This window comes from Gymnogyps californianus, chromosome 5 (genome assembly GCF_018139145.2).
Source record: "Gymnogyps californianus isolate 813 chromosome 5, ASM1813914v2, whole genome shotgun sequence".
Taxonomy (NCBI): domain Eukaryota; kingdom Metazoa; phylum Chordata; class Aves; order Accipitriformes; family Cathartidae; genus Gymnogyps; species Gymnogyps californianus.
Genome location: NC_059475.1, coordinates 41,356,309 through 41,500,487, shown reverse-complemented (window position 1 = coordinate 41,500,487; position 144,179 = coordinate 41,356,309). Strand labels below are relative to the sequence as shown.

At 38.2% G+C, this 144,179-nt stretch overlaps 1 protein-coding gene across 2 annotated transcripts; it reads right to left on the bottom strand.

Moving 5' to 3' along the window:
* Window positions 1–78,206: 78,206 nt before the first annotated feature.
* ARHGAP5 (Rho GTPase activating protein 5) lies at window positions 78,207–127,955 on the bottom strand. Of its 2 annotated transcripts, XM_050897130.1 has the most exons (8): window positions 127,895–127,955; window positions 120,467–120,573; window positions 112,445–116,343; window positions 100,490–100,637; window positions 88,002–88,079; window positions 86,450–86,581; window positions 84,589–84,694; window positions 78,207–79,329 (listed from the first exon to the last, which is right to left on the bottom strand). In XM_050897130.1, exons 3-8 carry the CDS (start codon window positions 116,165–116,167, stop codon window positions 78,999–79,001), a joined length of 4,518 nt encoding a protein of 1,505 aa, XP_050753087.1. In that variant the 5' UTR covers window positions 116,168–116,343; window positions 120,467–120,573; window positions 127,895–127,955; the 3' UTR covers window positions 78,207–78,998. The 2 variants fall into 2 exon arrangements, with proteins under 2 accessions (XP_050753087.1, XP_050753088.1); XM_050897131.1 differs by lacking the exons at window positions 120,467–120,573; window positions 127,895–127,955 and adding an exon at window positions 118,858–118,901.
* Window positions 127,956–144,179: the final 16,224 nt, after the last annotated feature.

The window sequence follows — 144,179 nt, the reverse complement described above, 5'->3', positions numbered from 1 at the left end:
CACTTAGGATAAGTTAAGGATTTTTCAGTTTCCCATGCTCTGCCAGCAAGCAGGTGTGCAAGAAGCTGGGAGGGAGCAGAGCCGGGGCAGCTGACCTGAACTAGCCAAAGGGGTATTCCATACCATAGAATGTCATGCCCAGTATATAAACAGGGGGGAGTTGGCCAGGAGGGGTGGATCGCAGCTCTGGCATCAGTCAGCAGGTGGTGAGCAACTGCATTGTGCATCACTTGTCTTTTCTTGGGTGTTAGTTCTGGTTTTTTTGTTATATTCCTTTTCATTACTATTATTATATTATTATTATTAGTTAGTAGCGTATTTTATTTTACTTTAGTTATTAAACTGTTCTTATCTCAACCCATGAGTTTTACTTTTTTCCCCCTGATCCTCCTCCCCATCCCACTGGGAGGGAGGAGGGGGGAGCAGCTGCCTGGTACTTAGTTGCTGGCTGGCATCAAACCATGACAATGTTTTATTCTGAAAACTTGATACTCCTAGAACCACAGATGATTCTGAATTAATGTGATTAGGGAGATTTTTTTCCTGAAAGATTAGAAAACGTGTGAAAGGGGTTGTAAATACATGGCCAGCGTTACACAGTTTTTGCTCCTTTTAGGTTGTTAATATCTCATCATCCATTAACCTCTGACTTGTCACAATTTTTTAGTCTTTTCAGCGCTGATCAGAAATTTCTCTCATGGAGGTCAGAAAATATCACTTGAATTGCAAATTCTTCTCCCTCATTCTTTAAAATTTATTTGTAAATTTTTAACTGTAAGTCAGCATAGTGGGGAACAAGACTGTTCAAAAAACAACTCCAAAATGTTATATTAGCTTTGTACCTACATTTCGCAGAATAAAGTAGATTAAGTTTTAGAACCATTCAAAATATCTTTTAGAATTGGTTTCTAAAAGGTTTTAAAATTGAGACAAGGAAAAGCTCTACAACAAAATAAATTATTCTTTTTTTTTTCATTTTCCTATTACTTTGATCAACAATTTTTATGATGTTTTACAATGCAATCATTCTTACTGATTTCATATGTATATATGTGAAAGTAAATATCTTTTAAAAAATCATCAAGGCAGGAAATTCAATGGAAATATGTTTCCATCAATTTCATGAAAAACAAAGAAAGAATCATGAATCACTTCCATCTTTTAATTCCAAAAAGAAAAAATGAAATTCTATAAAATGCACTAAGATAATTTAGTTATGGTACATATCTCTTAATGAACAAGCTGCAATAATCTCATCATAGAAGAATTTAAATGATGGGAACCAAACTGGCTTTTTCAGTCTTGTTCCAAGCAATTTTTCTTACCTTGGGAGGCATAAGGAACGTTAAATTCTGGCCCACATAAATGCATTGAAAAAAATTTCCTGGGTCTCCCTCCAGTGTTTGGATAGTTCTGCTAGTGACCTCTGGTACTAGGTCAGTACATGTCCTCTTAGATACTTTTAAAACCATGAGCAGTCTTCAAACTGTTGCAGAAAATGCATTATTTCCCAGAGAAAAGAAAATCACTTGCCTATTAAGCTTGTCTACAAAATTTGCTGAAAAATGTATGCCTAACTTACATGCTCCAGATGTAAAAAAACATGTGAAATTGTGGCTCTCATTTAGTTTCACACACAGAAAATGTCATTTATACCAGAATTTTAATTTAAGTCCTCAACTCTTGTTTTAAAGATGTAGTTTTACTATGCTTGGATTTATTAAGCAGATCATAATTCAGTACTGTGATCTAATAGTCCGGGGAAACAAATTCTTAATAAAGGATGCAAAGTCAGCATTGATTAAATTGAGCTCCATGCCAGAACGATGTAGCTATTATTTTCAGAAAATAACACAACTATTTGTATTAATAGTTTGTTGTTTTGCAGAAGCAAGTAGCCTATTCTTTACATTTAATATTTCAGATATTGCAAAGTCAGTAAAAATACTTCTCCCCCTTCAGCTCTTCGTTTTAAAATCACAGCACATATCTTTAAAAAAGATTTTTCTATCTGGACTGATACTGAAGTAAATACAGGACAGATCTATTGTTTCATGATACAGACAGATACATTGATAATTACTTTTAAGTAAAGACATAAAGGTTTGTTGTTGACTGCAAAACACCTGTCTAAACAAAAAAGAGGACATCTACAAGTGAATTGAGAATCAAGGACTAGGCACCAAATGCAACCAAGCTTTCAACACTATTTGAGCTTGTGAGCCCAATCATTTTAACCATTTCACATCTACCTTTATATTATATTAAATTATAATATAAAGCTGGGTAACACTGGACACAAATATAAATTGGGAGCAGAGTGGCTGGAGAGCAGCCCTGCAGAAAGGGATCTGGGGGTGCTGGTTGACAGCAGGCTCAATATGAGTCAGCAGTGTGCCCTGGCAGCCAGAAGAGCAAACCACACCCTGGGGTGCATCAAACACATTACAAGGAGCTGGTCAAGAGAGGTGATTATCCCACTGTATTTAGCATTGGTGCGGCCTCACCTTGAGTATTGTGTGCAGTTCTGGGCCCCACAATTTAAAAAGGATGTTAAGGTACTTGAATGTGTCCGGAGGACGGCAACAAAGCTGGTGAAAGGGCTGGAAGGCATGTACTATGAGGAGCGGCTAAGGACTTTGGGTTTGTCTAGCTTGGAGAAAAGGAGGCCGAGGGGTGACCTCATTGCTCTCTACAGCTTCCTGAGGAGGGGAAGTGGAGAGGGAGGTGCTGACCTCTTCTCCCTGGGATCCAGTGACAGGATGCATGGGAATGGTTCAAAGCTGTGCCAGGGGAGGTTCAGACTAGACATTAGGAAGCATTTCTTTATTGAGAGGGTGGTCAAACACTGGAACAGGCTTCCTAGAGAGGTGGTCGATGGCCCAAGCCAGTCAGTGTTTAAGAGGCATTTGGACAATGCCCTTAGTAACATGCTCTAACTTTTGGTCAGCCCTGAATTGGTCAGGCAGTTGGACTAGATGATCACTGTAGGTCCCTTCCTACTGAACTATTCTGTTCTATTTTAAATATCAACAGGGAGAAAGGTTGATAAATTATCTTTTGTTATTTTTGATATTTCAGAGAACAGAAAGTGAACTTTTTTGGATCTCTGCAAGTCAATAATGTCTTCTTTTTAGACGAGAACTGTTCATATCTTAAAGACTACAGCTGGTATTTCAGAAAGTTCATTCCTTATTTAGCAGCTCTCTACATCACACCATTTCCTTCTTTTCACCTAGAAAATAGGTTTAGTTTATGGTTTCAATATGGTTCTCTGCTAACCTCTATAACAGGGGGGAACAATATCTTTCTGGGCAGCAATGATACACAAATTAAGTTATTCCTAATTACAGATGGCTCCATCAATTTATTTTGTCAATGACTGGCTTCAAAGATTCCCCAAAATCATTGAGAACTGTGGTGGAACTATTATTGCCTTTTTTGACATATAACTATGTATTAAGGACTTACTCATTAATTGCAAGCTTATTGCCAAGAGGGTAAGTATATAGGCCTAAAAAGCTTTGTAATGGGATATGCAGCATTTCACTGTTAAGCCATTCATCCACATCTGGTCTAGCTTAGCAGTGACCTAAAATCATTACCGTATGAAGGCTCCTTCCTAAGTTATGCAAAATGAACCTATTTAGTCCAGTTTTTAAACTGAGGAAATATCCACATCACAAAAGACCCATTAAAACATCCTGCAGAGTCTCCAAGGATTTAAAAAATGAGCTTGCTTAGCTGAAGTTAAATTTGTTATTATGTTCTTAAATTGCTGCTGATTCATTTTCTGCATGCTGTAACCATACTGGATAATGCCATTAGATATATTTTGTTGCATATTGTACTTTAAACTTCTTAGACTTATTCCCAATACAACTAGAAATAGTGCATCATACCCATTAGACGGCCACAGAGGAGTTTGCAATGTTCATGTTATTTTGACAGGAACTCAATAGGAGCAGGGGCCTGTGGAGTCTTCAAGCAGCAGTTAACTTCTGGCCTGCTTGCATGAGCTGTTACCCCATTCTCCCTCAGCTTGTTACAGCCCACAGCAAACCCATTCAGCCTGTAGCAACCCAATCTCTCCCCTCTTTCGCTTCAAGTAGCTCTTACCAAACTCTTTCCTCCTGCTCTGTGTCCCTTCTCTAATGCTTCCTCCAGACTCTTAACTCCCACCAGTTGGGCTGTTCCTGGCTGCCTCTCTGTATCTCCTTGTGCAGCAGGGCGCCCTGACCACAAGCACACCCTGGGCACATTCTTTTCTTCCTCTCAAGTCCCTTCCCTGCCTGCCCAAGCATCCTAAAGGGATACTGTTGACACTCTCGTTTAGCACTCCCCACATATTTCTAGCAGCAAGAATCACTTCTTGGGAGAAAAAAAAAAAAAAATAAAATCTGGCTTGTCAACAAGTGATGGAGGGAGTACCTAATAGGCCTGTTATAGGTCATGTAGGAGCTCGTGTCACAAATCTGTAATATCCTCTCACATACCTGGTACTTTCCTTTGCAGGCCTGCTCTCAGACTCACACAGTAACACAGAATATGTTTTGGGGTGGGGAGGAGATACTCAGGACTTTTCTGTGCATGACTTCATATGCTAAGTCTCTCTTTCTGCAACCATTAACAATAACCATAACCATAGAAATATAACACTAATACCAAAACAGATCACAGGACTGTGTTCGGCTTATTTGTTTTTTAGGATCTACAAAAACAACTGGCATCTACTGTACCTGCTGTTGATTTCTCCAAAATTGGGTTGAATTACATCAGCAGATGGAGTTGTGGATCTTGACTCTAACGTTCTTACTGCCGGTCTGCTTTGTCACTATTATCCCTGCTTTGCCATTAAATAGGACTTCATTCCCTGGGGCTATCATAAATAATTCCTGTAAATTCATGTTTTAAGTTTGCCTTCATGCTTTAGATCAAAGAAATCACTACATGAAGCTTTTCTTCCTATACAACAAGAATCTTTTATTCTTAGATTCAGTATTGGAAATTTTTCATATTTCAAATAAGAACAAAACAAAACCAACAAAACTCTAAGACAATATCAAACAGTCTAGCCCTCTCCACATAAAAATCAATGAATCTTTTAATCTTATTTTCAGGCCATGGATATCTTACTTGGCCTTTTAGAAAATAAAGCCACACATCTTTAAAGCTTTTGATGCATTCCTGAAAAATTTTGGCTTCTTTACCTTTTTAGAGCTATATTTCAAAAATTGCAGCCAGGATAAAGCACTTCAAATTTGGTAAGGTTTTTTTATCATCTCTCAGGAAGGCAAAATATTCATGTTAGCTTCTTGAAAAGTGAATTTAAAACTCACCTGCATAATATTACTGGTGCTTAGATCTTAATCAGCTTTCCAGCACACAAAAAATACTTTAGCACTCCACAATACTATAACAGCAACCTGAACTTCACAGACAATACCAGTAACATTTTCATTATTTGGCAGGAAACTGAGGAGCAAGATTATTCCCAAATCTTTACAGTTGCACAGCCCTTTTTCAAACCTTTGAATCTCAAATGAGGCACACACATTTCAAATGGTTTTGCTGCTTCCAAGAATTCTGCTTGGCTTCCTTCAATTTACCACATGACACTTTCCTTGGGGAAATCACAGAACCAGAAAAAAAAAAAAAAAACCAAAACAAAAACCACACAACATGGGAAGCTACTGGGCCTGAAGCTTATTAATGACTCCAGTAAGCCTTGGATAAGATCCACAGATTTATATTTCCATTAGAAGTGAAACATGAGAAGTCAGCAGGAGCAGAGTTAGACCTGCACCAAGAACTAAACACCTCCTGAGGCAAGTTTCAGTGGCATGCCTGTAATAGGTGCAGCAGAGAAATGATTGTGAAAGGAAAATGTGCTAAGGTAGCTTCAAGACTAACCTTGTGCTGACATTTCTGGGCAGCTCCAAGACATAATTTACAAGCATGCAATATCACCACAGGTAATAAGTAGACCAAACCCCACTCACTGCTGCTGTGCTGCAGACCCTGCTCCTCTCAGCCTCTGCACTGTTCTCAAGGGAACTCTGACAGTATTCCTCCTTGTCACTGCAGCAGGAATTATCTCACTGCAAAGCCTGGGAGCCATTAAAGTACCATTATGCCTTTTTAGCTCCCTCACTCTTATTTAAAAACAAAAAACTCAACTCTCAGAAGCTCACATTTTGTTTGTGTGTTTTTTTAATCAAGTTTCCCTGCTGTGTTTCAATATGTTCTAGATTTGTTATTTGGAGTCAAAGTTAATGTCCCTGGCACACACACTTGATGAGCTAGTCAAGTGAATGCTTAGGTATCAGTCTCCGTTCCCATCCCTATACATCTACTCCATTAATCTCTTTAATCTTAAAGAACAATATTTTTCCTCCCCTTAAAAAAGGATATTTATTTGTATTGCATTACCGCCCAAAAAGTGTAATACTGTATGATTGATAACAATGAGGAAACATTATTGGACTTTTTTCTACTCTCAGTACCACAGAGTTGCCACTAGATTCATAAATTTTATATCAAATGGCTGGTAATCTGACCTACATGTGCATCTTTACCAACCTTCTAAAGGGTCACTGAACAGAATTTTGTTTGTTATTGAAGTGTTGCCTGTTTCATCCCATTTGAATCTAACTTTGATTCTGTGATGTCTTAGAAGAGATTGTTAGAATGCTGCAAACAAACTGTAGCAAATGATGTCTGGTAGTATAACCAGCTCTGAAGTTTTCTGATTACAAACAATGCAACTATTCATAGAGGTTTAGTTTGCAAAAATAATCATGTTGCAATAGTATATTCCTGAGTATTTTAGTTCTCTGTGTGAAGATCTTTTAGGATTACTTGAAACAGTTTTCAGAAGGAAATTTGAACCATTTCCAATATACACATTCTGCATTCCATTTAATTATTCATTCTCTAATCTTTGTTGAACACAGGCAATTGCACTTCCATTTTAGCAAATAATATAAACTCATTTATGAAGTTAGATTTAAAATATATGTAATTAAAACTGAAATGCTTATTTACAATTTGTCTGATCATAGAACTACATAGATCAACAGAAAAGATCTATTTGGCCTTTATTTGGCCCATGAGTACATTTCTGTGTGAAGTTTAAGTTGTAGATGTAAAGATGTCTGCTTTTGGTTTTAAGAAAAAAGCTAACTTTTGCTTATGGCGCAGCTAGCAGTTATGAACCATCAATAAAATGAGGAGGGGTTAAACAGCGTCTTATGGCACAGATCATATTTTCCTCACTTTCAGTAAAATGCTTTGAAAGGCTGGAATAAAGCACTGTGCATCCTGGCCCAGGAGATAACCACCTCTAAGTATTCAATACATCCAGCATTTTTTCTCATAAAAGGATTTAATCTACCAAAATTATTCTTTTCTCGGCTCCCTGCAGGGAGAAGTGAAACGCTGGACTTCCTTCAACGAGCCTGTCAGGATATGTTATTTTGCTGATCAAGGATCTTCAAGTACCCAACACTAATCAGCCCAAGACAGGCTAATTATAATCCCTGAGGCCTTCTCCAGTCTAGGAAAATATTGCTAAAAAAAAAAAAAATCCTGAGCCCTGCCAAACTGGCGTTTTTCCTGACTCCAAATGCTATCAAATTTCACTTTCAGAATGTATAATTTTCAGGTTGGATGTAGAGGGGGAAAATATCATTTCACAGACTGAAGGTTTGTTGAGGTTCTCTACAACCTCTACCTTTCCTGTGGTTCTCCCATACCAATGAAAGCTCCAGACAAATAAAGAATGTTTCTCAGAACCTTATTTGATCTTCATACATTTGATTAGGTCATTGCTGTCCAGAGTCTGAACTTATTAAGGATTAGTTAAAACCATGAGTCAGTTTATAAGAATAATACAAAAAACTCCGCTAATACTCCATCAATAATTAACACCCAGTAAGAACACAGAGAAACACATAATTGAATTTATAAGCCATTCAAGAAAGTTCAAGAAAATATGCTGCTGGAATTCAAATACGTCTAATGCTAATTTTAGGTGCTGAGTTTAGCATACTAGCTTGTTTTATTTACATATTATATACATCCTTATATTATTTTTTTTTAAACAATTCAAAGGATGAATATGGGAATCAAATCTACATGCCAGTATATCGGTCTAAGGAAGACTAAACTGAAGTGGATTCTAAATTATATTGGGAGTCAGAAGACAATACAGGTTAATTGTGGGGGCTACTTTTACTCTTGATCACTCATAAGGTGCCTTTCTTGCCATGCTCCTCCTCCCTGAGCTATTGGCACATGAATTGGAAATATACATCCTTAGCTCACTTGACACTTACAGCTATTCTGGTTTCTATAAATAAATATTTATTTATTAGACTGGAAAGAGCGATATCTCCAGAACCAAAGGGTCTGCCTAATTCAGAACAGATGTTAGTCCTGGGTATCTTACATCTCATTTTAATGCATATCCATCAGTCATTACCTGTTTTGGGTTGTTTGCTCTCTGAACAAAACCTGAAAAAAAAAAGTTTCATGAAGATCAACAGTAGGTGTTTTAATGAATCAGCAACAACTGAGAAAACAGCATTTTGTAGAATAATTCTTATCAAGTGTGGAAAGGAGCCCTTGAAGATCATGCAAAAGCATGGTGGGCCCTCCTTCTTTCCCAAAAATGAGTAATTACTTTTACAGCAGAATGGCATACACATCCTACCTCAAGCTTTACAGACCAGGTGTTGCTGCCTCTTTGTCTATATGGAAATCACTTAGACTCAGCCAGTAGAGATAGCTGCCTAGTCTTTTCAAACTTAATTGTGGAATTAAGCTTTTATTTTCAATTAAGCAGGCTCAACAGTTTGGCATACGCTACTTATAAATGTAATTTTTGTGTTGCCAAAACCACTAAGTTTTCCATACATTTGGTATGTCTTCTACTGTGCAATCCTTTATCCCAGGACAAAGATCCCAAAAGCTAGTTTCCTTCCTTTAGGTTTTTACATTTTATTTTCAGCACCCACATCTGTCTTTTATTCACCAATGTTCCCTTGCACCATTCTGTCTGGCATCTGCTAATGTCTTGCCTGTATATGTGTGTGTGTAAAGTTAAATTGGTAGTAGTGTCACCTAGCACTTACATAGAGTGCTTTACAAAGGGGTCAGTATCATTATGTCCGTTCCACAGGTGATGAACAAGAGGCACAGGTTCAGAGATGATGTGCAAGGGGCACATTTAGTATCGGAGCCAGCAGTTTCCAGGTCTCCTAGATTCAAGTATCACAGGCTGCTGCTCAAGGCTACCTTTCTTTAGCTCATCACTTCTCTGACCAGCTCTTATTCTATATCATCTTACATTGAAATTTAAACCCAGGAAGTCCTCATACTAGTTTCAGTACATTTTCATGACAAGCACAGGAGGGAGAACACCCAAGATCTTCACCTCAAACAAATATTAATCTAGTACTAGTGTCCTACACAACTCATCATTCAGGCCCTCAACATGCTGACAAACATTTCTCCGTATTGCCCAATGAGAAGAGGAAACAACAGAGATTTGAGGGAGATTTATCCCTTTTGACCAAAGTGACTTTACAAGTTATAACAAAGAAAAGGGATCACATAGGTGGGACCAGCAAATGAAACTGAAGTTCCAATCCAATTCAAAATGACATAATGAAGCTGAACAAAAGGAATAATTAAGATGTTTTCTGCATAATTCACAGAAACACAAAATCAAGCCTCTCTGTTTATTTAAAGGTTTACTTTAAAAAGCTATAAAAGAGGTGCCAAGCACTTGGAGGGTTGAAATTGTTTTCTTCTGAAAGAGCAATCATCATTGTTGCTGATACACTGTCTGTTCCTACATCATGCACAGAGCATATTTGGACTCCACCTTCTCCAGATACAAGAAAACCCAAAATCCCCTAATTATTTTCCAAGGTATCTGTGCATAATGTCATCAAAAACTAGACAGGGGTGTTACTGTTAATGACCTAATAAAATACTAGGATGAAGTTTTGAGAAGGAATAAGACTAGATGACACATTAAGGATCTATAAAATATACTCTGCATATTTTAATAGCTGACCTTTAAAATGGCAACTCACATATCTGCTGTGTCACTGCCTTAGCAACACAGACTAGAAGTGCTGAAATCTCACAGATAGCAGCCTTTTCTAGCTGAAGTTATGGGGTTTGGGTGGGGTTTTTTGTGGCAATCAAAATCTGATTTATTATTCTAACAAAATATGATATGTTTTAGGAGACTAGCAGTGCAGCTTGAAGTACAGGAAGGATACATACTTGCTAGTACAGAAGTGCCTTGGCCAGGGAATTAGCCTCCTCGGCAGGAAAAGCTGCTTCTAAACATGATCTAACGCACCTGAAAATTGTAAGCAGTCTGGAGTAGCTACATGCAACAGCTTTGAAAGATGTCCTTATTTGAAAACATTCTCAATACATCCTAGTTATTCTGTCAATAGCACTCAGCTCTGAAGTGCAGTTTTTCATGACAAAAACTTAAGTGTTGAGAGAAATCTTTCATTAGTTCTGTCATTGCTAACTAGTATTTTATTTGAATTTCTTTAAGGTTTGTCTTGCAACATCAGCTTAAAAACAGTCTTACACAGCCCTCAGACTTGACACTATCTAGATCCTTTCTTTTTGGTTTGTATTCACTGTACGAGTTCTATCAGCCTCTATCAAATAAATACCTGTCAAAAATCTTATGTTTATTGAAAGGGCAAAAATGCAATACAAGTCACCTGTTTAAGATTATTTCTTGGTGGGCTCAGTTACAAGCATCTAAGGTTGTACTTTGTAGTGCAACCCAGGCATTTATCTTTACTTTCTAATTTCCTACCTAATGAGCCTAATATTTCAGTAGGCAGGTATGTTGTTTTCTTAATTTTTTTTAATTTATTTTGCAGAAATATTTTTTATATCGACTCCCTTGGCAGTGAATATTCTGCCACAGCAATCTGTCAAACAAAGGACAAGCACTTATCTAGCCAATAGAGGAAACACTGTTTTAAAACTTTTAAAACAAATGCGCTACTTTTTTTAAAAAACTAAGAAGCGCACAGAACTTTTTCCTTTCTGTTGCCAACTAAGCATATAAAGGTCCAGCTTCCAGCAACTGAGGTATGGATTTTCATTATTTGTTTCATTTTAAACAGTACAGTCAAGGTTTGTCTAAAAAAGGTTAGGAAGCAGATCCTCCTCTTTTGAAAGACTAGAATATTCCCAAGCTCATCACGTTAAGTTGCAGCCTAATTTAGGGTAGGTAAAAATAATTTTTTGCCTTAAATCTCTTGAAATTTCATGGATCTCCACTGTGAGCTCAGCTTTATCCAATACAACCAACAACAACAAAAACCAAGCAACCTCAAAAGACAAACAGGAAAGTATGAAGACAGATAAAAGAATATATTCTTTTTGAAGTACTATACAAGCAATAAGAAAAATAACAACTTCTTCCAGGTCTGCCAAAAGTTTTCCAAGAAACTTGGGCATGTTTCTTATCCCTTATGAGACATATTTAGGAAAAGTGAGGAAAATAGTTTCTCATCTCAATTTAAACTGAAAATTAATGCAATCTAGTCAGGAAAGACTTCACCATTTCTCAAGTATTTGTACAGCCTCTAGCACTGTAAGGGTCCTATCCAAACTTTGGTAGAGATATCTGAATTGTTTTGTTATTTTAAAACATAGTAATAACCCTGAAGTCCCACAAGTTTTCTGTATATAACTTTTCATAAACCACTTTTTAGAGACTGTCCAGAGCAAATACAACTTTTTCCAAGGGATTTAAATATGAAAAGAATGACAGCTTGGTAGAAGAGAGCAATTACAGGCATAACATTCAGGAACGGAAAGCTGGAAGGAGCAAGTAAGACACAGAGGAAGTTAACACATGATAGAATTGAGCAGGAGCTGAAAACAAGGATCTGTGGAGCTTAGGTGGGATGCATTTTAAGGCTGAAGTAGAGACTCGACTACAAGGTTTAGTCCAGAGAAAAAATGCTGTGAAAATGACACGGGGGGGGGGGGGGGGGAGAAGACTACTTGTTTTATATTCAGATACATCTCCTTTATTTTATCCACACACCAAGCTGGTGAAAAATTAATATTATTCTTTGACAGCTCATGAAGCAACTTCATGTCTGCATCCTAATCCTGAAACTATGACAACATTGAGCTTACAAGACAATCAGTACAGGGCAACTCTTGAAAGAAAAAAAACATATGCAAAAGTAATAGATACACCGTTAGACTGAAAACAGAACTAATTATTGCAGTTGGGTGTTTCCTCACCTAAAAGCTAGGACTTCTTTTAGTACAACCTAATGCTAACAAAGGCTGTCTTTTTAAGTGTGTCAGCTCCCACAAGACACTGTACCATGGGGGCTGGGGGAATGTATTTCACAGAGCTATTTCCTCATAGAAATCACTATCACTTGAAAGATCTCTTTGCCAAAGAGAGCGAGCACATTTCAGCTATGTGCTTAGTATACTTGGTGTCTATGAGAAAGCAATTGGACTTGGTGCACCAGCAGTACTTGGGGTCAGGCCTTTCTGTGCCTGCACTCAGGCTCACAGAAGCCTGACTGCTGCATGGAGGGTCCTGTGGTTCCCCTTGCATGGCGTCTTTTTACTGCCTCACCCTGCAAAAAAATCAGTCCTCTGGAGAGCTGACTACTTGCCCTGGGTGCTCTTAACAGTTCCAGAAGTCACTTAGTTGGCAAAGGTAACAAAGTGTCATTACAATTCACAGCGCTCTTCCTCCACCCTTAACTTTGAGGCCAATACTCTCCACAGGACACAACGATTATCCGCCGGGCTGGAGAGCACTTCACTTACATTTACAAGCTATCTCCACTTCCAGATGCCTTAGAAGACATTCTTTCAGCAGTTGAGAGAAAGTCCCTCCTTGCCTGGCACTGGGATTGAATACTGGACAAGAAGCAGGAGGCGACAGCATTTTGGTCAAGGCTGCCAGGGCAAGCCTGTATTTGACGCGTGCCGTGAGAATTGAGAGTTCATGCAGAGCGGAGAGCATTCCTGGCTTTAAACATCTTGTCTGAAAGTGCCAGACATTGTAAACTGCACAGAGCTGAATTTTTTGACCTTGGAGGGATGAAAAGCTGAGTCAGCCTTGCTGGGATTCTAAGTACCCAAGAGTCTAGATATTTGAAACCTGTAGTTCAACCACAAAACAGGAAGGGAAGAGCTATCCGGATTGTTTTTTTCTTTATTCCCCGACCCTTTTCCTCATGAAGCAAAGCTTTTCTGATGGCATTTTAAAAATAAGAAACCTTTTGCTTCAGGAAAGCACATTTTGATACTCTTAAAGAGTGATTTTTGTGATGACCCTTCTGAAATTATCTATATATACACACACATGTGTATATATACGTAGCATGACTATTCATGTAGTTAAAACTACTATGACCATACCAAACCAGTTAAGGGATTTGTATTATACATTTTTAGGTGTGATTTGATGCATGTGAAGTGGGGTTAGGTGCTTTTATTTTTAAATCAATAGAAAATCCGAGATACAAAACTGAATATGAGAAAGAAAGTACTTCATGGGCCTTTGTACAAGAGAACTGGTTAAAGAGCGTACGTGCCTGCTCAGCAAACAAGGGACAGGCAGCCTTTAAGCACTGACAAAATAGAAAATGTCTATAGCAAAAACTTGTTAGGGTTAGGAACGTAGCTGAGGTCTCTCTTCCCCTATACCAAAGCCTGCAGAAGCTGAGAAGCCCAGGATGGCAGCCGCCTTTTCAGGAGAGTTCTGGATCATGACAGTGATGTCAGATATGGTTGCCCATCCGTTGCCACTTCCATCCACTGTACGCCCTGCTCCCTCACTGCACAGAGCAGCAATCTAGACTCCTCCTGACTCTCCATCCAGCTCAGCTTTTCCTTTTGCTCCTTCCCTTCCTGTGGCAGGAAAGACCTGGTCCAGCCCAGGTGACTTGTGATAGGGGTAATGTATACAGTTTTTCTTATTTTCTGCAGCCATAATCTGCTTTAATGAGTGGCTGTTTTCATCAAAAGGGCAAAGCAAAAGGCATCCTTTCCCCCTCCAGTCCACAGAAATGTTAGTATTCAGACATAAATCAGTTGCAAGATGATTCCTTGAAGTCATCTTTGCATTCATTATCATTAATTTTATCCCAGTAATACCAGTATAATGTCTCATTACAGAATGTACAGACACTTCATTATATAGCACAGGCCATACTTATAATACAAAATATAAATACACTATTTCAGCAGACAAACATGGTATCTTTTAATATATACAAATCTTTTTTCTTTTAAAGACAACTCGAACTTCAGACATTCTGGCGACTGTACCTCTCCCTGAAGCTAGCAGCACTCAGCACAGACCGGGGCGGGGGGGGTGGGGGGGGTGGGGGGATGGGGGAAGTCAAGCCCAGAATGTTGTCAATATTTCTTTCATGACACAGCAGTGATTTTTACAGAAGGGTGCAAGTAAATTAAGACATGGCGTAGGATTTTTTTTTCATTATTTTTAATTCCTCGATTATTTTGAAGGAAATATTTCACCAGCATTTTGGAAATGCCACCAGTACTAATCAATGCCTGAGCACTTCTGATGAAGAGGACTCCTTTGACTTGACTTTCCAGGGATGAGTTCCTGGACACAGACCCATTCCAGACCTGCCGAGGGGTGGGAGGGACGGGACACCCACCCACCACTGTTCTACTGCAACATGACCTACAGAAGATAAAGTCTAGAGCACAGAGTTCCCTCAGGTCCTCTTTAGGGAAGAAAGAAGGCTTCCTTCCATTGAGGACATGCTCTGATTCCCTCTAAGTAGGCTTTGTGTTGTCATATGCTGACAAAAAAAATCCATAAAGTGTTAAAATGGTACCAACTGCCATTGCTGGAGTCAGGTTTTGTCATCAACTCCTACAGCTGTTTTGGGAGGAACTAATCTTCTGTTTCTCTCTGCGTTCAGTGCTAAGCTATGTAGGAGCTATTTAACTGATGATATAATAAAATTCTTTAGAGCAAAGTAAAGATTAAACAGTAACATCTTTTCGGTTCACTAGTATACGCCCATTTCCAATGACACATCAGTATGAAAGTGCATATACAGAAGAACTGTAGGCTCCAGATTAAGTGTCCAAATTCAGCTACTTCGCAGAAGAATACATGTATTTACAGAACGTATTGCCTTCAGTAATGATGAGTAAAACCAGCTGTGGAGCAAAACTGAAAGCAACACAATTTTCCTACTATTGAATGCTGTCTCTCTCATAATTGTACCAATTATGAATCTGCCTCAACAGCAAGCAAAATTCTATTACATCTGTAGTGTTTCTACATTCAGTCATGCTCTGACAGAAGCAATCAGGCTTTCTCTTCATAGTAAGACCCTCTTCATCACTCCATACTCTTCCATATCCTCATATACAGGCCTCAGTGAGACACTTGGGCCCATACAAAAATGAACAGGAAGTACTCTACAATCAAGGCATTCAGCTAGAGTCAGAATTAGCTGAGATGTTCACCAAGAAACAAGTAGTGTCATCACAGCTCCATTATTAGTGGGTGTTTCCCAGGGCAAACAATGCCATGAGAAGTGTGTGGGATAGAGAGTAGCAGGAACTTTTCAAAAAATAATGTTTAAAAAACAACATGATTTGCATTCTCATTATTAGAAAAATAGAAAAAACCTGCACTGGGGGCTTCATAGCAGTTCATCTCTCCATTAATACTGTCAAAAGTTGTTCTTTTTCCCCCAATATGTTTCCCCTCATTTTTAACTCGTCTGAGAAATTCTAGTGATACTCAAGTCAGTTGCAAAATCTAACAAAATACATTATTATTAATAAAGGCACAATATTTCAACCAAGCATGTCTACATCTACTCCTTATTAACTGTTCTTTGATAGTCCCTAAAGTTGCAAGTTAAATGCATTGCTCACCAGCTCTTTTCACATCTCTAATTCTGACACTAGCCAGACATCAGCTGTCCCGCCCTCCCTCTCATCCTCTTGCTAACTCATACCTTCCGAGTTTGCCTGATGAGAGCACAGCAAGCGCAGGAGACCACTACTTTCATACTGTAAAATGCATCACAAATAAATAAAGCAACATCATTCTAATGTTCATTTACAGTCATCTGCTTTGTGTTTTGCAGCAGGAAAAAAAAAAAAACAACAAATGTACCCAGACCATGCTGAAAAAAGCATAGATGATGCAGTACAGACTGTCTAATTAAGGTATAGGAGCTCCATTCCAGCTTGTGCCAGACAAGACCATCGCACCCATCCCTATGAAGAGCAGTCAGATCTCGTTATATTTAGTACTCTATACTTTATCAAGTGTAAGGGACTAAAAACCACAATAAATATAGACATCACTACAAGACTAGTGGTTGCTATTTTTTCTTGCTGCACTTTTAAAATACAAACTACACAGGGAGAACAGTCAGAGACCACTCCCTAATTCCTAGTGGACATATTGATCAATTAAAATGACATGTGTCTGGTCTTTTCTTTCCTTCTAATAGCAAGCAGCTGAAAGATTGAATCTTTTAAACATGCAAAATCAAACAATTAATGTTGTTGTATACCATCCAGCAAGATTAACTTGAAGTTAAGCAAAATTAGCCTGGCCTCCAGAAGCAAGACCTTAATACAAAATAAACAAATATTGGACACTGAAAAGAATTGCTAAATATTATAGACATGATTTTAACCAGCTTGCTAAATGTAAAAGATACGTATTTTTTTCCCATGATAGAGGTGGAAGCCCTTATAATTATTCTTATTATTATTTTATTCATAGCAAAACCCCTCAGAATGCCTGAATCTTTGGCTACACCTTTTACTGCAGTTGCAGCAGGGGAAAAAAAAAAAAAAAAAAAAAGCTTGTTTTCCTTCCAGTAAAAGATAGATCTAAAATTCATTAAATTCATATTGCTATTAAAAAAACCAGAAAGTCAAACAGTAGAAAAGATAAAAGCTACTGTACTTTCAAAATATCTGGTTATTGTTTGACAATTATATCAATTTTTTGCTTTTTTAAGAATACCAACAGAAATAGGACAGTACTGAACCATGTTTAAAATCAATACTGTTCCATTTGCTTGTTCAGCACCAGTTCGCAGAGTATTTTCTGTACTATCATGTTATGGAAGGCCAATGAAAGTAAATAGGTGATATTCATGATTTTGAAATAAAATAGGTTAAAAGAAGAGCTACACATAATAGGAATGCTTAAATAAAGGGACAGGGAAAGGAACAAGCTATGTTTATGGCATTAAAATTGAAAACAGCTATTCTTTCCATTTAAGCAAATCAGACTGTAGCAAGTTTAATTGGATTGTGAAATTTAAATATATCCTCTTCAAATCTTCACGGTATTATCACAAATGCAAAGACAAGTCTAAACATTCAGACTGAATGCGTTTTCTGTAGGCCTTTGTCTTAGCCTGTCTGCCTGAAAAACAATATTTAGGCATGCAGCATCTTTCTTCAAAATGATTTTCACACGGCAAAACCCACACATTCTTATATTAGGAAAACCTCATAAAACAGGAAAAAATAATGGTGCAATTAAGAACAGCACAACATTTTGCACTTACCATGTCCTGTTCAAATCATCCTCTTTTGATGTTTACGGCACATCTGTAAGATGCAATACTAGGAGGTGCCTTGTGTGACCTGCTGCATGATGCTGTGACATCAGTTCAGATGATGCAGCTCATTATGGGAAAGACTGCTGTTGCCATGGCAACTGAGATGTGATACGAATCCTTACTGCATTTCCAGGGGAGCCCGAGACAATACGGAAGCCCTTTAAAGAAACAGACAAAATGCAAACAGGCTTTTAAAGTACTGTGCGCCATAGATTTTTAGAGCCCATGTTCAAGTACATGCCTTTTATTAAGGAACATTTTAGACACATTATTCTTGCATGGTGATACAGAATTGAGATGTATGAGCTATAAATGATTTTTATATTTAAAACTTAATAGCGTGTGTGTCAATTTAAGAACAAATTTTATAAGTCAAATTTGGTTATCATGTAAGGGAACCTTACTTAAACAGTCAGTAGTATGATTTTAACACTAGGGCTGTAAAGACAATAGTTATTGAACAGTATTTTAAGAAATATATATTTTCACGCTGCCCCACCCTGCTCCTACATCCAGTGTCATTTACAAGAAAAATCTTGTTGCTAGGGAAAAACACTTGATACTTCAAAATGAGCAGATTTCACACTGTTGAATGAATGACAATGAGTTTAAAAAAAAGGAAAAAAAAAAAAAGAGCTTTTTATTCACAAGAGAGTAAAGAAGTTTCTAGCCAACCAAGTAAAAATCTCCTTATCATTTTTCAACTGTAGGGCAACCTGCACTACCATCTGCATGCTGAGTAGCCTGGCTTTCGTCTGCCCATCAGGCGGATGAGTGAGGACTTTGAAAGCTGTGGGCAAGCTGCATGCCTAGTGGGTCACACTGCTGCTAGCCTCCACTTCCCAGGTAGAGCGGGAAGGCCAGCAAAGGGGAGAGCCCCTCCCCGTAACCTACCTGAGGGGCTGGGATTGGAGGCTGAGCCTGTAGATGTTGCCTTTGGCACCAGGAACCTGCTCGCATCCTCTGTTCACAGTAGCGATGAGAGAAGCAAAGGCTATGTGAACAAGTACTAAAAGGAGCTGTCTGGAAATTAAAATTCACAACCAAAGAAGAACCAGCACGTTTTTGGCCACTCGCCAGTTCTATTTGGATGAGAAAAGTTTCTGGCAAAAACTGCTTTCCCTGGCCATGAAAATCCCTTTCTACATTTTAGGAAAAAAAGTACACAAAAGGCTGGACCCTATATACTTCATATGCTGAAGCCCAGAGTAAAACAAAAGCCCAACTTGAACCAAGAAGCCTCAGTGCCCTGAAGATGTCCAATAAATATGGGTGCCATTCTCTGAAGTCCTTCATTCCATTAAACTTGGATGTGGGTAAAAATTTTGATCTTTGATTTCAGAGGAAACCATAGGAAATAATTATACCCTCTTACCCATCACCCACCTTTGAAAGAAAAGAAAAGAAAGTGACATTCATACCTTTTGATTAATGGATTAAATACAAAGCCTTTCCATAAATCTAGGAAATGTCATAGCCTTTCTAATTAATGCTGTCTTGATGCTGTATGTTCTCATTTTTGACAGTTTCTCTCTTCTAACATTAATCCTATGTCATTCCAAACAACACAATAAAGCTCTCAAACTGACTCAATATCAAATCCAGTCTAGTGACCCATAATAAAGTGTTACTCACAAAAGAGCTATAGCTCTAGATTTTTGAACATTTAAAACTTTCTTAGGTCTCTGAGGATATAATTCACAATTTAGCAGAGGACAACATGATTGAAACATCATTTGGGTTGGACTGACATGAAAGCTAAGGAATGTCATTGCAACTTAGCAAAGTTTACAGTACGCTGAATGCCATACTGTTCAAATTACGTGAGTTTCTGAAAGTTTTCATTAAAGGAACTGTTTCTCTTTTGCTAATTAATATTTGATATAATTTTTACTACCTTTACTGCTATGGGAATGGAGTTGAATGGAGGCAGTGAGCTTTTGTTTTTCTTAGGAAAATGGTGAGATTCAGGCAAGCCAGGAGTCATAATCTAGGGCTCTGCCTCATGCCCCTCAACTTGGCCTTTGTTCCTGAACACTGGGAAAGTGCAACTGGTGGAGCGTGCACATCAGGGAAGCACACCCTGGGCTAGCCCCGCCACAGTGGGGTAGCCATCCCCACCACGCATCCTGCTCCAGGCTCATGCTCCAGACCCTCCAGAACACATCTGGCTGTGTGTGACCTCCATGTAAGCTCCTCTTGCAGCAATGAAGTAGAAGCATGGCTAACATGGACACAGAAGAGTATGGGGAGGGGAGGGAGGTCAGGCAGGAGCAGGGAAAATATCAGGCTATTTTTACAAAGACTTCTGCCTATTTACTGTTAACTACAGAGTGTATGAGTCTGTCTATTCACATATGCAAATTATAAGTAAATGGAGACAAAATTACAGTGATTTTCCTGACTTTTGAGTGTTTGGTATTTTTTAAATATCAGTCTGTTGTTTATTTTTCCCCAAAAATGTTTATCGTGAGCAAGGGCACTGTCAGATTGCATGCAAGACAGCTATACCAGGAATGTCCCAGGCAGAGTATAAACTGAGGATTTGTCACATAGGTGTTATGAATGGTATTATAGTGACTTTATGTGGAGGGCTGCAACCACTAGATGCTAAAAGGAATTTCTACCTTATGAATACAAAAGAAAACACTCACAAGCTTTGCAACCTCCTAATTAAAACTGCAGATCTAGAGGAAGAGAGCTGGGCCTAGCTGCTCCAGATGCCGGTTTTTTTTAAGTGGGGAGAAAAAAAAAATGAAACCTTTGTTTTAAGACAGCTGCAGTTATTCACACAACCCAGGACTGACATATCTTTTAAATCTAAGCTTTAAAATTGTTTTCCATTTGCATTCCTTCCAGTTCACTGGTACAGGAGATGGAGAGAGAGAGAGAACCCAACCCATCCTATCACCACATGAACACTTTGATCATTTTGAAGTATCACCAAGTAGGTTTCCAAGCCAAAAGCACAGGGCTTTGACTATACCTTTTTCCTACCAAAATAGAAATATTTTAGCCTACTTTCAATCATAACAACACAGGTCAATGCTAGGCATAAATTTCTTATTCTAAATTCTTATTTTAATCACATTCTTCCTCTCCAACACAAGCTGTCGTGTCTTTCCCTTTCCCCTCATTGGGATCACCCCAATTGTTCTGAAGGGAACAAGTTTTACTGAAGTTCATCTGAAAGGAAGAAATGTTTCGTCTATCTACTGCCATTGTTTTCCCTTACGATCAGTTTATGTGGATAACTAACACTTGCACAACCCACAGAGGTTTTCAATAAGCAAGCCTTTGCCATATAAGTAGGCACTGCCTTAACTTTAAAAAGTTCTATTTCCTCTCAGTAAGACCAGTAATAAGCCAGGGACTAACCTTGACATGATTTACTTTCCATTTAACTACGTTCAAGAAAATGAGTTAGGAGCAAACTCACAAACACAGCTAAACAAAGTAAAATGCCATTGCAGACCTTTTCTCCACAAAATCCAGATGTTTCCTTTTGTGTTGTTTCCCCCTCCAAATGAAGGAAAGCAGTTGCTTACCAGTTGCCAGCTACCCTACCCAAATAGCCAAGAGAGAAAGGGGGAAGTACACTGAAGGACCACAGGAAATGAGAATTGCATATTCTGAATTATCTGTCAGATAAGCCAGAAGCAGGCTTTAAATTAAAAATAAAATGCATAAAAAGCAAAATCATAATTACTGAATGCTGATGCACAACAGATTGGCAATGTGTAACGACATTCAACAAAGGAAGCCATGATTCTCGTTCAAGATTTTGCAATCCAGTTCAAGAACCCATCTCCCAGATTTTGCACAGAGTGCCTTAACTAAACAGCTATACATCAGGGTTTCCATTCCACCATTGACTCTGTCAGAAGGAAAGCCTGGGTCATACACATTGATAATAACTCTATCCATTTTCTCTAAAAGGAAAGGGATATAAATCAAGGTCTTATCGAATCCATCAACTGAATGTTGCATTGCAAAGGTCAGAGATATACATAGTCTGCCTTGACTAAACTCATTAAACATCTATGTCTACCTACATTGTAGGTAGGGGATATTTTCCACTCTGTCATCAAGGTCATCTGAGCCTCTGTGCCTACATTAAGGGAGACTAGGTGTGGGAACTGCTGTTCTGGTGCAAAGTTGCACCCTTGTATGAAGTCGAAAAAGCAGCAGTGCTCCCACAACTACGCAACTCAAACACACTGGCCAGAACCATACACCAGTTTCTTTTAAGTCTGGAGCCCCTCATTCATACTAAATCATTATGCAGAGAAGTCCCTCTTTACATAATTAACACATTCACACTTGTTACTACAGCCTGAAGGGGAACTGGGTCACTGGTTTCCTGTCTGCATGTGGGTCTTGAGAAAAGCCATGAGATTAAAAGGCTGAAAACTCAATTTACCTAAGTGGGACTGCCTTGCTTCATCTTTGTGAAGATTAAGAAGTTTCTAACTGATAGTGCAAACATCCAATATGCAGTCTATTGAGAAATAGCTTCACAAATTATAAAAAAGTCAAGAACTTATAATAAACAAAGACAGCAGTAACTCTACAACTTGAAAAATTCTAGTCACCTCTTTTCTGTATCCATATGGTAGAATAAAATCTTTCCATTCCAGCATAAATCTTATTTAGTCACAACTCAATGTATTCTGTCAGAAAGGAAGGCAGCATCCTCATTCCCAACACACTGAAAGATTACAGCAGGGACATGAGTAATGGGACACTTTTGCCACCCACTAATGAGCTGAGGTCCTCAGATGGAGGAACACATAAACTCCAAGTGTTTTGGTCTAGCTCTGGACCAAATACTACGTTGTTAGAACACTCCAGGGCATTTAATATTGTTATATTAGTGTATTTGTTTTCCTTTGGTCTCATGCTTTCAACTACTCAAGAAGTATATTATTAACATGTCCTGGTTTCAGCTGGGATAAAGTTAATTTTGTTCTTAGTAGCTGGTACAGTGCTGTGTTTGGATTTAGTGTGAGAATGATGTTGATAACACACTGATGTTTTAGTTGTTGCTAAGTAGCACTTATCTTAAGGATTTTTCAGTTTCCTATGCTCTGCCAGCAAGCAGGTGTGCAAGAAACTGGGAGGAAGCATAGCCAGGACAGCTGACCCAAACTAGCCAAAGGTATATTCCATACCGTACCATGTCATGCTCAGTATATAAACTGGGGGAGTTGGCCAGGGGGGCAGATCACTGCTCGGGCATCGGTCAGCGGGTGGTGAGCAACTGCATTGTGCATGGCTGGGTTTTTTTTCTTTTCTTTCCTCTTCTTTTTTTGTTATATTCCTTTTCATTACTATTATTATATTTCATTAATATTATTGTTAGTATTATATTTTACTTTAGTTATTAAACCGTTCTTATCTCAACCCACAAGTTTTATCTTTTTTCCCCAATTCTCCTCGCCATCCCACTGGGAGCAGGGGAGGGGAGCGAGGGAGCGGCTGCCTGGTGCTTAGCTGCTGGCTGGGGTTAAACCATGACATAACACAATAAGAAAATGCCCTAGAAGGTCTTCAGCTTATTAAAACAACATTTATATGAAAGAAATATGTAAAATTAGCTTGAGATTTTTCTCCTTATGTTATTTAATACAACCTATCTGCAATATAAAGACCAGTTACTTCTAGTAATAAAACTTAAGCTTTCCCAAATCAAGTTGTAAATCTTGCCTCTGAACTTTTCTGCCTACTCCATCATTTACCATAATAGACAGCACCAGAGGTCACAGTCTTGGTTTTGCCTCTGTTACAGCCATCTCTGTTGACTAATATACCTCATGGTGTGCACCTTTCCGTATTTTCTGAACTTGTTTCTCATGTTTCCTCTCCACTTATACTGGTCTGATCCAAGGTTGAGACCTGATCACTTCATGTCTCGAAAACTGCAAAATCCTCCTCTCCAACCACCAAAGATCAATTTCACCCCTTTCCATTCAGGGTATTACCAATAAGTTCATCTTTCTGGCTCATCTTACAGTCAGCTTTAAATCCCTAGGCATTAAATCCTATATAATTAATTCTTTTCTATTTTTGCTTCAAACATTCTGGAAAACCCTGCCTAGTTTCATCTTCCTGCTCCTATAGAATTGACTACACTTTGCTCTGCCAGTAACTTTCCAGCCTATTCCTCCTACAAGTGCTCCCTTTTCCACTCCCTCCTGCCAACAAGAAAAATCCCTATCCAAAAAAAACCAACAAAAAAACCCCACCAACAAACCCAAAAACGGGAATAATCTTCATCTTCATTAAAATCTACTAACATTGTGTTGCACAGCTCTAACCCTATTTGTAAACAAACAGGAAAACAACAAGCTGACTACCATGACTGATTGACTGCTATACTATACTTAGCCAATGTGTTCTAAAACATCCTATTTTCCTTCATCCACCTCAGCCCCTTCCAGTCAATCTGCGATGCTACTCCCCACTTGTTTCGCACGTTCACTATGTATTGCATTTTAGGAACAACAGGCTAATGGCATAAATATAGTACACACAAGAGACTGAAAAATCCATGGGAAAAGCTGAGTAATCATTTTGACTTCATGCTGCTGGATTTACAGCTATTTGCTCTGAAACTGGCTAGTTTAAAGTTACTTCAGGCATTCCACAATTAGGCTAAACTTTTAGTTTAATTTAAAGCTAAGTCACCTACTCTATGTGTACCCACAGAGGCTAAAACACAGCATGGTTCCCCATACTAGTTAAAGCAGAGATCTATTTTTAGAATCTGAAGGCAACAGTCATTTAACAAAAAAAAAAAATAATGATTATTAATCATAATTTTTTAAAATTGTTCTTATTTAATAGGGCCAATGCTTTTAAGACCATCTATTTACAACAAGGCTGCTTTAAACTTTCATATTTTCTATTTTAAAAACATTCAGTGGAGTCTCAGTATTTAAACACAGTAGGATGGCAAAAAAGTCTGGCGGCTAGTGTAATGGAATACAGAGCTATGGGTAAAAAAAAAGAAAAAACACAGCAGGAAGAACACAGCAAGAAATATCAGATAACTTCTGGTGATCATAGGTTGCTGCAAGATGCTAAAACCCACTATATAGCAGAAGTAATTAGCACTGGCAGAAAACAACTCATTATATTTTTAAGAAGTAAATGTTATGTACCAGTTTGATAGCCCTGAATAAAGACAACTTTAGACGATAAAATGCAGAATAGGTCCATTAGCACATTACAAGCCCTACTTGGCATATTACCACCTCATACTAACTGGTTTGTGTAGCAGGCACTTTTATAAGCAGAATAAAAAATTTCACATTCCAGTCATTGACCCATTTGCTGAAATGACCCAGATGCTGAGAGACAGTAAATCTGTTTATTTTTATGCAAGGAGGCAAACCATTACCTTAAAAAAAAAAAAAACAACAAAAATTTTAAAAAAGCTGTGACTGCTTATTTTTTTTCACCTTGGCTGTTGGTATCAAACAACAACCAATGTCATTCACTAACAAGCAAACAGGATGCAAGCTAGATGCCTATGCCTGGAGTAGAGCTGTACATACCATTCTCAGGACACACAGCTACAGCTCTTTGGGAGGTCTGTGCAAGGCCTTACTAGCAGTGTACATACATGCTATAGCAGCAACCTCACCAAACTTCACAAGTTTACTCACTGTGCTATAAACTCACAAGTTATACTCTGTGCTATAAACAATAACTGCTTACATTTACTATCCAAGGACAAATACACTTAGTTACGTTATTATTATGGCTAGTATATCTTGTTACCAACTTGCTTATTCAGAACACCTACCATGTGGGCATGCATGTATATCTTCAAATACTTTATTTCATATATCGAAAATATAGTCACTATTTACTATTTCTCTTACTTTTAAATTAAATCCTATATTACAAACATCCTCACATCAGAATGGGCATTAACTGTCTTTCGGGTCTCGGACAAATACCCTTTGCCCATCAGAGTTGAGGTACTATTAGTATTGCTGACTGCCTCCCTACATCCAAGAGGTGGCTCTGGCTATGCTTATAGTCTATACAAATGTTTGGGGCTTTAGAGATAATAAAAACAGTTGAGCAAGTGTAACGTTACCACCCAGACTGAAGCACAGCATAGATTTAACATCCCAGCAAATCCGGGCCTATTGCAGATAGCACTGCTCTGAAAATGAGTTCTCTAGATGGAAATGACATGCCTCAGCCCCAAGCCTGCCCCTCTTTTGCCTGCCTACATGAACGCAGTGTCCATATCAAAAACAAAACCAAAACAGGACAGAAACAGCTTTTCCCACCAGAAGAAAAACTAAAATTATTGACCACTATGCCCCCTCCCCCTCCCCTCAGTGCACCAAAGACAAAGACCCCTTACTGACTTGTCACCACAAGCACACCATCTCCCAGCTGCCGCATGCTGAAATGGCCGAAACCTGGGCTCGTCGGGCCTATGGATCCCACCTGCAGGGCCCTCCCTGCCCCCTCCTTCCCCTCAGCTTCCACCCGGTGTGTGGGGTCTCCCAGCCCAGCAGGTGCTAAATCTGGTCATCAAGACAGTACTGGAGGAAAAAAAAAAAAAAGCTTTTTGCAGCTCTGGCAGTTTCATCAAGGCCCCAAAATCTAAAGTTTGACCCTGGAGTACAGGTTGAGTAGATTTCCTGCTGCAGTTGCTTGCACAGGATGGGTTTGGGGACCTACAGGCAATGCTCTGGCTGGGCTTTACTTGTGTTTTACCAGAATTTCCTTCAAAGTGGTGAACTTGTTGGGAGTTTGAGAAGAAAAGGCCAAAGCCGTGCCAGGGCACAGGGACTGAACAGCCCACCGATTTTTAAATGCATTTTCTTTACAGAGTTAGGGAGTTAGGCATGCTCACAGGATGATGCAAAACAACTTATGTCAAACCTCAGCCACAGAGTAGATTTATCTATCTGCACTTTCGTATGGCCAGTTGGCCAATGAATATGTTTGCAAAACAAACAGAGGGATTGAAATCTGAGTGAAACAGTGTTGAAATCTGAAAATCTGGGCACGGCCTGCGTGCTGCCACTCAGGGAAGTCCCCTCTCCCCAGGGCCGGGCATGCCGGCAATGTTCAGCAGCAACACTCGATCCTGCCGCGGCACCGTTGTCCCCCGAGACAGCCAGGGCCAAAACACCGAGAGGCAGCATTGTCCCTGTGACACATTGAACGCAATGGTCCCCCCAGACCCAGAAAAGAGGCCAAGACCATGTCAAAAGGCAAACTAGATCCAGATTTGTTGATCCTCTTGTGTGTGCTTAAATTAGCTTTCTGGTTCAAAGCAGGAGCGTATTTTTAAAGCAACTCTCCCAATCATCCGCATTTATTGTACTTGCATTCAAATCACTGAGCAGTCTCCGAGGACATGAACTGCATTCCTTTCTCACAAAGCTAAACCAGAAGATGAACTCCATGAATGCATCCAATGCACTCCAACTGCTAAGAAGTATTTAATCCTGGGAACTAGACATGGTCTAGTCTACAGTGAAACCTCCTGCAATGCTTCTAGTGTAGATGTTAGGCCCCCAGCGCCAGCTGTTTTGCTCCACAGCTCTTCCCTTGCTGAGAGGCAGGGCTCGCTTGGGTGGGCACTGCCACTGAGGCTATGAGACCAGGCTGACCCTGCGGGGTCCCTGCAATGCACCTTCACTGTTGTCGTGGTTTAACCCCAGCCAGCAACTCAGCACCACGCAGCCGCTTCCCCCTTCCCCCTCCCAGTGGGGTGGGGAGGAGGAAAGGAAAAAATAAGTAAAACTCATGGGTTGAGATAAGAACAGTTTAGTAACTAAAGTAAAAATAAAAATACACTACTAACTAAGAATAATAATAATTGTAACGAAAAAGAATACAACAACAACAAAAAAAAGACAAGACAAGTGATGCACAATGCAATTGCTCACCACCCGCTGACCAATGCCAGAGCTGCGATCTGCGCCTCCCAGCCAGCTCTCCCCTGTTTATATACTGGGCATGATGTTCCATGGTATGGAATACCCCTTTGGCTAGTTCAGGTCAGCTGCCCCGGCTCTGCTCCCTCCCAGCTTCTTGCACACCTGCTTGCTGGCAGAGCATGGGAAACTGAAAAGTCCTTGGCTTAAGATAAGCGCTACTTAGCAACAACCAAAATATCAGTGTGTTATCAACATTATTCTCACACTAAATCCAAAACACAGCACTGTACCAGCTACTAAGAAGAGAGTTAACTCTGTCCCAGCCAAAACCAGGACAACTGTTCACAGCTCCAGGAACAGCTGGCTCCGAACCAGCATTATTAGCTCTGTGCTGCATTAAAGAGACTGCATAGCCTCAAAATCTGGCTTCTCCCTGAAGACAGTACAGCTGCATTCACACAGTACGGCATGTGATCTAATAAGTCCTGGTAGACCTGAGCTGGCTCTGCATCGCTCTGCATCATTGCCTCTTCCCCTTCCAGTCTTACAACAAAACCACATCTTCTACCTACCCTCCTCCTCCTCCAGGCTCTCCCTGTGCCACAGCCCATCTCACCACCCCTCTCCTTTGCTTGCATCCTCCCCTAACAAATTACCTGTATCACTCAACTTCCATGTGCTCTCAGTCTTTGAAATCCCTCAAAACCACAATTCACATACATTGGTAGGACTTTTCAGATGTTACTGGCCACAGTCTCTGAAGACTGCATTCTCACTTGGTGTGGTTGAGCCTCCACAGTCCTTGGTACAGCGAGGCTGACACTGCCCCATGCCTTCATAGCCCCTGTAGGTGTCTAGTCTGGCCTTTGCCTGCCACTGGGAAGGAATAGACATCTGTGCTTTGGATGGTAAATGGAAAAGGGATCTTACTGTTGCAAGACTGGATTCCACAATTTTCCATACAAAATTCGTCAAATGTAGCTGAGCTGATCCGGTTGTCCACTTTCCACCCAAAAAAAGATAAATCTTAATCCTTCCTTCCTTGTCCCTGCTTAACTTTCCAGCAGTGCAGTTCCACCTCTTCCCTCACACTAATGAAACTTGTCAGATAATTTCATCAGCCCATTTAATGCACTAGTTCAGCAGAAAATGATCCAATTTTTGCTGGGTTTGTTTCCTGCTAAAGTAGTAAAATAAATGGACTGACTGAGGGTAAACAGTTGAGTCTGTGCCACTCCCACTTTTAGGAGAAGTAAGCTGATAGATGGTTTCACCTCTCTCTCCAAACTGCATATTTCTCTGACATTTTTTTCTGGGCTTGGTGGGGAAGGGTTCATAACTCAGAGAGTGCTTGATGCTGGATCAGGGCTGGCGATGACAGGAGACAGCCTGACACTTACTTCAGTGCGGTTACGTAACGCTTGTACGTATTGGTCCTCTTATGTGCTTGTCCTCCCCCATCACCTGTGCTGCTTATGCCTCCAATTGATCAAACATCATCAGAGCGTATATTTCCCTGTCCTCTATGTCCTTCTTTTCATATTGTGCTTATATTGGGTTTACCTTTTTTGTGGGTTTTGTGGAATACTTGTCCATCCCCCACTATGGTATACGAACAGAGATGTATTTGTTCAACTCAGAGACCATGTTTTTGGTAATATAGAGGATGCCATCTCATTCCCTGTATAAGGTAGGTCAACTTTATTTAGCATGCTGCTCCTCCATCCTGTTTTATTCTCATTCAATGAACAGCCATAGGCTGTCATTCATTGTATGAATTCAAGAGGCAGAATGATTAAATTTCCTTGTGAACTTTTTTATGTTACTCCTCACTGGGGTACCTGAAAGCTTCACAAAACCAAGCTCCTTCATGCTCACAAAATCTCTATATGGGAGAGGTTTTAATCCTGCTTTAAAGAAGATAAACAAAGGCACACAAAGATTAAAAATAAAAGTATGACTAATTTTGTGTGTCTGATCTAAGATTTGACTTTTCAAGAGCACGTGGCTTCCTATAGCCAGTTTTCTATTCAAAGCACAGCTGCTGTTGATTTCAGTTTCAGCTGTGAGCATTCAGCAAGCCAGTTCCCAGGGTTTCAAGTCAGGACCAAGGAAAACAAGGAAACAAGTATCGATGTGACAAAAGTTTAGCTTAAATAAATTGGCCAACATCGTACAGAAGCTCTGTAGTAGAGGCATAAAAACACAGGCAAGAACCATTCTAAACTCAATGGCCTAAATTATGAGCTTTTTTAAAGCCTTCCTGTGCTCACTTGCTGCATGCTTTCGACTTCTGCCACAGAGGAGTGATGGATACTACAGAAATCTTCTGCCCTTTTTTACTTTCACTCATTTATCACGGATCCTTCCCATGCAGGCATTTTGAGGGGAGGAAATAATAGATGAGCATTATAATTACAGACTATATTAGAAAGCACTCATGCAAGAGGGTCAGTTAAATGTTAATTCTAGTGTTGTCGACCTTAGCCAAGTCAAGCAGCCAAATCGTAAGTGACCTACAGAACAGGTTTTTCGAACAATACATGTAATTTTGTGTGTTTGATCCTATATGAGGTAGATCCATACCTCTGATTTACCTTAAAATAAAAGCTCTATGTTATATACGATGTAGGTAGCAAAATGTCAGTTTAACACGGGTACGCGCATAGGAGGTACAAGCCAAGGCCGAAGAGCAGACCCAGATATTGTCTGGCCATCAAGTGAAGCTAAACTCCAATGCTGTGAAGTAGGCAGATGACTGACTTATACCATAAGTGACTTTTCTTTAGTAATCTTTGGACTATCAATATGTAATAGCTCAGAATACATTTTCATATGAAGAATATTAGGTGATAAATGTATAGAACTACTGGCTGCCAGTAGACAAAGAGAACAATTTATCATTTTTCTAATGTTAGTTAATACATAGCTGGTTACCTCAGTACCTTGAAAATTATAAAGCTATGCAGAGTTTGTGCTTCTAACTTAAAGCTTTCAGTTCTGAATGTGCATTTCCCAGACAATAAGATAATTATCAGCTTTTGATTAAAACAAAATCTGGATCTCACATGCCCCCTGGAAATTTCCATCAAATAAATTGGTTTATTGTATGGTTTAATTAAGTTACTTAATATTCTCTGTACAAATTAGTCTTCTAGTTAATAAGAATATATATTTTATTATATCTAGATATAAAAGAATATAAATCAGTGATACATGTGGATTTTTACAGCATAGGAATACTTGAAAAGTCCAAAAAAAAGAAAGCATGCAAGAAAGAAGAAAGCAAGCATGTAAATGCTTAGCTTTGAAAACATTGTGAGAACGTGATAGCCCAGCCACAATGCCTGCACATCTGCCTCTTCATGATAATGATCTAAAACCTAAAAGTGACATTAATGATCTAAAAACCCGAAAGTGACATTTTACTTGTACACTGTGCAAAATGTTCTAATTTTTAAATATCTCCCTCTGTTCTGAACAGTGCTGGTGTGTGAGCCCCCCACTGACAGCAGGACAAGCAGACAAGACTGCGGTGCAGTGTGGTGCCTTGCATGGGATTTTCACTGGGAGCTGAGGGCACCTGCAGCGAGTGACTGGCTCCCCAGCACACTGTGGGTGTCCCAGTGGTGTCAGCAACAAGGCATCATACAAGCAAAATAGCTTTATTCCTCCAAAGGCCAGAGTTCACTTTAACAAATGCCTGTATCCCTCTTCAACAGTCAGCAAAATGACCACGGGCTTTAAACCCTATGGAGTCTTTTTGCCTTATGATTTAAGACACAGCCCTTCTTGTCTGTCCATAGGCACAGCTACAGATTTAATCCACTCAGTCATCATTTCGTGACTCAGTTACTGCCACCTTTTGGCATCTGACCTTGACAGATTTAGACTGAAACTAAAACCATCTTTTTGTTGACTGTCACTTTGCCTGTATTGCTCTCTGCATTCCTCTGCTTTCTCACAAGTGTAAATTGTTTGCTTCAATTTCAATTGCTTTCCTAACCCACTACCACCACACCAATCTCTTCTCATTTCCATCTCCAAATCAATTTAAGGTGCAAAACTTCATCACCCTTAAAAAACCTCCAGAACAGGTTGCTTACTAGCATTCATTTTTTTGGCAAAGTTCCTCATAAGCTCTGAAGAACTTTCTTCTCAATTTCAAAGAGATCTCTTCTTAAAAATCCCTTATTTATTCTAGGCATTGTGCAGGTCATAAGGCAGAGGTATCAAGGTACCAGCAGCCCATCAAACGGATCAGTACTAGCAGTGAAGTTGGAAAAGGACATATTCTTATTAGACCAACTCATAAAGCTGGAAAATTAAACGTTAGTCCTTCTTTGTAAACATAAGCAAAGAATTTCAAAGATATGCACAAGCTGAGAATAAATGCTTTTGAAAAAAGCTTAGTTCAATATGTGAGAGAAAATGGAGCTGGTACTTAAGAGTGGAAAAAGGTGCTGGAGAGAGGAGAAGTGATGCAGTGATTCTCTCCAATAGGAAAGAGAAAGGTGGATAAAATGTCATATATGGGACAAGAGGGAATAGCTGGTGGCATGGAATAAAAATATAACATCAAACTGATATAACTTTAGAGTAGCACATGGTACCTGTTTCAAAAAGTCATGATGTCGTGGTTTAACCCCAGTCAGCAGCCAAGCACCACACAGCCGCTCCCTCACTCCCCATCCTCCCCCGCCCCCTGCTCCCGGTGGGATGGGGAGGAGAATCGGGAAAGAAGGCAGAAGTCGTGGGTTGAGATAAGAACAGTTTAATAACTAAAGTAAAATATAATATTAACAATAATAATAATGAAATATAATAATAATAGTAATAGTAATGAAAAGGAATATAACAAAAAAAAGGAGGGGGGGGAAAGGAAGAAAAACCCAGTGATGCACAATGCAATTGCTCACCACCCGCTGACCGACGGCCGAGCAGCGATCCACCCCTCCCGGCCAACTCCCCCGTTTATCTACTGGGCATGACGTTCCATGGTATGGAATACCCCTTTGGCTAGTTCAGGTCAGCTGCCCCGGCTCTGCTCCCTCCCAGCTTCTTGCACACCTGCTTGCTGGCAGAGCATGGGAAACTGAAAAGTCCTTGGCTTAAGATAAGCGCTACTTAGCAACAACTAAAACATCAGCATGTTATCAACATTGTTCTCACACTAAATCCAAAACACAGCACTGTACCAGCTACTAAGAAGAGAGTTAACTCTGTCCCAGCCGAAACCAGGACACATGATCAAAAGCTGTTCTGTAATGGACAAAAACTGTGTCCTTACAGGAGAAAGGATCCACCATAACTAATCAACTTCAGAAAGATATTACATAGCTTCTTAAAAAGAAGCTATATGAGGAATCTAAGAGTTAAATCTTTGCAGGCAGGCTGGAGACTGACTACTTAAAGACATCTCTTTATAGGCACAGAAAAAACACATCATCTTTCAAAGAAGGCTATGGAAGGGCAAAAAGGCACTAAACAGCAGGGTGAAGAAGTTTTTAGTGGCAGGAAGACATCATTCAAACAGCAAAAGCTATGTCCAAATGAGGAATGTAGAAAAGACTATAAACTATGGCATTTCAAATGTGAAAATGTGATGCCAGGACCAAAAAAAAAAAAAAAAAGAGTTTGAGGAGAAAAGCTTGCACAAGAACAAAAACAAAACAGGCTATAACTTCTTTCTTGGACATAGCAGAAGCAGAAAGCTTGTCAAGAGTCTGTCAAGCTAGTAGATAACCTGGATATGCAAGGGGTACTAATAAGCTAAGACCATAACAAAAAAGCTAAATATATTTTTCACTTCTATGGTTACTGTTGAAGAGACTTACAAAGTTTGCACCCCAAAACTCTTTGCAGGGGAGTCACCAGATGGATCTCAAACTGAAGTATTGAGAAGCTGTTATGGAACAAATGGGCAAAACAAACTAACAGAATCATAGTCTTCAACCAGGAGTACAAAAGAAACTCAAACATGAAATAACTAAGATACTAACAATGGTATGTTACCTCTCATTTTAAACCTGCCTTGATAACTCAAGAGTGGCATGTAGGAAACCTGGCACCAATTTTCAAAAGGATTTCACAGACTATCTTGGAAACGATGAACAAGTTAATTTGGTGTCTACACTGAGGAATAAGTAGCATATAAGAAAGAATTTGTGACAAACAATATAGTGAAGAGTCGCCACACATTTTAATAAAGGAGCATGCACCTCACAGACCTATTGAGAGTGTCAGCAAGTATATGACCAAAAAAGGTACAGGTGATGCTACCCACGTGGATTTCCAAAAGGTACTCAACAAAGTTTCTCACCATAGGCTCTCGAGGATATTAAGCAGCCTGGAAACAAAAAGGAATTATCAGATGAAATATTGGAAAGAGAGGGTAGGAGAAAACAGTTTTTACAGTAGAGAGATGTCACCAGGGGATTTCTGCCAGTAGGTGAAGTGGCATGGTGTGTTGATAATTCTAAGTTATTCAGTCCGGTAAAGATGAGGGCTGCCTCTGAAGAAGCGCAGGAAGAGCTTATAAGAGTAAGTGACTATGCATTAAAATGGCAGATAAAATTCAGTAGACATTAGTGTGAAGTAATGTACCTAAGAAAAATTATCCTAATTTTGCAAATACAGTGGTAGGTGCTGAGGTGTCCATTATGAGTCAGGAATGAGATATCGTGGACTTCATAAATAATTCAATGCAAACCTGAGCTCAGTGCTGTAGAAGTCAAAAAAGCAAATCAAACACTTTACTTATTTCCTGACAGACTAGCACAAGCAAGTGCTCATCCTACTGTAATAAAGATATTTAAGCCCACATCAGTGTCTCCCCTACTGGAAGCAAGCCCACAGCCCATCTGTCTCTCCTCCTTGGCATGGGAATTCTGGTTGCTTTTCCCCTTTGCTCCACAAGCAGGAAGAACACATGCAACTCATAATTTCCTCATACAAGTCTAATCTTTGCCAGTGGTTCTCCCTGAAAGTGCTCAAATACTGGACCAGCCATCCTGTTTGCAATCTGCTGAGGGAATAACTTTGTTGGCAGTGCACTGAAGCTCCTGTGCTGGCTCCCAGCAGCTAGAAATGAGTGGCCTGTCATGTTCTTCAGTAAAGTTAAACTTTGAGCGTATTTTATAATGTCTGTTTAGAAACTATCCCTATTAGACAGATTATTTTAAAATATGTATCAATCATATTAGTGCAATTGGAAATAAAAGCATAGTTTGCTTAAATGGCTGTCACCTACCTTCTCCTAAATACTAATTGCTTACTGGTATTAGTAAGATTGCCAGAATATTTGACTTCTCAGATATTTGGTGAAATTTTTGTTCAAAAGTCTGCATTTTACAAGGCACTATTTCAAATCTCTAATAGAATCCGTAGTGTAACGTGAGACTACCAAAATGTCTGCCTCTTCAACTCTTGTAACTTCTGTATCCTAAAGATGTATACAGCCACAGAGAAGATGGCGAAGGGAACAAAGATTATGTGTTTCCCTACCTGAAGGCAGTTATTTGTTTGTTTGGTGCAGTAAGCTTTAAATATGTTCAGTAATAATGCAGAGAGCTAACTTCAGCATCAATAAAGCAGCATAATTTAATGAACAATCCTCTAATAAGCTAGACTTCCCTATAAAACTTTATAGTTGCTGTGGAACATAGATAGAGGGTTATATACTTATTGCATAGTGCATGAGAGTAAAATTTTTGTAAAATGAAAAGAGGTAGAAATCCATAGGTTCCATATCCTAGGGCAATTTGTGAAAATATTAAGGTTTCTACCTTTCAAAAAAACTTATTTTCCAGATGTATTTTTGTAAGATATAGAAATAACTGAACATTATCCACAGGGCATTTTGGAAACTCTGAAAGAGAAGAGAGAATTATCCCAGGAATCCTCCCATAAATTTTATGTCAGAATTTTGAGAGAGAGATCCCAGAAATGCCTTTGGGCACATCATTGATGTTCTTTCCAGACTAATTAAGGATGTATGCTCTCTCCCAATGGGATGAGTGATGTGGTAGGTTTAACCAGGTCTTGCCAGGAAAATGAAAATACATGCCTATTTCAATACATCATCTCTTCTTGGCAATATGCATGGTAAGCTACACTTAGTCACCATCCAAATTCACACGAAAGCAACAGATATGCATAGGAGCATGTACGCTTTGAACCTGCAAAATGTTCTATATCTGATGTAGCGTGGGTTTCCACTCCATCCATCTTTTCCGAAGCTACTCAGTCTCTGAAAGTAGTAACACTAAAGTTCTTCTCTCTTTTTTTCCCTCCTTTGCCCTCTTTTACGAAGTGACCAAATTGTAAAAAAAAAAAATAAAAAAAAAAAATAAAAATCTCCACAAAAGCAGGTGTGCTTGAGTAATCTTACTGCCAGGCAAGAACAGACATGCATGTTACACTAGCAGCAGACACAGCTCTGCTGTGAAAGATGAGAACTGAATCCATCCCTTACACTGGGTCGTGCCCCTCCAAGGTTTTATAGCTCACAGCTGCAGAGGAGGGATGAATCATAGAAATGTTGGTTGGAAGGAACCTCTGGAGGTCTTTGGTCCAACCCATGGCTTGAATAATATTGAACTGTTGCCAGCATTAGATCAGATCAGCCGCAGCTTTGTCTGGCCAAGTCTTGAAAACCTCCAAGGATGGAGCTTCCACAGCCTCTCTGTGTAACCTGCTCCAGGGCTACTCTACCCTCCTAGTGAAGAAGCTGGTTTGTTTTGATTTCTTTTGTCTAGATGGGAGTGGAAAGTAGGAGAATCATAAGACACCAAAAAATCCCTGACACTATATATGCTGCATATCCTAATGGCAGTGTCATAGTCTCTCTCTGACTTCAAGCGAACTAGGAAACAGCAGTGGCATCTTACAACAGTGAAGAGCATATGAAGTACCAGTGCCATGATGGAACAGTGAGAAGCAACTTGGTAGCTAATAGAGGGAGGAAGGAGTGAAGTTTCCCTTCTGCCCTCCTTGCAAAGCTGCCCCTGTAAAAACAAAACAGAACCTTCCCCTTTGTTACACAGCCCACCACCCGTTATTCTTGAAAATGGCCTGCCTCAACCAGGTAGGGTTACAAATAGCAGATGACATAGGAAACATCCCAGTTCTGGACCCCCTGTGCTACACTGGGGCATGCAGGGCTTTGACTGAATTGCCTCAAGCAACTGAAGTCAGATTTAGGCTACAGTGGTTGAGCGTTGGTTCTCTAAGGTAGAATTCAAAGTTTTCATAGACTGAGGACTTAGAAGGAGGCACAATTTAACGGCTTAAATCTTTGGCAGAATTAGAATACAATGGGGAAATGCGTGTGTCTAAATTCACTAGTATTTCAAATATTTATTCACTGCTCTTTTCTTTTCTAGATTTGAAACCAGTCTGACAACCAAGTCGCCCCAGATACCGCTGCCTGAGCCTACGACACAGGCACGTCAGACTGAATCACGCTGCCTCCAGCCCTCTGAGCGTTTCCTGGTTCAGAGAGAGCGAGCAGCTACGTTCTGACAGTTTCAATGGGAGGTGTCAGCCTGTTTCCAGAGCTTTCAAAAGACATTCCATCATTTCATGAATCATATCATTGTCTGGAACCTCCGAGATAATGAGACTATGAACATCATCTCATGACGCCGCTTGGCTCAAAGACAGGGAAACATATGGGCATTCTCCTCTACACAGATTTTGCAGGGGAAGTAGGGAAAATCCTGCTGTCTGTAAAAGACTTTTCTTAGCTTCATTTGCAGGAGGTTGGATACTACTAACAGTGGACGAGATGGAACAGGTCAGCCACAGATTGCACATCTCAACACAGCTTTGCTCTGCTTTAAGCTTCTGCATAGAAGTGTGAGAGAGACAAACGATCACCACGGGACGTGAAACCTGCTAAAGCTTACTAAGGGCATTAGGCTGAAATAGTTGCAATAAAACCACCTCACTTCAATTGAAAGACTATTTTTTCCTCTTATTGCCAAATTGAATGAAGTCTATGAGACCACCTGAGTCTAGATTTTAGCCTGCACAGATAGGATGACTCACAGCTTACCACTGTGCAACGGAACATGACAGTCACTGGGATGAAATTGATCTGCAACAAAAAAATTAAGCTCCCAAGTCCTACACTGCAGATTGTCTTGACCATTTAGAATCCTAAATGTCATTGAAAATTCTTTATACTTGAGCTTTTATTTTGGAAACCAGAAGTTAGGGCCTAGCAGAGATTCTGCCAAAATTGTCATACTGCGCTTCAACTACTACTTTATCTCACTCTTCAAAATAGCACTTCTGAGTTGTCCTGTGAAACGGGTTTTACATTTACACGCTTATCAAAAGGTTTTATTCAGTAGCTACTACTTCATTTGGTTCAGCCACTGCCCTCCAGGCCCAATCACACTCTGGTATTTGACCTCTTTATATAAAAACTACATAGGGAAAACAATAAAACCCAAACCCCCAGTACATTCCCTCAAGAAAGGATGTCTAGCCCTCTGGGGAAAAAAAAAAAAAAGTGAAGATGATACAAGAGGCTAAAACATTTTTCTACCTTGCCTAGATTGTTCTACATATGGTATATATTAAAATTCTCAGAGTTTACATATCATATGTCATACGAGAGCAATAAATTACTTTAATTGGCTCAAGTGTGAATTTTGAATGAATGGAATTATTTTTTCTTTTTTTTAATAGGTGTTTAAATGTAACATAGAATTTATTTTTCACATTAAAAGGCCACATGTTCTAAGACAAATGCCTTAAATGAAAAGATAATAATGTAAAAACTTTCTGGCATCCAGCATTTCTAGTCTGAGCAGGGATAGTTCAGCAGGTTCTTACATAAAGTAGTTCAAATCCTTTATGTGAAAATATCTGGAGAAATCATTCCCCTACCACTTGAATTGCTCATTCAACAGGGAAATATTTTCAATGTATACAAAACACAGGCTGTAGCCCACCCAGCTGCCTATACCAGCACAAAGCAGAGCCAGCAAATGTAACCTCCATGGTACTGCACTGCCGCACTTTCCACGAATTTAACTTCTTTAATCAAAATATTCCGCTCGGGGTTTTAGATGAGCTTGGCTCTCTCAGTGATCTGGACACATTCCAGTGTAAACTTGGCATTTTTTTATAACAACATAACAGGAAGGAGGAGTAAACAGACAAAATAGAGAATAACTTGCCTGTTGTGAATTTGCTAAGTATTTCTTAAGTATTAGGCCCAGTTCTGCACAGTACTGAATTAAGGCTCAACTTTGTTGACTCAGAAGGTGTCTAGAGGCCATTCGCTTCAGTGATATTCTGCATTTATTTACACAGACAAGACAGAGTTTCTCTCCTGGTGACACAGGCACCAAGGAAGAGGCTGCTACCTCTGCTGAGGCAGTCTTCCTTCTTTGTAAAATTATCTCAGCCTGAAGCACCTGGGCAGGGACTCCACAGAATTTTGAATACAGATTCAAGGAGTGAAAAAACAGTTTTTTGGTTTTTTTTTTTTTCTTTCCTAATCACAGGTATCTGCCCCGATATCATTGTCTACACAGAACTAACCTGAGTCAGCATTTGTATTTTTACCTCAAGGGAAAGACAGATTTCAGAGATGATAAAAGTTGTTACAGGGTAGAGAGCCATAACATAAAGCCAGCCCCTCTGGGGGAGTGGGAATTCCCTTCTTCTCCAGCTTTTGTGTCTGCTTCCCTCATACAGCCCCCTCCAAATCTCTTTGCAATTAAACTTGCCAGGGCTCAGCTAACAATGAAATAGCATCCAGGTACTTACCTCAGAATTAATCCTCAACAGCGCAGTGGAATAGATAAGTATGATAATTAACGTTCACAACAATTAAAGCAATTTCATGTTGTGATATTCGTTCTCAGCACAAAGGAAAATCTAGCTGATTTCTCCTGACTGAGTGCCAAGATAGCCAACATGACACTGAAAGATTTAACACAGCAACTTGCAACACGGAAAATCTGCCTCCTCTCTTCTGTAAAAAGGAGAATGAGGTGACACGCAGAGTTCTTACTCCGATCTATATTGTGCTTTCCTCTGCTGTACTGCTTTGGCCTACATCATTGAGTCAAAAATACTGTAAGATACAGCATGCTAACCAACTTCATTTCTGTCCTCTGATATGCTTATGTTCACAACCTGTATTTAACTACATGTTAAAGTACAAGCAAAAGCTAAGGACTGTGTTCTTTGCTACATCTGGCACTGAAATGTAAGAAGAAAGCCAAGTGAACTGAAAGAAGAACTGCCAAACTGAAGGAAGAACTGCCAAACCAAAAATGTGTTCCCCAAAAGCATTTCACAAAATGTTGGCCACTTGCTACAGATCTTGGAGGAAATACCAGTAGATTTCTGTCACCCAGAGCAATGAGGAGTCAGGGCATTGGCACAGTGGAACTGGGAAAGAGATTTTTACAGGGACTGGAATTATACAGCTAATCAAAAACAAGATACAGATACTCCTACCACCAACATCTATGTTGTATCATTTGTTCTTACCAGGCAAAAAAAGCAACAAATAAAACAAAGTAATGCATAAGCTCTTTCTCTGCAGAGATATAGAAGCAAAGAAAGCCAGGCTAGTAAAAGAATAATTTCTATTGTCATCTATGAAAAACGCAATGCTGTCATTTAAAAATATAAATTGCATATCTAAACTTGAAATAATTCAGAAACTGTAATAATGAATAATACAGATATGCAAACATATGAATGCTATTAAACAGATATGTTCCATGTTTTAATCTATAGAAGCATTCATACTGAAGAGTGTAAATGTTTATAGGATTTGACTGGAATAAAAGAAATCTGAGTTTATTTGGGGGCTTTGATGCGTACTATCTGCATGATCTTGGGATGCTTCAGAGGCAGTCACATATATTGCCGTGCAGATGAGGAATCTTACTCATGCCAATAGCCCCTTCTTCTTTTCACATAGGTTACATTATTCACAAACCTATCTATCTGCAGCATCAGTCATTCATTCCATACGGCTCAGATCACTAAGTATAAAATGGGCTAATGCCACTTTTCTCCTTATGTATCTCTATTTCCCCATCCTTTGTCTTGATCAGATCAGAATATGTCTGGGTGACCTCTCTTAGTATATACCTATAGAGTACCTAGCACAAAAGGAACCCAAATTTGGTTGGCATATGTTGTTCTAACAGTAGCACAAGTAGGCTGAGAATAACTTTCTGTTTGAATAGTCCATCTTCCTAAAACACTGTAAAATCAGAGGGGCTTTTCCTTTCCATATCTAGTTTAAAGCATTCACATAATCAATGATCATACAAAATAGAAGTGGGAGTGAAAAAACTGCATCTTTTCCATTTCCTTGAAGTCCCAACACACAGAAGAGGAGAAGCTGGATTCTCTGTCCTTTACACAGCAGAGAAGGAAAGGAAGAAGGAAAATGCAGGACACTTCTCGACTGACTGTCAAATGCCAGGAATCTTTAAAGAAGATTTTACCTCCTGGTTCATTGAAGATCTGTAATGCACAGAGCTGCAATGATCTGAGCTTTCTATGTACAGTGTATGGCAAAGAACTTAGAGGTTGTGCATATGAGCAAGAGCTAAACACAGTCACATAACAACTTCTGACATGTCTGGGTGAAACAAATCATGCTTCCAGATGAAATTCATCTTTGAATAACCTGGTTACCATTGGCAGAAATTTCCCCATTTGGCAACAGCACAATTTCAGTGTCTACGCACAGGCTGGATGCTAGGGGCTCAGCCAGGAATTAGAAGACAGAAATGAATAACGTCTGGTGCTCACTAACACTCATCATAGCCAATGAACAGAGGCTGGTGCATATCTTAGGCTAATTACATGTGCTATGACTGAATTAGAGAATAGGCATAGTAACCCTTGTAAAATAGGCTATGAAGTTGCAGGTCCAAGTGAGGACAATCATATCAACCCATATTACTCAAAATGGGTGAGCCAGAGAGGCCAGGAGGACTGGGGTTACGAGGGTATGGATAGGCCAAACAAAAACAAAAACTAAGGAATACATGTAGTAATAGTTTAGTACAGTTGCAAGTGGTTTAAGTTTTAGTGATCTAGGGTGATCTCAGCACTTTTTTTTTTTTTAATAAATTTAAAACACTATTGGAGAGAGCAACGATTTTCGCTCTGCTACAGCAGTTCCTAGACCCAAAGTATGGATTTTAATAACCATGTTGTCTTTTCGGTTTCATCTCAATAGTTTAGTGATTCTTCTCCACAAGGTGGCAGAAAGACCACACAGTTGACCTATAATGGTTATAACCAACCTCTGTCTTGTCACAGAATTACCACTTTGAAAGTCCTACTACCCAAGCAAAATAAATCCTTAAACAATTAATTCTATGTTAATTGGAACAGTGCAATATATCCATGTGATATAACAAAGGTTTAAGGAAGAAGATCACAAACAGAAGAGATTAAACTGCTTAGTCATTATGACCTACTCAAACATTATTATGCAAATGGCGGCTTTGCACAAATGTTGTCCGGTGATACCTTGGTTATCTGAATGGAAATGGATATGAAAGCAATTTGGATAAGAAAAAGGATCATATTTTAATATAAATTAAACCAGCCTGGAGGGCAATAACCTCATGTTGGATGAGTTTTCAGATAATAAAGCTTCAGAAAAAGAAGCTCAGTATAAAGTGACTTTTAAAATATAAGTTTCAAGATGGGTAATGAGGGCACAGGGCATGTGTGCGGAAGGCCCCCCCCAGCCCCAGATCACACAGGGCTGTGCCTCTGGCCATGAAATCGGGTAACGCTCACTTGTCTGTCGGACAGGAGCATGGCGTGGGCAATCGGCTCTTGGGGAGCTGGGCTAGCCGGAGAGGAGGACACCGGGTGCGGAGGGAGGCAGGCAGGCAGGCAGAGCAAAGGCTGCCTGGCCAGCTGGCGGCGGGAGCCTTCTGGCAAGACTCAAGATCCAGAATTCAGGGCAGGGGCAGCAGCAAGACATGAATTCAGCATGAGTTGTGAGACTTGGGATCATGGTAACAGACCCTGCAGCCTGGAGCAACTTGTGAGCTCACCTCCATGCCCGGCGGGCTGGGGTGCCCTCCTGCGCCACAGAGGGGACGAGCCTGGGGCTGAGCCTGAAGCCCCGCTGCCTGGCCAGGACTCTGCGGTGTACCACAGGCTCCCTCCTTACAAAAAGGTTGTAAGTCACTTCTCTAAACTAGACATTGCATTTCTGTTCCTCTCCTAGATTTGCCTAAACTGGCTATAACTGATGACTGCGATTCAGAAGGGAAGCAGTTCTTGCCCAACACCGTATTTTTTGATCGTTCCCCCCAGAGTATCTCTCTCGGTGTCCATCTGACCCTGTTTTTTTACAGCAGATAAAAAGACATGCTGCATGTACATAAGAATCCCTCTCCATTTCCATACCAGATCCTCCCAGGTTCATCTACACCTCCAATCAATAAATTGCAATTTCCCCCTTGAGGATCAGCAGTAGGAATAATCCTCAGACCCTCCAGAAAAGCCTCCAGCCCTGGCATACCATGTGAGTAACTGGCCTTTTAAGAGGCTTAAAAAATAACAATTTATGAAATATCTTTTAGTGGAACCGACTGTTGTAGTTATTTCAGAATAAAATAAGAAGCAAAAGATAACCAGAAGTCAGGGCAAAAGCCACTTAAAATGGACAGAAGCGTTAAGTCAAGCACACAGCAGTGATGGCAGTAAACACAATCACGTGCTGAGAAGGCCTGACACGACCTTGTTTCAATGACAAACATCCTCTTCAACTTGTGAAAATGTCCGTGGTTTTGTTGAAAAATTATTCCAATGTCTGCTGAAGCCAGAAAATCAAATTAAGAAAGCATTTAAAAATCAGCTTAAAGTGATTAAAATTTTTGTGAAGTGTAAAAAAGGGATTTTTAAATCACTTTTTCTTGTCAGGAAGAATGTACATCATCTGACTGAATGTGTTGCCCACACGCAAACAGAACAACTACAAGAAGCTGGGCTGTGCTATGCGGCAGCTTCCATGTCCACCATAGTGCCACAGTGACCGCAGCCTCAGCAGTGTCATCCCTCCCTCCTGCTCCTGCCCTAGAGATCGGGGAAATAGGTTTGTAAGAAGCTGGCCTTTTTTGTGCAAACCCATCAGACTTGCAGAGGTACCTCGGTTTCATCTCTGTCCCGTCCATGCAGTGCCTGCCATCTGACCTAAAATGTGGAACTTTGCCTTTCCCCCTCTTCTACAATCAGGTGAGCCAGACCTAAGTTAAAAAAATTAATTCACTGAAATACGTTAACATGTTTGGGATGCCACAAGCAAACCTTGTAGTATCCTTTATTGGATTTTGGATTTTCAGTTTAAAGAAGCCAGAGTCTCCAAGGTAATTTAGTGGAGTTTAAGAATAGCTTCTTTTTATACCAGTGGGACTGTGCATCTACAGAGATATTGCCCTACATCTGAGAGAAGACAGGGCATTTAACAAGATTCTCCTCACAGAAGGAGAAAACACATTTCAAGTGCTTCTATTTCATGTTTGAAAAAGGTGAATCTTATTCATGACCCAAGCTGGACAAAAGGTGATTTTGCAGCTGAAATTCAGGAGACAGGGATTTGTCACCCTGATGGTTCACAGGTTCTCCGCATGGCCTCAGGTGAGTTGCATCTCTGCTCTCACCTGGGAAATGATGGAGGCAGTGCATCACATCTGCTTCATCTGTCCCTTTCTGATCTACTTAAATCATCGTCTTTTTAGGACAGGAACAAATGCTGAGGGCTCACTTTTTCTTAATGGAAGAAGACTAATAAGATAAACATCAATAAAATGCCCTTCCATGCTTACACTAAACTATTCATGGCACCACAGAGGAGAGAGGAAATAAGAGCACAGCAGGCTCTGCACAGTCTTTTGAGTGGGGGAGCTTCTGTTCTTCTAGTTTTGCCCTGATTCCCCAAGAAATTTTGTACCAGAGCTAAGAAGGAAGTGTATCAGAGTAGGCCAAATGTGCTCTCTCCACGAAGACGCCATCTCCAGAGTATGCTGGATCTTCATTTTCAATCTAGCGAAACAGGGTCAGGTACTGATTTCCCCAGTCTATATCGCAAATTCTCCCCTTGATAAGTAACCCCATGCTATACCAGGTGGATGCTTGCTCTGGCTGACAACTTTTAGGCTTTCACACTGCCAGAACATGGGGCATGCAGGAATGAAGGAAATGAAACAGTACACTGGCTTTTATGTCCTTTTGCTGAGATCTTGCAGTCTTCTAAAGCTGCCTGGTTTCGGTGCTAAATACTTGAGTTACTCACTAAGAACAGCCCGCTCCCTCCCCCAGAAGAATGAGCCAGAGGAAACCCTGCAAATGGTTCCCAGCTTTCAACAAGGGGAGTTTCACTATATAAGGCATAATCTACTTTGCAAAGCTACTTGTTATAGTTAATGGGTATCAGGGTGGTACAGAGAAAATTATGACCAAATGGGCTTAGGTAAAATGAAGTTACTGGAGCACTACACAGAAGGAAGGCACTTTGCTGCCAAGCTAAAACACCACAGATCTGATACAGCCATTACTGATCATGTTCACACAGCCGTAATTGACTTGCCCACTCTCTGCAAAACTGAGGATAGCTTTATGCACTCCGTATCTCTTACCTAGCAGCTATCATTCAGTGTCATACCTAGATAAATAGTATAAAGTCTTAAAAGCAATGCAGTCAAGAACCTCCCTTGCAGATGTTTTTTTTTTTCTGTGGCATCTTCACAGATGATTTATCCCAAATTAACCTGTTTAACTAAGTGTGGCAGAGACAGCATGGCTACATCTTTCTTATTCTCATAAACATTATCTGAAGTGCAATCAAGTTTGCAATTCTTTAAAAGAAAGTCCCAACCCTGTCATAAAATGTGACAAATCTGATCAATTGTCTAAAAATGTGAAAGCATTTATAACGCTGTATATTCATTTTCTGGGAATAGTAGAAGAAAAAGGAAGAAATTAACCAGGAATTTAGCAAATTCTATAAAAATCACACAGGAAGAAAATTTGCTCAGTGTCAAATCCTGAGTCAGTTAAGCTCTAATTGCACTGTAGTTTAAGATGGAAATGACTTACAGAGCTCATCAAAGTTATGTCACTGCAAGGGCTGTCACAGAAGATGTATCAGATAGCAAGCTGAGGATACATTTGTTCTTAGCAAAAAGGCCAAAAAAAAAAAAGTATCTTCTTCCTACATCCATCAGCTGAGGCGAGAACACATAACTGGTTTAGAAGATAAGGCAATAACTAATTCAGTCATGTGGAAAGAGCTGCCATGAAATCCCTCCCACCACCCACAACATTTTTCCACCCACATTGTTTGTGCTGCTGCACAATCCCCACCTAAACTTTAAGAAACTGAAATTCATCTCTTGGCAATCCTAATGCTTTGTTATTTCAACCCACGATTCTTTGCTTCGTTGGTGGCATAATATGTTAACGACAATGAAATCACTACAAGCCCAATTCAAGACCTTCAGATGCCCACAGCTGCAGTCACTTGAAAGGGAATCTATCCTTATTAGAGGAGAGAGGATTTTCAATCAATAACTGTCAGCTGTACATTTTCTTAAACATGCTGTCAATGGGATTTCTCTCCTTCCTTATATCAGTCAAATGCTTTTCATACTCACAAATGTGAGAGCCATTTAGTCACTTCATGCATCTGTTTGGATTTTAGTTTCTGCAGTGAGAATGCCAACAAGGAGGCCAACATTGACTGTGATTTTTCTGTTATCTGTATATACATGTAGTAGAAACTGTATTGAGACCACAAACTCATTTCACATTCTGTAGGTCACTGAACAGCTGCTAGTAATGATTTTTGCTCACTAATGACCTAGGTTATATTTGAATCAGTGCCCTAGAGGTGAAAAACTCTGTATTCCATTACTGATCCCCTGAGTCATAAAATCCCTTGATAATTTTTTTCTAGGTGGCTTTTGCAGTATTGTTATTTATTATCTTATAAAAATTGCATGTTCATCAAACTTCAGAAAAATGCATAATAAAAAGCTGCACATATAAGAGATGGAAGCATTTGCATTAAATGACCCTCGAAATGTGGCAATACAATGGAATCAACACTATACAACAGCCAAAGGGGTCGGAATTAAGAGGCTTGCTACCCATTGACAGGAAATATTCTGTCAGGAGAACAGAATTGTATAACCAAATATATGAACAAGACATTATTTCTGGCACAGTCAAAAAGCTATAGTAAATGAATTATAACCTTGGCTTTTAGTCCCATCCTTAGGTAATACTCCAACATATATCACTCACATATTTAAGTTAACATGGCCATTTCTACTGGGGAAGTATACTTCTTCTAGTAAGATATTATACATATCATTTGCCACATTATGACCTCCCATGCATTACATACACAATTCTCCTGCTCCTATTGCAGGATTAAGAGAAACACCCGGGCTCTTAGGAGAAAGAAAAAAAAAAAAAAAAAAACAAAACCAAACTGGACTGTGAATCTTAAAAACAGACTTGTGTAACAAATGTAGCAAGGGGTTAAAAAGACAGAGATAAGAGCTTTGGTGTCTTGATGTACCAGTGCTTTTCAAATATTAGACTCTTCCTACCTGCTGTGCTTAGCTTCAAAATTCAGCACTGCCACAGTAAAAAAAAATCTGTTTGCTTTTTCATCCGTGTACCACATGGCTTTCACTTTCATCAAAACACAGCAAAAGTGTCACAGGGGAATCATTCCCTTGGCTGCCTTAGCACTTCTGATCTTTGACCTCCCCTGGAAATGGATTCCAGGCACACTTCTGCCTGACAAGTGAACCGTGTAAAACCTTGATGAGGTGTGTGTTTTGTTTTGTTTGATTAGCAAGCCCTAAAATCGAGGGAAAGCTTTGTCTAACAACAAAAAAAGCCCACTTTCTTTATCCATGCTTTCCCTTTGCAAATTTACTGACCTAGAACGGCAAATGCTGTCTTCTACATAGGTAAAAAGCACATTAGTACATCAAAGTGGCATATTAGCAAGGCACAAAGGGCAACAGCTACGCGTGCAGACCTTGTGGCAAAAGAGGAAGCCTTAGAGCCATGACGTCATATATCTCAGCATCTCCTGCAATGCACTGAACGCGTATGCACAGCATAATGAATCTGCTCCCTGGAGGAAAAATCTTGGGAGCAGGAGGAAAGAAAAAGATTATTTTTAGCTAAGGGAACCCTTTGTCTTACAGCATTAAAAATCCTTGAGTTGGCTTCTCACAATAGCAGCCTTGTGCAGTGCTCTACTTTTAACTCATGGAGTGCTGAAAAACGTAAAAATTAGAGCACAAAGTGCCACCTTCTGAACTTGCCTATTTGCTTTTTACTTGATGTCCTTTTGGCTTTGATTAGAATTTTGCACATATCAAAGCTTCAGATTTTAGCCGTAGAATTCAAAGCTCTTGTTCTTATCCATTACCAATTTACACATTTTATCAGTAACACAGACCTAAGCAATAGGAGCAATAAGCATCATTTATTAGCCTGACAGGTTGGAAATGTAATACCTAAAATTTAACTGAAGGTCCATTCCCATTTGAACATTTTATCTAGTGAGACACAGATCATCCTTTTCCTCTAATGCCAAAGAAATTTGATTCTACATCCATTAATAATTCCAGATGTCAGCCATAGACAACATCTTCATCAATCATTGCATTAAAGCACTGACCAAAAGATATACCTATAAAAGAAGAAAACACACTTCCCACTACCTTAATGTCTTTAATGTGTTTTCAAGGTTTTAAGCCATTTTGCTGAAGGCTACTTTTAGTAAAGTGAAGAGACAACTGCATATACATCTCAGCTGCAAAAAATTTGATTTTGTTGAGCAAAGAAAAAGAAGCCTTTTACAACCTATTTTAGCTGCATCCTAGATACTCCCAAGTAACAGACCACATTTTGTATTATACCTAGCTGTTTGCTAGGGCTGGTTTGGATCAACTTTGACCTGACCTCTAGTACTTGTGGAAGAGCCGCAACTGCCTTTTATTATGCCTTATTGCTCCATGTGCCGGGGTGGCCTGGCATAGCTCTGTTAAATGGTATAACAGGGGTATGTCTACATCACACAAATGAAACCTGAGGTGAGCTAGCCGAGCTGCCTCCAAAAGCACTAATTCAAGTACCAGAAACAAGACAGACACATCAGTACAGTATTAGTCTGACTAATAAGCCGGGCTAATTAGTCTATATAGCAGCTTGTACTAATGAATTTCAATGAAAATGGGCTAAATCTAATTACCTAGCAGTTTTTCTGGTTAAGAGCACATACACAAAGTGTTACTATGAATTTGCTGGTCCACAGTAACTGTCCACACATTTAACCTTTCAGTCCAGTTCATACCAGTTTCATTCCCCAACCATACCCCTAGAACAGGCCTCCTCGCCGGCTGTTTGAGAAGTTGTGCCAAAGACCGGAGGAGGAAGACGTGGAACTACCACAACTGATCCTTTACATTAGGACACAGCTGGTGAACAGAAAAACACATGCGCTACTAACATCACACCATAGTTGTTCTGTGCATTACTGACTTCTGCTTAGGGCAACCTTTTAAAAATAGAAGTACAAGATAATGGAGGTGGCAATCAGAGTAATTCTGGTGGGGAAGGAGGAAGGAAGCATTTGCCACCCTTCCTCTATCAAAAACCCCCCACTGCACCAGCCCACATCATTGGGCAGCTCTCAGAAATCAGATTTCCTCAGTGAACCAGCTGGAGGCACAGATTATGAGAGATTCATCACGTACCTGCCACACACAAATGATGGCACTCCAGGACTTGCCACAGACAGTGCCTCTTAGCAGCAAGTCTGCCACATGGAAATTCAGCCTCTGCCCCCATTTCTATAGGTATTGTTGTTCCAGATAAACAAACCAAAGTGTTCACAACTGAAAGCCTGATGATGTTTTTTAAGACTGCTCCAACTTTGTTTGCTACTTGCTTCAAACGCAGAAGAAATTGAAATAATGCATAGCCATTCGAAGACTTGCCTTTCAGAACATGCAAAGCTGCCATTTTCATAAGGAAATTTGGTCATGGTTATTTCAGGAAACAAGCGGATCCTTATATGTAGTGTGCCATCCTCTCTGTCACTAAACAGTATATATAAGGATTCCTAGCCTTATTAATAATCGCTAGTTATCACGGTAATTAGGAGTTTGAAATGCTAATAAATAGTTGCCAAATGTGTTCTAATTTCCTAGCACACGTGGTAGATAATGTATATTGCTTACTGACATCTGATACCATATATGTGCTAATTTACTGGCATCGACAGAAACCATAAGAAACTAAATATATTACACAAAAAATGTCCTAACTCGAATCTCATGGTCTCATCCTTCGCAGGAAAAGCATCTGAAATCTGTTAATAACTTGAACTTTAGCCGTGTCTTAATGAGATACAGTCTTGATCCTTTTAGTAAGCGAGGCAGCAAATTCAAATGTTTCTAAAAATACAGATATTACAATTCATTGTGACCAAACACTTTCTTGGCATTCAGTTCAAACAACAATACTAATGAAGCATGATAATCCATGATGGTACAGGATGTTTAAGCATCTAATTAATATTAACAGGCAAAGACTAATCAAGGGTTATAAAGAAAGTGCTATAAGCTGGTCTAAGAAAGATGAATCATGCAGCACTTGCTTGAAAACAAATCCTACCCTGATTGCCAATAATTGGACTTTAATAGGTAGGCACGTAGACAGACTCTAGAGTGGAAGTAGTTACAGTGGGGGAAGTAGTGACAAGCAACCTTTTTCAAAAAAAACAAAATTTCCTCACAGAAGAAATTCAGTTATATAAAAATTTTAGAGTTACTGACAAGGAAACTGCAATAACAAATAATGCAGATCAACAGAAGGCTCAAGGATTACTGCATCCAGGATTTATTTTTTATATATATATAATTACTAGGTAAAAATTTGCACAAAAACACTTATTTTGAAGGGCAGATGCTACATGAGAATCTGGAGAAACAGCCTTTGGCCCTGAGATTGGCACAGCTGATGGGAAGAACTTTACCTTGGGAAAGGATGTCTAATTATGAAGAGTAATGTACTCAGATAGATGGCATGTTCAGTGAAAGGACTATGTTTAACTGGACTAAAGAACTAAGTGTGGTCAGTGAAAAAAAAAGCATCCTTATATTAACAAAAAGATCCTGAGAAGCAAGGTAGAAGAAATGGATGTATTATTGAGGATCACAAAATAGGATACCCTCCGTAAAGCAGAAACACAGCGGTGCAGTAACCCTGAATGGAGCACAGCTATTGAAATGCTGTCCAGGACAGTAGGAAAAGATAAAAGGTGTTTGATAGCATTCTTTATTAATGGCATGCTAGATGTAAGACAGAGAAGAAAGGGAGGCTGCAGTATAGGTCCAGAGGTGAATAGACAGCACTGAAATTCATAGAAATAATTACCAGGGGTTGTCTCATCATTGACAAAGATTATAAAAAAAAAAATGTAATAACACTACTAAAGACCTGTTTATTTCTGGATGAGACAGTGGTTTTTACAGACTTTATGACCAAATAGTCACTTTCTTTCAGTGAGAGCAAAGAAAAGAGGAACTGATCTTGAATTGAACAACCATGAGTTTATTCAATACACTGAATATAAGTATATAAATATATACTTATATTATGTTATTATATATATAAGAATATAATTCAAGAAATACTAGTGTTTGAAATTTTCTGTTTCCATAGGGCATACATGGGACATAGTTAAACCTATTGCACAAGGAATCTTATGGACTTAAATAAAGGTGACACTTGGAATTTCTTTACATCAGATGGGCATGCTTCCCATAAGTTGTATATGAGTCAAGGAAAGAAAAATCTCTTATGGGATTAACATACCAGACCCAGCTACATAAACAGCAACTATTGCTAGGCTGGAAAGGAAAGAGAGGCCTGGGAAAAATGAAGGGCAAGCTGTCAGTCTCCAATATCTTGTCTGCATAGCTCAGAGAGCAAAATTGGCAGGATCCTTGCCAGCAAGTAATCTGGAGGCAAACATTCATTTTCAGGGAGCTTCAAATTGAGTTTTTGCCTGGAAAGCGCCTCCCAGTGAGATTTTTCATGGGATGAATTTTCCTTCTCTGGCACGCTTTGCTTCTGCTTTAGGTCCTGAATCCAGTTTGCTATTTAGCCACTCTGCCACATTCTCCCTTTCTATATATGTGTTCATAATAAGGGTTACCTTCCTATCATACAAGGTTTTTTTGTGAAGACCTGTCAGTTAATTAAACAACACTTCTCATTCAGTAAACATTATTACCAGATAAACCAGGTACCCTTTCCTTTGGCTGAGACAATTGTGTTTCTCTATGGCTTTTTTTTTTTTTTAAAGAGAAAAAGGAGATGTTTGCTCATCTCTTCCTGATTTTCTCTTTCAGACAGCTGAGGGCTATTTAGCTCATGTGTGCTATGGACAGTCTGCTTTAAAGGACCTTGGAAGGTGGAGTTCAAAGAGGACCTCCTTTCATCGTCTGAAGTGAATAATCCTATGTTTGAATTTTGGAGAACTCTGGTATGAATATCTCATTACACACTGGGTCTAGGAAAGAAGACAAATAAACAAGGACCGATTAAATCTTATTTACTGAAATTATCTCTCTGGGTATTTGGCAGTAAGAACGAAGGATGTCCACCTGGCACTCAATATGAATTTGCAATGATTGGAGTTGATTCTCAGATGACTTCCAGTACACAGCCAATGATGACTTTCCCATCTTCCCCAACTGCAGCTATGGGGGAGAAGGACAATCTCTTCTCATGCAAGGGAAAATGCATTTCTTTTTATGGGTTTCTGAGGATTTCACAGGCATACTCCAAGGCCACTGACAAACAGGTAAGGACAGTGAATAATCTGTATGATACTAAACGTTAAATGACCTCTACAAAACAACCCTGTTATCCTTCCCTTATGACACATCATTTCTTCTCTGATTTTTCCTTACCCTAACTGACCTCTGTCTAAATAAATGCTAAACTTGACCAGCTGGAAGTAATGAGCACTTTAACAAATCATGTAAAACTATTACAAGTTTTGAAATATAAACCGATGTTATATTCCATATTGTAAAGATAAAGAATTCCGTTATGGCATCTCTTTGAAAAAATTTAGTACAAAAAAAAAGACAAGAAAAAAAGAACAGAGAGGATGGTGCTTTGACATGAAGAGAAATTTAAAGGTAGAGTGTCGTACTTCTGAAAATGATGCAAAGGAGATAATGCAATCAACCACTTACAGAAAAGAAGTTAAGGGAATATTCTTTTTTACCAGAGATAAATTGTAGCATTTCCTTAACTTCTGCTCTTTTTTCAGTTGTTACTGCTCTGAAGTATTATCTGTACTCACAGCTGCTAGATAAGTAATACGGATATTTCAGATGTCTGTTGAGATCTTGTGCTATAACAAGTTGTAAAACACACTACGAGAACGCAGGAAATATTAATCCTCATGTTTCAGGACAACCACTTCCAGGGCTTGAGAAGGTCAAGATCACATTTCCTGCATAGTACGTGATTGCTCCCCTGATTAGTACAAAGATTTTCACCTTAAAAAGCCCTTGTAAAGCCAGAAAATAGAAAAAGGAGTGACAAAATACTGCCTTGCAGTACAGCAACTTTAGTTTTTCCTTTTGAAAACTAGAAGCATCAGACTTCTCAGAAATTTAGTTTAGTTTTCTTTTGCAGATTAAGTGAAAAGGAAAACTTTTTTTTAATTATTATTTTTACTCTTACCAATTGATTTTGGTAAGACCCTGAAACAGCCCTGTCTGGTTCAGAACAAATTAATCCAAAGATTTAAAACCTTTTCAAAATAAAAAGGTTAAAAAGGCAGGAAAATATTGTAGCTGAAGCAGGATTAATTTGACAGAAATTTCATGTGTGAAATATATTTCTACAAGAAAAGAAAAATTGAAGAAAAGGAGAGTGTTGGAGATAGTTCTGAAAGAACAAGAATTTACAAAATGTTGCCTATTTTCAGCAAGGGAAAGGTGAAATTAAATTCCCACGCTGGGAAAAAAAGAACCAAGCAAACCATGGAGTCAAAAAGGCGTTAAGCCCCGTATTATTATTATTTTTGTGAGATAGAAGAAGAGAAACAAAAAATAAGCTAGCACCTGCATATTCAAGAGGGAAGGACAGGATATTTGAGTTCTTTTTCTGTTTCCTTGAAGTATTGTATGTGTGTCCTTCATTTAAACACCCTGGGCCTTTGTTTGTGAAAACCTGTGCATAATGGTAACTGTCAAAGAGAGTGAGCCTAGGAGGCTTCGTTCATTAGCGTTTCTAACTGACTTAGGAAGCTCAGCGGCAACATTCTGTTCAGAAATGCAAAAATCTTATCTGTATTCTGATGTAATGAACAGACACGGTATGGATGGTGTTTCGAATAAAAATTCAGAGAAGGGTGAGACTGCCTTAAAGCTTGTGTTTTCTGGAGAACAGGGACTGGTTACAAAAGGCTGGCAGGCTGTGCCAGGTATGTGAGCTTTCAAGAAGAAAGGTTCTCTTATGGATTGATCACAGCAGTTTCTTCTGGCTGAATCAGATGCAATCATTAAGGTTCATGTGCTTTGTTCTTGTATTTTTCAGTGTTTAACTTTTTCAGATCTTTCAATGGCAACATCAGATGCGGTTGAATTTGATCACCACGAATCAGATTTGTGATCAGGAAAGTCAGTCATCCATATTAGCTAGTCATTCTACCAGATTTTTCAGTATTATCACAGCAGATGCTGTGAGCCACATTCTCCCAATATTATTCTCCCTGAGCAATTTTTCTGCAAAAAATCTTGTTGACTTCAATGGATAAGTGAATTTTATTCTCACTGGCAGGAGACCTGATTGCAATTTTTATTATAGGCACAAATTGTTCCCCAGTTTCTATCCCCTATCATTACCTATCAACCAAAGATCTTTTGCTGAGAGCACTTTCTATAGCTGGAAGTACTAGTCAATGCTTACATCAGGAAGAGGTGCTTGGGAGCACCTGTGTTATGCTGCAGAACAGATCAGATAGGAAGGAATAAAAAGGTGGTGAAAAATGAGCAGTTCCTCTAATAGTTGTTTCCTTTTGGAAACAAACCTTTTCCCAGCCTTGTTCCAGATGTGCAAACAATCTTGCAAATAAAGCGGCAATAGGATGCAGGATTGATTGTTTAGAGGTCGTTTTCTAAATCTTTTCCAGGAAAGAGAGAAATGCTGGGACATTTAGCCTACTGCATGTTCTTTCTAAAATATGGCACCAAGTTTTCTGCCTTCTTTTTAAAAAGAATATATTAAGTAAAGGAGGATTCACCACCTTCCTCTGAAACTCACTTAATTCATCTCCCTGTATTGAATAATTTTTTTATGTGACATTTTAAGCTTCATGACTTTGCATTTCAATTGCAAATGGATGATGTGTTAGCAAGAAAGCAGGAGTGGTACCACCAGATTTGGACGGAATGAAGATAAGTTTTATAGCTGAAGTAAAAGATAGGGGACAAAGGCAGTCAAGTTTCCTACTGAACTAAATGCTCCCACATCACCCCATACACAAGCAGTGAAGCAGATAACCTATCTGCAAGGCTATAGCTCAGTTACATGAAGGTTTCCTTTCCCTCTCATTATAAAAGGCAAATGGAAGAAAAATTATAGTTAGATGGCAAGTGAGTTATGAAGGATAACGTGAAAGTGAAGAAATAACTCACAACGAAGACTCTTCTCTTTCTTCCAAACACTTAAGACATTAGAAACACATAATCGTATTTCTTTCCCTAAATTTCAATTGTCTGCTGAAGCATTTGCGTACTGCAAATCACAAAAACAGCAGTAAGTGGGCTCCGGCTCAAGATTCATCCTCCGACACAGAAAAGTTCAAGTAAAAGGCACAGCCTGATTTAAACAACCCACTCAGGAACATAAGCCTGACTGCAAGCCATAATTTTGCAAAGAAAAATCTTTTTCACGGGCAAGGATCACTTGTTCATAAGATAGATGGGGTGAAAACTACATCTTCCTTCTCGGTTTCTGAACTCACTCCTGTTACCATCTATAGTCCAAAAAAACTGGATCCACTGAGTGCCAAAGGCTTTACCCAGTTGGATGACGAGAGTTCATGGGTGGCTAGTCTGCAGCAAAGGAGTTTGCCTGTGCATGCCTTCCAAGATTCAAGTCTTTGTGAACGGTTTGCTCTTCTACGCCCCCTCCAGCCACACAACTGAAGGGTAGGGGAGAGAGAAAAGCAGAACTCCAGGAAGGAGCCTGAAAGAAGCTGCAATTAAAATAGGCCTGGCCAAACGCCAGCCCTGAATACCTCTAGATACAATGGGTCCTAAACCTAAATTAGGCCAACTGGCAGGCTTGGGGACGCATGCACAACCATAATCTCCCAAGAACAGACAGAGACAGCAAAGCGCAATTAAGTGTTCTCAGTTCACCAGTCAGTCAGAGCAATCCTCAGGCATAGCAACACTTGCCAAACATTTTCTGCATACAACACAAATAAAAAGAAAAAAAAAAAGATTTGATTCAATTCCTATCACTTTGGAGAAAAAGAAAGAGAAAACCTGAGATCTGGGAAGAGAAATATTAAAACGCATGTATGGACAGAGCTAGGAAGAAAGATTTCAAAGCTATTTTTTGACAAGGACACATGCCTACACATGAATGGCATTGATTTACCTTTCAGTAACAAGGACAGTTGCAAAAATGCTGGCAAAGAGGCAACAAATTAAGAAAACTGCACAGCTTTATACTTTGGCTACAATTTACGTTTGTTGCATTCTCAGCTTGTACAAGACAGACTTCCAGTAATCTCCTCTTTGACACTACCACCATGATCCAACTTATTCCCCTCATTAGGCTCAGTTATTCACCATCTGTCTGTGCAAAAAAATAGTCTGAATATTATTTCTTCCTCATAACGTGGAAGCAATAATGAAATACATTAGAGGAAAAGCAAGCTGGAATTAGGATACCTCTCAGTCCAAATGAGAAAGAGCTGGAATCTGTACTAAGGCTGCTGGAGTCCAAGTCCTGCCACAGCCTTGTGCTGGGAGCCAACTGCAAGGACTGCCAATGGGGGAGAAAGCATTAAATCACAGCCAGCCCTACTTAGGGTCAAGAGTCAGAAGAGAAGAGAATTTTAGTTATGAATAATGCCACCGTAAAGAAAACAAACCCCGCAAATATGCGCACATGCAGCAACCAAAAGCTGTCCAGGTAAAAAGGGCCACGAGGGTGAGGTCAGCCCTCACAGGCTACCGCAGCGCAGGGCTCTCGCTCTCTTTCACGTTAAGCAGAGCTCAAATTTCGAGTATCAGGACTTAGCATCCTCCCCCCATCTCATCCCCCCTTTCCACAGCACAAAAAAAGGCCAGGATGGGTTGAGAGCGATGCTTGCGGCTTACCTGAATATCCGCAGGAGCCTGCTGTCCGGGAAGCACCCTGCAAAAGGATGTGCAGCTGGCTGCAGGGACACGCAAAGGCAGGGCTGCAGGTGCCGGGGCAGGGGACGGTCCCACAGGGCACTTGCGAGATGGCTGCTGCAGCCCAAGAAGGGCCAAGCAGCACGGCGGCTCACAAAGGCAGCAGTACCCTCGGTCTGGGCTCAAAGGAGAAAGGAGCTGGGCACAGACACCCACCTGTGCCTGCCGGCCGCTCAGCGACCTGCCAGCGGGGCTGGGCGAGGGTGGTCGGGATCAAGGACGCAGGTCAGAGCGTAAGCCCTGACTCCGGGAGGCGCAGGCCACTCTTCCTGTAGGTAAAAACTAGGGATGGTTTTAGTAAACTTCATTCTCCTACAAACGCTAAAGAGAGGGACACAAATACTTCAAATGATCCACGGCTCCCAGCTGTTAAGATGAAAAATCTGGCCTAACTAGCCAAGCTTTGCAATAATGAAATTACCTTTGCCCTGGTACTTACTTGTTTCAGTTCTAATAACTAATTGTCTTTTTGCTTTCTTGTGTACACAACATTTATGTGGAGATCCTCATGAACAAACCTGAGGATATTGAATCTCACCACCTAGTAGCTGAAAAATTAATCTGTATGCAAAATTGCTCAGTTACTGATCACTAACTTGTAGGAAGTCAGAGATACCGAGAGAAAGAAAGAAATACCCAAAGATTTCTGTGTACCTTTTCTCCCGTTCTGCCAAAGAGAGCATCACAAGGTATTCATTGTCTGTTTTTTTCTTTTATGATTGACAGAAGTGAAGAAAGTCTCCCAAAGGAGCATATAAATAATTTAAATAACACACGCAGTGGTTGCCGGTACCCAGCCAAATTCACCCCAGCTGTAATTCTGCTTGGCTCTGTAGCATTCCATCTCCAAAGCAGATAAACCAAATGCATAACAGAGAAGAAAGAAAGAATAAAAAAATACCAGTAACCCTCTCTAGTAACAGTTATAATATGTCTTGATATAGACTTAAAATCTAAGCTGTGTTTTTAGAAAGGTTATAAGGAAATTATGTGCTGAACTGCTCTGGGATCTTTGGATGGAAAACACTACATATATTCTAAGTTGTTGCTAACTACCACAACTTGCATACCATTACTTTGAACACAGCCAATCCAAAGTATGTGTAAAAGATGTTATAGGAGTATTTTAAATCAGGGCACCAAGCCAGAGAATATTAAAGTATATAAGCTGCCTTCCTGTCTCTAGAGGTTTTAATATGATGAATGCTTGAACTCCTATTAGCCTTGTTACAAAAGTTACGATGTAGTAACTGTTCATCTGAGCACAACCAGTCCATTGTAAACCTAAGTAAAATGGATACTACCCTCCAGTGAAAACTAAGCATTGTTTTTTCTGCCTTTTTTTTTGTTTGTTTCTTTCTTGCAAAAAACATTTGAGTTAAAATTTTCATTTCAACTCTACAAAGAAGTTAAAAGATCTTGGTTCACCTGCTGATTTAGAAGACTACATCAAAATAACTTTTTTTTTTGTTTGCTTTTTATATCATTAGGGAGTTATGGGGTTCTTTTTCTTGTAAATATTCTAGAGAACTAAATATCTGCACAAATTAATTTGGAAGCTGAAATAAATTTCATTACTTTAAGGAAAACATGGTTTGCTACAGCAGCCCAAGGAAAACCCATGTTATTTATTTTTTCCTTTGAACATCATACCAGCTATAATCTGAAATAAACCTGTGTTGGGATAGAGAAGAATATATACAGTTTTGTCTATCAAAAAATCAAAGCACAAAGCACAAACATCATTAAACTTTTCAAAACCTTTGTCAGAGGTAGAAATGTTCTCTCTGAGGGGAAAACCAAACCAAAAATGAAAAATTACTCCTGTTTAAATTCCTTCTATGGGATTTTACTTTTTAAGTCTTTTAAAGCTCCTTCCTAATCCACAGCTATTTCAAACACATTTCAAACAACAGAACTCAAGGACTAAATGTTTTGTGGTTTATTCTACATATGGAATCATTTACTTAACAACCAAACTGCTTGTGATATCAAGAAATTATTTTATGGTTTCTTAGCGCTATCTTAGGTGTCACGAAACATTCTTTTCCCACGGAAAAGTACTGCTATCCATAATATACTCCACTACTGTGGGTCTTACAAAGTGAGCCAGATTTAAGTATCATTCCTGAACTTGAATTAGCTGTGCAATACAAATTCACAAGGCAGTCCTCAGCCATGTTATCTATGGAAGTAGCTGGCTTTCAGAAAGTTCCAGAGAACGCATCTGCCTCTGAACCAGCCACTGCTAATGGTGATGTTTCCTAAGGCTATTTGGGGAGAGCAGCATTCTTCCCATTCCGATACATCCACGCCACTCTGTGAACTCCGTTAGAAATCATCTTTGCTCATTCTGCGGCTCCATAAGATCTTACCTAGGTCTCAGTTGCTGCGTTATTATATGCGTCACCTACTGCCTCAATATGTGTTCGGTCTGCTCTATCATTGTTCAAGCTCTTCACGTGTGTGTGTGTATGTTTAAAATTCAAAGAAGGATCACGAGTGACATTCACTTTCTAAAAGTGTGGCGACACAGCTAAACATGGACCTGATATACACATATGGTAAAAGCTTGCAATTATGTACAAAACACTGTAAAAAGTTAAATCTAATACAGATAAAAATCCACACTAAGGACTTTAGTGTGGATTTTAACCCAGCAAACTCTACAGAATTTGCTCCTTTTGAAAATCTTATAAAACAAATAATACCAGATGAAACAGAAGTGATTTTATAGAATTCATAGAACCTGCTTTACAAGTATAAAGAACATGTACTATTTATCTGCATGTGAAAGTAATTAAAATTCAAAGCATTAACATGAATAGTAAGAATAACAAGAACTTTAATGGGTCCCTGCAGAGCATAGGCTAAGCTGGTTTGTTTGGCTAAACTCTGTTTCATAAATATAACTGCAGTAGAATTGTGCACACAAGAACAATAAAGCAGAGTAACTGCCTGAAAAAGAGAACCAAATAAAGGTGAACAAAGCAAAAAAGTATGAATAAATGTAAATCCAGTGTACCAAATATAAATGAGAATTAAAGACGACTGTAATAGCATGTAGTGAGGAAGGCAGCTGAACAAGCATTGCTGTCTCTCAGCCACTACCTTTATCTCCTGCTTCCTGCCTGTTTCATGTCACAAAACCAAGACAAAAGCAATAAAAGTAACTTCTGAAAAAGTATCAGATACATTCCACAACATCGTACTGAAACGTCAGCGTATACAGACCGCTTTTTCCAGATGACAACTGAAGAGACAGTCAAAAGAAGTTTCCCTGCAGTCCACCTCTCCTGATGCTGTAAACGGACTCGAGTTGGCTGCTTGTTAGACAACTAGTTTGCATCAAAGCAAGCAGTCCTTCCTCCGAGGAGTATCTTTTAACAACCTCTTAAGTCTTTTAAGCGCCAATTTTCCAAATACGCTTGAAGGACACAAAAGAAGTCAATCATTCCAATCCCTGCTTTAACTGAAGAATTTGATTAACCATCCAGAACGTTTTGCCTTGGGACACATGACAAGCTTACATCTATCTCCACTGCATGGATTTTCAAACTGTTTGTGAAACAGCTCCCAAAGGGCTGTATTACAGCACTGTTTTAAAGCACATGGAAATGAGTGATAGTTCTCTGTAAAACGTTAACATTTTAACCTAAAACATAAACCCCTGAATCATAAACAACTTGGATGTGGACAGAGTAGGGCAGGAAACTTGAAGTTACTGTGAAAGTTGTCCCAGCGTAAGCCTTTCCTGCTTATTTTCAGAGGCCTGAGAGTACGCTTCGTTAATCAGGCTAGACCCACAGTTGGCTTCCAGAGCACCTATTTTTCAGCACTTCACAGTCTAGTACAACGCACAGCCTTTAATTGGGACTTAGACTTCCATTATGATGCGTGGAAAGATTTGATAACTAAAAGTGGATCTACAAAAAACACAGTCTTGGCAGAAGAAATATGGACCAAACTGAGGGGTGGTGTCTGCATGGAAATCATGGTCTTGAGCCTGCTCCTGGAATTTGGTGTCTCCAACAGCCATTGCTCATGAAACAAAACCAGGAGACCAAGCGGTGGTTTTTCAGTTTCATCCTATATTAAATGGCTGTAACGTTCATTTGAGACACAGAAGAGTTGTGTCTGGATCCACTCTCCTCTTGAGACATTCTGAAATTTTTTGTCCTACTTCCAGTGACAGTGCAGGCTGCTTTAACCACTTTTTTTAAAACTGGGCTTTAAATCTTTGCTTCAATTAACATTTACGTACATAACATTCAGTAGAGCACGGACAGAAAGGAAAAACAGCAGTGACTTTTTTTTTTTTTTAAATGTTAATTATTTTAACCTGTCGCAAGTCAAAATATTCAAATCATTTCAACATGTAGTAAATATGTATGTGTAGACACAAAGCCGCAGTAACAACGTCTGCACCAACAAAACAAAACCCAATAATATTCATTTCAATTATCTGTGGTGAATTGCACTGATGCAACACTGGAAATCTTCTAAATGGAAATAACGTGCTCAGACACATCAGTTTATGCTTCTCTCTATAAACAGTTTTTTGCAATATTTACTGTCATCAGCATCAGCCTGTCTACTCACACTTTTGAATCACAGCAGGTTCCTGCAGTATAAGAGCCTTAAGAATAATAAAACAAATGGCTTTCTGATTCAAGAGATTAGCCTCTAGCACACATAACCATTATTCTAGCTATAATACAATTCACATCTGGTTAAAAGAGATGTAATGTGCAGAGAGGGTCTGTCCATCACGCAGGCCTGATGCATTAAGTCTTTATTTTTCCTGTTCCTATATATTTGCTGTGCTCTAAGGTTCAACAGTGACCGTGAATGGAGGTCTCACAGCCCTTTTTTTTTTTTTAGCTTAGAAGTCAAACCTACTGTATGGAACATAGAAAAAAAAAATCTTTTCTAAAACTAACCCATGGTGAAGATTATTATTTCTTACGTATTCTATTAAACAGAGGTAGTCAGTGTTTACAGTAGGGACATTACTCAACACAGAAATATTTTAGTGAAGTATTTGCCTCAGTCGCATTGCTGACAAAATAAAGTAACAGTAGCAATGGCAAGTTGACAGTTGTTTTCATAAGGATAATTATTTAAAGTGGCAGTAGTGAGTCTCTCGCAGTGGTAGAGAAAGAGAAAAGCTGCTTTCTTTACAGCGCAGATTTGAAGAACTATAGGCACAGTAAGGACACCTCGAGATCACAGCCAACACAAAAATATGTATGAATGCCATGAGTTCTGTTTTATGTCCTAACCACTACATATGCTCATTTTCTGACCATGAACAGGCTCAAGCAAAGACTTTTTTTAGATGACAAAGAGGGGGAATTAATTTAGAAATATGAGAATACTTGATTCTCTGGTTTTCCTCACGTTCAAAAATAATGCTTAGAAGAAATCTCAGGTCGAGTCATATGTGTGCTTTTAAGGCAAACCATAAGGCAAAACTTGGGAGAGGATAAATCTCGATGAAGTCCCATGCACAGTTTCAGGAAAAGGGTAGAAAGGGTACCACACTGAGAACTGAATGAACAGCACTATCCGCTTTGCCTGAGGGATTGCACTTTGCCTAGTTATGTTAATGGAAAGAAAAAGTTATTTTAGCGTGAGCAAGACTATTACTGTACCTTCCACTAAACTGAATGAGTTAACTCTAAATTCTAGATAGTCTAGAACAGCTAGATGGGACCTCACAAGAACATAAAAACCTCATTAAAAAAATGAAACTATACTGAAAACCAATTAAATACAAGAATCAAAGAAGTGAACCCCCCACCAAAATTATTCATAAATTTCCATGTAATTATGACATATTATCCAGTGTTTGATTGGGTTTGCTGCTGGTGGAAGGGGAAATTACATGACTCTGTACACTAGGCTGTGCAGAAAGTGGCCACACTGGGAGACAGACTTGATCAATAGCAAATCTGAGGTGATGCCACGTGCAACTTTTTTCTTGTACAAATGAACATCACAGGTGATGAGAATACCTCAGATGAAATATTAATAAAACATTCAATGCAGTTATTCCGGAGTCTTTAATTGAGGGCTAGTCCAGCTATGCAAGTCACACAAATGAAAACTGGCTATACAGTCATACACAATGATAACAGTAAATGACGTAACGTCAAGCTGAAGCTTTTATCACAACATCGCATCCCAGAGGCTCATATTAGCCCCATTCTGTTTAACGGCTATATTGATTAATTGAAAGGAGTATGCCAAGAAGAGAGCAGCGTGTTGGTCAAATTCTTAGTCAATAATACATCTCATGAACATCGCCGTAACTGAGAGAAGAGATTCAGGAAGGTTTCAGTATTGGCAGAACAGACACTTTTAGCCAGGAAAAATACAAGCTAATCCATCTGTGAGAAAAGAAACTGAAACACAGTGATAAAATATGAGCAAACATTCAGTAGAGCATTGTGGCCATGGGAGATCTGGGAGAAAGTGAAGAAAGGAAGAGGTGTACGAACTCTGCAGGGGCCGGTTCTCCAGAGGCGCGCCCGCAGCACTCGGCCAGTTTGCTCACAGGGGCTGGCAGCACGCCAGCTCCCAGATGTTCACCTGGAGATCTGAGTGATGATATCGAACCTCCGAGGGAAGGCATCCTGTCCTCCTTCCTACACAACATATGCACCTGGGGCTATGTGACCTCCTGGCCTTTAGCTGTCTATAATGAACTTGTCTGCTGTCTTACTGCACGTCTCTCTGCTGGAGCATTGACTCAGGTGTATCCTGTTCCCTAGCAAATATTTTGTGGCTGGAGGCCTGCAGCCAATACAAACCATCACCTCAAAAGAGTGACAGGTGAGTGCCAGAGAGAGAAGGAACTCGTATGACGTTGCTCAACAACTTCTTTGTGCAAAAGCTCTGCAAGAGTTCTGCTTGATTTGCTGTCCGAGTTGCTGATCAGCATTGCTGAGCAAAAGAACCACTCGGCACTTGAGCCCTTCCCAAAAAAAGGAAGGAGAGAAAGGAGGAAGGCATTCAGACTGAAAAGGTAACACAAGGATCACTCCTACATCTAATGCAGCCTAAGGAGACCTAAAGCTGTTGGCAGCGAATGCCTTCAATGATGTACATCAAGATGTGCAAATCTGGTTAAGAGAAGGAACATGAAAACTAGCCAAAGTATTTTAAGCAAACAGGAAAGTAAGTGATTTTTTGGAATGGTTCAAGCAGGTATGATTTTTTAAAGTAATAAATTAATTTTAAAAGGAGTAAAATCTCATAGATCAAGCAACTAAGTATGCATTTTTAAATAAATTAACATTTTACCTTTAAAACATTATTACTGAAAGTGTGTGTAGTGAAATATTTCACAAATCTTATCGCTTCCCTGAAAGCGTTACGGCATTTCATGGAGAAGAGAAAGCTAGAAGAAAAGAGAAATCATTTCCTATCTTTCAACGGGAAGTTTTTGGGGTTTGTGTTTTACTTGCCTAGTTATATGTGCTTTCTTTTTGCCTGCTTCATTTTTAGAAGCAAACTCATTCACTGAGCTCTGAAGTCCAGCTGTGAATCTCAGCTGAAGGCAGCTTACTCGTGGTCCGCAGACAGTACCGGGTCTACGGTTGGAAACCCCAGCCCACATAGCACCTTATCCTGTCTTCACAGAGAGCACATCAACACATGCCAACCCAGAACCACCTCGCTGCTGAGGCCCCAGCAGTGGGCTGCTGCTGAGAATAAAATAACCACTTGCAGGCCAAATGAATAATACTACATCCAGCTAGCTAGTCATCAGATCCCCCAAACCATTGAAATGATGATGAAGGAAGCTTATCTAAACCACATTCACAGCAAGGCCTTCGCTAGCCAAAAGAATTCATGTGTCACTGTTATTTTAGTGCCTATTCAAAGCAGCGCGATGTAAGTAAATAGCCTGGGTGCATTGGTGATCTTCCCCTTCCACTCCGAACTCAAAGACACATGATCTTTGATAACATGATCAGTCCCCCAGTAAACCCCCTCTTGGTTCCTGACATACCTTAATAAAGTTCCAGTTGAATACTGATGACATAACTGAGGTAGAAAGAAAACAACTTCATCTTGTGTTAGTATTGCAACAATACACAAACGTGCTAGATTGTGAAAAATAAATCTATTATTTTTCTATACAAATTTATTGTATACATACTAGTGCTTTCTGCAGTGGCTTTGCAATCAATTGCTCCTATGGTTATCCCACACTTTTGTCAATAAAACCTTCACATTCACACCACAATGGATTGCATTTCTAGAACAATATACAGTGCATTCTATATCATATCACATGTGCATAACTGTATCTATAAATATATCAACAAGAACATCACAGAAATATGCTTCCTAATAGGATATTTTTCTTAAAGCAATCCTTTCACCTTTTACAGGTGTACTGTGAGTTGTTTGCTTTGTCATTTGAGAAACTGCTGCTTCAGTATTTTGGAATGCACTGTCGACGCTAAAGGCTGAAGGGAGTGATATTGATATCACACTCCAAAACCAGCATAACTTGATTAATGGCCTCTATTGCAATGAGGAGTCACACTGCAGTGCTATGGATTTACCTTCCTACAAATGTAAAGAAAGTGAGAAGAATGAGAGGAGGACAGCTGTGTGTTTAAAAGGCCAAATCACAGACTTTCAGGCTGTGGTATTTATTTCACAAATTAAAGGGGTTTTTTTGTTGGGTTTTTTGTTGCTTTTATCTAGCCCTGGAACTGACAAAGGGAGCCATAAATTTAATAGTCAACAAATCTTATGGAAACATGACATTAAATCTTAAATTAGCGTGGACTAAATGAGATCTTTATTATGAGATTCAGTGCCAAAGATATTTGCATTGTTTATACAACATCACATATATCTTTGCAGACAATGCTAAAAATGCTGCAAGAAAATCCTCATTTCTTTCAATTTTAGAATAAGGAGTTATAAAATGTTAATTAGGTACTCTGAGAAATGGGAAGTATTTTAACATTTTGGATACATTGAAGTAATTCAGAAGTGAAGACATCTAACTTATGTCACCTAACTATATTTCTCTCTTGAATGTTAGAAGCACCCACTAAAGAATAAACGTTAATTCTAGAATCCTCACTGAATGAAGCAATTTTAATATTTTTTTAAAGCAAGCCAGCCATGATAATTGAGGAAAACAGCACATCTGCATTAAGTATATATGCTTTAAGAAGAGACACATCTTCTATTCCTCACCACTCAATTCAGTAACCATTTTCAAAAGCCGCCTTTGCTTTTATCCAAGGCTCACTGTGTCTTTTGTGTTTTCTCTATCATCCTTCTCAATGACAGCGTTGGATCACAGAGTTGTAGCACGATTTAATAGCTAGTATCTCAGGAGCAACTAATAATAAAACCACCTGCCTCTCGACTTCTTTGAAAGCCAGAATTGCAGAACGCCTCATCCCGCACCTTCTCCCCACCACTCACGCGCTTACTGAGGAGTCGCCTGTAACCCAACAGTTCACACCATTTCAGTTCCTCGAGTGGACAGAAACACGCGCTGAACAGCGCAACAGAAGAACTTGGGTCTCGTGAGCTTCAGCTAAAACCAGCCCCCCTGTTTCAATGGTACCTTTTTAAAAGTACACACTGGTAATAAAATTCAGGGCTTACAGTATATTGGCTTAGGGGTTAATCAGCCTTACACGTTATTTACAAGATACAAGAGATATTAAACTGGTGGAATTTGTATTAGTAGAGTGGTCAGGACTGTGCCCACTTTGGACCACCAATATACTTAAAAGAAAGGCAACAAAAATCCTACAAGGTTTATAAACACCAACTGTAAAAAAGCTTAAAAGAACGTGTTACTTGGACAAAGAAAAGACAGCCGTGGAAAGCAGTGAGAGAGAAAAGGGACACAGCAGTTTTCCAGCATCTAAAGATCACCACAAAGGTGACAGTGATAAATATTCACCACGTCCACTTGCAATAGAACTAGAAGAAGTCGGTTTATCTTGCAGTAAAGAAGATTTAGCTTGGCTACCAGGAGAATCTTTCTTCCTGTAAGGATACTGAATCACTGAAATAAGACTTGGAGAAAGTTGTGGAATCTATTTCACAGGTTTAGAAGAAAAGTAGAGATGAATTTCCATCAGAGATACAAGAACAATTAAGACTTACATTTGTATATTCAAAGATAATACTTATTTTTATAATATCTCTTGTGGGTCAAGAGTTGTTGTGTCTCAATACCTGTGTAAATTTTAAAACCTAATGAGCATTTGTATTGATTAAATCAGCACAACAATTTAAATACAGAGAAGTAGTCAAATAAACCCACTTGCATACCTTGAGCTAGAACCCTTATGTTAACACATGCAGCCATTCCCCTCCGTTTGAAGTAGCGTACTTGCGCATCTTGAAGTGGATCTTCACCTTCTTTAAAAACTAAGTTCTTCCCCCTTTGAAGACCTTTGCCTTAACTTTAGTTCTTATCCATTTCCATATTTGGTTCCCTATTTTATGGCCTTTTAAAAATTATTCTCAATGTTATATAACATTTTTTTTTCCTTCCCCGCACAGACCATACATTTCTTAAACAATCTGTGCAGTCTCCACAACTTCCAGAATCTTGTTAGCAGAAAACACTATGTGGCCTTAGAGGTCTACCACCTAGGAAGGGAAAACAGAAAGAAAGTAGGTTGTCACATAAAGAAAAAGTGAAAGCACTTCCAGAGGATCAGAAAAGAAAAAAAAAAAAAAAAAAAAAGGCAATGAGTGAAGACAGAATCATTATAAGACCTCTCAATTCTAAACGCGGTTCCTATTGCATGCTTATTCTTTCTAGAAGATATACACAAAGTTATTACAGTACTATTGGTATTGTATCCAATGAAATTTTACCAATATGATTTACAAAAATCGGCATAATCCCAGCTATTGTAAGTGTATTAGCCAGTTTACTTTTTTTATTGCACCGGTGCGCCTCCTAAATGCACCACCAAGAAGGTGCCAAACATCCCATAGCATGAAAAGTTCCTTGTTCCAAAAACTTGTGATTTAAGTATAAGGCAAGAGACAACAGCTGGCTGTAACAAATGGGCAAGGCAAGGTACAGCCTAACAGCGGGTGAGGGGAGTCAGGCAAGGTCATTCCTTGCTCTTCGCTACTTGTTTCATTTGGGGAAGTAGGGAGGGACAAAGAATTTTTAGCAGTAAGCTTGCGAAGAATATCATTTGCAGTTCTTGTAACAAACCAAAGGGTGAGATCAGATCCCTAAATTTGAGAAGACCACTATATTCGTGCCCATGCATTTTTATACGTGTCTTTAAAGCCACTATTTTTCAGAGTCAAAAGGGAAGAGGACTTCATTATTTTCTGCTCTGTATGTCCACATGAAGATCTCATGCATGTATTTGAACTTCTTTCTTCCATTTTGCCATTCAGTTATTCTGAAAACTTGTTTACACAATTCTTTATCTCCTACATCAATTAAAATCAGAAGGATCAGGGAAAGTTTGCAGTTCAGGAACAGAAGCGTGTTCCTTTAAGCCTCTTGAGGAAAAGGGCAAATACTCACATTGCTGCCGTGAAACAAGAGGATAGTTTTCTAAACTTCCTTTCAAAATCAGAGGGAGAGATCCTTCCCTCTGCAGTATTTAACGAGGGCAGTACACAGCCATGTACCACAGGTTTTCAAGTATACAACTGCACCTGAAAGGCCAACCTCTCAGCCTCTGCCCTGCCTAGAAACAAGACACAAGGGACCAGCTACCCACAGCACACCTGTAGGAACTGTGCAGCTGGATCTCTTCCACAGACACAGAACAGGGGCCAATTCCCAATACAGAAACTCCCAGATTTTTCTGAAATTCACAGAGGTAAAATCACTCACCTTTAATTTCTCCTCTGCTGCTTGAATACCAAATATATGGTTAAAGCACGGACGCTCTTCAGGAAGCAGACATAGACTAAAAATCCACGCATTTACAGCAAATCTGAGTCTTAGTTTCCAACACAAGGTGGAAAACTCAACATGTTGTACTACACATAGCTGAATCTGAGACATTTGGGGACACAGAAATAATAGATTAATGAGTAGAGAAAACAACAGTGTCAGAGAGTCATTTTCATAACTCTCCGTGCATACCTGCACGTATGTGAGACTTCCGCCAATCAAGTAGAAGCTGCCTGCTGGGGACTTCACAAGGAAACGAAATCTGTAATTCCTCCCTTGCTAATTGAACCTTCACCAAAGCAGGCAGTGCAACATTTCCATCTCAGGTTAGCTTCTACTTCACTTCTAAGGTGAAGGAGAGAAGCATTTTAACAATAACACAGGACTTGGTCTAACTCTATGAGATAAACTCTAACCAAAGACTGTTTTCTGACAACATTCACTAAACCTTCTAAATCAAGCTAATACTGCCATTGAATTAATACGATTTCGTACCTGTGTAGACAACTTCTCCTTTAAAAGAAACCGGGTACAGGTCAGAAATGAGGATACAATGAATGTAGGAACACGGGTCTGCTAAGTATTTTTGAGAGGCAGGGTAGAAAATGTAAATCTGGCATTTATACTCGGCCAGATTATGGGATAATACTATAAAACAGGCTAAAACAGTCATTCTTGTGGTCAAATTTCCAGTAAGGAAAAATGAAGACATGCTTTTATCTGCTTTACCTCTTGCTTCTCTCTCTGGTAAGTTACATGCACAGAACAGGCTCTCTTTCCTTTGTATGTGGCTGCTCCAGATGTTGCAGTTGCAGTAGTGCCAGTTGCAGCTGAAAACAAACTTCTGCCTGTTCAGGCAAAAAAAGGTCACCCTAGTTGTTCTTTAATACAGAAGAATGTCAGCTGTCTCCTTTTTATATTCTCAGTAAGAAATCTAGATCCCTTTTACTCACCATCAGAATAAAGAATAATCCAGGGCCTCCTGTAAGCAGATACATCCACACAAGATTTTTTTGAAACTACTGAATGCAATTGTAGTAGTTTAAAAATGGCATTAATACACCTGCAAATAAAATATACTTATACAAAGCCATCAGAAAGAATCTGGTTGCTAGTCAGAAAATTATGATGCCATGAGGAAAACTAACAACAAAAGGTTATTCTCTTCAATGTGAATACTTCACTGGTATTTCCAGGGGGTTACTTAGCTAATTCTTTCTTTGAATAGTAAATTCCACCCCTCCCAAAAAAATGTTGCTTCCAATTCAACAATAAAAATACATAGTAGCTTTTTTTTGCCCTCCTTTGTATTAAAAAAAAAGGAAAAAAAAAAAAAACCCCAACCAACCCAAAAAACCCACAGAAACTGTTGGGATTGTGGTTTTGGCCAACCATATACATTCCCGAGAACTTTGTCAGGGTGGGAAACTCTCTGATCCTATGTGAAACCAGAAAAGACTTCCTGTAAGCAGGCATTTCTTTTAAAGCTCTTGGTTCTTACGTTGAAAGGGAAAAGGCTGGTGCAAACTGTCTTCAGCACCTCCTCAACAGCCTCCTCACCAAGCATACAACTAGATGGCTGTTATGAGCATTGCAGCACTGGGAATGGAGCGTGTTGGAACACGTCCTCATGTTATAAAAATGCACGCAGAAGCCACTGAAAACACTAGAAGGGAAAAAATCCCCACCATAAATATTTCCTTCGATTCAAAATTTCTAAGCTCTTAAAATTCCCCCCTTTCTTAGCTTCCTACTGATGAGCTAAACTAGTCACACACCCTATTTGCTCATATTGAGCATGCTTTCTAGTAGTCCTTCACGTCAGCTGTACATGCAACACTTATCTGCAAGAAGGCAATTGCTTACATTTTTTTTTGCAAGATAATTCAGAATAGAGAGACATTTATCAGCTAAATGAGTTCAGAACATACTTTTTACTACTGTTCAGTGCAAGAATAGCTGTAGGCTTCCTTAACTAGTACATCAGAAGGAAGGAGACTCATAGAAGTTGTAAGCTATTTTTTTCTTTACATTTCTGAAGAAATTTTGCCATCCTAGGGCTCTGGGCACCTGTCCCATAAATTAATGCACAAAGATAAACAACTGCCTGTAGACATTTGCTTCAGCCCACTCATCCTCAGCAACTTTAGGGAGGGGGGGAAAAAAGTAGGTTTTGTAGCAAGCCCAGAAGTTAACAAACACACATTCTTGTAGTGCAAAGGAGGAGAGGTGAGATCTAAAGCCAAGTACTCCCAAATGAGAATGCCCTGCAGCAGAATCCCTTCTTCCTATTGAGGGAGCTCTAGCTGAGCAGCTCTGCTGTTTCCAGGGAGGGTAAAGGGGGAGAAAAAAAAATAAAGAAAAAAACAAAGAAAAAAAAGGGGTGCATGGGGGGGAAGGGTAACATTTCAGGAAATCAGACTCAACTTATTTACAGATCAGTAGCTTAAAAACACATTTATTACAACCAATGTTTTAAGTAGAATACTGGATGTGGGGCAGTGGTCAAAATCCAAAGGGAGCTACGAGACCCTGCCCCTCAGCTTATGAGAAGCACATGGTCTTGGAGAAAAACAGGAGCATCCAGTTCCTCCCGATACTTTGAATACCAGGATTGGACATAGATGTCTGCAGTCTTTTAGGGTGTTTTCTGGTGTCAAATTGTTTGCTCATTTCCCCGTTGGGTCAGAGCTCAGCTTTGACAGTCACATTACATGCACACCAGTTCACCTCCCTTTTTTGGAGGGGGGGGGGTGGGGGGGGAAGTATCAAGTTTCCTTCAAAGAGGAACTATAGCCATGACTGAGAGGATAATTTGTTCCACAATTCACTTACTCTGCCATGGACAGTCTTCCAAATGATTCCAGCATGATTCATGTCTTCATGTGCTACTTCCACATCTTCACTGAATGAGCTGGGCATTTACTTCATGGTGCCACTATCATGCTACAAAAACACACCTCTGACAGGTAACAGTTCAGCCCTCTCATTTTTCTTAGAAACTACCTTCTTTGAAAAGAAGGGAGAAAACAAAATAATACTTGATAGTACCATGTACAAGCCCGAGGAGAATAGAGCTTGATTTCTACTTCCCCAGAAGTATTTCACCTCAGAGAAGCTTTGTATCCTGGTAAATAAATCTGGCCAGCTATGAAGAGATGTAAAGATGACTTAGAACTGCAAATCGTGGTGGCAATACCACTCAAAACTATTTTATATTAAAAAACAACAAAAGACTCTCGGGGCAGCATGCTTCAGGAACAGGGACGCTGAGGAATAATTTAAAGTTGGTATGTATGTTCCCACTGTTTAGCTGTACCAGTTTTGGTTGAAGGCCACATGCTAACCCACGACCCTCTTTCTGTGGGGCCAAAACTCCACATCGGACATAGAGGACTTGGTGCCCCAAACTCTGCGAGAACAACACTGGCCCTTGAGGTTAGAGAGAAGGGACAGGGAAGAGCCAGCCTTCCCATCTCCTCCTCCCTTTACACTGTCAGTGGAAGGCTTAAAAGCTCCCTACACACAAACCTCTAGCACAGAAATGAAGCCCAGTTGAGGCAAGCATCTTCACCTCACTGATACACTGAGAACTCGTAATATCTATCCTTCACCATTTTTAAACGGTCTCCTAGCTGCTCTTTCCAGCACTCTTTCATTAAAAGCAGGTTACGATACGGAAAAGGATCACCCCGATATCCACCTCCTAGCGATCAGAATCTCCGGACATGGACAAGTGCCACATTGCCCCAAGTCCTGCATACCCAAAATAGCAAATGAGTGCGCACAGACAAGTGCAGACAAAAGGGGACAAAAGAGTATTGACAGACTTTTATAAACTTTACGTGGGACCCAGTATGTTTTACAGGAGACAAGTATTATGATCATGTTATAAATTGTAAGTTTTGACTTCAAGACTAATTAAGTCAGGAAGAAATACTAAGAGAAGAAAGAGTAAAGAAAGCAGTCATCTGTGAAGAGATAAAGAAACTTTTCAACTCTAATACAGTTGAATAAAGGACATAATACATGTGACCACATAGGATAACAAAATCAAACCAACGTTGGAGCTAGACAACTCACAGATAGGATATCAAAATTAGATATATCTGTTTACATTCAGTTTTCAAAACTTAACATCTGAATTGTAAGCAATATTTATCTGTAGCAGGCTGGCCACCCGTTACTATGTTAGAACCACTGTATCACCATCTATTTCTTTACTAAGTTAAAAAAGCATATGTGTATATACATACATATTTCAATAATGAACCATGGACATTTCATTATCTGTATTTTTTTTTGCTACATTCTATGTTTAATAATTTCATTTAAATGTTTTAAGAGGCAGCTGTTCAAAGTACATGATTTTTTTGAGGCAGGTTTCTTGATCTCTTCTTCATTCCCAACTTGCACAGGGTCACTATGACCAAGTAAGGGCAGTCACTGCAGAAACTCAGGTTGCACTGCCAAGTACCGAGGGTGGAACCTTTGAGGGGAGACCACACCGCCTGTAATTTAATAGTGCAGCTTCTTTTTTTCCAGATGCTTCACCAATCCATCGCACTCAGTGTCAATTAACCAAAGAACTTCAACTCGTAACTTACCGCTCCGTACATTTTCTACTTTTAATTCAGTAAAACCCTGCAAGAGCAATTTAGGAGCCCCTGACAATTCTCATCAGTGGCAAAGCTGAGGGAACTGCAGGAAGAGATGAGAACGCTTACTTTGCCTTCCCTTCCCTTCTTCAGTTGTGAAGCAGAAAAATCTGTAAGAACAGATAGATTGGGACACCGTAATTCCGGGGAAAATACAAGCTACAGCTACACTATACAAATCGGTCAGTCACATAAGCAGCCAGAGGTACTCAAGTCAGTGGATCTACCCCTGAAGCACTGACATGCAGTCATGGCTAGAAGCGCCACCACGAGATTCCCTGCCCATCTTTTCTTAACTCAAACAGCTTGTAGGTAGAAGCAACAACGGCCTTTCATTATTTTCACACTCTAAGACTGAAAAACCACAGTTACTGCACTGCAGGCATTCAGTGAAATTATTTAATTCTCCATATTTTCTAAATCACACCAAATAAAGACCAGTAACGGACAAATTATTAGTAATGTAATCAGGTATATTAAACCCTATTCTGTAATGTAAAAGCACCGGAATGTTGGCTAGGCATCAATGACGCTCCATTCAGCAACAAAAATAGCCGGTCTAAACACACATGCGTTGTATTTTATAAGGAAGATGAGAAACATATGGGCAATAGCCATAACATGCACCATCTACACACTTGGGAAAGAAATCGTCAGTAAGAAAAGGAAGGAAGTGTTCACTTTCACTAGCCATGATGACAGACTAAATTCATCCCTTGATTCCATGGAAACTATGAATTAGTTGAAGGATCGAATCTGACACAAGTGAACACTAATGTTACACTTTGGTTCTCTAGGACAGCTATTCATCAGAAACTTGTGGTCTGCTGTAGAGCCTGAACACTGCATTATGCTTCAGATTCAGGAGAGATGTTTTTTGATACAGCGGCCTAAAAAACCTGAGATTTGCACACCTAGTAAGTTATAGGTAAGACACATCCTATTTGAGATTAAAATGCTCCAGTATCTGATAGTGTTAAGATATATAATAAAACCTGAACAGCGTTCAGGTTTGAAGGCTGTCAGGAAGTTTTTGCAGTTATTTCTGCATTGGCCATATGACTCAAAATGCTCTGAAGAAACAAACTAGGCATAGATGTTGCATACACAAGAACTAAAAGCAGTACTATTATCAAAGTTGAATTTATCCCATATAGTTAGCAGAATTATGACCAATAACGTACAACTCTGAAAATTTAAAGCTGACCTCAAACCCCACAGTTTTTACTTCAGGTTTAAAAATTCCATAGGAAAAATAATTTAGAAAGACCCATTCCTTTAGCATGGTAGAAATCTGAAAAACTGATTTCCATAATCACAGCCTTTCCTGCTGAGCAGCTCAATCAGGTGAAAAATGTAAGAGGTCACATGAGCCACAGAATTTCACATGCACTGCACAGTTAAATAGAACATCTTACATTCTGTCCCTTTCGAGGTCTGTTCCCTAGTGCATGCACGTATCCATCTTGGGGGGTGCATTACCTACAGACGAGCCTTCACCATGGTGAGAATCACTTCCAAAATTCAGCAGTTTAAAAGACGTATCAAATGCAAGAAGAGAGACGCCCTCCCCCCCCAAGAATGCCTTAAACACTTGGTGCGCTCAGTTGAGCAAGATCTACTGCTAAATTTCATCTCTGTGTCTGTGAAAGATAGGGTGCTTTTGCCTTTAAAAATTTAGTAGGCAACTAAACTGAACATTATACACAGTAAGCATCTTAGTATTTTATTCGTTGCATCTTTTATACAGAATAAGCTTCACTGATATTTAATTCACTGCAGTATTCTGCTGATGTAGCAACAAAAGATTACATTATAAACAAAGAACAAAATTTTGACTTCAAAATTTTTTTATATATATATGTAATTTTTCCAGTTGACAAACAGCATCACAATTACTGAAAAAAACTGAAATAAGAACGTAAGCTAAGGCCAATTTTTTTAATCTCCAATTGATAGTTTTTCTATATTTATCATAAATATTGGAAGCTAAACTCCAGCAACTAAAAATAAACATATCTATAATTTCCTAGCAACCAGGATTCAAATAATGGAGAAAACATACAACAACAAAAAAGTTTCTTTTCACTTAAGTTGATATCTGCAATCTATTTACACTATATATGTTAAAATTCCACAAGACCATGGAGGGTAAGGAATTTTGAAATAGCCTGTTAAGCATCACTTAAAATGGCACTTTTGTAACTCAGGTCTGGGATTTTAAAATTGCTAAAACATTGAAAGACAATACACTGCAGTATGTCTATACCAATATTACATAGAAAAGACAAACTACTCCATAGAGTGTCACTGAGATGCTCAACCAAAAATAATATACATTTTTATCTTTATCAAGATAGATATTACTGTAAAAATGCTCACATTAAAAAATATAGTTATTATTGTTTGGATTTTCATTAAAACTAGAAGGGACTACATGAGCCAAAGTATGAGGAATTCGTATATAATGACATGCTTCCTCATTTTATAGCACTAATAAAAATAATAATAGAGAAAGCTCTATTATAAATCTTTAATAACGATGGTATAATTTCCTAGTGTCTTTTAAAAACTTTACTATGTGGGTGTATGTGCATGCAAGTCTGTGCACATGTGCTTGTGTACCTAAACACACAAACACATAAAAAACTATCAAAGTGTATATATTACACATACACACATATCCACATTCCTGCATATAACACTTCTATAATGCAAACAGTATGCAGGGACTCTTCCATGTGACAATCAAGTGCCACATGCCATGCTTTCTTATTATTTGTTTTTTTATGTTTTATCCAGTAAATGTAATAACCCTTTCATATTTGGCCAAATATAAGTGTTAAGATTTTTAAAAATCATGAAGTGATTTAGCCATAACATCATACACAAGAAATAAATGATACTGCAAATACTTCTGATCACAAGTTCAACATGAAAGTTCATCATGAAATGGAATGTAAATTATTCTAAAAATTAGTATTCAAAGACTAGTTAAATATTATGGCAAACACCTTGGAATTTGTAGAAAGTTTAAAATGTAATTCACATTAATTACAAAGACCGGAGATACTTTATAGATAGAACTTTTAAATATGGATATGACTGGCATTTATTTTTAAGCTTACTTCTATTAGAAATAGACTTGTTTCCTGTACAGGTGATGCTTTGTCTATACCATATACAGTAGAAAAATAAATTCTTTAGCAACCTAGAAATAGTTTATAAAACTCTTGAAGTTTCATTTTCTTTGCTAAACATGCCAAGATTAGACTGACAACTATAAATAAAAGCTATATAGACAAAAGGTAAAGTAGAACAAGTTAAGAATACTACAATTTACAGGACAGACTTTATTGTACTATTAATTCCTGTGTGCTTTGCAATAGGAATAGGGTTGACTTTTCTTTTTTGTTTATGTTTTCTTAGAAAAGATAATTACTTGCAAGAATATAACACAATATCAAGATAATTTATAATATACATGTACTTCAAACAACAGCCGGGTTTATGGTATCATAGTAATCTAGAATGATAATCCAAGTGAGAATTAGAAGTACAATACCTAGGACATAAGTGGGAAAGGCAATTTTTATTTTCGGAAAATGGAGCAAATCAAACTCTTAAAAGCCTTAATTCTCAAAATGATCTATTTACTATAATACATACAAGACGATCTTAAATCTTGTTATAAGTGAAGATTACAACAGTGACCATCATAAAGCTTTTTTTTTTTTTTTAAACTACACAAAACATTCTAGCAGCTGAATGAGCCAAAACTGTTTTCTTCTTTGCAGACCTAAAAAGGCATATTTTGAGCACGAAAGAAAAAAAGCTGCTATGAAAAGTCTCACAGGTAGTGTTTATCTATGGTCTCCCCTTTGCTACAATTTGTAACCTTCTAAACTTTTTACCACTAACAAAATATTTAACCAAAAGATTTGTTTAAATTAAGCAGCATTCTTTTACAGCAAAATTGGTACCAATGTAAAAGTAAAATAAATGAAAAAAGAGATAATTTAAAAATATGGTGCAAAAAAAAAAATCAGTAATTTGAATTTTTAGTACAACATACTACAGGAAAAAAATATGAATACAAGTTTATGTGATTTTATATATACACACTCCAAAGAGGTTAATTGTCAGTACCCAAAGTATTTATTGCTATGTATTAGCAATGCATTTTTGTATATCTTTAAAGGGTCACATAAAAATAGATTTAAAGAATAGATTAATTGAAGTCCTAGATTAAAACATTGTTTGGTTTAGAGAATTTTACTACAACAAAATTCATGTTTATGTATGAAAAGTTATAACCTTATATGAAAATGTCATGAACTATTTTCTAAACACTACATGTATTCCCAAGTGGGAAAAATTAAAATATCTAAAATATATTAGATTAAGTTTACAAGACCATCAATGATCTTTTAAACATGCAGCTGTTTACAGAATTAACAGTTTTACAAAATGTTTAGTTCAGTAATGGAACATAAAGAAAGAAGTAAGCAACATCAAAATTTTTGTACAATATTTGAAACTCACTTTTACAACAAGCATGTCCTTGGTATTGTGCTGTAAGAAATAATAAGCAAGTTCACCCACCCTTAACAAACTGTCCACAGGTTTACTTACAAGTAAAGATGGATGGTGAAGGATTGTAAAATTCTCAACAGTGCATTTTGCATTCTTCCATAAACCATCCTAAGCATACCATCACATAAGTAGCCAGGAGATTACAAAATAAACTATAGCTGGGCTTTAGTTGTTTACACAGGATGCTTGAATGTGAATAAAACTGCCAAAAATAGCATGTTAAATAACAAAACCAGCCATAAAGCAGGCTGTAAGCATTGAATGTTTCATAAATGTAATTTTTTAAATCATAAAATTTCTATAGAAAAATTTTATTCACAATATACTGTGACAAACCGTCACAGGAATGATATAGTGATTGCAATAAGGTATCATGCAGCAGCAGCTTTGTACTTTATAGCTATTTTTGCTTTTAAAAATTAAACCTCTCCAGTCATGCTTATCACACAGTTTTTATCTGCAGTGTGTACAAATGAGGAACACAGTACGGGATATAACAAAAAGATGTCCAATCAGCTGGATGGGAATTATTTTTCATAAATATGAAGTACATTACTGTATCCTGAAACATGCATGTCTATAGCTTGACTTTACTGTCCAGTGCCAGGCTGCCTGCAATCATCTTCTATTTATATAATACCAAGAGGGTCTGCTGGTAGTTGTGACTGTATCAGCTGAGGCTGCAGTGGTGGTGGTAACTGAAGAGGTACCATTGGTTCCACCATCTGCACTGCGTTGGAAGGCGGCGGCTGACATGCCACTGGGTTAGGTGCTTCTACAATCTCTCCGTTGTAAAAGAAAAATTGACACTGTTGAATGAAGGTCTCTATAACCAACTGGTGGATTTTGGTAGTAGAAAGAAACTCTCTGTTTTCAAAATCAGGTCTCATCAAAGTAGGCCAGAAACAAATCGATAAGTTATCAGCAGTCATAAAGTTGGTTTTATATTGCTGACTAACCCTGAAATGAGAATGACATGCACAGAATGAATAAAAACCGGTATGCAATCAACTACAAATATTTTCATAGCTCTCTAACTGTAAGCATTATTATTAAACAATCTCAAGATTTTTGTTACTTTCCTCCAGCTATCCATTAAAACAATCATTCTTAGTCTTTTTAAGCGGTTATGCAGAAGAAAATTTAGAAACCATGACTTTTCCAGATTTGGACAGCTAACAAATATAAATCTGGTTAAGCTTTTAATCAGGAAAGAAAGTCAACATTCCAGCAACATTTTGAAGTGACAATAATAAACTAACTTTAAATTTCTCAACCAGCTACAGGATTTCATAAAATTTCATCCATTAAAACGTCTAGAAGAAAAATGACAGAAATGGCTTCTTCCTGTAGGACAGTCAGATATTAACTAACATCTATGGCACTCAAAGAAAAAGGCATCACATTAGATTACATGTTAAAAATAAACACAAAACCAAAAATATCAAGTGTTGATTAAAGCACATCTTTGCAGGTTTTTTCACACTGGCCAGCAACAGAATTTGGCCAAGCTGTAACGAACATCATCAGTGGAAATTTCACTAATATCAACATTAATTTTGTTTTATTTTTCAATGTGTAATGCAAAGGTTTCCAACTGGGTTTCTCTTCCTAGAAGTTTCCTGCTTTTAAGCAGGGGCTGAAACAGGTTCTTCAATTACAATACTATTACAAGAAAAAAAAACAACAAAAAACAACACACCATCCTGTTACCAAATTTATCATCTACAATTAAATGCCTCCTCAGAAAAAACACATTGCTTTTCATAGTAATAGGCTAGAAAGAGCCAGGACATTTTGTTTTCTAAAAATACTCTGCATTCTAAAGTAACATCACAATTTTATCTAGAAGTAATTAGTGAGAGATACATGAAAAATTGTGTGCTAATAAATCTGACAAACATCTAAGATATTCATTCAGCTGGGAACATGCAATTCCTATATTACAGTAGATAGCACAAAGGTAACTGAGCTACAGTTGTCCTGCAGAAATAGATGGAAAATAAAACTTCAGCAACTTGTCAGTTACAATTTTGATGATTAACAAGAGCAGACTGCAAGAATTTCTGACAGCTGGCTGTAGTCCACAGATTCAAAAGCTGTGAAAACCATAGTAAACACTAGAATTAATGCTATAAGAAAATATTTTCACTCATTTACAATGCATGTATAGTGGTAACTGTAAAGGGTAGGCTTTCATTTTAGCATGCGCATTACTTATTCCAAATAGTGTGAGGGTACACAAATATTGTCCCTCAATCTGTTTTGAATAAGTTTGGTCCACAGGATATTTGGATCCTATTTCTGAGTGACAATAATATTCATAATCTCTTTCCTAAAAGAATTACATTTTAACTTCATTTAAGAATTAAAGAACCCCAAAATATAAATGTAAGCTTACATTTTGCTTAGCATTTTTATTAAAGAGTTTTCTTCCTATACTGAATTCTTCTATGTATAAATTCCTCCTAGACTATACTCTAGAGATAGAACAATGAGTGAGACTTACCAAGAATTAAATAAAATTTAAGTGTAAGACATTGTGATGGGACAACGAATCTGTCAGAGTTTTGAATCAGAACTGCCTGTACCTTTCCCCTAAAATGAGTACAAAGAAAAACACCAAGAGGGATTTCAAACTCTGTAACGGTGTTCCATTAGAGAACAAACTACAACAAAGTAAGTTATAAACTGGGGAAAAAATAGCATCTACTATGTAATAAAACTGAAATAAAAGCCAGATCATCTATTTTGCAGACTGCTTTTTTCCTGTCACTTTTGTTCTGAATTTAAAAATCTTTCAAGGGGCTCCTTCAGTTGTATAGGCTAAAATGTATACCCTCTACATCCTTAAGCACCTCTAGGATTTGATTATGTGTTTGGTCTTCTCATGCACTCTTTTTTCCTCCTTGTCATGAGTTCACTGCTTGCTGTCTCTCTCATATTGTTTCTTAAATCTACTCTGATCTAGGTGTAGACTGCTGCTGCTGTGGACAACAGGTGAAGTTTAATTCTTCCCCTCTTCCTTCTCCCTCTCCACCAACCTTCTGGCATCAGACCACAGAGTGGCCACAGGGTGTCTGAGATCAGCTACTGTATTCTACAGAAAATTATTTCCCCTATTTCTGTTTTCCTTTAGAACATGCTGCAGCTGCATAATCATTAGATCCAATAAATGAAGCAGTAGGAACCTATGGCTAGAAGCAAGAAAAGGAGAAGAGCATTGCACCTCTTTCCCAGTTGCAGCTCACAACTAGCTTAAACATAACGAACAATCAACTTTATTCTCTCCTCTGTTTAAACTTTACCTCCGTCCTTTCTAAGGGTAAACAAAAACCTACCAACCTGTATGCCATCTCCTACCACGCTTTCCCAAACTACTTCAGAATCTTCTTGTAAGTGCTTAGCAAATGTCTATTCACCTTCTTTTATGTTCACTCAAAATGAAAAATGAAGAGTCTCTTTCTGTTGATCCTGCCACCTTCCTCCACTGCAAACTCTTCAGGAACTTCAGGCTGTAAACTCACTCTATGATCAGACTTTAAAAGCTGTACACCTATGTTTTCGCAGACTTCAGAAGCATATTATGCCATATTAGCCCTTATGTATAAAGGGAGTCATTATCAAAGAACAAACATAAAACACAACCGATATAAAAAAAGCCAGTGTCAATCCAACACTGTCCTGTTTCAACTCCATCTTTAAAAGTCACTTCTGCTTACAGCTAATCAACCACAATTAGATAGCTAGTATGCTCTTAGAGGTGCTTATCACACTAAAGAAAAATTCATCTCACTGTTGCCATTTATTATATTCTCATGGTTATTGGTCTTTTGTATTTCAATAGCAAACTCATCTGGATACTACTTGTATTTTTTGTTTCAATAACCAAGTCCTATGCTTGTGGAGACACCAAAATAGTATCAATCACCAACCACTATTATCTATACAACACCACATTTCTTACTCTAATGACATACGATGTAAAAACAAAGCATTTAAAACATCAGTTTGTGATGAGAACTCTTCCATCATGTAGAAGAATGTTTTACCTCTTTTAACGAACAATTCATTTGATGAACAACATTCCGATTTTAATTATATACTAGCAGTAATTTATCACAAGTTAATCTCTTAAAAATAAATATAGACTGTAAAGAATTCAGTTACAAGTTCCCTTTAAGATCCTGTATCCACCTATATCTACCTCTCTATATATGCAATTGCTTACGCTCAAGCAGTTTTCTTGTTGAATGGAACGCAACTGCCTGACACTGCAAATGAGACAAAAAATGACAGCCTTTCTTACTTAAGAAAAGATTATTTTGTTACTAGCCACCTGCAATGTAAATAAGTAATCATTAAAAGAAAGAGAGTGGACTGGAGAGCAAAGGCCAGTGTACATCACTTATGTTCTCCAGTAAGTTCCGTGATTAATATATTTCATTTGTCTGTAAATATGCATGCATTAGAAACTATTCAGGATTTTTTAAAATTATATTTAGCTCTTTTACGTGCAGCAATCCAGGTACTTGACACTGCACATTCAGCTGTGCTATGCAAATAGCTAACCAGCTGCAGACTTTTGACAATTCAGAGATTGCCACCCTTCCACGAAAATTTCTATCAGGTCCATTAAGAACTATTGAAACATTTCAGGTAACTAATAACTGTGTCAAGTTTGAGATTTTTTTTTTTTAACTTCAGATACATGCAAGCACATCTTACAATTCTGTAATATGTAAATGCATGGAGTAATTATATCCATTGATATAATTTTATCTATTTTAGGGCTGAATTTATATTTGGCAAGACTGCAATGGAAAAATTGATCCATTTCCCTGCAAAGGAAAATGGATAACCTTATAAAGCTTTAGCAAGTCGTATATGTGATGGAGAGAAGTGTAAAAGTAGGTGCCTAAATTCTGAAGTTTCTCATAGATTCAGTGAAAAGAGAGGACTCCTTCCAAACTGCAACAGAGAGCACCTACATTCTCTGTTGACTAAATAGGGAAGTTAAAAGGTCTCATTTCTGCCCCCATATTACATGCCCAGTTAGATCGTTACAAACACCTGCAAAAACACAAACAGACACACTAGTCCAGAACAATTTAACAACTTAAATGTCATGAAAAGCTTATTGGTGTATATACACAAAATTGTCTGGCTGGAAAGCACCACTGCAGAGAAGGATCTGAAAGTCCTGGTGGACAACAAATTGAACACGAGCCAGCAACGTGCCCCTGTGGCAAAGGCGGCCAACGGCATCCTAGGTTGCATTAGCAGTGCTGCCAGCAGGTTTAGGGAGGTGATCTTTCCCCTCTATTAGGCACTGCAAAGGTCACATCTGGAGTACGGGGTCCAGCTCTGGGCTTTCCAGCACAACAGACACATGGACGTACTGGAGGGAGCCCAATGAAGGGACACAAAGATCATTAAGAGACCGAGGATCTCTCAAATGAGGAAAGGCTGAGAAAGTTGGGACTGCTTAGCCTGGAAAAGCTCAGGGGAAGTCTTATCATTGGTTTTAAATATCCAATAGGAGGGTGTAAAGAAGATGGATTGAGACTCTTCTGAGTGGTGTCCAGTGACAGGACAAAAAGCAACAGGCACAAACACACACAGGAAATTCTGGCTAGGCGTAAGAAAACACTTTTTTACTGTGAGGGTGACTGAGCACTAGCACAGGTTGCCCAGAGAGATTGTGGACTCTCCCTCCTTGGAGATACCGAAAACCCAACTGGACACTGTCCTAGGCAATCTGTTCTAGTTGACTCTGCCAAAACCATGGGGTTGGACTAAACTAATTTTAATAGCTACTTGGGGGGGGGGGGGGGGGGGGGGGGGGGGGGGGGGGGGGGGGGGGGGGGGGGGAGGGGAGAAAAAAGGAAAAAGGAAAAGGGGAAAAAAAAAAAAAGAGATCTGTAACTGTGGTGCATAGTTATTCTTTCAAGCTCTTTTGTTGTGTACACCAATCATTCTTACAACTGTATAGTAGCAGTGATGCCAGACATTTATACATCAATAAAATCTGAGAACAGAATATACAGACCTTTTCTAATCAACCTCTAGCTCCTAGTTTTATTTTCCACATTTATACTAACAGATGAGCAATGCAGCATGAAATTTTCAATTCTAGTAGTCAATTCGTTGTTACTAACACAATCTTTTTTGCAATTGTTACAACTTAAACAAAATTTTAGTAGAAAAATACTAAACCTGTTTAGATGCGTTATTACATATTTGAAGACATCATAGTTCACTGGGTGGAATTTCTTCACAATTTCTTTTAACTCGTGTAGCCGTTCTGTCTTATCCATGATTTCTACAGAAATAAGTGATATTTTCTGACACATCTAGAAAGACATACTGAATAAAGTGTTGCTAAGTCTTTTTCCTAGTATAACGGTACAGATAAGATACCCACAGAGAAATATCAAGTGAGAAAATATTTGCTAAAATTCCTATCTGCATATACTATTGCATAGAATAACTTTTTTATTATAGAGGTAACTATCTAAACACAAAAATATTTTTCTATATTTAAGCAGAATTACTTACCTGTGTTTAACAGCAAAGAATCACTTGATTAGCTCATTGTTGGCTTGTAGAATGATAACTAACAATGTGACAGGGTCATTTCTTTTTACATTTTTCCTCTGCTTGCAAAATATTATGACTTAGATATATCTATAAGATTTATTTGGACTGAAGTTTCATAAAACTTTGGGGGAAGGAAGACATTCACATGAACTTAAAATATCTTGAGGTTATCAGTTATTCAAATAATTAAAAAAATTATGAGCGAGCTTGGTGCAGCTATTTTAAATATACTGTTGAAAGGAGAACAGGGATTTTCACAGGCCCAAGGGACATTATTTATGCTTCAAAGAGGAAATAAGCAACATGCAAAAAAGGACTATGGAATAAAATAACAATTTTTAAAAAGAAAACAACTAGTGCTGCTGCTAAAACACTTGTGGAAAATACCACTAAAATATTGTAGAACCATATATTCTGCAGAATATACTTCCATTCCATGATGATTAATATCATAAAAAGGAATACAAGCTCACCTCTATTACTTGACTGCATTGCTAAAAATAAATTTGATGTACCCTAGTACTACAGAAATAATGTTAAACATGCTCCAATATATCCCAAATAGAAATTTAAAGCAGTATTAATGGCATTTTAAAACAGTAAGTCCACTTATATTCTAAGCTATTGCATGTTTTGACTGAACTTTAACTGATATACTTTTAAGAAAAAATGAAGCCTAACTAATTACATTAAACAAGCAATTTACCTGAAAAGTATAGCAGAAATACCACAAATAGGTATCTACAGATATCGTCCAAACCCACAAAATTTCTAATGGGCTATACATTAATCAAGTCCAGGCCCAAGTCTTAGGTTTACACTAGTGTTTTCAAGTTTTGAACACAAAAGCATTAAGAATACTGTATGTCACAGTTGTATCCTGCAAAAATGTGTAGCAGACTTTTTGTGAAACAGCTTGCTGCCAATACAAGAGAGATACTCTTTAAAAGAGGGGAACAATGTAGTCATTTCACTGTGAAGTGTCTGAAAAATGTTTGTAAGGCAAACAAAATAAAGCATTTCATCTTATAAGCACTTCAAAAACAACTTGAAAAATCCAAAAGAGAATTACCATAATATTCCATAGATGTGTCTGATTTCTAAAGCCTACTTTGAATGTAAGACTTTACGAATTCAAGGGTTTTTTTCCCCTGTTAACAACTGCAATACAGTTCCAAGAGCTTTCATCATATGCAGCACTAATACAGAATGGAAAAAAAAGTAGATTTCTCCAATTAAATTTTCTAGGAAAAGGAGAAATAATAAGCCACAACTTATTTAGAAAAAATAACGTATTACGTTTATTTCATCATATAGTTCTGTTAATTTTAACGAACATAAAAAAATGTACGTGTCTAAGCAATTTAAAAAAATACTTCAGTGCAGCTAGTCCTTTCAACTTACAATGAAGTAAAAATTGCAATAAGGGCAATCAATATAACGTAATTAGATCAAGACAAGATTGTTTGTTACTTACTTGATGTTTCTAACAACTCTTGATGCAAAGAGTAAGGAATTAATGGATCTGGCAGATCTGCAAAAAAAGCTTTAAGAGCCCCAGCCACTGCATTTACTGTTACTCCCATAGACTCTAGACTGATATTATGATCTGTAAAACAAAATTAAACAGCTGTGTAAGTAAAACCTACAGCTATCATTTCTCATAGTATTTTATGAAAACAAGAATTTATTCAAAACACTGAAAATGTTGCCAAACATTTGTTAAAAAAATGCACAAAAAGGTGAACTTATGAATAAGCTGCCATCACTTTGACCCACATGAAATCGAATATAAGAAAATCTGACAGTATAAGAAAACAGTAGATCAGAAAAATAAAGTTGTCTAATTCTGCATGCAGACTTAAATGCTTTTCTATTTGCCATTGACTGGCTTCTGACTAATCAATTTTGCCCAATAATAAGTTTTAAATTCTGTTTCCCAAAATTTTGTTAAAAACTGGTACAGGGCACATCAATTTGCAGAATTCATGTGACTGTGCTCATGTGACCACATGAAGCCTTTTAAAAAAGGACAACAAAACATACCAGTGACTGCACATGGCCATATAATCTACTGCTAGATTCCCAAATAACAGAAGCTTTATGTTTTATAACTAGAGAAATTTTTTTAACTGAAATTTATAAAGTCATGCTACATAATTTTTAAACAAAGGCTAGAAGTGGAACCACTGTAAGCTGCAGAACTTCAAGTATTTAAAAACTGAAATTTTGAAAATGCTAAGTTTACTTTTCAAAAGTCCACTCCACCTGAAACTCTGGAACATCCTTTAATAAGGTGACTGAAGAAAATCTAGCATTATACTCAGATTATCTGAAACAGCATAGTGAAGCATAAAAAACTAGTACATTTATTTTCCTTATCATCTAGGAGCAATTTTACTATTTTTCACAGGCTCAACTTCATAATTAATATCCAAGAACTTTTAAGAAGTGTTTTCATTTTGAAATATCAACTGAGATCATAAATTAAATGAGAAAATAGAAGGAAAAAAATAATGCTGACCCTGTCTTTTACCACATCAAAGTGAACAGCATAATCTACCAATCCTATTCCAGTATATTCTAGCATACGAAAGGCTGTATTAGAAATTTATTATCAAGATTTAATTGTTAATCCATATTATTCAAGAGACCTTTCAATATAATAAGTATCAAGAAGTGCTACATTTGGGGGTGGATAAGAGGGGGAAGTGAATGCCTTAATGCCTAGGACTGATGAACTATTAGCAGCTAGGACTGCATTTAAACTCTTTTAAACACTAGAATACCACCTAGAAAATATTTTAACAGCACTTAAAGCCAGCTGCAACAAGATTCTATCCCATCTTTGGTTTATACACAGCTCCATTGGTAATAACCTGGACTATACTAATGGAGGCTACCAGAGCATTAAGTACTCAGTGCTATGGAAGTCAGTTTGAAAGTGCAACGCTTTTATATTGCACTATGATAAATCCATAGAGAATTCAAGTTCTGTTTCGGCTTTAAATAATAAAATCTGTCATTACCTTGATCAAACTGTTTCTGAATGTTGTCTTGATCTGTTTTATTCCCACTAACACGGTACAGGCCTTCAGTACATAATCCTTAGAAGGGGAGGAAAAAAAAAAAATATTCAAAAACAAGTTTATATACTATAGAGCAAAACAGAGCCAGTCATAATTACTAATTCAGAAACCAAAAGTAGGAATACAAATCTTAAGTGCCTAAAAAGTAGTATGTTAACCATTACAGTGCTATAGGACTACCAAAAGACAAAATACCAGTTGTCTATTGAGTCTACTATTCCATTTAATATGAATCAGAGGAAACCACGCTGTAGGATAACAAGAACCTGACTGCAGGCACTTGTGGAATAATTTATCCAAAATGATTCTCTTCCTGATCTCTACTAGACTGTTGTTATTTGCATCTTTTTTTTAATCATCAAAAATCTTAATTCTGGGGTTTGGTACCCACAGAATTTACGTTTTTAAAAACTCTCTTCACAATTTGGGCTTAAAAACTTACTACGGCAAGCAATAACACACTAATAAAATACTCTGCAGAAAAATTAAGCATTTGTAATTGATTCCTGATTTTTTAATTTCATGGTGTAACACACTCCTGTATGAGACAAGGACGTAATCTTCTAATACACTTTCCCTTTTACGATTTATTTTTTATAAACTTTGCATCCATTTCTCCTCACTTCTAAGGTAAATTATCACATCATTTACAAGTCTTTCTTTAAGGGGTGGGGGAAGAGGGGAAAAGGAGAAGGGTGTTAGGAAGCAGAGGTTCTCCAGGCTTCTCATTTATTACTTTGTTTTACTATGCGTTATGGAGTCGTCATAATTACAGCAGCCATTCTAGGTAAACAACATTAAAAAATACACCTTTATTATGTGCGTGCGCATACACACACACACTTGTTCACTCCACTCCAGTGATTATGCTTCCTACCACGTTGCTATCTTTTTTGCCCACAGCTACTCACTGAATGAAAGCGTCCATCCTACTAATCACACCATTACCCAAGATCTTTTTCTTTGTTAATTTAGAACCCATTAAGGAATACAAGCAGTTCATAGTTCCACAATTCTCCAAGTTACCTTTATGGGTGCCAAATTACCTATATGCTAGATATCCGTAACAGTACATGGTTCTATTTAAAAATTCACAAGTTCTAGAGCTTTATGAAATCTCTTGGCTTTTTACCATCACAGCCCAGTAACTGAACGCATTTTAGACTATCAGATCAATACATAACTCCTCTGTCACACCACAGTCACCCAGTGTGCCTTTTAAGTTACCAAGAAATACTAGGAATCCTGTTACAATGCTCAAAGTACAGCAAGCACTTAACTGCTTCATATTGCTGGGAAATTTATACCAATTAATTTGATATCAACTCTTCTAACTCAATTCTTCCTTCTTAATGCCTCGACAATTCACATGTCTCTTTACTGGCTCCATCAAGGCTATTTTAGTAAGCTTTTCTTCAAAAAACTTTTATACCTACCATTTAGCTTTCCAAATCCATAGCCAAGAGTTTTCTCTTGTAAATATACACCTAAACAGTCCTTTCACAAAAACTGAGCCTCATTCACTGATGTCCTCAAAAAGCACCAGGAGGTATAGTTTGGTGGCAAAAAGTGGTTTCAATGATTCAATGGTTTCCACAGCTGGAAGGGGTTTCAAACCTGTCTTCAAAAGAACACCCCGAATGTGCTACATGCTATCACAGACAGAAACTCTTTGCATTCCTCTTCCAGAAGTTGTAAATAAAGAAATGCAAAAAATCACTGGTAGATAAGAACAAGCTAGGATCGAGATTCTCTTTGTTTAGTATGGGAGAATTCTCAGTTGGAGACCCTACAGCCCCAGGGTATTCTGTGTTTTATCCAATTACTATTCAATTTCTTTCTGCACAAAAGGAATTGAATGTGCTGCAATTGCATTTTCTGAGAAGTCTGATCCAGTCACTGTTTAGCAGGAGTGTTTAAACCTTGAATACTTGAACTGGGCTGCTCTGGAGACAGAGATGCTTTATTGCAGTATGTCGGCTTTTTTTTTTTTTTCCCCCCTATTGCATCATGTAGTAGACACCTCTTTGCTCAGACCAGTACAGCTCTGAGAAACATAAAAAGACAGTTTACAGTACTTCAGAAAATTTTCAGGCTAAACAAGGAGATGCTTACTGAATTTAGGCATCTTCCAAAAATAACTAAGTGCTGCAATTCTGGATTAAGCTAACTAAATTTATCTTTTCAATTCCTCAAGCAAAAATAATTTTTCTTGCTTGTATTTTCTAGAAAGTAACACTTCATAAAACAGTTGGTCAACTGTCATTATACTGTTTCTCCAAGGCACACAAGGAGACAAGTTTAATCTGTTTGTGTGCATACACACAGCTAGAAGTCTGAAAGTATAATTTTTAAGTAAAGCTTCAATTCTCTCTGCTGTTTTTTATTATCCAACCAGGTCTCTGCAATGCTTGTTACATCAAGATCTTCATCAAGTATAAGACACTCTAGTTCACTAGTTTTAGCTTTTAAACTTCTTGCGTTTCTATATATATATCCATATTGACAGAGAGCACGCAACATTTCTTTTTTCTTGATGGCTTTTTAAAAATTCAGTTCCTTCATCTGCAAGCCCGTTGATTTTTTCAGAATGCTTATCTATGTTCTTATCCTGCTTCCCTTCTGGTCCAGCTGTAATTTTCAAGATATCCTTACTGGACACAATGGCTGTTGTAATATTATACATCAGAATCATCTGATTTATTTGCTTCTCTGTCCTGCTAGCTTTACTACACCTTTAGGTTTAAAGAATTAAATCCTCCTTATTTCACATCACAATAGCCTATATTTACTTCAAGACAGAGCTCATCTCCTTTGTCTAGACTATTTGTTTCTCAAAGTACCTCCTAGTGCCTAATAAATTCTCTTCTTGCGCCTTCTTTTGTGCTGCCAGTTGCGATCAGGGTTCCATCCCATCTAACTGGAACTTCACATGGGGTTCAAAGCATTTCAAAGAAAATGAGCAAGGCGGATATGCACCTATATGCATACTTAGTTTGTAGGACACTTCCATTCTTAGGCACCAATATATTTCACAACTCTTGGTTCCTCCATAGAATGTACTAACTTCAGCACAAAGGCAGACCAAAGTCTACCTGGTACAATATCCAGTTTCCACACCAGTAAGTAGTATATGCTTGACGAGAGAGGTAGGAAGAGCAGGAGGAAAAAAAAACCAGTAATTTTTCGGTGGCATATCCTCCCAGCTTCCTGCAGATGGTAGCTTCCACAGGCTTTTGCATAAGGTGTTGTAATAGCCACTTGGGGATTTATCCTCCACTAATTCATCCAAACCCCTTTAAGTCATTTACTTATGGTCTTTACAACAACTCACAGCAAATGCAATTTTGTAATTCAGGAATATACATCATGAAAGCACACTGGGTTTATGCTCAGTACCTGAAGTTTTAATGAAATCTTTTTTTCTTGATTAACAAGAAGCAGTAACTTCTCTACTCTTTTCCAGCACCAGTTTTTTAAATGTGTATCATTTCCCTTCCTCAGAAATTTTCTAGCTCATCAATTCAGTCCCTCTTTATCCAGGAGTTACTATTATTGTCATATGCAGTATCTTTTCCAATTCTTTTCTACTCTAAGACAGACTGACCCATATTGTAACCAGTATTCAAACTGTGTGCAAACCATGGAATTACATAATAGCAAGATTTTTCCCCATATCACTCACTCTCATAATTCTTTTAACTCTTTTTGCTTGCTTGATAGCAAGTACTGAGAGTTGAAGTTTCAGACAGCTGTCTATGACGATTTTAAAGCCTCTTCCTGAGTTACAACAGCTATACTAATATTTAGCCTGCTGAAAAGTCACACAGCATCTGCCAACTTGACATCCGTAGCCAGGTTCCACTACCACTGTTCTGTCTAAATTTCTGAATACATGCCACCTAATCACAACAAGTCTGTCTCTCCCCAGTTTAATTCCTTCCCCTACAGTGACAAACTGAACTTTTCAGGAATCACTCTCCACTACAATAGGTGAGACTATCATTCCCACACTTACCCTTGTAAATTTTGTGATCTATATCATTCTATAATTTTATTCCACAGATTGACCTGCTGTACCTCTTCTCAACCCCTATGCTACCCAGACTACACAAGACTAAAGGAACCACCACCCTACTGATCCAGAATGGTAATTTCTACATACACCTAGAATATATATAATTACAGAGCAAAGAATCCAAACTCTTTTCAGGTAAGAGTCTAGCACTAAATTTACTTACATAAAATACATTTTAAATTCTACATTTAATGTGTTATCTGTGCATATCAACACTGGCATTAAAAGATCCACTGAAAACCAGAACCAAAAAAGTGTCTTATTGCTTCTTGTAATAAAATAATTTATAGAATATTGAAATGTTCAATAAAAAGTAAGCAGTGTAAGAAAATAAGCAGTACTTTTAGAAGGACTCAAAAAAAGGAAGCTCTCATCCAATGCTGAATTAACATTTCTGTAATTTACATTAACCAATTATTAAACAAGCTCTCAATCATTTTATGAAGTGTCGCTCAATCACATATTTTATGGCCTGTTCATTTTGAAAAAAGAATAAAAGACTTCAATTAATATGACATGACAAACATGCCTAGGAAAAGGTAGGTGCATTCTTTACTTCATTCAAAATGGGTGACATCTGAAGATACTCTAATTTTCCAGGCATATGAGCTGTTTGGTCACTTTGGGCCTGCAAAAAGCTAGGGGAATAAGAGGAGCAGCATAAGTACCGTAAGTACTCTGCAAAAGATATTGACATCTTGGTCCTATCTGCATTGTTTAGGAATTCTTTACATAATTCCCATGATGTTTCCTTTGAAGAGACACCTTAATTAGCAATACAGCTCAAGTGCATAACATGTGTTTATGAATATTTCAAAACATATTTGTTTACAGTTTTCAGCGATTCTCACACAATAATAAATTAACGCATGTGCTCCTCCTCCTCCTCCATCCGTCTGGTAGTCAGTCTTCCATCAGGAGAAACAACTGATGCCTGTTTTCCCCTCCTCTCGAGTTTGGACAAGGTTTCCTCCCTGTTGATTAATTCCAAAGTTGCAAAACACAAACTGGTGTACAGTTTCCTAACTACTGAAACCTATTCTATGCCAATTTTGAAGTGATCACACAAGGGATCCTCAGGAGGTCATCTAGTCCCAAAGAAAGGTCAACGCTGAATTCAGATTGGGTTGCTTACCTAAGTCTGATCTTGAATATCTCCAAGGACAGAGAGCCCACAATCTCTTTGGGCAACCTGAACCACTGCTTATAATCCTCAGAGCGAGAGTTTTTCCTTTCTTTCCAGTTAGAACCTCATATTTTAACGATCATTGTCTCTAATCTCCCTGCCACGTACATCAGTACTTTAGCCTGGCTGCACCTTCTCAGTAACCTCCTCATAGGTATGGGAAGCCACTTTTGGGTATCTCCTCAGCCTTTCCCTCTCCAAGCTGAACAAACCCACAGGTAGGAGCTCCAGCCCTGACCTTCTTCTGCTAGACTCAATCAAGTTTGTCAATACCTTTCTTGTAGTATTTCAGATGAGGTCTAACAAGTGCAGAATGAAAATGAATAATCACTTCTGTTGCTGTAGTGCCTACCCTTCTGTTGGGACAGGTCAATACAGAAGGCATCGTTAGCAGGATGCACTACTGACTCATGCTTAGCCTATTCTCCACCACGACCCTCAAATCCTTTTCAGCAGCACTGCTATCCAGCCAGTCAAGTCCTCACTGTGTACCACTGCAGGGGTTTAGTCCTTGCAATTCTAGTCGCAGGACTTGGCATTTGTCCTCGCTGAATTCCATCAGGTTCCTGTTGTCCCATTCCCCCAGCTTGTCTACATTCCCCTGAACAGAAGCCCCGGCCTAGAATATATTAACCACACCACCCACTCTAGGATCACTCACAAACTTGATGAGGGTACAAAATGTACTGTAGGGCTATTTAACTCTATTGTTACTGTATCTATCCAGAATCAAGAGTAACAGAATCATGGCCTATGCATTTTTTCGCTAAACAACGGGCAGTTGAGTCAACTTAACTCATCATTATGACTGAAAAAGATGGTCTCTCTGCCTCATCAATCACTGTTTCTGTCCTTTCCCTTGCTCCTAGCTCCATAGTCCTGCTCCCTGCCTTGCACTTCGTTTGACACATATTTGACCCTTAACTTACCAGCTGTAATACTGAACAGCAGGACCTTGTCCATTTTTACTGATGTAGCTTTCGAAGACAGTGAACTCCACTGATTCAGAGCCATCTGACAAGAGCCCCAAATGAAAAGTGGCAGAAGCATACAGCAGCAGAGGATCTTACTAGCTGTTACACTGTTTCTCATGAAACTATCCTAAAATGCTGAGTCTCATACACCAGGCCAATGGGGATGGCCACTCTTGTCCTGTTCTGTTCTCTCCATCCAACAGCACAGACTCCTAAAAGCCTCTAGCTCTCCCAAGCCCTTTGAATAAAAGGGGAGATAATCCATCTTGAATTTCTGGATTTTGCAGCCACTATGAATATATTTCAATGATTTGCCAGCCTTTTTACTTCAAGATGCACTGCTGACTCATTTTCTTTGCTATTTCTACCCGATCCTCATTCTCTGGAGACAAACTTTGCATTATCTATACTTTCAATGTCAAAATCTGGCCTCATGGCAGATTCAGTGTAAAAGACCTGGGTATAACTTAGGTGAGAGGGAAATTCACAGAAAGCAATATTCTTTTACTCAAATTACATCCAAAATCATAAATTTAACAGCATTACAGAAAGGTATAAATATCAAAAGCAGTAATTATTGTACATATACCAAGTACACAATTTTTAATCTCACCTATAGCCCTCCACAGAGACCATGTGAGACATTACATGAGATGTGGCTCTGTCAAATTCATTCTTCCTTCTTTATTCCATTCCTTGTCTCACATAAATTGAGTAACTAAATTATTAAAATATGTATTATTCTAATAAGCTTCTCTTCCCTGCATTGTTTCATGTGGAATTAACACTATGTTAATACTATCAGTTTTCTATGAAGTATGGAATCTAAAATTTCTAATCTTGTCAATGAAGCACATGGCTATCAATATTCTACAAAGATTTTTTAAAAAATATTTGAAAACCCAAAGAAAAAACATATTAAAATACTGCTATTATTATCAGAGTTGAATATAGTTAAGAGCTAAATTTATTAAATGGCAAAACTGTGCTAGTATTCATAACATTAATTTGATGCCTCCTTCCTTGGTAAACAGAATGAAATGTAATTTATACCAAACTTTTCACCAATGCATACAAATGCATACATGATGCATACAAAAAGTAAATCCAAAACACCAATTTAAAAAACACTGAAATATTAAAAACCCCTTCATATGCTAATACTATCAGTTAGCATGAGTAATTTTAGCCCAAATTATTATAAATTTGGGAAAGTTAAAAATAATCATCAACAGTAGGTGTTGAATAGCACACAAACAGTACTTGAAATTATATTGGTGGCATGTAAAACAGTATAAGAATGTAACTAACAAAACACTCGAGTTACAAACTTGCCATAAAAACAAACTTTTTACACTTAAAATCAGACATTCAATAGATATTTTCGCATGGTATTGCAATATAAAATTAAAATAATCCTAACATTTTGTTGAAGTTAAACATTAAATTAGCATTCAGAAATCTGCACTCCTCTCTCTCAAACAAAACTATCAGAGTATCAGAATATCCTCCTTACTCTCTACATAATTCTTAGAGAAAACACAGAATTCATGCTATAATAGAGTTAACAAACAGTTTAGCTTCAAGAATTATCTCAATTCTGCTGCCTACATTTAGAAAAATAAGTTGTGCTAAAAAAATTAATGGATAGAATTTTTTTTTTAAATTAGCAGATTTTTTTTCTGGCATGTCTTATCATAGCACTATTATTTCTACACAAAAACAGCCACCACAATTTTCTTAAAAATCAAAACTGAACTTTAGTTTCCCTGCTAAATACATTTCCATAAATCTAGTTTGCAGAAAACCAATACACTTAAAAAGTTCATTTCAAGTGATGTAACAAAATGACCTTCTATTCAGTCCATGAGGAGAAAGTAACAAAATACACCAGAAAACTGTATCATCAAAGTCTTCTTTTGGAAGCCCATAACTGAAAAGAACTACCAATGTCAAAAAGTCCATTTAAGTAGCTGCCCTCAAGAGCAAGTTACATACTGATTTGCAGAAAATGTGACAGAGGTAAAAGCATACAAACATCAGCACCTTATACATTATGCTATGTCACTAATGATAGAAAAGTGTTTATATAGTCTGTAAAAGGTTACAGATAAGATCACAATATCTTTACCAGAAGATAAGTTTTCCTGAAAACATTATACATTTATACCAAGACGTTTAGTAGAAAACTTGATAACTGACCATTATCAAGTTACTTACCTGAAAGATAAAAATTCTTTTGATCATCTTGTTCAATTAACCAACAAGAAAGAGCTCTAACAACCAACCAAAAGATTACTCATCCTGATATGATTACAATGAATTGAAAAGTGAAAGGCTTGGATAGAGAAAAGGTTTTCCAATAATCATGGACAATGTGTAAACACACAAGCAAAGTTTGTTTACAATATTTAGCCAAGCTCTCCTCATTCCTTATCCAGAAGTGACAGTGTTACTAAATTTAAGATAATCTTACATGGTATTGTACAAAATTTTTTTTAATCAACAGGTTCCAACAAGACAAAGTATTATGTGCTATTACTGCTTTGTACTATTAGCATCAGCAATAGTACACACTGCTGCTGAAACAGAGGTTCTGATACATACTTACTGCTTATTAGGTTTAGATCTGCTCAAGTATTAACCACTTCACTCCTTCAATTTCTACTTCCAATACTATCAAAAAGATTCCAAAGGGATTCAAGCCCTAGATTATCTTTCAAAAACAGAAATTAGTTGACTCCATAAAGCTAAACCAGTTCAGAATAAAACTTCTTGTTGGAAAATATCAAACTAAACAGGAACACACAGAAAATACCTACATCTGTAAGCCCTGACTTAGGATCCCTCATCTCTGCCAGATTTCCCTTTACCCTGACAGGATCCATATGGCTCCTTCAAAAGAAAAATCTGTTGATTTATAAAAGCCTAGAACTTTTCAGCTCCTGAATTTACTTTAATTTTTCCAAATTGTCCCTCTTCTACTGATGCACACTTTTTTTTTTTTTTTGGTGAGGATTTTCCAGAACAGTACGGTAAAACAAAAATCTGATGGTATTTTCTGCACGGGCTCAATTCTTTAAGGTTTATGGTGGAGCAAGAATCTTCAAAGACATTTTCTGATATTATCTTCTCTTCTAAGCATCCAAAACAAAGCAAAGTTTTTCACACCACGTACTTTCTAGCCTCAGTCACAATTTAGATGAGTGGGTACAAAGCACCATCATGTATAATTTCATGAGGCAGAGATAGGGAATATTAAAAATTAAGATTATCCCTTCAATCTTCAATTTTAGATTAATGGTGTCTTTGCAAAAAACCTGCAATTCAGCCACAATGCAAATTACATGTGGTAATACAAAAGGGAAGGAGCTGAACTCCATGAAAGTACCTTAAAAGGAAAAGGTAAACAAATATGTCCTCTGTAAGAGAAATATACTCATTAGCCTCATTCAAGAAGAGTTGGAAAAGACTGCACTTCTTGATTAAAAAGACAATGATAATAAACACTGGTATTCAGTTCAGTTAGTACTGATAGTAGGCTGACTTGCTAAGAGACAGCTGAAGTATTGGATGACTCCCCAGGGCTAAGCAGCTGATACAATAGCTTTATCAAATGGGAATGGTACCATTCTGGACTCCAGCCTAAAGCCAATGGATCCTGACTTGTCTTCTGCAGACTGATCATCTCCAAAATTGTATTTGTGGAATTTTCTCTCAGACAGTCCCAAAGTCAGTGATGTGAGTCTATCTCAGTACGGGATTTGAAAGGAACGCAAGTGAACATCCTCCTCTCTCAAAGGCAACAAATACATTCTATCAGAACACTGCTTGAAACTCAAATACCTACAGAATATTAACCCAATATAAAAATAACACACACCAAAAATAAAACTCCCACAGCCAAGTATGGAAGTCGAAAAGAACAACCAAAGCTACTTACATAGAATCCAGAGTAGGAGAAAGAAAATTGTAATACAGATCAAAAGTAGAGGTTTTGTTCCGTCTTTACTAAGTGCTTAACGGAAACAGCAGGACAACTACTGTCTTCACAGCCACAAAGAAAGCATGCAGATGGCACAACGTTTGTCTAGGTTACACATATGGCCAGAATTAAAATTCTCCAGCTTTCAGTAGCTGCACAGCAGCATCCCAGGACGAACTAACATATATTCAGCCAGCTAAAGGAAAAGCAGTACCTCCTGAGTCACCACCTTTGAGGAGCCCCTCACATTTTGAACATATCAGCAGCTTAACTAAACGTCTTATTCTTCAAAGATAGGTCATTAGAAGAAAATGGAAGTGTTAAATCTTCTGGGTGCTTGCATTATTTGACGATTATGAGGAAAAAAAGACAATAAATCATGTTCCCACAGTATTATAGTTCTCTCTCTCACCCCACAAGCTGGTGAAAATCCTTTGGGAGAAATACTAGACTTACTTTCCAAAGTCTACCACAAAGTCAACACATATCATACGGTACTTTTAAGCAAATACAATTTTCTTTAGATCTGGATTTATAATTTTGTTGTTTGAAAGTATTCTTACAAAGTTAAACATGCTCAAATTTAAGGTATTGCTTCTAGATTCTACAAACTCTTCAAAAAGTCATTTGGTCTTCATTACTGGTGAATGTCTGTTTTATATAGCTATACATAGTAGCTGTATGTAGCCATTTTTAAAGAACACAAATTCAGACAGTGACTTACCCATAAAATTATGTTGGTTTGGGGGTTTTTTTGCTACACACAATAGCAAACACAAAATATATATATATAAAATTGTCTATACCACTCTATTACTCCTTGCCCTTCTTCCTCCTCCCCCATTTTTTTCTGGGTGAGGTGGGGAAAGCAAAAGCAAGAGGAAAGAAAATACAGCTCACCTTTAGGCAAGGAATCAATAGGAGGCAAAGGTTAAAGACAGATTTATACTAACATCTCTGATTCTCAAAACCTCAGCTGCCTGAGGTTTCACCTAATTTTTTTGATTGCAACAATGCAGTACATAGGTCTTCAAAAACAGCTATTAGGCTTACCACCTGTAGCAGTTCTTCTGGAAACACTACTCTAACAGATGGCAGTAAAACTGAATTTTAGTTTAAGAAAAAAAAACCTTCAGTTTTACTCTTGCTAAAACCGTTACTGTCATCTTACAGCCAAAATTGTATTACAGAACTAAGAAAATGTTGAAAAAAGGTGCTGTTTTACTTTATGCTAAACAATATCGAACTGCAGACACCCATCAAAAGATGGTCCTGCTCATGTTTCAGTTCCAGTCAGTCAGTTTCACACTCTCATTTGCTTCAAATATAGCAATATAGCATTTATGCAACTTCAGAGCAAGCAAGATGTACACACTAACGGAAAACTGGTGCTCGCCATCTTCAAAAACAAAAAAGAAAAAAACAAACAAAACCCAACCACAGGTCACTCCCAAACCTCAAAACAACTCCCCACTCCTAAATGTAGTCTTCTGTTGGACCAGCAAGATCATCCTACTTGCCTCATGGTCACACAGTAAAGAGGCTGAAAGCGGGGACAAACACACAACCAGGGAGCCAGGGAGGAAGGAGAGAGAGAAAACCATACCGTGAAATTTCACCCCAGTGCAAACACATATATGTTAATATTTTACGTTAAACTGGAAATCTGCAAGTTAAATTGCTTAACATTTTTCATGTAGAATTACACAGTATTTAGAAAATAAATGTTTCCATCTCTGTAACAAGTTAAAATGCAAAACCAGGTTTACCAGCAAAATAAAGAAAGCAAGCTAATTAAGCCACACCAAGTACCTGTTTTCTGCAATTGGAAAAAGTGGATTTCAGAGCTTTTTAATATATGAAGTAAAATACAGTGGCAACAGTGAGACATGTAAGACTGGAATGCCATTGGGTTAAAAGTTCTTTGGCATTAGAAAGTGATATAAGTTTTTTAAATTACAGGAAACAAATGTTAAACTTCAAATGTTTGTGAAAAAGAAATTAAGTATTTGTGTAAATAAAGACAAAAGACCATGACCATTAAGCACACAATTTAGAGAACATATTCTACTTTTAAAATGTGCTTTTCCCATAATTATTTACTTCTAGGACAAAATTCTAAAAGTACTTTGAAACAGAAAATGAGAGGCTTTACTCGTTATGCAAAGTGGGAAAGTCTTTCCTCCAATAGTTCTCCTATCTTACCTGTATCTTCAATGAATTGCACACATTTTTCAACAAACAGAGGTATCGGTTTCTCAGGTGTAACCAGATCCTGTAGGGGCATCCCAAAGTAATTACTTTCCCAGTTTCTACGGATTGGAGGATTGAATGTCTTAGTTTTCTTTTTCGGCTACAACAAAACAGAGTTATTTAAGTAATATTCAAGTAATATTTTAACTAACGCATATTGCAACCATTCAGTAAAAACAAACAGATCACACATCCATCAGACATTAAAATTCCTCTACGGCAAACTGAATAAAAATAAATGTACTTTTAAAATAGCATACATTAGATACAAAGCACTCAAATAACTTCTAATAGATTTAGTCATTTTTGTATCACATTAGGAACAGGATGACCCAATGCACCAGTATTTTAAATACTATAGGAACAAAAATAAACACACTACTTGTTTAGGGTCCTATGACAAAGTCTTTACATACTAACTTTCAGTACTACTCACAAAGGAATCTACATGAATCATGTTTGAACCACACCTCTACAGACATTTTTAGGATAAGACTGCGAAGTGTCAGATGACAAAAAAAATTGAGTGTCTTCTCTATGCGTCTCATTAAAGATACTAAATAATCTTTATATTGCAACTATGCTAGAAACATGATGATGCAGAATGTGAAGCAATCAGTCTCAGAGTTAGAGTTGCAGGCACTCCTATTAAGAATGATCGCTTTGTTACAGGCACAGGATTTTAGCCACAAGGAAGTTTCCACCCAATCAAATCTAATAAGACGATGAGTTTCATATGGAATTTTCTTTCTTGTTTTCTAGCATTTTATCTTTAAGTTTATATACAGTAAAAAGTTAGTTAAAAGCAGTTACATTTTCATACAAAAGCTCTTCAGTCAACATCTAATAGTACAAAATAGAAGAAAAGCAAAAAGCAGAACAGCCAGATTTAAATTCAATAACAAGGTTTCTAGAATTTTATAATTTATAATAAGACTATACCTCAATTAACTATTAAGACAAAACAGGTCTCCTTTCTATATTTTACATCCAGAGGAGTCTTGAATTTCAATATCTTTGTGTAAAAAAAAAAAAGCGTTAACTTCTGGACTTTTGTACCATCAAATTTACTTATCAGTCCTTACAGACTACCTAGAACTTCAAGTCAGCAAGGTACATATTCATGATTGACTTGCCCACTGAGAATTAATCAGCTGAAGTTGAACTCTATGGGGGAAAGTGGAAACTACAGCCTAAAGAACATTTCTCCAACCGTCACCCTACAGCACCTGTGGAACCTCTCCAACACTTTGATAAAAAAATCTGTTAACCAAAGCCTTTCAATAACCTAACTAAACAAGTAAGACTTTTTATGTGGAATGTCTCTTTGTAAGACAGCTTGTGCTTCTTGAAATCAGCAGCAGAGTACCCATGATTGACCACAGTAACAGAAGGCTAACAAAAATTTAGGCTTATCTTTCAAATTTGGGATTTCTAGAAAAGGTTTGGCACTTATAATTTAGAAGGAAGGAACATTTACTAGAGAGTTCTTCAAAACATTAGAAAGAAATTGCTCTCCAGCAATTAACTTCTCCCCACATTTTACATTAACTGAAAATTTAATAAAGTTTAGAAAAAAAAGCTTAGGATAACACTTGAGGATAAACTTCCATGACTATAGCAGACAATATCTAAAAGCATTCTTTTCAACTGTCAACTCTTTATATAACTTTTATTCATCTTGGATAAGATAGCAATGGTTCCACCAGTATGTGCCTACAGATTAGAAACAGCTTTTTCTTCCTTCCTTCTCACTGCAACAGTCCCCTGCTTTGAAGTCCCCAGCACTCAACCTAGTTCACTGGCCATTTTCTCTTTAGTGGCAAAATCGTATTTATTTAGGCAACATCCAGTTCAGAAGCGCAGCAGCTGAAAGGGCCAAGCGGAAGCTAAAGAACACGTAAAACTCAGTGAAAACATCTTTGTCAAATGTTGAATGAAAGATCATTTTAGAGATACATACATTAATGCAACGAAAAAAGCAAAAACAAACTGATTTTTTTTCCCTAAGTGTTCAGTGCACATCCCCACCATCTTAGAATAAATGGAGCAACACTCAGACTGTGTATTTCAGACCCAGCAGATAGAAAAAGACTGTGTGTGTCTCTGATTAAGACATAATATTAGCATAACATAATTAAATATAAACAAATTTTGTTGGTGTGAGTGGAAAGCAATCTGGTTAATGGAATAATAAACTAGGATTTTACAGAATTTTTATGACAATTATAATACTAATGAATATTATTATCTGTGTAGAATACCTGAACATAGTATGAAATATCAAATATGTCTGCAAAGCCAGAATAAAGAATGGGTTTTTTCTAATAATTGTCCTGCATTTAGAGGAATGGTTGTAAGGGACTGAGATATCAAGTATGACATTATACAGTTGTCCTGGTTTCGGCTGGGATAGAGTTAATGTTCTTCCTAGTAGCTGGTATAGTGCTGTGTTTTGGATTTAGTGTGAGAATAATGTTGATAACACACTGATGTTTTAGTTGTTGCTAAGTAGCGCTTAGCTTAAGCCAAGGACTTTTCAGTTTCCCATGCTCTGCCAGCAAGCAGGTGTGCAAGGAGGGAGCATAGCGAGGGCAGCTGACCTGAACTAGCCAAAGGGGTATTCCACACCATGGAACGTCATGCCCAGTATATAAACTGGGGGGAGTTGGCCAGGAGGGGCGGATTGCTGCTTGGGCATCAGTCAGCAGGTGGTGAGCAACTGCATTGTGCATCACTTGTCTTTTCTTGGGTGTTATTTCTTTTTTGTTGTTGTTGTTGTATTCCCTTTCATTACAATTATTATACTATTATTCGTAGTTAGTAGTGTTATTCTTAGTTAGTAGTGTATTTTATTTTACTTTAGTTATTAAACTGTTCTTATCTCAACCCACAAGTTTTACTTTTTTTTTCCCTCCTCCTCCCCACCCCACTAGGAGGGGGGAGGGGGAAGCGGCTGCGTGGTGTTTAGTTACTGGCTGAGGTTAAACCACGACAGCAGTCAAAAAAGCAAAGTTTCTTAGATGAATTGTCTACCTGAAACAATCAGTTTAATCTCCAATCTGGAAAGTGAGAATTTGTCTACAGAATTTAAAGAAGAATAAAGAAAAAAAGAAAAGAGAAAACCACCTGAAGTCCTTTTCAAACTGATCTAAAAGTAGAGTAGAAGAGATGATCGTTGCAGGGGTGTTCCATAAACATGAAATTAGGATTTCACAAGGCAAAGTTACAATAATAATTTTATCAGCTATTTCCCATTACATATCACGTCTCTCTCCTGTCCAATATTTATTAAAATATCTCTCTCATGATTTCCCTTTCTTTTGGGGCATGTGAGTGGGTAAACTCTCCAATGACAGCACAAATCAAATCTTCCTGCAAGTAACACTATCTACATGATCTTCACAAAAAAAATACTTCTGCAAATTAACAACAAAACTTTAAGGTATTAAAGAACACCATGTTATTTCCTGATTTGAGACTTCCATACTGTCCTTAAGTTGCATGTCTAGACTTCTTAAGCGGAGAACTTGTTCTGAATGAAAAGGCATGTTACTGTGCAAAAGACCTGATCTTTGTCAAAAGATCAACTGACTTCAGGAAAAAAATACAGGTCTTATTTCTAATAAAAATAAGCTTTAGTGAAAGCTTTTTTTTAATCCCTGTTCTCCACTCTGAGAAAATAGCAGCTTTTCTGATCCATCAGTCATAGCATGGAAATTTTAAGTCTGCTAGTCAAGATAATGACTATCATCAATTTTTCTATGTAAAATTAACTTTTAAAAGTTCTCTAATGAGACAATATTTAAACAAAAACACTGTTAAACATTAAATTATTCATTTAGTTAAACAGCACCTGAAAACGGTGAATCATTTCTAAATTCCTAGATTTTGGCGGAGAGATTATGATTTTGCCACAGGTATTTTTAGTTCAATAGCTCTGCCCAATACACCAGTCACCTAATGCTGCATACAGCGAGCACTAATCTAGGCATAGTCAAAGACAATTTTGCATGCTGCTTCTACATCACAATAAAAAAGGACTAATAGGCACAAAGTTAGAGAAGACAAGAACCAGCACAAAAGTTTTGTTAGTTAATCCTAGCAAAAAGCTTATTGTTTCACATACCACCGTTTCATGTTAATAATGAAAACACAAGCCCAACACCATAAAGCTGAAATCCTTAGTTTTCATATAGATCTGGGTTTTTTAATAATTGATTGCTGCACTAATGTTGAGCTTTCCAGCATGGGTTGCACCACTTGCTTCTTGCCAAAGACAACTTCTCTTCATACCCTAACAGAGTTTAATGCCAAACCTCCAGCTGATCCATATATATTTTGGCAGGAAAGCATTTTAACTCTGAGAATGCCAAACTTGCCTTGTGTTGCTGATATCAAAAGCATTTACCTGCAATATCGCGTTAATCACTGAAACGTGTGTTGCAAAAGATTAGCTGAAGTCTGCTTAATAGAAGACAAGGTAAACATGAAAACATGTATTCTAGCATGGCACAGTATCCCATTCTTGATTTCAAAACTGGAAATATTATTATAAAAAGCATAAAACCGTGAAAATGTAGATTTAAAGTATACTCAAGATTAACTCTTTTGACTGTAGGTACCAGGGAACCAGCTAAGCAGCACTCATCTTCTAGAGAGAAACTAGGCTGAGACTTCAGCCAGCTGTGAGTCTTGAGAGCACAATGCACTTAAATACCACCTTTTAAAATTAACTTAGAAAACTAAAAAACTGCCCAAACCTATCTATCAAACCCCTTTATGGATGGGCTGCTTACTCTACCAAGTTCTCTCTGTTCAAGAGGGCCTCCCCTTCTTTTTTTCTCTCACCTCCATCCCACCAGAACTACCACCATAATTTATTTATCAAAGGGGAAATTCAACCACTTCTCTACCTCCCACACACTTCACTACTACTATTAACACAAAGGAAATTTTCTGCCTGCTTCATTTGCAGCCAGCCCTAGGGTCACGGAGGGCAAAGTCAATATTTTCAAGACTATTAAAATACTTCATAAAACCACGCACCATGAGCAGCATTCATTTTATAGGCTTAATAAAGTATTTGTAATCTCTAATTCATGGCTAGCTCTTCAGAAACTATACGACATATGAATAACACAGATGATTGTCTCTAACATGCTCTCTCTTTCTTCCCCTCATGCCTTCTGCCATTTTTAGAGTTCCAGCTTGTTACACTAAGTTTTAAACTACAGAGGCTCAAGAAGGCATATGGCTCCAAATACGCATTTTCAGAGTGTTAAATTTGAACAGATGAAAACTGAAAGTATAGATTTTGATATTTCCTATACTCCTCAGGAGAAAAAAAAAATTCACTGCACATTCCAGTCTGAAGTAGACAGTACTTTGCTAAATCAATCACTGAATTTACACAAGAACAGCTGAATTAAAATGCAAGTTGATCTCCCCTTTCTCACATTTACCATAGTCTTATTAAAACTGAGATCAACACACATGGGCTATACAGTTCCTGACATTATTTCAGTAATAGTTTCAACATAACATTTCATATAGTTTTGAAATTATAATGAAAGCAAACAAGTTTAAGCATAGGAAAATAGACGTCAAACCTGTACTACTTATATCACATTCTAAAACAAGTCAGAGTAAGATATGGCAGAATTCATCTAGGTGGTAGCGGACTTTTCTTGCTGAAATACTGAGACAAGTTTTCAGATTAATTTAAAGTAAAAAACATCTTACAATCATCTTTGCATAAAGGAAAATGGAAAGAATGTAATTCACAATTTTCTTTGGAAGTAACAAATGTTGTTTGCAAACAAGGTTAAAAGGCATAATGTTTTAAAGCACTGTTTTTCAGATTTAATTTAACAACACAGCTGGAAACTCCAGTCAAAAAAAAAAAAAAAAAATCAGACCCTGAATAATGAAACTACTGACCATTGGTCAAAGAACAGAAATAGTGAAACTGTTTCAGATTTAATAAATTTTAACAATGGCATGTCAAAGAATTATCACTGGTCAGTTAATTCACCATAATGTTTAAAAGATCTCTGTAGTTAGGATTTGTTTTCAGAAGTACTTCAAAAGATTTCTTCCATACAAAAAAATGAAAGATACTCATACTAATCTTATTCCTACTTTTACAAATGTATTAACAAAATAATTCTTCCATAACAAGGCAAGAAGCCTGCAGAATTTATTTCAAGATGAGGCTCTGCCTTTCCCTTTGCAGAAATTTATTCGGGATATTTGCTGTTCTTGATATACTGGGGAGGATAAAAACTAAACCAACTATACTTTATAAGAAGGGAAAAAAAACCAGCCTAAATTAGACACTCAACATATCTCAAAGTGTTCACAAAGATAAGAGCTCTAAATTAGATGAGTAAATTTTTAATACTCATCAATTCCATAGTAAAGATAAATAATAAGGTTATTAATCGTAACTATATGGAATAGCTACAGGTTTCCAGATCAGGCAGGCTTCCTGCTGTACAGGGAATTACTAAATTAAGACAAGGGTCAAAAATAACTTGCAATTATTTAATGTAGTAATAATAAATAAATCAATAATAATTGATTAATAATTTTAAAAATATTTCTATCAAGCTTGTTTACACACGAGAAGAACATGGTGAGAACAATGAAAAGCCAAGGAGCACTGTGGTTTGGGGCTTATATCAATGCATAAACTACACGACAGTTGCGGCTTTAGGGTTATTGCACACACATGAAGAGGTTCCTCCTGTCTGAGATGTAAGAAGGCTTCCTCCAGCAAGATCCTTATCCTATAGGAATGTTCACTGCCCTTTCATGTCCTGAAATTTTCTGCATTTTCTCTCTGTTGCTCCATATCTCCAAATTCATCAAGTTAAACTAAAGACAAAATTAATTTATTATATGGCCTGCAAGGCTGCTGCTTTTAAAGAGACTGGTATGTACCAACACAAATAATGTTCTATACTAGACCTTAGTATTACAGCGTTAAAGATTCTAATTGAGGTAAGCATCTACTTGTAGTTCCCACTTGCAATTTTTGAAAAAGACATGGAGATGAATGAGCGCACATCTCAGCTGGAGAGCTCTAACTTAGCAAAGCGGAAACAGCTGAGACAAAGTTGCATATGAACACTGTACTCTGTGCTTAGTTCCTCCAAGTTTGTGAACACTGGTTAGGAAACAAATAATCAAACACAGAAAGCATGTTGATGCAGGGGAGAATTCACTCTGTTGCATAATAACAGCAGAAAGGACTAGGTGCTTTTTCATAAAAGAAACTTTTACAGAAGAAGTTCCGTAGGGGGAAAAAAAAAAGCACATCATAGCTTAACAAATATTGGTACACAACATGCACTTCAAAGCTTTCAAGCCCAGTGTGCACACACAACTCCACACCAACTTGGCTAAAAAGTCCTATGACTCTGAAGCCAGTCTGCTTTCTTTTTTCTCCTTCTCTCCAGTTTTCTTCATATGCTTCCCATAAACCAGAAACAGTTTAACAGTCCACTTGTTAACAGCACATGCAAGGCCATACAATAAATTTTCAGAACATTTCGAAACGTGGTAGTAACATAAAATAGGATAAAGGTGGGTGTATCACAAGTTAGACTATGCTAGATTGATTCAACCTTCTCCATTGAAAACATGTATTCTTTTCTAGAGGCAAAGAAACTACAACGATCAGTTGGTTTTACCAATCTGGACTTTAGTAAGGCATTTGATAGGAATATAGGAATACAGGAAACTACTGCAACAACTGGAGTAACATAAACAGGATGACATTCAACAACAAAAAGGACAAAGTCGTAGACTAATGGAAAAATCATGCACTGTACTATAATGTACATGTACTATGTGTGTGTGTTATACGTCTGTGTATGTACTATAATGTGCATGTACTACAAACCACCTGTACTATATCGTAGGAAGTCATTAGCTGGAAATTATCAAGGACAAGAATAGGCCAAAGGTTCTCTAAGTGACAGTAACTGCAGCTAAGAAAAAGTTGGGTGCAATCACACAATTGTGTCAGGTAGTAATTTCTAGTACAGATGAACAAACATTAAGATTATATGATGCACTGCTATGACATTCTTTGCAATACTATACACAGTTTCAGTCATCCTCATTCAAAAATGTAAGTTCAGAGGGAATCACAAAACTTTTTTTAATCTTCTAAAACTCAGGGCAAGAAGCAACCATATTCTCTTCACCTGTTCAGAGGTGACAGACACCACAAAAGGAAAAACCATTTCAGGAGAAAGGTTACCACAAGGAAAGGTGAAAACTGGAAATTGCAAGAAGATTCCTCACCAATACAGAGGAAATAGAAGTTCTGGAGGAGTTTTACAGAATAGTGAGAATGAGGGGATAAAAGTTTTCAGAGGAATTATTTCTGTGATAATTGAAAACAGAGCTCAAGGCTGGCTCTTCCAGTTCTGACTACCAGTATACAGAAACAAGATCTGAGAACACAAACACGGTGTTATGGACAACAACAATGGGCAAATAATTCAGACGAAAGCACACTTACTTAACTGGTCTCAGTTTTACATTGTTTCATTTCCTTTGGCAGTAAGCAATGTTGGAGGACCTTGCAAGTAAGGTTACCTGCTCGCCACAGATTTGTCATTGCTATACTTTCCACAGTAAAACATTTTAATTTATGCTTCCGAATAGCAACAAGTAGCACAATTCTGAGTATTTACCCTTACGCCTTTAATAACATGTGTTCACAATAGATTTTTTAAAAAGTTTGGTACATATGCGTTAGCAGACCAGTCAAACTACGGCTGTTAATTTCAGGATTGTAAAAAGGAACTGTTGTTTTTCCTATTCTATTGTTTGCCAAAACTCCCTTCCTCCTTCCTACCCATCGAGCTCTTGCCTTCTTCCCTTCAATTTTTTACCTGAATCCTGCAATCACTCTACACCCATTCCCTGCCTCCCTATATCTGTCCTAGTGCCTACCTTTATATGATTTCATCTTGTAAGTTGGGAGACTGGGCTCTGAAAGCATCAGGACAGAATGAGCATCCTTCAGCAAGGTCATGTTTCTTTCTTGAAACACATTATCTTTAAATGTTTTCTTATTGTGGGCCTGCCTTTAAAACATTTTCCAGAACCTCCAAGAGGAAAGTAAATACCATTTTAAGAAACATTCATTGTGTTTAACTTTAAAGTAATTGTCATAAATGGGAGGGGGAAAAAGCCAAACCCAAAAAACCCCAAACAAACCAACACCTCCTCAACATAATTTTTAAAAAAATTCTAAATGCAACAATCTGCATAGGCAAATTCTGTCTCTAGATGAAATCTGCTTTGCATAACTGAAAACTGAAGCGCAAAAAACCACAAATGACTGCATAGGAGCTTTCTGCAATACCATACAAGAAACCCACCCAGAAACACCACATCTCAGACCCCTCAAACCAACAAAGATGAAAGGAATATCAAGAATGTCACATCCTATTCAGGCTTTAAAAAGCAACAGCATACTACAAAGCTGATTTAAAAAAAAAAAATTAAATCTAAAAAAAAAAAAAAGACCAAGTTGTAATCTTTGACAGAGACAACGAGGACCTCAGACTTCAAAGGTTGAGTTTTTCCAAACAAATTCATTTTGTTCATAAGATTTCTGTATTTCAGAATCATTTTAATTATAGCAAGAATAGTTACATGTGTATCTTACGTTTCCTTTACACACAGCTGAACAATTCAGAAAAAGTATCGGAGCTTTAAGAAATATTCAGAAAGGAGTACCAAAGTTTTATTTATCCGTTTCACATTCAGGGAGTCAAAATTCTCAAAAAACCCACCAAGTAATCTGTAAATAGTGGTGCACCAACATCCCTCACATGGACTAAATAACACTCAACAAGGAAAATATCATTTGAATAATTTTTGAGTTTTTGTAATTAAAGACTGCTAGCTGCTCATCTAAAACAACACAGGAAAACATCGTGAATAAGTAAGTTTGAAACTAATAAAACTGCATCTGTCTTGCAAAAAAATCAACAGTTAAAAAAACCAAAGGAATATATTACAAACTAGAATGACTCACTACATGAACTGGAACTACTCTCACTTCAACATAATGCAAGTCAACGCACACAGAAGTCAGTACTTATCAAAAGCACTAAGCACTCAACATTCTTAGATATTTTGAATGCTTGCAAACATTTTAGCTATGAAGTTAAATTTGCTTTCTCCATCATTACAATAATTTGTACTTCTATTATCAAAAGTTTTCTCTGACTAATTTGAAAGTATCAGCCCTGGACCACAACTTGCAAGTAAAAAAAAAAAAAAAAAACAAACCAAAACCAGAAAAGCCCCAGCAAAACCAAGAGGTACATTAAAGAAAACTTGAAACAACTCTTGTACTCTTCAAGATTCTTAACCACTATAAAAATCTAGAACAGCCTGAAACTTCCGACTCAGGCTGCCTCTCAACAGGCCAAAGCCAAAAGTGGAGGCTTTGGTAAAGATATCAGGGGGTTTCCTGACACAATGCCAGGAAGAGAAGACCCCACTATACTAGGTCTACACAGTTTAAACATAAATATCCAACTCAGAGGAACTTTGTCAACTCAATGCAGCTGAGACAGTAGGAGGATTATGAATACTACATTTCAATTTCTAAGTAGCAAGATTATTTCAATCAGAAGTATGTAAGTTATTGTTTTTAAAAACATTTAAGTTTCCCAAAAAGAAAAACTTCGAAGTATTTTTAAACCATATGATTATATATCTACAAGACATCATTATCTATGCTTATGAGTAAGCCTTAAGAAAATTTAGTGCCCTTTAAATCAGTCATGTGTAATTCAAATCACAGCTGCATATTAGGAAGTGCAATTCAGAATTCAATCCATTAGTAAAATTTAACTATGCTGTATTTGAACAAAACTTATTTCTAAACGCTATTCAAGTACTGTCAGATTTAAGCTAAAAGGGACGTTTTTAAAATGCGACAAAAGACAATATCAAAAAGATCGACTTATTTTGAGACAAGACAGAAAATATCTAACTGACCAGGAACACTCCTGATTTAATGTTAAACAAAAACTATATGCAAGACAATGACTGCTGGCCTAAAATTAAAATCTAAACTATAAAGAGTATACATCCAGAACCTACATCACAACACTGCCTTGATATAATAATTTTTAAAACAGTAAGTCAAAAAATAAGTAACTATCAAGCATAAAGATCAAAATAAAATGTAGACATTTTTCAAGTAGAATATCACATTATTATTTAGAAACCCACACGGGGCAGGCATTTTGTTCCCTTTATTTTATTTGAATAGAAACTTGTACAGGTAGCACAACTTCATGACTTGCTTGCCCACACTAGGAAAATGCAGCAGTCAGTAAAACCACTACACAAAGTTTCCTTTTCGTGCTCTTGTTTTAGAGTTCCAGGCAGACAACTGAGAATTAAAAAGAAACCACCTCATTCATTCACCAGTCCTAAACTTCATTCCAACAGCCAGAACTGCAAGAACTGAAAGAACCAGTTCTACCCAAGAACTTATAAAGCAGCTTTTTTTTTTTTTTTTTTTTTTTAAAAAAGATGTTATGATTAACAAAAAAGGATCTGTGGACCAAATTCTGCCTTCACTTACTCATACAGAAGGGAGACTGCACATGTACATACTGAGGTGAAAAGAACTGAAGCTTATTGAACAGCTGATTAGGTACACAAACCATCTCATTCCCTCAGGTTTGCTAGTTCCGAGCAAGTTAAGCAGAAACTTGGACAAAAATCAAACAATGCTACATCAAAATTTTAAAGCACCTGTTTCAAAACAGGGTGCAACTCTTGCATATTTTGACTCTTCCCTTCTTACAATGCACCAGAAGTTGTAAATAAAATTTAAATCAGTTGACCTACCTTCTTATCTTCTTTTACTTTTTGGGTTTTCTTTTTCATTTTTTTATCATCCAGCTCTTGATCCGATGTAATAGCAGGGTTATCTATGCCACCCTTCCATGTTTCGACGGGTGAAAGAAGTGGGTCTTCTTCACTTCCACGATGTCTTCCTTTTCTTTTAGTTTTAGAGGTGGTGAAAGCCTCATCATCACTTGCATCCGAATGTGTTCTCCTATAGTAAGACTTAGCTTTGCTGAACAGAGTCTTAGACTTATATTTGTATTTTGAAGGCCTTCTTTCCCCATGACTTTTGGATATTCTATCAGAAAACCCATTTTCTTCCTCACTTTGGGTATTTATAACAACTGAGTTTCGAACTTTAATAATACGATTCTGACTATCATCTGGAACCGCGTAGATATCATCTGCAAATCCTTTATGTTTGAAAATAGTGTCAATAGGTTCAGCATAGTTGTCAGATTGGTCTATATCTTCTGGTGGTGCCACAGGCACTCGAGAAGGTTGTTTCCTGGGGTTTTTGCCAATACCTGCCTCAATTGTTTTCAGGAGGTTAGGATCCAGTTTTTTCACATTTGTTCTTGGAACAAGTGGTTTCGGTTTTATTGGAGGAGGCACTTTATGGTTGCGTTCATGGTCATGACAATTGAGTGGTGTACTGTGAATAGGATACTCATTTCCTTCCAAATCCAATCGGTACTTGGAACGGTCACTAGGTGCTGGGAGTAACCTTACATCATCACCAATTGGACTGTAAGGTGGTGGTCCTTCAGTATCATCCTCTGAATCTGGATAATTATAGTCAAGGGAACTTCCTCTGGGAGATCTTGGAAAAACATCTTCACTTGTATGCGTTGTTTCCCTCGTGCTGTCTGACATGTATGAACTTTCAATCATGTTTTTCTTCTCTAATACGTCACTGAAGAACAATGTGAAAACCTCAGTTTGACGATGATATTGAGATAATGAATATAAAGCTGTAAACTTAGCAGTAATCTCTGTTGCTATATGTTCTCCTTCAGTCATGAGTTCCTTGATTGCTTCATTCTCAAAGAAGTCTGCCTGGCTATCAGTAACAGCCACTAACTGGACAGGAATCGTATCCTGAACTTCAGAAAGAAATGCCCGAAGCATTCCCATGGATGCCTTCCGCTTCGCAGAATAGACTAGTATATATCCGTGAACAAGTTCATCTTTCCTTACACCAATTGAAGAATGGTATGATAATATAGTTATCTGTATTCGACGCCTCTTTTCACCTATTATTTTGTCAAGCATCAAAGAATTATTTTGGCCAGCCTGAGCAGCACTACAGGAGTGAGAGTCAAGGAAGGGTGAAAGAATAAGATCCACACTAAACGGATCACCACACATGGCACACATGACGATTCTTAAGTCAGCTTCTGACAGATCTTTAATGGTGGGAACTGGACTTACAACATCAAAATTGTGTTTAACTGCTTCCAGTACTCCCCTCAGAGCTTGTTTTATTTGAGTCTCATTAAATTTGCGTGGATATGTACCAGCAGGCACATCTACAAAAGGACATTGTAATTTGTTGGCCAATTGCTGTCCCTGATGTCTCAGAATAGGTAGATTCTTGCTAACACTGTCCCTCTGGTTAGCCAGTATTAACGTAAATGGAAGATTAGCCATATACTTGTCTCTCCTTATCTGAGATGCTTCAGCCCTTATTTTTGCAATGCACTCCCCAATAAAATTCAGTGATTCAATAGAGTTAAACACACAGAAACAACCATGTGGTTTGAAGGCTGAGGTCCACAATTGAGTCAACAGGTAGGGGGATTTTGCATCAACTGGCCTAAGATCTAGTTCATATATTTTTCCATCTAATGCATATTCATCATCAGTGGATTGTGTCCGAATTTCATTTGCCAATTCTTGTGCAAGGCCATCTTTGCCCAAAATGAAAAGATTGACTTTATCAATGTTGGCACTATCATGGTACAAATTTGAGCGGCCATGGTCTAGTTGCAGAAGACTGTTGGCAAGTAACTGCTCTACTTTAATGTCCGTGCAATTCTGGCCACTGAGACAAGTTTCTTTAGTTGGGTGATAAACGAAACCTATGTGTTTAAGCAGAAGAGATTCTCTATCAGGTGCAAGTTTCTGTAAAGCTTTGTATCGAGGTTCTTCACTCAGAACTGCATGAATTTCACTCATTTTATCTGAACTTGGTGTTGCGTTAAGATCCAGGTCATAAAACAGCTCTGAATGTTCAAAAAGCATTTCCTGAAATTCCTCTTTGGCTTTTTCAACAATCTCCCTCTGATGCCTACCATACACTTCCTTACTATCTGCATCAGTGATGTATTTGAATGCTTCATCCTCCACCACAAAACATATAACTTCTTCCCATGGCTGTCCGGGTGAAATGAACTGGATTTTCTCAAGAGTTTTTTTGAATTTCTCCTTCATTTCAACCCTCCTTTTTTCAGATATAAGATGCTGCACATGGTTTTGATAAACTTTTTCTGCCTCTAGCGTACTGAGAAGGTCAAATGGAATCCTTCTGTCATTCACTTTATCTATATGGTCCGTTTCATCCCAGGGTGTTTTTTCAAGCACTACAAAACAGGACTGGAAGTCAGGCCTTTTCTCCATTAACTTCAAGGCTTCTGACCAGCTCAAGTGTTCAACCTCATCAAGGTTTGACAGAAGAGTATTAAGAGCTCTTGGCAATGCATTAATGTATTCTTCTTTTCTTTTTCTAATATGTTCCTGTTTAAGCTGCTCTATGTGTTTTGAAAATGTATTCTTGGCCTTTTTTGTTCCTTCCAAATTGATGTACTCTTCATAATCAGGGTGGTTTTTCAGTTTATTACTAACGGTTTTCCAAGTTGCATGATAGTCTCTCACAGTTTGGACAAGTTTTTCAAACTTATCTGTTGCTGTAACAACGAGCTGTCTTTGAGTTTTATAGGCATCCAGATAGGGGATTATTTTAGGTTTACCACGAGTTTTATCCATCATCTGTACCAGTGCAGTAAAACATGTTTCAACATTGACATTGAATCTTGCCGATGTTTCCACTACCACAAGGTTCTTCTTATTTGAAGCAAAGGCCTGAACCTCTCGCAGATAATGATCCACACATTCATCACATTTCGTTGCTGCTATTATTATGGGTTTTTTAGATTTTGAGAGCTGGATATAGAGATTATTCACAAATTTAAGTTGATCATCAAACTTCCTATTGCATCCTTGGCTTACGTCAATGCACAATAAAAACCCATCTATGCTTAATTTCCCTTCAGGCATTTGTTTTTGCTCAAAGTCTTGCTCCAAGCCTAGCTGATCTGTGCAAATGTACATTAGTTTTTCTGCTGACTGCAGTTTGGAGGCAGCTGCACGTTTTATATATGGTTGTAAATTCGTACTCCGATGAGGCAAGAAAGTCTGATCATCAATGAACTCAGTCTGTTCAATTACATGAATTCTGCACTCAATTCCATCCTCACCACTTTGTGTTACGTCACCCCAGTACAAAAAGTGATCATTGTTAACAACTCTTCCTCCAAAGTCAATTGTGCTAAGCACAGAGGTATGCTCAGGGTAATATTCATCTGCTTTTGAACGTACGAATCTATTGCACAAACACGACTTTCCAACTCCGCAATTACCTTTATCCTTTTCAGTTCCAGACAGTCCAACAACACTAACAGCATAAGATGGGGGACGTGGCTCTTTGTTTTTTGCCATCATAACTTTCCTCTCACCCTTTTGCAATTATCAAGGTAACTGTATGTCATTTTCATTCTGGAAAGGTTCCTACAAATTTAAGTTGTATATCCAGGGTTTCAGAAATAGCTTTCAGTTGCTCCTGCTTCAGCTTGTCATTGGGAGAACCTCAGATAACCAGGATGAGGAGGATCATCTTCCTAAAGAAAACAAAAAGAGAAGAAAAAAAATTCTAAAGATTGCAGGTGTTTCTTTCTAATATTCATGAGAGAAAAGAGATTCTAAAAAGCACTTTTGCTTACTCACCCCGAAATTGTTTTCTATGTATATTAAAATTTTACAATTTTTAAATGAGATCTTAAACTCATAATCCATTCATATTAATGCTATTTATATTATAAATTTAAAAATAAATATTTTTAAGTACAGTTTAATAACAGTTCATTACCTATTTTTATAGGTGATCAGCACACTTCTAAAAAAAACAAAACCAAAAACAAACAAAAAAAACACCCCAAACCACACACACCCAACCCCCAAATTACTGTTTTCCTTCATAGCTTATGGGTACTAGGCACTAGAAAGCATTTTCCACTACAATAAATACAACACAAAAACTCTAAACCCAACCCAATATTCGCATACACATACTTCTCTTCACGCTCATACTTCCACTAGATAGCAGGCTTACCTGCATGAATAACACTACTTTTGTGTTATTTGTAGGTTTGGTTTTAGGTTTCCATAAAGAAACTTTCAAAATAAGAAGCTGTAAAACCAGGAAGTCAGCAATGTGGCTCAGCCGCTACCTATCTGCAGAAGTAAACTACTTTATTTGTATACTAACAGTAAACTGCTTTTAAGGAGAAGTTTCTAACCTGTATTCTACAGAAAAATACAAATATTGTCATACAGATACTAGGTACAGAAAAATAAGACTTATATCTGAGACTTTAAGATTACAATGTAGTAACATTCCTTCTGCCTCTAGGGAAAAAAACAAAAACTTTTAATAACTTTAAACAAAAACTATTATATCTACACTCAAACTTCCACAGAATTACTACAAGGTTCCAGTGGCTTTATTGAAGCTGTCATCAAGTATAACAATTACCACTAACTCTCAGTTACTAATCAGAAGACTTTGCTTACATACATACTGCAAACGGAAAGATATTTACTGTTTTAGAAAAAATACATTATGAGGAAAACGTAAAAAATTGAATGGCTGAATGACTGGGCCCAGCAGGTTGTGATCAGTGGCGTGAAATCTAGTTGGGGGCCAGTAACCAGCAGTGGACTCCAGGGGCCAATACTGGGTCTAATACTGTTCAACATCTTCATTAATGACTTGGATGATGGGGCAGAGCGTACCCTCAGCAAGTTTGCTGACGACAAAATTGGGAGTACTGGCTGATACACCAGAGGGTTGTGCTGCCATTCAGGGAGACCTCAACAGGCTGAAGACATGGGCTGACAGGAACCTTGTGCACTGCAAAGTCCTGCATCCAGGGAGGAGTAACACCATGTACCAGTATATGTTGGGAGCCAACTAGCTGGAAAGCAGCTTTACAGAAAAGGACCTGGGGAATCCCAGCAGACAGCAAGCTGAACACAAGCCAGCGATGTGCACTTGTGGCAAACGAGGCTAACGGTACTCTAAGCAGCGTTAGACAAAGTATTGCCAGCAAGTCAAGGTGGGTGAACCTTCCCCTCTACGCAGCACTGGTGAGGCCACACCTGATGCACTGTGTCTAGTTCTACAGTATAAGAGAGATACAGAGCTACTGGAGAGAGTCCAGCAAAAGGCCACTAAGTTGATTAAGGGACTAAAGCATCTCTCATATAAGGAAAGGCTGGGAGAGCCGGGACTGTTTAGCCTGGAGAAAAGAAGGCTCAGAGGGGATCTCATCAATGTGTACAAATATTTGGAGGAAAGGTACAAAGGCGGCAGAGCCAGACTCTTTTCAGTGGTGCCCAGTGACAGGACAAGAGGCAACAGGCACAGACTGAAACACAGGAGGTGCCATACGAACATCAGGAAACAGTTTTTTATTGTGAGGGTGACTGATCAGTGGCACAGGTTGCCCAGAGAGGTTGTAAAGGTTCCCTCATTGGAGATACTCAGAAGTCACCTGGACATGGTCCTGGGCAACCTGCTCTAGGTGACCCTGCTTGAGCAGGGAGGCTGGACAAGATGACCTCCAGAGGTCCCTTCTAACCTACACCGTTCTCTAATTTTGTGAAAATATTTTGATAAAAATACTTTTCTCATTTTCTTGGTAAAAAGACACCTATCACATGGCACTATAAATGAAAGGTACAGACTACTGTACTTAACATATTTAGTTTTACATTTGCGGAGTAAAAAATAACAACATAGATGTATGTAAACAAACCCGTAAATAGCCCTTATACGAAGGAAAAAGTATAACGAACATCAATACTGAAACTTCAGTCTCAATATCTCAGCTTTATTTGTTATGTATTTTGCCATTCTTAGCAACAATTTGTTGAGAATGGTACTGTAGCACCTTCCTTTAGTTTAAAAATAAATATATAGAATCTGTCACCCAAAAAGCTCTCAAAATCTGCTTTAATACTTGTAAAACTAATTCACGACTGCTAAAACATATCTGAGTTTGAAGACATGCAGCAGTAAAAGAAGTATTTGTATCATTAAAAGTTGCAATAGAAGATAAAAATATAGAAACCTTTAATATCTTGTATGGAATCAACGTCTGGCCGACAGAGCTTTCCAACTTACTAACACCTAGAAATAGAAAACTGACGTTCTGATCAGAAACATAGCATTTATGTAACAATATCTGTAATGAAATTAATTGACCAAAATATAAAAAAACCACACGCATATGTAAAAACAGCTTTCAGTTAGAGAAATCATAGTCAAGGAAAATATCTTTTTTTATTAAAAATTATCAATTTCATTACAAAATGAAGAGGAAAGTAAACTCGGTCTAATTTTTATACTTGAGAGAAATTTTTATGCTGTGCTTTAAGAATGATTTTTCTTTTTTCATTTAAATCAGTTTACTCAAAGACACATTCAGAAAGACAACTTGTATTTTAAATTTTGCTTTTTACTGTTTCCACTGTTTTTTATATTCTTAAACCACAGAATTTAGAGCTAACAGAAAATGGCTCTGGGAATAAAAATACTTAGCAAAAGTAATTCACAAGCAGTGTTTATATTACTACAAATAAACCCAGTGTTTTCTTTCTAAAGCAAAGCTTATCATAGTAGCATCATTTAAAATATGAGAATGAGAAGTTTAGTCAGCACTTCCACTATAAAACGTTTTCTGTTTGTCACAGCACAATACAGATTTGACATGGACTAAACTAGAACACAAAAATCTTCATCCACGGGATTATTTCATTTAACCAGGAAGACACTGTCAATTTGCAACCAGTTTATAAGAAACAATCAATACTTTCAGATACTCTACATTCTCACGTAGCAAAGGTTCTTCCTGCTCCAGCAATAAATGTTTTGTCAAATCGATACATTTTTAAGTGAGTAAGTACAAAGAGTAAGGTGAAACGGGACACTGACAAAGGGAAAACAAACACATTAGTCTCTCACAAAATTTCTGACATGGAAGATTTTCACCATAGTGCGAGCTGAATCACTAAAGATATTTAATCACTGTGGTTTTCTTTTCATTTTTTATACAGTTTCTACTTTGCACTGATTGTACAAAGCAAAGTCACAGAATGAAATCTATGTTAATTAAGTAATAAACCTGGTAAACACCTGACATTATAATGGCTTCACATTTAATATGTAATCATTATTAAATTGCTCCCCAAATGGAAGATTGTTCTTTTCAGTATACCACTAATTTAAAGGTACTTTACAGTTTTGTACAGTTTTAAAATACACACACACTGGAAATTCATGGTAAGTTGGTTCAATTACCTTACTTCAATCTGCCTGATTCTGTTATAACAAATTGAAAACACTCCAATTCATTGCCCCCCCACCCCCTCGTCTTTGTTACAGATTCAAAGGAGGGGTTGTTTGATTTCCCCAACTAATTTCAGTCTTCGAATTGAATATAATAGAGCATTTCTATGTTTAAATAGAAAAATTCTGAAGAACTACAGAAGACACTAAGTGTATGACATCACTGCAGGAAGAATCTCTGACCTTCTACAGTCACACCATAGGACCTTGTCTCTACAGGTTTTTAGATTTCCAAGTGTAGTTATAAGGAAAATAAGGTGTATCATCTTGCACTTATTCACCCACCTCCCCCCTTAAACACAAGATTATGAAGACCTAAAGCCCAAACTTACCCTTAGGAAAACAAGGTGCAAAGCAAGATGATTATCCTGCTGTGATCTTCCTGCAGTAACGTCATACATTTAAACAGCGTCCTTCAGTAAGTCCTTCCCTGAGGGATCTGAAAACAGAAAGTAAGATTCATTAATAATTTCAAAATTATGAAAGCAGAAGCAGCAATCAGAGAAAGTACAACACTTCACCTATGCATGAGGATTGTCTTCCTCATTTTAAACCCATAAACAGAACTCGGAGCTCAAGCTGGTCTTCCTCTAAACTTAAGAGGGTTTAAATCCTATAAGCACAGCTATTAATACTTGGGACAGAGAGGGCACAATTGTTAAGTGACTGTGATTTCATAAGTTCAACTTGGTATTTTAACAATACCTAGGTTGCAGAAGCCTCTTCTGAAAAAATTAATACAGTGTCTCAGATAACACACAAAATGTGAGATATAAAAATCACTAATCACTTGTAGAAGAATTTGGAATTCTAAAACATCTAGAACATAGTTTTGCAAGACGAAGTCGGTAGAGTTGGTAAGTACAAAATACATAAAATGAATGTATGTCTAAATACATGTATATACATTTTATTAATAGAAAAAGTACAGTCTACCTCAAAACCCTTTTACCTGTAGTACATCATTTCTAAATTAAAAGGCCTCAGACTGTGACAAATCAAAAATTGAAAGCATAATTATATTTGAAGATTGTGAATTCTCAACTAGGATACAAATTATTAGTATAACCTTGATAAATGTTGATTTTACTGCAGGGATGCTGCTACAAAGTAACCAAAAATGGAACTCTCTTCCACGGAACTTCTTCAGTTTGCATCCACACAAAACCCAGATTTTGAATGCCAGGCCAGTGATGCATATATTAAGATGCAGAAAAGGAAAGGAACTTGAGGCACTTGCACCGGGTCATGATATAAGCCACTTTTAACTAAGGAAAGGTGTCATTTTTAAGCAAGATGCAGCACCATGTTGTGTATGTGCTAAACATAACATCAAGAAGGTATGGCAGAGTTTTCGCTTGCTTTGTCACTTACAATTGTGGTACCAAACAACACCAAAATCATTAGGCAGCAGGCTATCAGTCCTGCACTAAGCCTGGCCTAGCTGCAAAGCTAAACTCTATCACTTGAAAGAGAAGACAGGAGGTAAGTCACACTCCCTGCCCTTACCTCCTAGCTGTGGCACTCCTATGTCCACAGCTAGGTGAGCAGAGCAGATAGTCGCATATGAGGAAACAAACTATGGGACTCTGAAGAAGAGTATGTGGAAGAGCAGACAGACAGAGAAAAGTGTCTCTGCCTGCAAGAATGCACCTGAGGCTTGGGGGAGGGGGACACCAGCCATTTTGCAATGCACACTGCTTCGCAAGAGAAAGCTCAAAGACAGGCCCCCGCAAGATCAGCCAGAAGCATTAAGAGGCCCGAGAAACTCCTATTTTCAAATATGTCTCCCAAAGTCTTCTGAGCTGAATTCTAAACATTAGCAGAGAATGCCATATTATTAGCAACTAATAAATACTAAAGTAGTTAATCACCTACCATTATTTAGTAATCGTTGCTGCACAGGAACTTGTAGATGGGTCCCTAGCCAAGAAAATCACTTACAGATAAATACTCTGAGTATTTCTGAACACCTTCCGAAATTGCTTTCCGAACCTAAAAATGTTTACCATCTGCAGACCTAACATGGCTGAAGCAGAAATGTTGTCTGAAAGACTCTACAGAATTGCTCATAACCAACAACTATTTAAGCAGCTGCAAACAATGCCAACAGGGAAAGTAAGAATGTTTTCCCACAGTCCTTTACTCACTCTGTAATGTTGTCTAGATGCAACAGTTTACAGACCAGTATTTTTCCAGGGTTAGTTTCAATTACCATAGTCTTGTGATAATGTTTGTAAATTAGCTGGCCAAGCGAAGAAAAGCACATATGAAAAAAAAAAAGGCCATCACACTCTAGTCAGCTTTGCAGGGTGTATGAATACATCAACAGAAAGTTACCGTGACCTCTGCAGCAGATCACAGAGTAAATTCAAACACATTAGATATCACTGAAATGGTTTGTAGGATGACTTTTGAACGCACAGCACTTTCAAATATCAAAGACCATGATTCCAAGGAAGTTACAGCTCTGGATTCAGGTTACTGCTGACAGTAATTTTTTATACCGAGTCATCCCTCACTTCACACTTTTTGAGAACCAAAACTTGGCATTGGAAAATATTTAGTATGGTATCCAAATTCCAAGACCTATCAGCACATCAGTAATTACAGCTCTACCCAAAACATACCAGAATAACAATTCAACCATTTTCACTTCAAGAACCAGGAAAAAAATCCAATGTTGATGTAGCTTAAGGTAATGTTGTTACTTCTCATTCAATATTTACCAAGAGGTATCTTTTTCACTTAAACAAGCATAAGAAATCTTCTCTTCAAATCAAAATCCTTTTTAGAAACTAAACCAGATACAGAGTATACCAATGTCATCAACTATTTCAATTCATCAAAGTCTGCTGAGGTCCTAGCCACTTAATGTGTCCTGTCCTCTTTACTAACATGCCAATATTCTTGCCTTCACAAGTGCTAGTAATCTTAATTAAGTAACTGTACTTGAAATCTTATTTATAAATAAGGGTAAATACAATGCTCTCTGGTAAAATTCTGCAAGCACCATCCAACGCCAGGGAAAAAAAAAGATTCAGATTGCTTATCAGGAAATAAGCTCAATCAAGCAGTAACAAGACAGTAAAGGACAATGCCTTGAAATGCCTTCAACAGTGACACTCTGACTGAAAAGGAATACAGTTTAAGTGGTATGGTGATTAGTCATGCTAGGTAAATGAAGGATGAGAATGGATTACCCCAACCGCTCTTCATTTCAGATTCGGTTTGTATGATGGCCAACTACCATCCCTAAAGGAGTTAGGTAGCCTAGATAATTCTTTGCATACAAAAGCAAAGTAATCAATTTATAAAAAAAGAGAAAAAAACCTGACTGCTCAACTTCATATTACAAATCAATGTAAAACTGTGTTTAAAAACAGAAGTTCAAAGCTCTTAGTTCTTACTAAGTTTACTAAATTTCTCCTATTAATAACAATACTCTGAAGACCACCAGTGTATTACCCAAAATTAAATCAAGGCCTAAACTTTATTTCTAAATTCAAAACAAAACATCATTCTTTAGCTGGAATCTAGCATTCCGGGGGGCATCTATTATCATTGTTGCTGTTCACAAAAAACAAACACACAAAAACCAAACCAACCTACACAAATTAGATCAAGGTACAATAAACAGGTAAACTGCAAAGGTTCAAATTATCAGCATTGCACTAGCCTGAACTTAGGCCTCTCGAGTTACTTATCTACGCGTTTCTGAATATCTGAGAGCATTCAATATAGGTTCAAAGCCTGTATTTTAACAGCAAAGGAAATAGTACAGGTTTACAGGAACAGTAAATTCTTAATTCTTTGCGCACAGGAGAAGCTCCTACTAAAGACATGCATAGCGCTCACAGAAGTTTCTTAGTACAAGGCTACCTGATGAGGCTTATTTACAAAGTTATTCAGGAAGAACACAAAAGAACTAATGGAGAAATTTTACAAAGGGGATCCAAGAAAGAACTGATAAAAATAGAAGACAGAGAAAGAAGCAGGTGAGGAAGGAGGGATCAAGGCAAGGGTGGAAAAAGGGCTAAAATGCATTTGCTGCAAAAAGAAAAATTTACATCCTGGCAGCAGCATCTTCAACAAATTTCACTGATCCACATATCTGGATCATTTTGTGTTATCTTGCTTCATGAGGAACTGCAGTATAGAATCCAGGACCCGACATCATAAGTTTTGAGACTTAATTCAAAACCGTAGTTTGTTGTTTAACCTTGTACAAGCCATATGTGTAATTTTTACCTGTGTAAAATGAGAACACTGGTTACCCACTTCTTTTTTAAATTGTGAAATGAGCAAGTGAAAAGGCATATTTAAGCAGCAAATAATATTCTGCATAATAATTAGCCAACTTAAATAAATTAATGCCAAGATGCAACAATATACACATTTCCAAAATTGTGCATGCAGGTATTGGGTTTACTTTTTTAAATGCAAGCATTCTTCTGTTATGCTTGTATGTCAACTGATGCAGAACTGCAAAAATGTGTGGGAATTGTAACTCAAAACCAAAGAACAACTCTAATTTACCACAAAATGTAATGTGCAGAATTAGCCGCAGATTAATTACTTCAGCTTCCGATAGGTGTTAGTGGCTAGAAAAGCACAGTTAACACTCAAATTCAAAATAACTTCACTACAGTTGCTTCAGATTTTCCTGCGAGGAATTTTGAACTTTTTTTTCTTTAAATATTTCATTAAAATCCATAAATATAAAGAAGTGATGAGAGGGTTCAACCAATAATCTGTAAAACGTAATACCCTTAAAAGTACTTTTTAAAACTGTTGAAAAAACCATGAATATTCCAGCTCGCTTACACTGACCTTTAGGCTAAAAATTCTCAGGGGAAAAAAGAAAAAAAAAACCAAACAAAAAACGATTAATAGTTTTGTGCATCCATTAAGATAGAAATAACACAGATACAGGGGGGAAAAAAAATCCTGACAGTCCTAATACAGAATTCCCAGTGTTGTTGGGACTACCTGGAACGAAACTTTTTCTTACAGTTATGAGTACGGTGGAGTACTTCAAAAGCAACGGGAAGCTTCGGTCAAATACCGCGTTATTTCCTTCAGACACCTAGTTAAAGCGGACAGAGACACGAAGTCGGGCCGCGCTGGGCGGGCAGGGCCGGCCCGAGCACCCCGGGACAGGCACGCTTACGAAGCCCCCTAGCGGCGATGCGGCCGCCAGCGGAACACGGGAGTTCTCGCCGGTACGGCGAACTCTCCTCCCAAGCGAGGCAGGCTCCTTTCCGCAGCATTCCTTCGTTATCGCACAGCAAGAATGCATCACGGGCTTCACTCTCGTAGGTACGTCATGTCCACAAGCGTGGCTGTTTCCACTTCGCTCACCGACATAACTATGCCAGCAGAACTTAATGCCGAATACTTGGCTTCACAAACTTCCATTCTTTCAGTAAAGGTCAGAGAGCATCGTCCCTGAAGGATGCCTTATATGTGTAATCTTAAGAACACACCACATACTAGTCTACTAAAAGTAGCGATGTGGAGTGTTCTGAAGTTTTATGCAAAATATTCCTGAAGGACGCCAGTACATGGGATTTCTCTTCTGTTAAGAAAGTACTTGTGGAAGTCTTAAGATACCGTCAGCATCCTTTTAATATCTTTATTAAATGGAACGGAATTATTTTTGCACCATCTACTCAAATAACAAGTCCCAAAGGGGAAACTTATACAGAACAATCTATTATTATGATCAGTGCTTTTCTTTCCTACAAAGTTTGCACACGGAAAAACACCTACGGCTTTAGGAAAGCACATTTTATCTTTAACCTCAAAAACATGTGTAGCATTTGATTCTGTTAGTGCTAAATATAGCATTTTAAAACAATTTAGTCTGAGCCTAAAGTATTTAATTGGATTATGTTACACATGCAACACCTTAGCTAAAATAAAGTCCAGTACCAGGGAGTGGTAGGCATTTGGTTCCAATTATTTACATTTTTACAACACTAGCAGCTGCTTTATATAGGGATACTTTAAAAAAAAAAAAAATTGCATACTATTTAAGCTCAGTATGTTCCAAGCTTAGAAGCAACTTGTTATACTAAGACAAGCTAGTGATAATGTAACAAATGCTTAAACAATTTCTGATACTTTAAGTACTATAGACTCTTTTAAAAAAACTACTGTATTTACATCATACTTCCTAAGCTCTAGTACCATTTTCAGCAGAGTACCATAAATAGAATTTTAAGAATTTTAGCACTTCTTTAAAATAATTTTCAAAGAAGCACAAAGGAAAATAAACCCTTATAAAAATGCACCTGGATGAGTATTTGTAATATGCTCAGTTTAGATATGTACTATCAATTTAAGATACGTATGGGTTTTTTGAGAAAGCACTTAACTCTGGTCACTGATGTCACTGCTGAAAACAGCTGTCATACTGGAGAACCTTAGAAAGGTAAGACAGCACAACAGAAAAAAAGCTACCTATGAATTCCTCATTCATTTATGAAATACGTATACAAGTATCAGTGCTGCAACTGGCTTCAATACACAGGTTTAAAATGGACGTCCAACTGACCAGCAAATGCTGTTCTCTCTTTACGGTTTTTACTCTGCAGTGTAGAGTTGTTCAATTTCTGTCAAGGATCTTTATTAAGAAAAAAAAAAATCCCCCAGTTATCTGCACGACACTAAACTAAAGAATACACACATACCCCCACAGGCCTATTTTGGTCTAGATTAAAAACATTTCCCTCCTACTTATTAAGGAAATATTCCAAGCTGATATCAAAAGTGATACAGGAGAGGGCAAAAGGGGGGGTACAGAGGAAGGGTGGGGTGGATTCTGGGGGGAAGGTGACAAGTATGTCTTCCTTTTATAAGTAAATGGTCTTTCTTCTATTTTTAATTAAAACAGTGTTTTATACTCCTTATGTCCTATATTTACAACACCGTGGCATTAATATCTGTGTATCTCTGGTGCTTTCCTTGGGTGGAGAGTCTAAAGGTTATGCCGGTTGAAGGGATTCAAAATGCTTGAAAGCTGCAACACTGCAACTGGCTACCCTATTTCAAAGCCTTAAAATCCACCTGGTGGAAAAACAGAAATGCACACACATCATTAGGAGAGTGAAGTTTTCTGAAATTTAATATCGAGCAATATTTGAAGGTGAAAGGAAGGAGGAGAGGAATTGACAACTGTTCAAATTTAGTAGAGAAGGAAAAGAACAGAGAAGACAAGAATGAGTAGAAGGAGGCAATGAGGAGGAAAAGAAGTACAGAGAAAGGAGAACAGAAAAGGGGGGGGGAAAGGCAGTGGGAATGGAAGAAGGGCGGAAGCTAAAGGAGTAGGGGGAAGAAGGGAATGAGGAAGGAAGAAGAGAGGAGCAGGGAAGCTCCCCTTCCTGCCTTCCTCCCTCCCTGGAGAGCCGTGACCAGCTGGCAGCCTCGTACAGCAGGCTCAGACCCTCCCATTGCTCAGGCCTTCATCACCTGTCTGGGACCAGGCACTCCGCTCCCTGCCCTTCTTGCCTCCCCTCCCTCGCGTGGAGGTGCCGAGGGGGCCGAGCGCGGGGGGAGCAGGAGGGGGGGCCGGTTCCCCTCTCCCCACGCCAGCCCCAGCCCTTTGAACTGGTTGCAGCCAGCGGCCGCCGCACCAGCTCGCCGGGCTACAGCCGCCTCCTCCCCCCCGCTCCCCTTCCGCCTGCCGGGCCGGCCGCCCCGCTCCGGGCCGGCGGGCCGAGCCAGGACCCACGGGACCGGATTCCTCCCCTCACCTCGCGCCGTCGGGATCCGGCTCCTCGGCGGCGGCGGGAGCGGCAGCATTCCCGGGACGCTCTCTCCACGCCGGCGCCCCCGGCGGCTTTTCCTCCCCGCGGGGCTCTCTCCGCTCTCCGGCCCGCAGCTCCCGAGCGCTCCCGGCCGCCGCAGCCCCCGTCCCACCTCTCCGTTCCCTCCCCGGCGCTCTCGGCTCAGTAATGGCGGCCGCCGAGCTTCCCCGGCTCTCGCTTCGCTGACGGAGTCTCTCTCTCCCCCTAACTTTACCTCAGCAGCTTCCCTCCCCTCCCCCCTCCCTCCCGCCGCCGCGGCTCAGCGCGCGCCCGCCCGGCCAGCTGCGCGTGCGCGGGGAAGCGCCTCTTCCTGCTGCCGCTGGATTCCCTGGGAAGCCTGGGAGAGTGCGCGCGGCCGGCCGCCAGCTGCGCGCGCACGCGCGCCGCTCCGCCTCCCCTCCCCGGCCCGTGCGGGCGCGCGCGCCGGATGCCTCGCTTGTGCCCCGGTGGCCGCACGGGTAGCGCGGGGAGGCGGGAGGCGGCGGGCCGCCGGTTCTAGTCCCGCCTCGGACAGCGAGGCAGGCCGGGACGCCGCGGCGCTCCCTGCGTGAGAGCGGCTCCGAGGTGTGGCCGTCCGCACGGCGCGTAGGCGGCGACGGGGCTCGTTCCCGAGCGCGGCCCGCTCCGCGGAGGGGACGGAGGCAGCTGGGGCACAGCCTGTGCTCTCGCCCAGCGGCGGTGCCTCCAAGGGAGGAAAATGGCGGTTGGCGGGGATGGAATTAAAAGATGCGAGAATGTTGCGTTGGTCAGCCCTGTTCCCCCTGCTGCTCTCCCGCTAGGCTGCCTGTAACTTTTCACAATGTTTCCCAGGTTTAGCCAGTGTAACACAGCACTTCTTCTGGTTTTTAGTCATTAAAAAAGTGAGGAGTGGCAGCAGAGCCCTCTCTGTGGCCTACACATGTAACGTCCGCCTGCAAGGGAGGCATAGGACGTTGCTTCGCAAATGATACCAGCTGCCTTGACAATTCAGGAGTCAGGTTAAGCAACCAAATGTCATGCGTGCTTTTCAGCGGTATCCCCGCATGCCACCATTTTGCAGGTGGCTAGCGGGACGTGAAATCCCTCTCCCACTCTCAGAGGCCTCCTGGGTTGTAGTTAAGGCCTGTGAGGCACTCGCGCAGTGATGGTGTTCCGAAGCGGCCAGCGCGGCTATTTGTGTTTCTGCCTTTGGAGCTGGGTTTCCACAGGCAGTGGTAGGTGAGGCATGGGACACGGCAAAAAAACTAGTAAGTAGGTGTTAATCTATTCTATCCACTGCAGGGGACAGGGCATCTGTGGGCATCATGCACGTACACCTTATTTCTGCGTATGCAGCAATGCATATTCTATGCATCATTTATTACCAAACATTGTTTTCATGTATACATACAAAGCAACATATTAATATTTTACTAGCACCCTTATTCCTGGCGCAGTCCAAGTTTTGAGTGTTTTACTTGTAACCATAATATTTAATAACAATATGGTTCATTCTGTGCAATTTTACATATTACATGCACATCTTAAAGTTTTACATCTGAAAATTAGGCAATTAAAAGGTTTAAAAATTCATATCCTTTCTAAAGACACATTGCCTGTAAACTTGAATTTTTGACAAAATTCTAACTAGCTAAACCTTTTTGTGTTAAATTTGAGTGAGCAGCCGTGTGTTGTCGCTGCCGTACAGGAGAGTATTTCTAGAAATACTCATCTTAGGTAGGTCCACACTAAAGAGATGTAAAACTATTTGACACTGCAATCGCAGCATCTGCTCAAGAGTTTTTGCGGTCACATCCTAGTTCTCAAAAAAAAAAAAAAAGGCAAGCTAAACAAGCCTAAAATCAGAACTTAATTTTAATTTGAATTGCCTGATTCTGATTTTTATTTTCTTGTATTTTTTTGTTCAAAATACGTACCTTGGGGTGTTAAAGCGCCATTTCACATTACCAGAATCAAAACCTTATACTCATATGAAAAAAAAATCTTTTGAGATTTCTTAGCGTAATAAAATCAAAATTTAAAAGAGTGAGTTCTGTATCCTTCTGAAACTCCGCATAGGTATTAATTACCTTAAGCAGTTAATGAATTTTCGTAAAGTTCCATCATGCAGAAGACCTTTCACGTAGAAGACTTCTCATGTAGGAATTGATTGTATCACTTACTTTGATCCTGATCTGAGACAAAAAAACCCTCAGCAAAGCAAGTAGGCTTACGTAGGTATAGATGTAAAAAAAAAAAGTTTAATGAAGCAGGACATAAGCTTGGGAACAGCAGGAAACCTTTCCCAGCAAGCTCAAACCTGAAGCATGCAAGGACAGTGAGGAGTGCTTCAGTTAGAAGCGGATGGCAACACCATTAGTTACAGGGAGGGTGGAGGTACTCTCTTCACAAGGATGCACAGCGACCGGACAAAAGGCAACAGGCGCGAATAGCTTCCTATGATGTTAGTCCCCAGCAGACACACCATCGGCTCCAAAAGCAGTCCTCAGTGAAAGAAAGGAACAGGTTTAGATCAGCTAATTCTTCTTCCTCTGACCCTAAATATTCCCCAAAAAATTAGTATAATAGAGGAAGACTGTAAGGTCAGAAATTGATTTTCATATAAATTTCCTCACTTCAGATTACCGCAATTAGAGGAAACTGATGTGCAGAAACTCCATTTGCTTGTTGCCTTCCAGGAAGCATGCAAAGTTCTGGCAGGCTACAGTAGGCAGCTTGCTATGATTTTGCAGAGATTATTAAACCCTTTGATTTTGGATAAAGCTACAAAAAGTCAAGAATTATGGCCAATGAACCAGCAAGCAGGGTTATAAGCAGATTTATGAGACAGTGTTTTTCCTAGACTCTATGAAATTTATAAGCTTTGTAGTTTAATGTTAACTATTGGGTAGAGATATACGCATAGCCCATTTCAGATGCATATTAAGAAGACATGCAAGGTTTATAAAGTTTCAAAGGGAAAGTGTTGAGAAAATTGCAAATCCATGAGAAAACAGTAGATATACAGGTAGTTTTATGCCCTTATGAGAGCATAATAATTAGAGCTATAAGGCTACTTAAATTTTTCATGTCACTAATGAAGCAATAAGATAAATGAAAACAATTCAATCAAAGTATTTTTAATGTAAAATTTTATTAAAATAGTTCCAAAATATTTGTGAATATTTGTCAGAAGAAATCCTTCAAAAAATGTTTTTCATGACTGAGAATTCAGGGAGCATTATAACTTAGAGAAGGCATAAAAATAAAGTCTAATAATGAAATCCGATTAATAATTTAGCTAGATTAGTGTTTTGTTAACTATACAGAAAGACATTTCAGAGAAATGTTTTAGTAAACCTTGAGAAACTCGGAAGAAAGTCATTAAAGATGTGCAACATTTGTTATTTATAATGACTATTGTTATTTGAGTCTTTTTCTGTAGCAGATTTCCCCTTAGAAACACCCTCATTCTTCAACGGCTGATTATAAACACAAATAAAGTAAGCACCTTCTAGATATCTAGAAGCCTATGCAAGGCGAGCGAAGAATGGATAGTTTGCTTGTCTTACCTTTTGGACAGCAGGGCCCTAGGAATAGAAAATAACAACAGCATCAGCAATCCACCATTTCCCAGCCCCTTTCTGTCTTTTTCATTAAGCAGGGCCAAACGAGACAAAAGTTCATATCTCGCTTTCCCCATGCTTCTGGAGTTGGGGGATTTCAAACCACAAATCAGATCAGCAATGCACACACTTCTCATGGGTGCGGCATTTTCTTAATTACCTTTGCCTTCCATCATTGCTTTCTTTACACCACTTGGAAGTGCAAAGCAAGCAATCTTACCAGTGTACTGAACCAAAAATCAATGTGCTGTTGTTGGTTGTAGAACATGAAATCTGCACATACTATTTTACCACAAGCTGCTTTTCAGACCTCTTCCCCAACACCCCTCATTAAACAGCAGAACTGCCAGGTCTGTCTAACTTCAAGAAAAAGGCACTGTTTTGCATAAAGTTTAAGAATCAATGTTACAGCACCTTCTCTGTGAGAAAATCTTCACACACTTTAAAGTTGTTCTACTATTTACGCTCATGTTAATTCATTGCACTGTGTGTAAAAACGTTTGTATACAGGAAGAGAGGGCAAAATAGAAGCGTAAATACTTACACCATCCTCTCAAATTATTAAGGAAAACCTGTTTGGTTTCTAATAGGAATCATTTAGATAAATGCATTCACTTACTAAGAGACCCACATCACTGCATAATTCCGTGGTGATAAGGGGAAAGCTCACCAGCATTATTGGTTTCCTGGTCATCAGTACACCTGACAAAACAAATAGCAGGTACAATATTCCCCTTTCTTGACCTTTCTCCTAATCTCCACCCTTGTTCTTGTTTGGGAGTTCGGGTTTTGGAGTTGTGTTTTTTTAAAACAAATCTTTTATTAATTTTAAAATTTAATACTACATTGATCACCATTTTTTATTAATTTGGATGATCTGCCATTTCAAAAGGAACGTCAGGAGCATGATCAGTGATTGCACTGAACCTGGCTTATGCAAAATCAAGCATTTTTTCCCTGCAATACTCTTAAGGATTCTTCACATAAATACAAAAAGCTATTAATAGACAATCAGTTAGCCATAGACCACTGTTTGGGTTTCTAGAAGTCAATTATTTTGGAAATAAATTATGGAAGATTTTCTTCGCTTAAATTTTTATTGACTTTTTGTGCAGCAGAATGCTATTTTATCTATTAAAAACTGAAATGTAAATAAATATTTTAATATCTCAATGCACTGCATTGTACAAGTTGGCTATATGCAACATTGTTTCCTAAAATCATAATTTTGTTTAATGATTTCTGTGTCAAGAATATTATTATGTACATTTACAAAATTATGTACTTTTTTCTCATTCCATGGCTTCACTATGGTTTGGTTAAGTGTGAGTGACACAACCATCATTCTTTCCACACCTGTAAGAAAATCAGGTAGCATCCAAAGGGGGTTTTGTTGGTTTTTGTTTGTTTATTTTTTTCTCCCCACAAAATCCATTATTTTAGATGATATTGCCTAATAGCGGGCAGTGTGTAGGCAAACCATAGGAAAGGGAACTGAGCATGGTCAGTATCTCTACTCCTACTTAACAGGTTTTTTTGTCTTCTTATAGACGCCATCCACATCACTCCTGTGGACCAGCATGGTGCTATGTAACCATATTTCTACGTACTACCGGAAAAATATTCACTTCATAGGGGTGAAAAAAAAAGCAGTTTTGAAGGGGACTTTGAGGAGAGCATGTTGTACAAGAAAGCTCTTTTTCCTGTCCACCTGTAGTCCTGAGCAGGACACAAAAAATTCTGCTCGTGAAAGAGCAGTAGACTGAAATCTGCCATACAAAAGAAGTTGTCCCATGATTTAAGTTGGATCAAAACATCCATATCACACTCCAGTACAGGAATGACAGCTACCAGATTCACATGATCAGCTCTTTGTTCTGTGACTCCCTGCCTTTTTCTAAGCCATGCTAACGTTCCGCTCTGCCAATATGGAGCCCATGACCCCTAGCGACTGGAAAATCCCAGAGGAGTGCAGAAAGATCCAACAGAGTGTGGGAGAGAGACAGTGTGCAAAGACATGGAATCCAGTTCTGCTTCTAAAAATTAACTGGAAAAGAAAATTAGCCAGCCACCTTACATGTTTTAGTTTAGAAAAAGAAAGAAAAAAACCCTTTCAGGATAAGTTTAGCATTTATATATATACTAATGAAACCTAAACACTGAGGAGAGAGCTATTGCCTAGCTCTACATAGAGAAGGAAATAGCCAATTGTTTCAGTTTGGTGTTTTACTTATAATGAGCTAGTTTTAACTCCTGCTCCAAACCCCTGGCTGCTCTAGCCCAGCCTCACAGAAGCCTTGGCTTCAGCAGAGCACCGGGCCACCCACAGCACCCTGCACCCTTTGCTGGAGGCTTGCAACAGGCATGCCAGAAGCTACTGCTGTAACCCACGCAGGTCTGGACACCGGTTCCTATGGACTTCCTGATGATACCTCATTTCAGTGCAGGCGTCAGTCTCATGAAGGGAGAGGAGGATAGATTTTTATGAACACCTCCTCTTCTGTTGCTTGCTTGCTTGTTGAAATCAGTGAGTGAAGCATCAGGAGCTGCTGAGAAGAGATTATACTTATCACAGGTGAACAAGAAGAGGGCTGCGAGGAGAAGATACCAGAAAAGACTCCTGGGGACAAGGTCATAAAGGAGGCTTGCTTTGCTATCATCACGTCTCCCTGTGTGCTTTCAGACAACTCAGGCTTTTCTGTTTAGAGGCACATTGGTTGTAGGAGTAAGGAGAGAAGAGAGAGTTGGGAGTAAGAAGATTTTCTTGATTGCATTCTGCTAAGTAATTAGTATCGATATGTTTTTGTTTCAGATGCCGCAGGGATAATAGAGCTTTAGGAAATGGGTGGATTTCAGTTGCCAGTTTGCTTTACAGCTATAATTGAGGATTTCTTTTTCTAAAAGGGGGAAAAAAAAGGTGCTAAATGTGCCTCGGGAGAGGTGATGGAAAATATTATGACACTAGTCAAGATGATTGCAAACACGGTAAGGCTGAAATGTGTTCAGCTGACCTAACTAAGCATGAATAATACATTGCTTCATTTGACTACAATATTACTGGTCAAATTCCAAACATATCAAGGTGATTTCAATAACCAAGTTGTTGTAGTATCAGATACTAACAGTTTAGATGTTACAAGAAAAATATGCTAAAATATTAAGTTTCCAAAGGAACAGTACTAAGCATTGTGTTTCAAAGCAGTCTTCCTTATAGGGCAAGCACCTTTCCTTCTCTAATAAAAAGTTGTCAGAGATTGCAGTTTTTTAATATCACAAGAAGAGCAGTTTCCTCCAAATTACAAACATGTACAAAAATCTGAGGAGATTTAAAGGCAACAAATTCTATGGGAAGGAGAAGGGAGGACGCTCATTTTACCAACAGATTACAATTAGAAAGTGATCACACTGTTGATTATATTGACTTCTACTATTGAAACTCTCCTTGTAAAGATATTTTACTTATTTAGAAATTGTCTTGAATAGCAAATCTAATAGAAATAAAGGATGTTCACCAACTACCAAGAAGTTGATTGTAGGCTGCAATACTTTCAAGCCAAATTACAATTATAGGGCTGTACCTCCCTGTGCCTTCCCTCCCCGGATGTAAAGGGAGAGCTAGGAAAGAAGTGTGCTGGAAAGGATTGCCGGATCTTGCGTTAAAAGTTGGAGAGGGTGAATAGGCTTTTGTTTTGTATAGGTATCAGAATTCTGGGCACAGGCAAACAAATACAGCTATGAAATACCTCCTCTGGAAACCTACTGTTTGTGCATATGTGTTCAGTTTCTTCACCAAAAGTGTATGTGGCTCTTTTTTTCAGTGTGAAGAACACAGAACAGCCATTATTTTCCTAATAGGTGCTAAGTGCCTTCAATAGATACGCAGTTCTGTTCTTTTGCCCGGTGGTATGAATCCAGTATGTAGTCAGATGAGACTACATTAGGTGAATTCAGGCCCTTTGAGCTCATAGTAAGTTTACAAAACATTAAGAACATTTATTCCTAAAACTTGGGTTCTGAGCTATGACTCTGAAATGGGCTCTATATGCCTATGCCAAATACTTTACATCTAAATCACACATTAAAACACATATGCATGAAAATAGTCGGTTGAGCAAAGATGTCTTAAAAGGTGTTGCCAAATAAAAGCCCAAGGTATTATGCACCTACAATAAACAGGAAAAAGATGTTTTGTTGTCATTGTAAAATGAGTTAATAGATTTGTATGAACACATTTAAATGCAAATCTAAATTTATTAATGTAATGGAATTTTTGACATTATGTTGTACACCTCTCCTAAGGTAATTTCTGCCGTGAAGTATAACAGCCCAAATTTGCAACAAAAAAAAGCAAAACCTTGGGATCTTTAAATCCTTGGTGTGAAGAATGTGTTTTGGAGTCCTGGACAACAGCAAGCAAATACAACTATGGAATATATCCTCTAGAAACCTATTGTTCCTGTACATGTGTTCTATTTTTTCACCAAAAGTGTATGTGGCTCTTTAGCCTGTGTGAAGAATGCAGAACAGCCATGTTTTCATAATAGATGTTAATTGCCTTGAGTAGATAGGCAATTCTCTTCTTTTGCCCAGTGGTACGAATTCAGGGTAACAGGTCTATTCTTCCCATTCTCTATATATAGACTTTACAGATTGCAGTCAAGGGAAATAATCTACTGAGTAGGAACAATTTACATGCATATACATTTATGGGAACTGTCCCAATAAAGAACAACATAGACATTTTTCTCATTTAGTGTCTGAAAGTCATTCTTTGCCATTTTTTTCAGGTGCACTTTTTTCTTGGTGATTTTCTTAGTTCCCATTGTTTCTTCCTCGGTAATTTTTACACTGTCTTTTCCAATTGCATGATTTTTTTTTTTTTTTTTTTTTAATATTGGTAAAGCTGAGAAAAGTCATAGGGTAAAATTTTGATCTGGTTGGCATGAATGGCAAAATTTCCATTGACTGTCCAAAAGCTGCGATTTACCTGACTGGGTGTTGCAGGAACAAGTAGTGGCAGAGTACCTTGTGTAGATATGCTGTGCTGACAAAAGGAAGTTTAAAAAGAGCCAGAGGAGAGGTTCCTTTCAGGTGGTTCTTTCATATTTAAAATCTTAAAATACTTTTCTCTTATAAAAATGACATGTTTACCTAGTTAATATGACAATCGGTGCTTCCACTGTGATCTTTTTTCCTACGTTCCTGCCTTTCCAGTTACATACGCGTGCACGCACACTCTCACGAGTACCACGTCAAATGGTACAGCAACTGGCTGAAAGGCTCTGCTAAGAAGGTTTTGTTACTAAACAGCTGCTCTCCTCCTTTAGATTTATTCATGAGCCTGCCAACTTCTTCCTCTTCTGACAGTGAATCTGTTGTGTACATGAAAGAGGTGTGGCACTCCTCTCTATCTTTGAACACATGAATAAGAGAAAATATGGTGTTTATTAAACAGTAGCTATCATTATTACCATTTTGTTATCTTATAATCGAATCCTTCTTTACAAAGTTTCATCTTAATAAGACTGAAAGGAAAACAGAAAATAATCTTGTTAAGTGATAGATGTATTTATGAACTATAAACCTGATTACATCAAACAACTAATATGGCACCAAATTACTTTTGCAATTAGGGGAATTTTTCTTTTTAGTAAAACAGAAAATTAAACACATTTCCGTCATTCTGGGTATTTTGAGGTAAATCAAGCATTTGAGCTATATTCATAACTTTCATATAGATTTGCCTATGTAAATCATTTAAATTAGAGAAGCTACAATGATGCTATCTTGTTAAAAAAGCAAAATGTTTTTTAAAAAAATCAGTCACTCTTCAACATTCATGTGTCTGAAATTTTGGACACTATAGCTATAAGCAAAAATAAGCACATTCCTCAGATTCCTGCTCACAAAAGTCATCTCTGCTCCTAGAAAGCTGCTTGGACTTCTCTTGTGCCTGGCAAACAAGTCAGATTTTTTAACAAAAAGAGTAAAATTACACAGGAAGTGGTTTCCATAATCAAGAAAATTGATAAATATTATTTACTCATAAAAATATATGGAAGGAATTTCAAAACTGCTAAATGTAATTTAATACAGTCCAGAAGTGAAGTAATTAATATTTTATAGAAATGTCTGTATTTCAAGACATATTAGTCACACAGATTGCATTTGGAAAGCTGACTAGTTGATTTTGCTCTTTGCTTTAAAAAAGAACATTTATTTTCACTTTTCTAAAAGCGTCATTTTAGCTTTGTCTGAAAAATAAAAGCAACCGTTCATTTCTATTTCCACTTAAATACGTTACCTGGAGTACTTAAAGAGTTGATGGGATAGCTAATGGTTGCCTTGTGTCAGAGGCTTGCCAGCTGCCGGGCAGGTCTTTTTTGCTGAGAAACACCCCACAGGAATCCATCCGTGTCCTTAGTCTTCACTGGGTTCAACTAAGTCTCCTGTTTAGTCAGTGGGATGTTTGCCAATAACTCCACTAGGATCCAGATTTCTCCCATCATGCATGTATACGATTCATTAATATAATAAGATGCAAGCAGTGAGTGGCGCATAATCCCCAGCAGAGCTGAGCCAAACCTACGTCAAGAATACAGATTCTTGAGTTCTTGTAGAAACAACTCTTGCCCAGATACTTACATGGTTTCCCCACCTTACATTGGGATATGCAACCCATTGTGGCCAAACAAGGAAAAAAATCAATTCTTCTGTCAGCTGTCAAAAACCCCTTTCTCCCTCAGAAGAGGTAACCAGATTCTCTGGCATTTGCCACACCTTTGTACGTCACATGAATTGCTAACATCTGCCTCAGGCTTTTAAAATTTCTTTCAAGAGCGCTCTGCAGGAGTTACAGTTGCTGGTCATGGTACAGAAGCATGTATTAGTTTTGCTGTTAGATAGCTATGTGGAATCAACAAATTGCTTAGGGCCAGATTTAAAAAATAGCAATACATATATAAAACAGGACACAAACATATCCAGAAAAACCCTATCAACCTACTGTCAGATCACTCTGTGTTGTATTGCCCAGTGCATTCCCTTAGGACTCCGATTCCAGTGCTGTAAACTATTTCGGTTCTTTTTTTTTTCTCTAGCGATTGTCTAACGTAGGATGGATAGGAAGACCAGTGTTTCAGCATCCTCCCTTACAGCTAGTGTCCCAACCACGGTGTCAGGCTCTTCTTTAGTCTCTTAGTAGTCATGTGAGTCTTTCCTTCCTTTCTGCCCGGTGGCACAGCTGGAATAGAAAACTCCAATGGAAACACTTGCCTCTTGTCCGTGGTGTGGTTTGGATCTTTCTGCGGAAATAGATAGAAGTTTGAATACTCTCCATTTGAAGAGAAAAGGTGAAGACAACATTGAACATATACATTTCTCTCTTTCCCTAGATGACTTTCCACTGTGCTCAAACTAAGAGGTGTAGTTGCATATCCTCTAAGGTAGCTTCCCTAACTTTCTTTGTGCATCTTTACATCACTCTCCATTCACCAGATGGTGCTTTGAATAGCAAGTCTGCATGAATTGCTAAGGGGAGCCTGAACATTTAGTCTGGTTTTGGATCCCATTCTTAGCACCAGGTGCCTTAAACTTACAAGTTGTGGCAACTAATTTATAGGTGCTTTTGGCTTTTACTGTAACTAATTCTTCATTTTTACAGCTCAGATTTTCAGCTCAGATCCACAAACAAATTGCAATGTCATCTCTCAGGTTATTGTTAGGCTTCATTAATTTCAGATCTGTAAGAAGCCTAGAAACCATCAGAAAAATGCAGAGTAGTACTCTTGCTATCATTATTTTTCTTTAAGATAATAGGTCTGAACATCCCTGTATGTGTTAACTTTGTACATGTTGTTAATTCTTTTGAGCCAAGTTCGACATGTGAAGTTTGTAAAGTTAAGCATATATTTCGGTGATTACAGGGTCACAGTTTCTCCCCGTGTAATGGATAAGAGGAAATGACATTAAAAGAAATAACATCCATCATTATTTTTCCATGCTTTTATTTTTTCTGGCATGCACTTAAATTCCAGGTAGGCACTTAATGACTAGATAGGTAGATAAAGTGGCTTTACTAAGATATGCCATATATAGCAGAATGATTATAGTTTCCATCTGTACATTAAGTCTACAGTAAACAATGCGTAGAGACCCCTAAAATACAAAAAGTTGTACTTTCTGGTTTCATTTTCTAAAAAGGAAGGTGCCTACCTTCTCTGATTTAATTTCAATTTGGTAGCTGTAAACTATAGATTGTGTTGTGAATTTCTTTAACAATCCTGACTGGACAATCTGAACAAAGAAAAGCTAGTAATGAATTTGCTTTAAAATAATTTGCAATAATTTGCAAAAAAATCGAGGACAGAATTTTTAGTAGGGCCTGTTGCAATAGGACAAGGGGTAATGGTTTTAAACTAAAAGAGGGTAGATTCAGACTAGATATAAGGAAGAAATTTTTTACGATGAGGGTGGTGAAACACTGGACCAGGTTGCCCAGAGAGGTGGTAGATGCCCCATCCCTGGAAACATTCAAGGTCAGGTTGGACAGGGCTCTGAGCAACCTGATCTAGTTGAAGATGTCCCTGCTCACTGCAGGGGGGGTTGGACTAGATGACCTTTAAAGGTCCCTTCCAACCCAAAGTATTCTATGATTCTATAAATTTATAAATGCATGTCTTTGTGAGATTATGGGAAAATTGATTCCTTTGCATATACATTTACCATTGTTTAGCGTTCTTTTTGGTTTGGTTTTTTTTTTTTCACTGAGTGGTTACTATATTCCCTTTCATTTGCTCTTATAGTTGAAGTGAGAATACTCTGAAAGCAAGTTGCTCTACTGCAGTTGTCATAAATCTTCAAAAAATCATGTGCTTAATATAACATTCATACTTCTGAGTAAATCAATAAGAAAATAACTACCAATTGTTTTCATTTCCAAAGTTACAAGATTCAACAGTAACTTGAGAAGTTAAGTCAGTAATATTCTAGTTTATCTATCATTTAAACAAATGTAATCTGTCAAATGATTGCAATATGTTCTCCTGTGTCAGGTAAGGTTTTTCCTTGGTTCTTGGTAGTTTTCAAAAATACCATAGTCGTCATCTTTGTTCTTCTTTTAAAAGTGCATTTTTAATACATGTTCCAGAAGTATGTAAATCTGTGGGGTTTTTTGAAGCATGATGATCTTAGGGCGTTTCAATAATGTATATACTGTTCTTATAGCCTTTTTCATTTTAGTATAAATGTCAGTAGTTTAATTCAGTTCAGACTATCTGTTTATTTTTATGCTGTAATCTAATTGAGCATTTTCACTCCATTTCCTCTCATTCGGATTCCTTGACTGTTCGTACTACAGATAGAGTGCTACCTTGATATGGATACTCAATTTTCAATTTATTTCTTTGAAACATAAGCTCTTTAACTCTCTCCCCTGTTTTCTAATTAAAGTCCTCCAATACATACTTCCTGAGGCTGAAGAAGTAGGTGCAGGCCTGGCATTAACAGGGGTAAACCCAGATCTAAACACCGCCTGCCTGGGAAGTGCTGCAAAAACTCACTAGCATTTCCTCAGCACTCAAAGTGATGCTTAATTCTGATGAGTAAGCCATTCTGATATGTAGCACCAGTAACATTGAAAATTACTCAGAGATAGGGCAAAGCATTCAGTTATAGGAATATTTCCTATTACTGAAATTGTAATGGGGATTTTAAAGTGAGGTAGTTCAGCTGTTCAAAATCTCTTGCTTCTCCTCACAATTAAGATTTTTAAATCAGTTGATGTCACTTTCAATATACTTTGAAAATAGTAACTTTTTTTGATATGGTACATTTTGAAAATAAATTGATTGACCAGGTAGCAGAAATACAATCCTGAAGAACTACTCGACCCTAAAGATTCCCTCAGTCCCTCCACATACATTGAGGGTCCTGTGACTGCTTGCAGCTCTTGCCCTTTAATATGTTGGCAGAGCCAGCAGAAAGTGCAGAAGTGGTACTAGGGAAAGTCAGCACAAAATGATACAATGTGAAGGAACCTGCTTTTGCTATATATTAAACGCCCATTTTCCTGAAAATGAAAACAGTATTTTCACTGGTCATAACATAGACCAAAAGCCTCTGATTGTCAAATCCAGTGTTTAGGACCAGGACTAATAACAAATTCCTAGATAGATCCATATATTACAGAGGAGTAATGACTTAATGCTACATTTTAAGTATTTCAACAGTACTATCAGCCATCAGCTTGCAACTGACCACGAGACCATTGCTATCGTAACATTTAGCCAATTTTGGCAAAATTCTCTTCTCATTTTAAAAGATCAGACAATACTGTGGATGAGTAAAGTAAAACTATATTCCAAAGTTCTCCAAACAAATTTTAAAGAATTTTTTCCACAAGTATTTCTTTTAAAATGCTAATAAAATCAGGTTTCTAGTGGGATTGCTTAAGACCTTCAAGGATCTATGCTGAACAAAGAAAACCTACTTTTTCAAAGAATTATCAGGAAAGAATTTCTATTCTTGTTTTTTAATCACTTTCAAAAATTATACAAGCCTGTAAAACCACATTCTGATACTGTCACCTCTAGCAGTTTTTACCCAGTATTTGACATTGACATAGTTTTCACAACTTTATTTTCAGAAATAGAAATAGTGAATGTCTCAAAAAAGAAAAAAAAACTGGCTCAAGCATAACCTGCTGAAGACGGCAGCACAGAATTACACTAAGAGAAAAGAGCAAAATACTTAACTAAAACCTTATTTGAACTCTAAGTAGGACAACATCCTTTTATATGTCAAAAAAGTGGTTAGCCCAGGAACTTGCTATCTCCTCCTGATAATCAGCAAGGTAAATAGTAAGAAACATTTTCTACTGTCTCCAGATTCCTAGAAGAAGGTGCATATTCCTTTCATATGAGGACTTTTTAGCCATGATGTAGAAATGTGACCTTTTTTGCTCCTACTTACAGTTTTTATCCAAGAACTCTTAAAACCTCCCAGCAGTACAAAATGCTCAGTAGCTGCTTTTGAGAGCACTTCACCTGGGATGCAAGCAACTGTGTATTTTTCAGTTCAAACAATTTTTTCTTGCAGCCCCCATAGCCTGGCAGTAGGGCTCTGTCCATGACCTACCGTCACAGCAGTATTTGTCAGGTTGAATTCTTCAGTCTGCTAAGCCTGGATTAAAGGGGATCTAAAGGTGTACAAATGACTAGGCTAAGAAGACTCTCTGGCCTTATTCCAGGCAGCCCCTGGCAGGCAGCAACCAATGGCCTCCCCTTCTTCCCGAAGCTACCTGAGGTCAAAGCAAGCCCCAACACGAGCTAGAATTCCTCCACGAAAGCAGAAAAACTACAGATCTTGCAACTAGCCACCAATCGTGGAGTGAAAGACACTCCTGGTTTACTCTTCCATCCCCAAACTAATCTTGACAAGTCCCTGTGGCAGGGACAGCAAGGAGAGACACGAAGCTGCCTTTGGGGCATCTCAGGATTCCTTCATGCCAAAGGTCCCCTTAATAGCACATTTAGAAATGCATTGGAGTTACTTTATGCCATTTTACCATGCACTGGGGATCTGTCAGGAAGATGTGGAGATTGCATCCGAAAGGTCAACAGACCTAAACCGTTCTTTTTTTAGTCGGCACTTGCTTACCTGGCAAGAGGTGACTCAGAAAAAGGATCAAGGTTCATGGCAGATAACATCTGAATGCAAGTTCCAGTGCAATGGTTTAAGGTAATCTTTGTACAGGCAGGGGATTACCCTCAGGGGGTTATCCACTCTAGCTGGCCCTGCTTTGAGCAGGACATTGTTCCAGACAAGGTCTGGAGATCCCTTCCAAACTACATGATTCTCCAATTTTACGAATATCAATCAGTATAATAACATTGCTAGTACTTCTGAACTCATATTTGGTAATGAAAGTACTAGAAGATCTATATACCCTTTCGGAATTTGCATTTTAAATCAGAAAGACTTTTGAAAAGAGTTGCAAGCTTGGGCAGAAGTTTGGAAAGCCTGTCTTACACTGTACTGTTTACTTCTCCAGTGTACGTCAGAAACAGAATAAGAGCTGACTTGTTTATGCTCTCTATGTATTTGCACTGGAGAAGATTTGGATAGTAAAGGACTCCTTAGTCTAGTAGTCAAGAGAATAATGATTATAGGTTGCTGATTTTTTTATTTCAGTAATCAATTCATTTGATGTGAAGTAGTATTTCAGAAGAACCAAGAAAATTACAAATTTCAGTACAAGGTGGCAAATGTGTCTGAAAAGAAAGAAAGAAGATCAATAGGAATGTGGAGAATTTTTAAGATATAAGAACATTTCAACATTTGCTAAATGTCTTTCAGAATTGCTTCAATTTTTTCATTAAGGCATTTTTAAAATGAATCTTTAAGCCTTTTCTGTAGCACTTCTAATGAGAAATTGAAAAATGTTTTAAAAGAAAAAAGCTTAAAAGAGCTTATTTAACCAGTTGAAGAAATAAATTAATTTTCTTTATAGAAAAGACATTGTGAATTAACCCAAACTATTCTTACTTTTTTTTGTCTCTTTGAAAATAAAAGCCAATCTGAATTTTCCCAATACGAGCTTCCACCTATATTTTATGCAGACTTACTGGCAGATTCGTGGAATTCTG

What these genes read in the sequence shown, in the direction of transcription:
- ARHGAP5 (XM_050897130.1), bottom strand. Translation starts at nt 116,167, where the DNA reads ATGATGGCAAAAAACAAAGAGCCACGTCCCCCATCTTATGCTGTTAGT. An exon ending in AAGTAAAAGAAGATAAGAAG is followed by an intron (nt 100,638 to 112,444) that starts GTAGGTCAACTG and finishes GTTTTGTTGTAG; the next exon opens with CCGAAAAAGAAAACTAAGAC. An exon ending in GTAATAACGCATCTAAACAG is followed by an intron (nt 79,330 to 84,588) that starts GTTTAGTATTTT and finishes TTCTCATTTCAG; the next exon opens with GGTTAGTCAGCAATATAAAA.